At 43.2% G+C, this 144,179-nt stretch overlaps 1 protein-coding gene across 1 annotated transcript; it reads left to right on the top strand.

Moving 5' to 3' along the window:
* The first annotated feature begins 53,089 nt into the window (after positions 1 to 53,089).
* LOC142750441 (uncharacterized) lies at positions 53,090 to 122,846 on the top strand. The gene is made up of 8 exons (XM_075859442.1): positions 53,090 to 53,750; positions 58,177 to 58,392; positions 89,118 to 89,246; positions 93,873 to 93,994; positions 120,328 to 120,447; positions 121,201 to 121,265; positions 121,356 to 121,511; positions 122,477 to 122,846. Exons 1-8 carry the CDS (start codon positions 53,090 to 53,092, stop codon positions 122,844 to 122,846), a joined length of 1,839 nt encoding a protein of 612 aa, XP_075715557.1.
* Positions 122,847 to 144,179: the final 21,333 nt, after the last annotated feature.

Here is a 144,179-nt window from a genome sequence, read left to right as displayed (position 1 = left end):
GTGTGAACATACCCTTAGGGTATGTTCACACGATGAGAGGCATTTACGTGTGAAAAGACAGGCTGTTAACAGCTGCCTCGTTTCACATGTAAATGCTCCTCCTCGCATTTTGCGAGCCGTCTGAGACGCTCGTAAATCTTGAGCTGTGCTTCATTGAGTTCAATGAAGAACAGCTCAAATTACGTGGCAAAGAAGTGCCGTGCACTTCTTTTCCGAGGCAGTCCATTTACGCGTCGTCGTTTGACAGCTGTCAAACGACGACGCGTAAATGACAGGTCGTCTGCACAATACGTCGGCAAACCCATTCAAATGAATGGGCAGATGTTTGCCGACGTATTGTAGAATACGCCTCGTTTACGCCTGAAAATAGGTCGTGTGAACCCAGCCTTACAGTCATAGAGTAAAAGCCATAAGCTGCGCTGCACGGCGCCCTCGCTAGTAATGCTAGCTAGTAATGCCTGCCGTTGCTGACCGCCGGAAGTTCCCACTTACTGGCAGCCGCGACCGCAGGACTCTGAAACCTGGCTTGCATCTCCTTCCTCAGAGACGCCGTCGCACACTGCTCTCAACTCCTTCTGATGCTCGCAAGGTGCTTAAAGGGCCAGCGTGCGCACCAGGAACTTTGTCTCTGACCCATCCCAGCACACCCGGAACATTAAGAATAACTCTGCTCACTTCCACATTGCCTGAGCAATGTTGTATCTAATCCTATGTTGGCCTGCAAAGGTTCACAAGCATTATCCTGTATCCTGTTTCCCGTATCTAATATCCTGTGTCTTGTATCCTATATCCAGTGTCCGTGTACGGTGTCCATGCAAAGTCCTGTGTCAGTGACGACTTCAGTATCTGTGTCCGGTCTCTGTGCCAAGTCCAGTGTCCGTGACTGCTTCAGTGTCCGACGTCTGTGCCAAATTCTGTGTCTGTGACAACATCAGTATCCTTGTCCAGTGTCCATGCCAAGTCCAGTGACAGTGACGACTTCGGTATCTGTGTCCGGTGTCCGTGCCAAGTCCGGTGTCCGAGATGACTTTAGGATCCATGTCCTGTACCCGAGACAAGTCCTCTTGTCCAGCACAAGCCAGCGTCCAATTGTCTGGCACAAGCCAGCTTCAGATAGTCCTGCACAAGCCAGCTTGTGATTATCCGTCACAAGTCATCTTCACAGGTACTCATGTTCTAAAGACTATTATTGACTCTCGTTTGACCAGCTGCTGCTCCGCTATGGCAAAGCGGCCCAGTGGGTCCACCAACCATACAGCCGTGACACAGCCAAGACACCGGTCCAAGTAATGCAAGCAGACATGCGAGATCAGCTTCTACAAGCGGTCAACTCTATTACCACACATTTGCATCTTGCTCCAGTTGCTGCTGCACATGCTCCACTACCCTATATCACTCCAGTCAGTTCTGGGTTCGGAATTTCATTGCCACTCTCACCATGTTACAATGGAGATGCAAAAACCTGTAGAGGCTTTATCAACCAGTGCAAGATCCACTTCTAGTTGCACGTACATCTTTTCCCCTCTGATCTGACCAAGGTTGCCTTTATTGTCTCCCTCCTCTCTGGCAAAGCTCTGGCATGGGTGAACCCCATCTGGGAACATGAAGGGCCGGAATCTTCCAAACTACAGTTATTCTAGAGACTTTTCGCACAATGTTTGAAGAACCGGGCGAAGCGTCTTCTGCAGCTGCTTTGCTGCTGACTCTCCGACAAGGGGAATCGACGGTAGGAGAGTATGCCATCCAGTTCCGTACTTTGGCAGCAGAGCTTGCCTGGAATAATGAGGGCGAGATGGCAACCTTCTGGCAGGGATTAGCGTCTCAAATAAAAAATGAGCTGGCATCTAGTGTTCTCCCGTCTACCTTGGATACCCTAATTCTTCTTGCTACACGGATTGTCATGAGGCTCCAAGAATGCGCCCAGGAAGTTTGTCGGGAAAAAAGGTCCTACAGACTGGTGCCTAACTTCCAGAGACCCCTGATACAGCCTTCGGTCGTTGTGCCAGAACAGCCTATGCATTTGGACAGAGTCAGACTGACTGACGAGGAGCGGCAGCGCGGATGTTCTGCTGGTTTCTGATTATTCTGTGGCCACAAGGGTCATTTTTTGCGTCAATGTCCCAAGAAACAGGGAAACTCCAGCAGCTAGGCTTGATAGGAGAGACTACCATAGGTGGACCGACGCCTTCTGCAAAATTCTCTCCCAAATTATCGATTCCTGTGACAATCTCCTCTGGTGAAGCATCGCACTCTGTTTCCCCCTATCTGGATTCTTCAGCGGCTGCAAATTTCATACAACAGGCCAACGTAGACGGTCTCAACTTGCCCACAACTCCTGTGGAGAAACCTCTAGCAGTCGCTTCTGTGAATGGTCAACCTCTGCCAGACAAAGTTCTTTCCATTACTGAAACTCTGAATTTGCAAGTGGGAGTTCTTCCCTCAGAACAAATAGCTTTTTATGTTCTGCCAAAAGCTATTAATCCTATCCTGTTGGGACTACCATGGCTTCGCCAACACGCTCCTGTCCTCGACTCGAATTACAGAGAGGTTCTCCAGTGGGGATCCCAATGCCTTCACCGCTGCCTGCCTCAGGTTCGTCCTGTCCAGACCCCGATACCTCAGTCACTCTCTGGTCTGACTCCATAGTATGCCTGTTTTGCAGTTGTCCTCAGCAAGAAGGATGCTTTGGTCCTTCCTATCCATCGTCCGTACGATTGTCCAATCAAATTGGTCCCTGACGCTTCACCTTCTCATGGATGGGTTTATCCTCTCTCCTTGTCTGAAACCCAAGCCATGTCGGCATAAATCAAGGAGAACCACGAGAGGGGGTTTATCAGAAAGTCTACTTCTCTGGCCGGAACTAGATTCTACTTAGTCGAAAGATGGATCTCTCAGGCCATGTATCGACTACCGTGGTTTAAACCAAATCACCGTCAAGAACAAATACCCCTTGCTGCTAATCTCTGAGCTCTTTGACAAAATTTGTGGGGCCAATATTTTCACAAAGCTGGATCTACGCGGTGGGCTTATAACTTGATCCGTATCCGCAAAGGTGACGAATGGAAAACCGCATTCAACACCTGAGCTGGTCACTACGAATATCTCGTGATGCCCATTGGATTGTGTAATGCGTCAGCTGTGTTTCATGAATTCATAAACGACATCTTCAAGGATCTACTGTATGTCTGTGTGGTTGTATATCTGGACGACATCTTGATTTATTCACCAGATCTGACGACTCACCGGAAGCATGTTCGCCAAGTCCTGTCGCGGTTAAGGGTGAATAGCCTCTAAGCTAAACTTGAAAAGTACATATTCGAAAAGAAACCCTTGCCCTTTCTGGGCTATAGAATTTCAGATCGTGGATTCCAGATGTATCTGGAGCAAGTGAAGTCCATCTAAGAGTGGCCATGTCCTCACGGTGTCCATGCCATATAGAGATTTCTTGGTTTCGCAAATTTTTACTGCCAGTTCATCCCAAACTTCTGTTCACGTGCCACTCCTATCTTTTCTCTCACCAAGAAGGGAGTGAATGATAAGGTATAAATCCCTGAGGCAGAGTCGACATTCACCAATTTCAAGAGAGCCTTTCACTTCTGCTTCCGTTCTTCACTATCCTGATGTGTCTCTGCAATTCTCTTTGGAGGTTGATGCTTTTTCCTTTGATGCTGGAGCACTTCTCTTTCAAAGAAACTCCAAGGGTAAGGCGGTATTCTGTGGCTTCTTCTCAAAGCTCTTCTCTCCTGCAGAACAAAACTACTCCATTGGGGACTGTGAGTTACTGGCCGTCAAATTAGCCTTAGAACAGTGGAGGCATTTGCTAGAGAGGGCTGCTCATCCAATTATCATCTACACCGATCACAAGAACATCACTTATTTACAGTCTGCACAATGACTGAACATTCGACAAGCCAGATGGTCACTGCTCTTTGCCAGATTCCAGTTCCTACTTCATTTCGTCCTGCTGATAAAATGATAAAGGCCGATGCCCTGTCTCAGTCGTTTGAGGCAGATGACTCAGCAGAGGATCCTCAACATATCATTGACCCTTCTAGGATTATTTCTTTTAACCCTCTGCAGATTAAAGTTAAAAATGTTTGCTCGTCCTACTGACAGGAAGAAAATTCTAATCTTGGGTCATAATTCCAAGGTGGAGGGGCACTCTGGTATCTGTAAGACTCTGGCCTTTATTTCTCGTCATTCCTGATGGCCCACGCTGCCCAAAGATGTTGTGGACTATGTATATTCATGTACCAACCGTGCCCAAAACAAAGGTACCCATTCCAGGCCTGCGGGTCTACTCCAATCTCTTCCTGTTCCTGATGGTCCCTGGCAACATATTGCCATGGATTTTATTACAGATCTTCCTCCTTCTGCTGGTTGTACCACTGTCTGGTTCGTGGTAGATCGTTTTTCTAAGATGGCACATTTTGGTCCTTTGGCTGGCCTTCCCTCAGCTCCTCACATTGCAAATTTGTTTGTTCAACATATTTTTCATCTACATGGACTGCCCATCCATATCACGTCTGATCGGGGTGTACAATTCACATCTAAGTTCTGGAGAGCTCTGTGTAAACTCTTGGATGTGAAATTGGACTTTTCTTCTGCATATCACCCACAATCCAATGGCCAAGTTGAAAGGATTAATCAAGTGCTAGAAAATTATCTTCGTCATTTTATATCTGTTCAACACGACAAATGGGTGCATCTTCTTCCATGGGCCAAATTCCATTACAATAATCACACGAGTGAAGAAATATGCCGATAGGAAGAGAAGACTTCATCTTCAGTTTCTTCCTGGAGTCAAAGTGTGGTTGTCTTTTAAAAATATTCGTCTGAAAATTCCCTCCTACAAATTTGCTCCCAGATTTCTTGGTCCCTTTGAAGTTCTGCAACAAATCAACCCTGTATCTTACCAGCTACGGTTCCCCACTACTCTTAAGATTCCCAATTCATTCCATGAGTCCCTCCTGAAGCCTGTGGTCCTGAACCGGTACAGAAAATCTCCTGGCTCTGCAATTGCTCCCAGCAGTTCTTCTGATGTCTTTGAGGTCAAGGAGATCCTAGACTACTGGAAGGTAGGAGGGAAGACCTTCTACCTTGTGGATTGGAAGCGTTTTGGTCCTGAGGAGAGGTCCTGGGAGCCTGAAGAGAATGTGGATGCTCCAGCTTTCATAAAGAAGTTCTTCTTATGCTCTGGACCTAAGAATAGGGGGCGTAAGGGGGGTAGTGTTATGACCGCAGTTGCTGAACGCTGGCAGCTCCCATTTACCAAGACTTTAAGAAGAACCCTGCCCACTTCCAAATTGCCTGAGCAATATTGTATCTAACCCTGGGTTGGTCTGCCAAGGTTCCCAAGCGTTAGCCTGTATCCTGTTTCCCGTATTCCGTATCCTATATCCAGTGTCCGTGCATGTTCGGTGTCAAGTCCAGTGTCCGTGTCCGTGCCATGTCCTGTGGCGGTGATGAATTCAGTATCCGTGTCCGGCATCCGTGCCAAGTCCAGTGTCCTTAACAACTTCAGTATCCGTGTCCGGTATCCGTGCCAAGTTCTGTGTCCGTGACTAATTCAGTATCAGTGTCCGATGTCCATTCCAAGTCCAGAGTCCGTGACGACTTCAGTATCTGTGTCTGTGCCAAGTCCCGTGCCCGAGACGACTTCAGTATCCGTGTTCTGTATCTGAGACAAGTCCTTTGGTGCAGGACAAGCCGGCTTCTGATTATCCAGCACAAGTCATCTACCCAGGTACTCTTGTTCTAGAGCCTATTACTGACTCTCATTTGACCAGCTGCTCCTCCGCTTCGGCGTGAGCGGCACAGTGGGTCCACATACCCCACAGCCGTGACGCTAGCAGTTCAACGTGCAGCCAGATAAGCTGGTCGCTGTTGCTTAGGAGGGCTAGGCTGAGGGACCTTGGCGTGCAGGAAAATATGCAACCATAGTTAACAGGCCCAGTGTGGTGTTTGCGATTGTTTATGGGCCCTTTTTCTACCCCGAATTTATTGCCCAATAAGGTGGCCCTCCACCAAAATGTTTTTGCCTGAAATTAATGTGTCAGTTTGTAAATAAACAATGGTCAGGTATTGGGCGTAATTAGGGGAACCAGGTGCGATATTTAAAACAAGCTATTATTGAAAACACATGAATTGTATTAGTTCAGTCATAGTTTTAGTCATTATTATTGTGGTGATGTGGTTTATATATAATTGTTTATGATTAGCTTATTTAAAGATTTTGAATTTTAATTGATCTTTCTATCAGGGCCCACTCCTCAGCTTTGCATTTGACCGAGAGACCCATTAGTGGCTCAACTAGACCAATCCAACACTAAAAAAACGTCATATCATATGCACCTCTATATGTAAAGGCAAGTTTGTAATCTACAAATAAAAAAAGTATATGCCGTTTCACATGCAAGCTGCACACATACACATTTACATACAAGCTGCACACTTCATTCATTTCAGTATGGAGTAGAGTAGGATGGGACTAACAGGGGAGGGGGATGGAGGGGAGTGGGGAGTGGAAACTTTAAAGAGGCTCTGTCACCAGATTATAAGTGCCCTATCTCCTACATAATGTGATAAGCACTGTAGAAAACAACAGTGGTTTTTATTTTTAAAAACGATCAATTTTGAGCAAGTTATGCACAATTTTAGATTTATGCTAATTCGTTTCTTCATAGACAACTGGGTGTGTTATTATTTTTTTACCAACTCAGCATTGTAAGGAGAAGTGTATGACGCTGACCAATCAGCGTCATACACTTCACTCCATTCATTTTTAGCAGTACTCGCAACACAGCGTGATCTCGCGAGATCACGCTGTACTGCCACATACTCCCACATTAACTTTACTGAAGTGTCTTGAGAGTGAATAGACATTGCCTCCAGCCAGGACGCGATGTCTATTCACACTCCCGACACTTCGGTAAAGTTTCTGTGAACGACAGCACAGCGTGATCTCGCAAGATCACGCTGTGCTGTGTGAGTAAGTCCCCAAGAAACTTTACCAAAGTGTCGGGAGTGTGAATAGACATCGCATTCTGGCTGGAGGCAAAGTAAAACCACGCCCAGTTGTCTATTAAGAAATGAATTAGCATAAATCTAAAATTGTGCATAACTTGCTCAAAATTGATAGTTTTTCAAAATAAAACCACTGTTATCTACATTACAGCGCCGATCACATTATGTAGGAGATAGGGCATTTATAATCGGGTGACAGAGCCTCTTTAAAGGCTTGTAGATAGAGTGAACATGAGAGTCTGCAGCTCCCCTGTATCTGTAACATGGCAGACAATGATAACAAGCTCCTGTCATTGAAGGAGAAGTAAGGAGAGGTCTGCAGCACAAGCGGCTGGGAGGCTTCACAATGAGGACCGAAGAGCACTATGAAGTTTTTATCTTTTATTGTAGGTACACTCTAGCCTTTAAAGGATTTGACTATTACTAGTCCTTCTCAATGAATGAGAATATCATCAAAAAGTTGATTTATTTCAGTAATTCAATTCAAAGAGTGAAACTCATATATTATATAGATTCATTACACACAGAGTGATCTATTACCAGCATTTATTTATTTTAATGTTGATGATTATGGCTAACAGTTAAAGAAAACCCAAAATGTAGTGTCTCAGAAAATTAGAATATTGGGTAAAAGTTAAAGATTGTAGACTCATGGTGTCACTCTAATCAGCTAATCAACACAAAGCACCTGCAAAGGTCTCCTAAGCATTTAAATGGTCCAACAGTCTGGTTCAGTAGGTTACACATTCAGAGAGAAGTCTGCTGACTTGACAGTTTTCCAGAAGACAGTCATTGACACCCTCCACAAGGAGGGTAAGCCACAAAAGGACATTGCTAAAGAAACTGGCTGTTCACAGGGTGCTGTATCCAAGCATATTAATGGAAAGTTGAGAGGAAGTTAAAAGTGTGGTAGAAAAAGGTGCACAAGCAACAGGGATAACCGCAGTCTTGAAAGGATTGCCAAGAAAAAGCTATTCAAGAATCTGGGGGAAATTCACAAGGAGTGGACTGCGGTTGGAGTCAGTGCTCCAAGACACACCACACACAGATGTATCCAGGACATGGGTTACAACTGATGCATTCATTGAGACGTCAGAAGCGTCTTACCTGGGCTAAGGAGAAAAAGGACTGGTCTGTTGCTCAGTGGTCCAAAGTCCTGTTTTCAGATGAAAGTAAATTTTGCATTTCATTTGGAATCCAGGGTCCCAATGACACATTCAACTTTTTGATGATATTCTAATTCATTGAGAAGGACTAGTATTTGATAATTATCAATCTGCAACTTGATGTTTCACAGTTTATAAATTATATGTCCGGTATTGTGCTGTATACATTTGACTTCTGTAAATTTAAATACAATTCTTACCAGGTAAGGCTCTGTTCACATATGCATTCTAGATTTCCGTTGTTCTGCTTTGTCATAGGAGCAGAACAACGAAAATAATGACAATGACGTATCCATTGCTTGATAAACACCAACGGCGTCCGACGAACCCCATAGACTCTAATGGGGTTTGTCGGTTTCCGTCAAGGTATGTGTCACTCCACCTGACAAAATAGCGCAGCATGCCATTTATTTTTGGGATCTGCGACAGAGGCTCCTGCTGGATCCTCTGATGCAGATGTGAACATAGCCTAATAATAAATATTACTCATATGTGTATTATGTGAAATAAGGTGCTCTGGAAAACAACATTATTCATATGAAGGAGCTGAGCATCAAGGTTGAATAGGCATACATATTTCTAGACCTACTGAATGCCACTTGGCAAGAATGTAGAAATAAGAAATATTCAGTTGTTACAGAAACATGATGCTTAATTTAATAAATGTCAACCGACTCCGCAGAATTTTGCAGTATTGTTGTACCAGTGAGTTAAAATTAATTTAAATGAAGACCGCTGAGGAACAGATTATTAGAACAGATGCTGAGGGAGCAGGCAGAAATTCACAAGGGAGAGAACGTAGGTAGATATTTTCTTGTGGAAGAAGTTATATTTTAATAAAGAGGGGTAGTAAGACATTTAAGTTGACAAGCAAAAGAAATAAATATATTCCATGTTATCATGTAGTTTACATATACAAATACAACTTGGGTAGTGATTTGAGTCACACAACTTTTCACACCAATAAAATTCAATGCTCCCACTGTGTTCAATATGAAAAAACTGAATTCCATACATTAATTGGTAAATGCAAATCGAAAAATGACAATAATGTTATACCTGATTCACTGATTGTAACTAATGAGTAATATTAGAACATTTTTATTAAATAACTCGCTAAAATCAGGGGTACAATCACCACCGTGACAAAAGCCCACCGTGCTAAATTATTGAAAAAATATATGATTCATTAACTGATTCAGTTGCGAACTCTACTGAATGAATATACTAATATGATATGTGGGATCAAAAAATGTTTAGACATTGGTGTTACAGCGGATAAAACCCATAACAACACCAGAGTCTGCAGTTACCGCTCTTAAGAACCCCAGTGTCAGGGTAAAATATCAATGACGCTGTCATCTATGCTATATATCCCTTCTCATAGCTGACCCTATGCGTTTCTGTATAATTATTTAATGAGGGGTCTGTTCATTATAAAGCTGGCTTCTGTGCCAGCGATATTGAAATGTGTACAGATATTCTGTTTCAGCTACACACACGGAAGCGTTCTCGCATTGATATCAGCGGCACGCTTCACTCAGGACTCGGAGTATATATAACTTATAGTCTGCCCCTTAGGCTGAGGCCAAGCCCTTATGCTGGCCAATAATTTTCGCAAACGTCATTCGTGACGTGTGGTCATGTGACACCCGGCGCGTCAGATGACATGCCCGGAAATAACAGCCATCGCCTAAACAAACGAGCATGCGCAGAGAGAGGCAGCGAAGTGCATCTCATTAAAGCCTCTAGCCCTGACGTCTGTGAGGAGGAGTAACCTATTGTCATGGGAATCAAGAACGCTGTCCAACTCAAGACTGCAACCTGGCAACCAATAGTCTAACATACCCTCTGGTCCCACACTATAGGAAGTAGATCATCGAAGCATTAATGTACAATATAGTACAAGGTGACCCACAATACATATATAAGTGAGACACCAGTACCAATATGGAGAATTAAATTTAGTTTATGACTGGACCTTAATAGATTGATGTTTAAATAAACACGTATAATTTGTCTGCTCGTTCAAGCCATCTGGTTGTATACATGCCAACCTATAGATCCACTGGGCCTCTTTTCTCAGGATCAAGTTGTCCCAGTCCCCTCCTCGTTTTGGTGGACGGACCAGTTCAATCGCCTGGAAACGTAAACATTCGGCTCTTCCTTGATGTTTCTCAAGTATATGTTTTGATATGGGAGTGTCCCTCACATTTGTCACATCCCCTACATGTTCTCTAATTCGGCGATGAAATTGCAGTGTAGTCTTACCCACATAGTTCAGTGGGCATGGACATGTAATCAGGTAAACCACCCCTGCTGTTCTGCAGTTCACAAAATCTCGAATATCATATTCCATTTCGGTGGTGACACTTTTGAATTTCCTCCCATTCTGGATAAAGTTACAAGCTCTACAACTGCCACATTTGTATGTACCCGGAATCTTCCTATCCAGCCATGTTCCCTTTTGCAGTATTGGATCAAAGCAACTATGCATCACTCTGTCCCTGATATTCTTTCCCCTTCGGAATGCTCGTTTGGTTAGGCGATGGCTGTGATTTCTGGGCATGTCACCTGATGAATGACGTTTGCCATACTGATTGGCCAGCATAAGGGCTTGGCCTCAGCCTAAGGGGCAGACTATAAGTTATCTATACTCTGAGTCCTGAATGAAGCGTGCCGCTGATATCAATGTGAGCACGCTTCCGTGTGTGTAGCTGAAACAATATCTGTACACATTTCAATATCGCTGGCGCAGCAGCCAGCTTTATAATGAACAGACCCCTGATGAAATAATTATACAGAAATGCGTAGGGTCAGATATGAGAGGGGATATATAGCGTAGGTGACAGCGTCATTTATATTTTACCCAGACACTGGGGTTCTTAGGAGCGGTAACTGCAGACTCCGGTGTTGTTATGGGTTCTATCCGCTGTAACACCAATGTCGAAACGTTTTTTGATCCCATATATCATATTAGTATATTCATTCAGTAGGGTTCGCAACTGAATCAGTTAATGAATCATATATTTTTTCAATAATTTAGCATGGTGGACTTTTGTCACGGTGGTGATTGTACCCCTGATTTTAGCGAGTTATTTAATAAAAATGTACAAATTTTACTCATTAGTCACAATCAGTGAATTGTCTATTTCTAAAAATTGTGGGAGCACAAGTAATATCATATAAAACAGTGAAATAATGTTATACCTGGCATCAGATTACTGTCATTTGACTGTGTTGTAATGGAGAAAATGTATAGTCAATTGCAACTATTAGTGGTCATTGCAGCCATTTGGATAGCCTGCATTAGGGCTTATATGCACACGAACGTAAAATATGTCCGTGCTACGCGTGTGATTTTCACGCGCGTCGCACGGACCTATGTTACTGAATGGGGCCGTTCAGACTGTCAGTGAATTTCACGCAGCGTATGTCCGCTGCGTGAAACTCACGGAAAGTCCTATATTTGGCCGTGTTTCGCGCAGCACGCACCAGCAGTAAAAACAATGAATGAAAACAGAAAAGTACCACGTGCTTTTCTGTTTGTAAACATAAAACCAGAGTGTCATCATGATGCCGGCTGCGCGAAAATCACGGAGCCGCGCACCATATGCTGATGACACACAGACCTTTTGCGCGCGCAAAACGCAGCTATTTTTGCGCGAGCAAAACGCACACGCTCATGTGAATCCGGCCTAATGCAACTCTTGTAGCCATGACCTTCACATTAGTTTGGTTGCCACAGAACTCTGAGTATCAAGAGTTTCCCTGCCCTGAAGGAAACTCGTAATTCATGTTGTTAATTTTAAACACATTGAAATAACCCCCAGGTTATTCAGTCAGCAGTGAACAAATATAAGAAATCTAATATGTTGTAATAACTATCAACTTATTCTATATACATATATGTATGGAATTAGATATTATCAATAAATATCTATCTAATTCATTTTGAGATCTATGCCCAAATGATACAAAAGACTTTTCCCTTTGTGGGTCTGTATCCTTTCGATATATGTTGTGCTTTTCTGATGCAGATGCACATACATATTTTGATACTCTGATATTATTACATCTATCATTTTGGATACCATCTATATTTGGGACTAATTCCCTGGGCATGCGCAATATTTCTTGCCCTGCAAATGTCTAGGTATCTGACAGCACACGGACGTAAAATACGGTCGTCTTATTAAGACCTAACAGTTTTGAAAAGTGTATAGAGAAGGTAGAGTAGCCTAGAGGAGTCATAAAATTCATGAAATTAATTTAAAATGTGGTGTATATGTACACCAGTCATGTGGCGGCTTAAAGAAGAGAAATATGACCAACATATCTAGCAAGTTGCACCACAGTTGTCATGCCATATGCACGTTTTGATAAAGTTGGCACAACTTTCACCATTTTCGCTGACTCCTAAATGCATGAATTCTGTGACATTACTGACAAATCTCCCCCACTGTCTTTACATAATGAAATTATCATTGTTTTGGTATGATGTCGAGGAAGCCTTGGGCCACCATTATACCTGCTTCTTCCCCTTTAGAACATCAAACTCTAAGCAACAGAACAATTGAACGACTTGTACAAAGGATTCTTTTAAACAAGCAAGCAATGCAGAAGCTGTGGTACTCCTTCCCCATTCAAGAACAACCAGAGTCCAAAGTAAAGAATGTCTTAGTCAGCTTCTACAAGGACTTACTTTGCATTCTGCGGAGAAAGAACCTTACATAGCACAAGGAAAAATTCTTCAAATGGGGTTGGTGATTTCTGACACATTGAAGGGGTGGAACTAAAATTTACTATATTCTTGACCATTGTGCTGGAAAGAACAATAAACTAAACTCAACGAATCATATATGCCATGACAATGGCCATCCGTGTGTCAATATTCAAATAGGTGCCAGCATTTCTTTTACCAGTGTTTTCTGCAATGTTACATAATGAAGCATTGTGATGTAGAAGAGAAATACTCTAAGGAGTGACAAATAAACACTGCATATTTTAATGTAGATTTACGTAAAAAGGCTTTCTCATCATATACAGTGCCCACCAAAAGTTCTGGAACACCTTCACTACCGAAATGTGTACACATGAAATCATGTTACAATCATAATCAAGGTCCATTTTGTATCGCCGAGGCCAATTGTAATAATACGTAATTTAAAGTCACCTTGATGTGACATTCCCAAGCTCACACACACGTGCCCACACATTTAGGAGTTTACCCACGCGGTACATTTTGGGTAATGCTAACACCGGCGGTAGCCGATAATGAAGATGATAACTTTAACGTTAAATATCTCAGCGAAAAAAAAATCCTATCTCAAATTCATTTGCGCCATCGTTTTTGTATTGAAAAATCTTTTAAATGAGCCCCCACTCGACCCCCCGTGCCATTTTAGATTTTGCTGTCCCCGCCCAACCCACCGCCCCCAAGGCGGTGGTGGTGCTTTTTTTTTGCGTTAACTGGTAGATTTTATGACCACATTAAATCCCACCAAATGTCAACCCTCTACCTCAAACCGTTCAAAAGTTATGAGGGTGTTCCGGAACTTTTAGTGGGCACTGTATAAGGGGGGGGGGGCTAACTGCTTTTTACATATCACCCATTTCATTCAAAGGAGAGAGGTCACACAATGTTTGGTTACCTTCAGGGCTGTCATCAGAAATATCTGTGTCACGTTGGTTGCGTGGACCCGCTGGGCCGTACCGCCTTGACGGTATAGCAGCTGGCCAACAGGATACAAGTCAAAGTCAATAGTTCGGATAGGAGTACCTGTGGTACCTCTGACCGTAGCTAACACAGGCTCGGATGGGACCTTGGCAGCAGGCGGACACCTGGCAAGGTGTAACCAGGAAGGCGTAGTACACAGCACGACTCGATTCCAACTCTAAAAGACACTTGATTCTGGATAACACGGGACACAGGATACAGGTAGCAGGAACGGGAACACTGGGAACTAGGAAACACTAAGAGACCATTTGCAGAGACTAAAATAGGTAAACGACAACAATGCTCAGGAAATGCAATAAGAGGCAGGACCCTTGTTATAGTCCAGGGTGCTCATGGGCTAATTTGGTTCTTTAATTCAGGTACGGGACACAGCAGAATGAAGCAGAAGTGAGCGCTGGCGTCTCCTGAGGAGGAGATGCGAGCCAGCGCTCACTGATCCATGGCTGCGGTCGTCAGGTGGTGAAACCGGATGGCCCGTGGCCATGGGTATTACAGTATCCCCCCTCTTATGCCCTCTCCTCTTGGGACCAGAGCGAGAGAGAAACTTCTTCAGGAAAGTAGGAGCATTGAGGTTCTCCTCTGGCTCCCAGGACCTCTCTTCAGGATCAAATCCCCTCCAATCCACCAAATAAAAGGTTCTACCACCCACTCTCTTGGTGTCCAGGATCTCTTTAAGGGAGACATGGAAGGAGTTGGGGGTCTTGAGGGTAGGAGGCAGCCGAAGCTTGTAGGAGAGAGGGTTGATCTTTTGCGAGATCTCGAAGGGTCCGATGAACCAGGGAGCAAACTTGTATGATGGCACCCTCAGCCGGATATTTCTGGAGGACAGTCCGACCTTGGTACCTGGAACAAACTGGGGAGGTTCCCTTCTCCTTGTCTTTGCCTTACTTTTTATGCGGTCGACCACCAGCAGAATGGAGACTCGGGTCTGCTGCCAGATATGCAGGAAGTCCCTAAAAGCAGAATCAGCTGCGGGCACCTCGGACATAACGGATACCGGGAGAGGAATTTGTGGGGGTTGGCCGTAGACAGTGAAGAACGGTATAGTTCTTGTGGACTCGCTTGTATGATTGTTGTACGAGAACTCGGCCCAAGGAAGAAGCTGCACCCAGTCATCATGCTGCTTGGAAATGAAGTGTCGTAGGTAGTTCTCCATGATCTGATTGATCCTCTCGACTTGCCCATTGGACTGGGGATGGTAGGCTGAGGAAAAAGTCCAACTTTACATTGAGAAGTTTACAGAGGGCTCTCCAGAACCTTGAGGTGAAATGAACCCCCAGATCAGACTTGATATGCCGAGGAAAGTCGTGCAGGAGGAGGATGTGTTGGATGAGGAGGTTGGCCAGTCGAGCAGCCGAAGGTAGACCGGTTAGCGTAACAAAGTGAGCCATCTATGAAAATCGGTCCACCACCACCCAGACCGTACTGCATCCCGAAGAGGGAGGCAGATCAGTAACAATGTCCATTGCTATATGCTGCCAGGGAGCATCAGGCACAGGCACCGGCTGGAGCAGGCCAGCAGGTTTGGAGTGAGCAACCTTCTTAGCTGCGTACAATGAGCAGGACGAAACAAATTCCATGATGTCCTTGGGCAGCCAGGGCCACCAGAAATGACAGGCAAAGAGGTCTCGGGTCTTACGAGTACCCGCGTCACCTGCCAGTCTGGAGAAGTGTCCCCAGTGAAGGATTCTCCCTCTGTCTGCCAGGCGCACAAAAGTCCTCCCCGGAGGGATGTCTCTAACATGCAGGGGGTTGACAGAGACAATGCAAGATGGGTCAATAATATTTTGTCAAGACTCCATGGTGTCCTCTGTTTTGAATGACCTGGATAAGGCATCGGCCCTCACATTCTTGTCGGCCGGACGGTAGTGGAGCTCAAACTGGAACTGCGCAAGGAAAAGCGACCACCTGGCCTGATGAGGGTTCAGCCGTTGGGACGTCTGGAGATTCTTGTGGTCAGTGAATATCAGGATGGGATGAACAATCGCAATCCAGAGGAAAAGAGGCAGCACTCCAATATTATAAAGATCCAAAATTTTTATTCACCCAACATAGAAGCAACATTTCACCTTCCCATTGAAGGCATTTTCAAGCTCGAAAATGCCTTCAATGGGAAGGTGAAACGTTGCCTCTATGTTGGGTGAATAAAAATTTTGGATCTTTATAATATTGGAGTGCTGCCTCTTTTCCTCTGGATTGCGATTGTGCGTATTTGGGGTTTCATGTCAAGTCTCCCCTGAGGATAGCACCCTCACTGCATGCTACGGTGCAGCTCCTATAATTTGTTTTTTCCAGGATGGGATGAACTGCGCCCTATAGTAGATGCCTTCTCTCCTCCAGGGCCAATTTGATGGCCAGTAACTCCTGATCCCCAATAGAGTAGTTGCGTTCTGCGGAAGAGAAGAGTTTAGAGTAATAGCCACATACCACTGCCTTGCCCTTGGAACCTCTCTGCAACAGAAGTGCATCGGCACCAACAGAGGAGGTGTCCACCTCCATGAAAACTGTCGAGATACATCTGGATGATGGAGGATAGAGGCTGACGTGATGGCACTCTTCAGGCTATTAAATGCAGATTCCGCTTCTGGAGTCCAAACCTTGGCATTCATGCCTTTTTCTGGTGAGGGTAGAGATAGGAGATGTCAGTGAGGAGAAGTTTGGAATGAACGGTCTGTAGAAATTGGCGAATCCCAGGAAACGCTGTATGGACCTCAAGCCTTGAGGATGTAGCCATTCCAGGACAGCCTTTACCTTTTCAGGATCCATCTTGAGACCTTGATTCGAGATGATGTAGCCCAGGAAGGGTAGAGCATTTCTGTCAAACACGCACTTCTCCAACTTGGCGTACAGGTCATTCTCCCTTAATCACAGCAAAACTTGACAGACATGTCTCTGATGAGTCATCGGATCTGGAGAAAAAAATCAAGATGTCATCAAGATAGACCACAACACAAACAGAGGAGGTCACGGAAGATCTAATTAACGAACTCTAGGAAGACCGCGGGAGCGTTACACAGGCCGAAGGGCATTACTAGGTATTCATAATGTCCGTCATGGGTGTTAAATGCCGTCTTCCATTCGTCACCCCGGCGAATCCCGATTAGGTTATAAGCCCCCCGCAGGTCTAGCTTAGAATATTTTTTGGCACCTCGTATGCAATCAAACAGTTCAGAAATTAATGACAACGGATATCTATTTTTTACCGTAATCTGGTTGAGACCCCTGTAGTCGATGCAGGGTCGCAGGGAACCATTCTTTTTCTGGACGAAGAAGAACCCGACTCCTGCCAGGGAGGAGGACTTCCGTATGAAGCCCCTCTCCAGATTCTCCTTAATATAGGCTGACATGGACTGAGTATCTGGCAAGAAGAGAGGCTATACCTTAGCACAGGGAAGGGATGCACCAGGAATCAGCTCGATAGGACAGTCATATGCCTGGTGTGGGGGCAGCGCCTCCGCGTCCTTCTTGCTGAAGACACTCGAGAACGTAGAATAATGACAAGGCAATCCTGCCAAGGACTGAGGCAGAGAAGGCTGGGCCGGATGAATCTGTACCAGGCAGTGGTTGAGACACTTGGGACCCCACTGGAGGACCTCTCCAGAATTCCAGTCCAGGACTGGGCATGTAGTCAGAGCCAGGGCAGGCCCAGCAGCAAAGGGTTGACAGCCTTAAACAGGACAAAGAATGACATGAGCTCAGAATGAAGGGTTCCCACTTGGGGCTTCAGTGGCTTGTTCACAGCTACAACCGGGTCTGGCAGAGGTAGTCCATTCACCGATGCAACAATCAAAGGCCTCTCCAGAGGGGTTGTGGGCAACTCGAGAAGATCCACCAGGTCTCTCCGAATTAAGTTAGCTGCGGATCCAGAGTCCAGATAAGCAGAGAGCCGATGCGGTTTTTTTGCCGGACACTATGGTCACGGGAATTGACAATTTAGAAGAAAGTCCTTCTTCACCCAGGGTTGTCTCTCCAACCAACCCCAGGTTCTGGGGCTTTTGGGGGCACAGAGGCACAAGATGGCCTCCGAGGCCGCAATACAGACAGAGTCCCGAAGTGCGTCTGCGTTGTCTATCCTGGGTAGACAGCTTGAAATGGTCCATCCACAAAAGACTCCTTTGGAGGAACAGCGGATGAGGATAGCAGGGGTTGCTGCAAAGTAGGAACGGGTCTAGGGGGTCCTCCCTCCCGATGGGGCTATTGGAACCGTTCTTGGATCCTTATGTCAATCCGGGCGGCCAGAAGGATGAGGTCATCCAGTGTAGATGGCAGATCTCAGGCGGCAAGCTCGTCCTTAATCTCAGGGGACAGTCCCTGCCAGAATGTAGCCACCAAGGCTTCATTGTTCCACAACAACTCTCTCGCCAGGGTGCGGAAGTGGACGGCGTACTCGCCCACGGAAGTATCTCCCTGGCGAAGATTCAGCAAGGAGGCAGCTGCTGACGAGACTCGTCCGGGCTCCTCAAACACAGTGCGAAATGTCCGTAGGAACACCTGGGTCTCTGGTCCTTGTCTCTCCCAGATAGGGTTCGCACATGCTAGGGCCCTACCAGTGAGGAGAGAGACGATAAAAGTGACCCTTGTGCTATCAGTAGAAAATGCCCTTGCATACAGACTGAAGTGGATCTGGCACTTGCTCAAAAATCCCCTGCAGGTCTTCGCATCTCCATCATGGCGATGAGGTAGCGGCAGAGGAATTCGGGGATCAGCACTGCCAGAAGGTATAGTCGGAGGGTCTGTACTGCCAGGAGGTGTAGTAGGAGGAACGGCAGCTTGCACATTAAGTGAATGTGCAATAATGTTCAATGCCTGGAGGAGTTGGTCCTGTCGAGACGGGAGGTCTAGAATATCTGCCCGCATCACTTGTGACGTCTTCATGGTCTTGGATTGACCAGCGGGGTCCATGGCCTGAGCGTACTGTCACGTTGGGTGTGTGGACCCACTGGGTCGTACCGCCTTGACAGTTTAGCAGCTGGCCAACAGGGTACCAGGTTAAAGTCAATAGTTCGGATAGGTGTACCCATGGTACCTCAGACCGTAGCAAAGACAGGCTCGGATGGGACTTGGCAGCAGGCGGACACCAGGCGTGGTGTAACCAGGAAGGCATAGTACACAGCATGACTCGAATCCAACTCTAAACGACACTTGATTCATGCTTGAGAAAGGTACTGTTGTACTGAAACATTGCACGGGTGGTTAAAGATGTCTGTTTTTTGGAAGTACTGCCTCCCTGTCTTTTTTTCGATTGCTTCTTATAGTCCAGGGTGCTCATAGGCTAATTTGGTTCTTTAATTCAGGTGCGCGCACTGGCCCTTTAAGAGCAGGCAGGAGCGTGCGCGCGCACCCTACTGGACACAGCAGAGTGAATCCGAAGTGAGCGCTGGCGTCTCCTGAGGAGGAGATGTGGGTCAGCGCTCAGTGATTCATGGCTGCCGCCGTCAGGAGGTGAGTAAACCTGCTAGCCCGCGGCCATGGGTATTACAATCTGGGCTCCATACGTGCAAAAATTCAGGGCTCCTAATCTCCCTATTATGTGCCTTATGCAGTGACACTTATGACAAATGAAGGGCTTCAGGTTTGCACATCATTGTCTATTGAATTTCAAACTTCCTAGCTCCTATGCAGTAACTATTGTGGTAAAACTTAAGTGGATGGCAAGCAATGGGTGAGTTTGAGACCTATTTGATGAGATTTGGGATAAGTGCTATGTCGTTCTAAGGATCACTAGAGATTAATGGGACCCCAACCAAAAACATGTGTTTTTTTTAAATTTTTTTAAATGCATGTTCTTTTAGACTCTATGGGGGAAATAAATTAAAAGTGTCATTTTCATGTCAGAAAACTGGCGTAGAATCAATAATACCCCCTACAGTATATCTCTATATTTTCTCATAATTTTGCATATTTAAAGTTAGAAAAAGAAAAAAAATTAAGGCTAGGTTCGCATGCCATAGTTGCTTTTAACAGCCCTCCCCAATCATATGTTTCTGTATGATTAACAAAGGTCCCCGACATCTATTTTTTCTTTTTGTGATTCAGTTCTAAACATATTGCCTGTGTGAATGAGGCATTATGGTCTTGAAGTTATAAAGAATTTGATTGATGTCTATATTGTGCAGTTGTTAGGTGCCTACATGTGGAGCATAGTATCAATATCCACAATAACGGAAAATTATACGTGAAAATCGTCACAGCATGACAACTTATAATGACCATAATGTTTGTAAGAAAAAAAAAGACATGAAACAGCAATCATCGCTGGGATGTGAAGGTTTCCACAATACGATCATTTGTGTTTTCCAGAAACTATTTTTGGTAAGTTAATGATGTAGCACAGAGAGTCCCCTTGTCTGCGCTTCAATCACCTCAGTACCCTCCCAAGTCATTATCCTGCTGGCACTGTATGTTGCTTGCTATTTCCAGGAATTGCCTTTCCGGATGTTCCTATATAGTTTCAATAATCGAGCAAAGGAACTGCACAGTAACATACAAAATTGGTAGAAATTGAGAAGACAATTATATCTACTGAACATTATAAAATAGGAAATATGGCTCCCTGAATATGTACAGGGTGAGTTGATGGTGCTGCTTAAACAGAGGGGTACAATGTTCAGCTCTCTTTGCTTTCATTAATGCCAATAAAAAATAGCTTGGACAAATGATACAAAAGTATGAGTAACTTGTTGAAAAACAAAATGGGCACCAATGCAAACACAACCTAATGTAACTGTATCTACGGACGTCTCACCTACTTGCCTGCTACTGTAATCCAATGTGGATATTCCACTCGCAACTCATTTTCCCCTCAAACTTAGTTTTACAAAAAATCGCAGTAAAAAACCCAGAAAAACCGAAAGTGTAAATACACCCTAATATGAAAAAGTGGATGTGTTTTTGGGGCGTGACTTCACACAGTGTTATTTGCCAATTAGGTCTGGGAGCTTTAGGCCGAACGTGGGGGAACTCTGACGTGGAAAACGTGAAATTTTTCACGTCCGAGTTGCCCTCGTGCGGGTTCAGTTTTCATGAACTTTAGTCTATGGAAGGATCCATGAAAACGGAACAAAATAGGACATGTGCTATATGTTTCAACGGACCTTCACACGGTCTGTTGAAACAACGGCCATGTGAACGGCCCCATAGAAATACATGCGTCCGTGTGACGGCCGTGGTTTTAATGGCCGTCACACGGACGTAGTCCACGCTCGTCTGAATTCGGCCTTAGACAGACAATAATTCACTGTAAATCAGTCACTGTCTTCCTCCACCGATCTTTGCTTCTGACTCTAGGGGCTGGGCAGACTGGCAGACATTGTGTAATGACGGGGGTGGGGAGACAGACAAGTGAGCCCTAATCTACCCACCACTCAGTCCCTGCCTACTTGCAACGACCCGCCCTAGGCGACGGGGTACAACTGGGCGACGGTCCCTACGCTCAATAAGTGCACGACAGACAAACAGACAAGGGTACACAGAGCTAGGGGGAGAAAGGGGCAGTTGCCCACGGCAAAACCGTGAGCAACAAGAGAAGTGAACAAGCCGAGTCAAACCAGGAGAGTACGAGGTGCCAAACGCAGAGCAGAAGAGTAGTAAACAAGCCGAGTCAAACCAGGAGTGTACGAGGTACCAAACGCAGAGCAGAAGAGTAGTAAACAAGCCGAGTCAAACCAGGAGTGTACGAGGTACCAAACGCAGAGCAGGAGAGTAGTCAGCAAGCCGGAGTCAATATGAAGCAAGGACAATGGTACAAGAAGCTGCAGCAGGGCCAGGAAACAAAACGAGAAGAATCACAAGCAAAGGAGGAACAGGAAAGGCAGGTATAAATAGACAGAGGGCGGGAGCCAGGGGCGTAGCTAGGGGGGGGCAAGCGGGGCATGTGCCCCGGGCGCAGTTCAGAGGGGGGCGCCAGCGCCCCCTCCTCCTGCACTATAATTGTACCTGTGTCGCAAGGACACAGGTACAATTAGAAGCAATGAATGACCGGGCACGTTCCGTGCCCGGCCATTCAGCGCCTTTCCACGAATGAAGCGACTGGTACCTTTTGTACCAGTGACGCTTCCGTCGATGAAAGGAGCTGACTGGCTGAATGGGAAAGTCATCCTGCCCAGCCAATCAGTGCCTTTCATAGACGCTGTGTTCAACCCCCTGGAGACCTGCGCAGAAGAGAGCAGGTCTCCATGGCTGCCGGACGGCGTGGGAGCGGGAATAAGGTGAGTTTGAAATTTTGTATTTTTTTAAATTGTAATAGAAGTGTGGCTGTATCTGCGGGGGGGGACTTTGTCTACACGGGGGACTTTATCTACGGGGGGTGTCTATCTACAGGGGACTATATCTACAGGGCTGGGCTATATACAGGGGGACTATATCTACGGGGCTGGGCTATATACAGGGGGACTATATCTGCTGGGCTATATACAGGGGGACTATATCTGCTGGGCTATATACAGGGGGACTATATCTGCTGGGCTATATACAGGGGGACTATATCTGCTGGGCTATATACAGGGGGACTATATCTACAGGGGGGCTATATACAGGGGGACTATATCTACAGGGGGACTATATCTACAGGGCTGGGCTATATACAGGGGGACTATATCTACAGGGGAACTATATCTACAGGGGGACTATATCTACAGGGGGGCTATATCTACAGGGGGGCTATATACTGGAGTGGGCTGTCTATAGAGCACCATATACAGGGGTGGGCTATATAGTATATAGCCCCCTGTAGATATAGCCCACCCCTGTATATGGTGCTCCATAGATAGCCCACCCCAGTATATAGCCCCCCCTGTAGATATAGTCGCCCTGTATATAGCCCAGCCCTGTATATATAGCCCAGCCCTGTAGATATAGCCCCCTGTAGATATATTCCCCCTGTATATAGCCCACACCTGTATATAGCCCCCCTATGTATAGCCCCCCTATGTATAGCCCCCATGTGTATAGCCCACCCCTGTATATAGCCCCCCTCTGTAGATATAGCCCACCCCTGTAGATATAACCCCCCTGTGTATAGCCCAGCCCTGTGTATAGCCCAGCCCTGTGGTCCCCCTGTAGATATGGTCCCCCTGTAGATAGCCCACCCCTGTAGATAGCCCACCCCTGTAGATAGCCCACCCCTGTATATAGTCCCCCTGTAGATATAGCCCACCCCTGTATATAGTCCCCCTGTAGATATAGCCTACCCCTGTATATAGTATCCCACAAATAGCTCCCCCTATAGTGCTCCACAGAAAGCCCACCCCTGTATATAGCCCCCTTGTACATATAGTCCACCCCTGTATATAGTGCTCCACAGATAGCCCACCCTGTATATAGTATATACAGGGGTGGGCTATCTGTGGAGCACTATATACAGGGGTGGACTATCTAGTGGAGCACTATATACAGGGGTGGACTATATGTACAAGGGGGGGCTATATACAGGGGTGGGCTATCTGTGAAACACTATATACAGGGGTGGACTATATGTGGAGCAGTATATACAGTGGTGGGCTATATCTACAGGGGGGCTACATACATGGTTGGGCTATCTGTAGAGCTCTATATACAGGGGTGGGCTATATCTACAGGGGGCTATATACAGGGGTGGGCTATCTGTAGAGCACTATAGGGGGAGTTATTTGTGGGACACTATATACAGGGGTGGTCTATATGGGGGCACTATCTACAGGGGCTCTATGGCAGGCACTATCTACAGGGGGCTCTATGGCAGGCACTATCTACAGGGGGCACAGTGTGTGTGGGACACGGTGTATGGTGCTATTATAATTAGAGGTGCAGTGTATGGCACTATTATATTTAGGGGCGTAGTGTGTGGTATAATGATAACTTTATATTTATTTATAGGTGCAGAAATGTTGGAAAAGTGAGAAGCTGAAGACATGTGAGCGGCAAACTGCAGAAATGGACCGGGAGAAGTCATCATAGAGGTCTGGACCGGATGGAGAAAAAGAACTAGAATCTGAGACGTCACCGGTTAGTCACTTAATGTAAATGTTTATTCTGCCTCTAATCAGCACTATAGTCACTGTACGATCTGCAGCGAGATGATGGGTGGTGTGATTATGATAGGATTTATTTTTTGTGAAACGGCATCTCCGAGCATATCCTTACCATTGTTCGGGCCATGCTGGGAGCTGTAGTTTTACGCCGTACAAACCTATACGGCAGGGGTCGCACTAAATTGAGCTGTATTTGTTCTGGGGCTGTATATATGTACCGAGCCTGGTTCTGGTGTTGTGTATAGAACCATATTGGTTGTGAAATGTACAAATAATTTTATGCTCGCGTTACATAAAAAGAAATGACACGTCGATTGGTAGAGAAAACAAACACGGCGAAGGGGAAGGAGATGTCGGGAAAGAGGTTGGGGGGGGGGGGGCGCCAAACTGAATCTTTGCCCCGGGTGCTGGAGAACCTAGCTACGCCTCTGGCGGGAGCTAGCTCCGTCTGGCCAGGCTGTGATAGGTTCTCCCACTCCTAAGCCTTCCACCCTGAGTGGTGGAAGATGGAGTCAGTCTCACAGACATAGAAGCAGGTGCAGACTGATTATCTATGGGCGTTAACCCCGAAGCTGTGCCTGGCAGATCCTTCAGAGTATGTGCACACACACTAATTACGTCCGTAATTGACGGACGTATTTCGGCCTCAAGTACCGGACCGACCACAGTGCAGGGAGCCGGGCTCCTAGCATCATACTTATGTACGATGCTAGGAGTCCCTGCTACTCCGTGGAACTGCTGTCCCGTACTGAAAACATGATTACAGTACGGGACAGTTGTCCTGCAGAGAGGCAGGGACTCCTAGCATCGTACATAACTATGATGCTAGGAGCCCGGCTCCCTGCACTGTGTTCGGTCCGGGACTTGCGGCCGAAATACGTCTGTCAATTACGGACGTAATTAGTGTGTGTGCACATACCCTCACACATTGTGCACATGTCTAGCTGCTGAATGTGATTGTATCTGGCTGCCGGCTGCCTTGCTGCTGCAATTTCACGCTATCGCCAACCCACACTTGACCTAGTCCTGGCACAGCTGATGTTCCTAGGGCTGAGTAGCCTGGCAAACAAGGAATATTCTATCCAAATAGGAAGTATTCTGAGTGCACACTATTATGCAAAATTATGTGCACTTGCTATTGCGAGTAAAAAATTTTACCACCGACCTCCCAGTGTAAATACCAACACACCAGTATTAGTAAGGCTCTGTTCACACCACAATCAGTGTATACCGTACGTCAGGAAAATCTCCCAATGTATACGCTGGATGCATAGCTCGGATGCAAGCAACTGTATACTTACAGTTGTATCTGTCTGCCATAGACTCCCATTTTTTGTGGGATGTCCTTTTATTGGAAAGTGTAGTCGCCTACACTTTCCAATGCAATTAAAAAAAAAAGATATGCCAACACATATGTATCCCAAAAGAACTCTCTTGGCATACGTCCAATTCACAGAAGTCTATGGATATGTCTGGCTTATACGTTGGGGGATTTCCCTGGCGTATACAGTGGGCGTACACACCAAATGTTGTGTAAAGCTAAGCTCTAATTGACAGGTATCATTTGCTTTTCCTTCAGACAGAAGCACTGTCATGGCTGCTGTTGATCACACCTATAAGTCATTTTTTATCCCAATCACTTTCTGTGACACACAAATCCCTGATAATTCATCAAAAAGTGACATACACTAAATGAATAAAAAGCTGAACAAACTTTACACTCAGTAGGTAGGTACAAAAATACCTTTGCTTCCAGATTTGTAGTATTTTCTGCACAGCGAACGTCTGGGATAATAACATTAGTTTTTTTGGGTATAGGCATACTGCTGCAATCAAAAAAGCCCTACAGAGTAAATGAATTGCATGATTATTGCTTGGATTTGCTAACTCTCGCAGGTAACAGTCTCTAAATAAATGGAATGAAATGTTAATGCATCGGCAATGTCAGGCCTATATCCTTGGAAACTACTTATGTAATTACATAGTTACATAGTTACATAGTTACATAGTTAGTACGGCTGAAAAAAGACACATGTCCATCAAGTTCAACCAAGGGAAGGGAAAAGGGAAGGAAAAATTTCTACACATAGGAGCTAATATTTTTTTGTTCTAGGAAATTATCTAACCCTTTTTTAAAGCCATCTACTGTCCCTGCTGTGACCAGCTCCTGCGGTAGACTATTCCATAGATTCACCGTTCTTACTGTAAAGAAGCCTTGTCGCCTCTGCAGCTTGAACCTTTTTTTCTCCAGACGGAGGGAGTGCCCCCTTGTTTTTTGAGCGGGTTTTACAAGGAACAGGATATCACCATATTTTTTGTATGTGCCATTAATATATTTATATAAGTTAATCATGTCCCCCCTTAGTCGTCTTTTTTCAAGGCTAAATAGGTTTAATTCTTTCAATCTTTCCTCATAACTTAAATTCTCCATGCCCCTTATTAGCTTCGTTGCTCTTCTTTGTATTTTTTCCAACTCCAGGGCATCCTTTCTATGAACTGGAGCCCAGAACTGAACTGCATATTCTAGATGAGGCCTCACTAATGCTTTGTAAAGTGGCATTATTACATCCCTGTCCCGCGAGTCCATGCCTCTTTTAATACACGACAATATCCTGCTGGCCTTTGAAGCAGCTGATTGACACTGCATGCTGTTATTGAGTTTATGATTTACAAGTACACCCAGATCCTTCTCAACAAGTGAATCCGCCAGTGTAGCGCCCCCTAGGACATATGATGCATGCAGGTTGTTGGTACCCAGATGCATAACTTTACATTTATCTACATTAAACTTCATTTGCCAAGTGGACGCCCAAACACTTAGTTTGTTTAAATCTGCCTGTAATTCATGAACATCTTCCATAGTCTGAACTATATTACATAGCTTGGTGTCATCTGCAAAAATAGAAATAGTGCTATTAATCCCATCCTCTATATCATTAATAAATAAGTTGAATAATAGTGGTCCCAGCACTGAACCCTGGGGTACACCACTTATCACCGGGGACCATTCAGAGTAGGAATCATTGACCACAACTCTCTGGATACGGTCCTTGAGCCAATTCTCAATCCAATTACAAACTATATTTTCTAAACCTATAGTCCGTAATTTACCCATTAGGCGTCTATGGGGGACAGTGTCAAATGCCTTTGCAAAGTCCAAAAACACTAAATCCACAGCGGCCCCTCTGTCTAGACTTCTGCTCACCTCTTCATAAAAACAGATTAGGTTAGTTTGACAACTTCTGTCCTTAGTAAAACCGTGCTGGCTGTCACTTATAATGCTATTTATTGTCACATAATCCTGTATATAGTCCCTCAATAGCCCCTCAAACATTTTCCCCACGATGGATGTTAAGCTTACTGGTCTATAATTACCCGGGGAAGACCTAGAGCCCTTTTTGAAAATAGGCACCACATTTGCCCTGCGCCAGTCCCTTGGCACTATGCCAGTCACTAGAGATTCTCTGAATATTATGAAAAGGGGGACAGAAATAACTGAACTAAGCTCTTTAAGAATTCTAGGGTGTAACCCATCTGGTCCTGGGGCCTTGTGCACATTTATTTTATTTAATTTAGCTTGGACCATCTCTACATTCATCCAATTCAGTATATCAACTGATATATTAACAGCACTGGCACCGGCTACATCAGCTGCTCCTTCTTCTGTTGTATATACAGAGCTAAAGAACCCATTTAGTAACTCTGCCTTCTCTTGATCCCCTGTGATCAACTCCCCATTACCATTATCTAGGGGTCCTACATGTTCAGACCTTGGCTTTTTTGCATTTATATGCTTGAAGAATTTTTTAGGATTTGTTTTACTATCCTTGGCCACCTGCCTTTCATTTTGTATTTTTGCTAATTTTATTACATTTTTACAGATTTTATTAAGCTCTTTATATTTTACAAAGGCTACAGCTGTACCCTCAGATTTGTATTTTTTAAATGCCCTTTTTTTGTCATGTATTGCCCCTTTCACAGAAGGTGTAAGCCATGTGGGGTTTAATTTGAGTCGTTTATACTTATTACCTGTAGGAATAAATTTTGCACTATAATAACTCAAAGTAGATTTGAAAATCTCCCATTTATCATTTGTTCCATTATTTGACATTAGTTCTTCCCAGTCTATATCCTGAATTGCCGCCCTCATCCTGGGGAAATTGGCTTTCTTAAAATTAAATGTTTTTGTCCTCCCAGCCTGCGTTTGTTTTTTACAGTATAGGTAAAATGTAACTATATTGTGATCACTGTTACCGAGGTTTTCACGAACATTGACATTCCCAACAAGATCTGCATTATTAGAAATGACCAGATCCAACAGAGCTTCACCTCTAGTCGGGTCTTCCACAAACTGGCCCATAAAATTTTCCTGCAACAGGTTGAGGAAATGTCTCCCCTTTGCAGTTGAAGCCGAACCATGACACCAATTAATATCCCGGAAATTAAAATCTCCCATTATCACTACAGTACCCGCCTGTGCAGCCCGCTCCATCTGTTTATATATCTGACCTTCCATCTCCTCAGTTATATTGGGGGGTCTATAGATTACACCAAAAGTAATTTTTTCAGTGTTTACCTCCCTTTCTAGTTCCACCCACAAGGTTTCAACCTCCTCACAGTCTTCACCCACTATTGTCTCTTTCACACTCGCCTTCATATCACTTCTCACATACAGACATACACCACCACCTTTCCTATTTGTCCTGTCTTTACGAAAAAGTGTAAAACCCTGTAGATTTACAGCCCAGTCATGTGAAGAGTCCAGCCATGTTTCAGCAACACCAACTATATCTATATTTTCTTCCAGTATCAAGGCCTCCAGCTCCCCCATTTTGCTTGCTAGACTTCTGGCATTTGTGAACATACACTTTAACTTGCCTGTCAGTTTTTCACTTTTATTATCAGAAATGTGATTTGACATTAATCGGTCCTTTTTATTTACACTGATGTTTTGTAACGAAAGGATCTCCTTATCTTGTTGTCTAGTCCTCTCCCCACATTCTGTATCTCCCCCCACCAATATAGTCTGACCCCTCTCTAACCTGGCTACCCCTTTTTTTTCTACATTGGCCTCCCTCCTCAGCCCTAGTTTAAATACTCCGCCACCCCAGCTAGAATTCTCTCCCCCAGCACAGCGGACCCCCTTCCATTTAGGTGCAAATCATCTGCAGAATACAGTTTGTACCCCAATGAAAAGTCAGCCCAGTGCTCTAGGAACCCAAATCCTTCTCCTCTACACCAAGACTTCAGCCATGCATTTAACTCCCTGAGCTCCCGCTGTCTTTCCTGTGATGCGCATGGCACAGGCAGTATTCCTGAGAATACAACCTTGGAGGTCCTTCCCTTCAGCTTGTAGCCTAGTTCTTTAAAATTATTCTTAAGGCTCCTCCACCTACCATTTATTCTGTCGTTGGTACCGACATGGACCACGACAGCTGGATCATCACCAGCCCCTCCCAGCAATTTGTCCACCCGTTACATTTTACTTTCAAATATTTTACAAGCATAGTTTTTAATTCTTTCATTTTTTGCAAGTAGCAGTAGGAGCCAGGGCCGCCATCAGGGGGGTATTAGGGGTAGTGGTGTGAGGGGCCCGGCCAAACCTAACTGAAAGGGGGGCCCGGCAACTGCCGCAACATTCTTTTGGTAGGAAAAAACGGGCCCCTGTAATGGGGCCCGTTTTTTTCACCAAAAGAATGTCGTGACCTGCTGCTGCTGCTGCGGGCCCCCTCCCCTCGTCATGGGGGGGCGTCAAACAGTCCGCCCGCGCGCGCGCGCGCACCCGATCGCGCGCACAAGGAAACTCCCGCGCGTGCGCACTCGCGAGCGTGCAACCACGAACGCCCGCACTGGAGACCGCCCGCGCCACACATGGACAAAACTTACCTGGAGCCTGGCTGGAGGTGAAGGACTGGACGTCTGGACCGAAGACCTCGCCTGGAAGACATCGCCGGAAGAGGACTTGAGTGGGAGCAGCAGCTCTTCTGACACGGTGAGTAAATTATCTCAAAGTGCTGTTTATGTATGGCCCTGTTCACACAGTATTTTGCAGGCAAAAAAAAATCTGCCTCAAAATTCCTTAAAGAATTTTGAGGCAGATTTTGACCTGCCCACACTATCTTGCCGCGTTTTTTTGCTGCGTTTTTTGCTCGCGGCGATTGAGGACAGCAGACAAAAAACGCAGCGAAAAATGCATTTTCTGCCTCCCATTGATTTCGATGGGAGGTCAGAGGCGGAACCGCGGCAAGAAAGGACGTGCTGCTTTTTCTTTTTTCCGCGACTGGCTCCCATTGATTTCAGATTAAATCAATGGGAGGCGGTTTTGGAAGTTGTTTGGTGCTGATTCTGACGCAGTGTCCGAGTCAATATCAAGGCCCAAAAACTCTGAACTTGGCCTTATTGTTAGGGCTTATTCAGACGAACGTGTAATACATTCGTGCAACGTGCGTGATTTTCACGCGCCTCGCACGGACCTATGTTACTCTATGGGGCCGTTCAGACTGTCAGTGATTTTCACGCAGCGTGTGTCCGTGTGTCCGCTGCGTAAAACTCACGACATGTCCTATATTTGTGCATTGTTCGCGCATCACGCACCCATTGAAGTCAATGGGTGCGTGAAAATCACGCCCAGCACTTCCGCAGCCGTATAAACTATGAATGAAAACAGAAAAGCACCACATACTACAAACATACAAACAGAGTGTCATAATGATGGCGGCTGCGCGAAAATCACGCAGCCGCGCATCATACGCTGCTGCCACACGGAGCGGTTATGGACCTTTTGCATGCGCAAAACGCCACGTTTTTTGCGCGTGCAAAAAGCACATGCTCGTGTGAATCCGGCCTTAGGGTAGGAACACACTAGGCATGAACACTGCGGATTTTATGCAGCACATTTTATTGCGGATAATCCGCAGCGTATTACAGTCGCAGCAGAGGGGGTCAGATGTGAACAAATCTCATCCACACGCTGCAAAATAAATGGACCTGCAGTGTGGGTTTTGGCTTTTTAAGCCGCAGCGATTCAATGTATTCTGTGGAATCGCCGCTGCTCTGTTGCGGAAATGCTGCGGTTCTGCCGCAAAAATCACACATGAGAAAAAAAAAAGGTACTTTTTTAAATTGATAAAGTTTAGACTTGCCCCGGCCGTAGTCCTGGTGACGCGATCCTCTATTCTTAGCGTAGCCCCGCCTCCTGTCATGACGTTTCATCCCATGTGACTGCTGCAGCGGTCACATGGTCTACAGCGTCATCCCAGGAGGCGGGGCTACGTTCAGAAGAGAGAGATGCGTCACCTAAACTACGGCCGGGGCAAGTCTAAACTTTTTTTTCCCTACAGGATTCCCACAGCGGACACGCCTCACCAAACCTGCGCCACTATTTGGTGCGGTTTTGCTGGCAGAATTCCCTGCGGCTACCGGGGCGGATAAGCTGTGGAGTTTTACTCCGCATATCCGCCTAGTGTGTCCCTTATGATGTCGCTCCTGGAGCTGCTGCCGCTCTCTAAATAGGCAGTTGGTTCAGTAGAATTTGGAATTATTTTTTTGTGTGAACCAGCTTAAAAAAATACAAAACTTTTGTGTTAGGGCCTGTTCACATCACCGTTCGCTTCCGCTCCGGGGTTCCGTCTGAGGTTTCTGTCGGGTGAACCCCGCAACGGAAAGTGAAAGTGACAGAACAGCTTCCGTTTCCATCACCATTAGCGCAGTCGACTACGCTATTGATTCCGTCCGAAAACCAGCCGGAATGGTGACGAACGGAAACCATTAGCGATGTTTCCGTCACCATTGAGATCAATGGTGACTGAAACGGAAGCTGTGCGGTCACTTTCACTTTCAGTTGCGGGGTTCACCCGACAGAAACCTCAGACGGAACCCGGAACGGAAGCGAACAGTGATGTGAACAGGCCCTAACACAAAAGTTTTGTATTTTTTTAAGCTGGTTCACAAAAAAAAATAATTCCAAATTCTACTGGACCAACTGCCTATTTAGAGACCGGCAGCAGCTCCAGGAGCGACATCATAAGGGACACACTAGGCGGATATGCTGAGTAAAACGACACAGCTTATCCCGGGAGCCGCAGGGAATTCCGCCAGCAAAACCGCACCAAATAGTGGAGCAGGTTTGGTGAGGCGTGTCCGCTGCGGGAATCCTGCAGGGAAAAAAAGTTTAGACTTGCCCCGGCCGTAGTTTAGGTGACGCGTCTCTCTCTTCTGAACGTAGCCCCGCCTCCTGGGATGACGCTGTAGACCATGTGACCTGCAGCAGTCACATGGGATGAAACGTCATGACAGGAGGCCGAGCTGCGCTAAGAATAGAGGATCGCGTCACCAGGACTACGGCCGGGGCAAGTCTAAACTTTTTTATAAATTTTAAAAAGTACCTTTTTTTTTTTCTCATTTGTGATTTTTGCGGCAGAACCGCAGCATTTCCGCAACAGAGGAGCAGCGATTCCACAGAATAAATTGACATGCTGCGGCTTAAAAAGCCAAAAGCCACACTGCAGGTCCATTATTTTTGCAGCGTGTGGATGAGATTTGTTCACATCTGACCCCCTCTGCTGCGACTGTAATACGCTGCGGATTGTCCACAATAAAATGTGTTGCATAAAATCCGCAGCGTTCATGCCTAGTGTGTTCCTACCCTAAGGCCGGATTCACACGAGCATGTGCTTTTTGTGCGCGCAAAAACGTGGCGTTTTGCGCTTGCAAAAGATCCATAACCGCTCCGTGTGTCAGCAGCGTATGATGCGCGGCTGCGTGATTTTCGCGCAGCCGCCATCATTATGACACTCTGTTTGTATGTTTGTAGCACGTGGTGCTTTTCTGTTTTCATTCATAGTTTATACGGCTGCGGAAGTGCTGGGCGTGATTTTCACGCACCCATTGACTTCAATGGGTGCGTGATGCGCGAACAATGCACAAATATCGGACATGTCGTGAGTTTTACGCAGCGGACTCACGGACACACGCTGCGTGAAAATCACTGACAGTCTGCACGACCCCATAGAGTAACATAGGTCCGTGCGAGGCGCGTGAAAATCACTGACAGTCTGAACGGCCCCATAGAGTAACATAGGTCCGTGCGAGGCGCGTGAAAATCACTGACAGTCCGCATGACCCCATAGAGTAACATAGGTCCGTGCGAGGCTCGTGAAAATCACGCACGTTGCACGGATGTATTACACGTTCGTCTGAATAAGCCCTAACAATAAGGCCCAGTTCACAGAGTTTTTGGGCCTTGATATTGACTCGGACACTGCGTCAGAATCAGCACCAAAAAACTTCCAAAACCGCCTCCCATTGATTTAATCTGAAATCAATGGGAGCCAGTCGCGGAAAAAAGAAAAATCAGCACGTCCTTTCTTGCCGCGGTTCCGCCTCTGACCTGCCATCGAAATCAATGGGAGGCAGAAAATGCATTTTTCGCTGCGTTTTCTGTCTGCTGTCCTCAATCGCCGCAGGCAAAAAACGCAGCAAGATAGTGTGGGCAGGTCAAAATCTGCCTCAAAATTCGGTGCGCGGTTCCAGGCGGTCGCCGGTGCGCATGCGCGGGAGTTTGCGGGTGCGCGTGATCGGTCGCACGGGCGGCGGTGTTTGACGGCCCCCATGCTACCCAGGGCCGCCATCAGGGGGGGTATTAGGGGTACTGATGTGAGAGGCCCGGCCAAACCTAATTGAAAGGGGGGCCCGCAGCTCATGACATTCTTTTGGTGAAAAAAACGGGCCCCATTGCAGGGGCCTGTTTTTTTTCTACCAAAGGCAAGTCGCGGCAGTTTGCCGGGCCCCCCTTTCAATTAGGTTTGGCCGGGCCTCTCACATCAGTACCCCTAATACCCGCCCTGATGGCGGCCCTGGGTACCATGATATAGTACTGGACGGAGTACCGTTAACAGGCGGTGCCACGGTAGGGGGGCCCTGAAAATTTAGCTGTAGGGGGCCCTGAAATTCCTGATGGCGGCCCTGGTAGGAGCACATGATTCAATATTATAAAATTTAGCCATGCTGTGTATAACGGCTCCATGTAGCTATTTGCTTGTCACAGAATCCGTGTTCAGGAAATGATTTATATTCCACAAAAACGGGAGGAGTGCGGATATAATAGTCTCAGGCCGGGCAGGTTTCTCACATTGCTTTTTTGTTACAGAATCTTGTTCGGAATTGAAATTCCACAGCAAAGTACAGTACAATGTAAGTATATGGGGTTCACTGAAAATCTGTAGCATTCTTTATCTGTTCTGGATTTCATCCTTTACAATACAATGGGTAAAATTCTAGTCTAAATCCACACCAAAATCTGCAATGAAATCCGCACATAAAACATGCAGATTTTGTCATGGATTTTGGTGCGAGTTTCCCGGCTGATTCAGCAGTATATTATTTACAGAAAGTATAAATCCGGCCTAAACGGTCTTAATACAGTCAATGGTGCGGCACAATTTTTTTTTAAGATCAGGTTCAAACGCTGTGGGCAGGGTCCTTGGACAGGGCACATAGAGTGCTTACAGGTTTATATTACAGACTCGTAGGCTGCGTACACCAGTACAGTAACTCCATGAGGCACTGTATTCTCCCATTAAAGTAATTTTTCTAGGGGATCATACCTCCATAATACAGCATGCAATATTTTTTTCTGTTTAAATCCACAAGAAAAAAAACTTCTGCATGCCTCCCTGTAAAATTGAAGGCACACATAGGTTCAATATGGGCCCATAGCAGGGTATGGCCATGTGTATGAGACCTTCATCTTTTCCCTGTTGGATCCCTTTTCCTTTTGTACACTGCTCATCTGGCCACTGAAGAAAAAAGAAGCTAAATATGACTCCATGTCTGACCTTACAGGGAATAAATCTAATTTATACCTACAATTAAATCACATTTTAGTGGATGTTTATGATCATGATTGATCTAGTCACTTATCAAATCTGCTATTTGTTGCGGGTTTTACCTCCCCATTGAATTAAACGGGGAAAACCTGCAACAAAAAAGCAGCAATTGCGCAAATACAATTGACATGTTGCAGATTAAAAAAAATGCACCACAGGTCAATTTCTGAGCATTTTTTTCCGCTTATCATTTACGCAGCGTGTGGATGAGATTTGTTAAAATCTCATCCACTCTGCTGCTCAGGGTTGCCAACTGTCCACAGAAACGGGTGTTTTTCTCTGCCGTCCGTAGCGTCCGGTAGAAAAAAGCACTGTCCAGGATTTTTCTGCAGTCTCCTGGAACTTTCCACTCAGCATGCGGCCAGGCATATTTTCAGATTCTGCGAAATTTGAAAATATGCAGGCCAGCCGCTGCCAAGTGAAGTCGGTTCCAGAAGTGGACCAATCCAGTCACCTGACATGAGGTCAGGTGACTCAGGTCAGGTGACTGGACTGGTCCAGTCCTGTGCTGTCACTGACCCCAGTCAAAAGTGATCCTCCACCGCTTCGCCGCATGACCACCTCCTCCTCCTGACGGTGAGTCGTGTCAGGCAGAACGGAGAGTGGTAGCGGTAGGCTACCGCTCTCTGCTCTGTTTGCACTAAGTACAAGTGAACGGGGGCTGTGCGGCGCTACTTACAAGGGAAGGGGAGGGCACTGTCTAACAGGGGGGCTGTGTGTGGCTATCTACAAGGGGGGGGGCTGTGTGGCGCTATCTACAAGGGGGGCTGTATTGCGCTATCTACAAGGGGGGACTGTGTGGCGCTATCTACAAGGGGGAGCTGTGTGGTGCTATCTACAAGAGGGGCTGTGTGGTGCTATCTACAAGGGGGGGCTGTGTGGCGCTATCTACAAGGGGTGGGCTGTGTGGCGCTATCTACAAGGGTTGTTGTATTGCGCTATCTACAAGGGGGTCTGTGTGGCGCTATCTACAAGGGGGAGCTGTGTGGTGCTATCTACAAGAGGGGCTGTGTGGTGCTATCTACAAGGGGGGGCTGTGTGGCGCTATCTACAAGGGGTGGGCTGTGTTGCGCTATCTACAAGGGTGGCTGTATTGCGCTATCTACAAGGGGGGACTGTGTGGCGCTATCTTCAAGGGGGAGCTGTGTGGTGCTATCTACAAGACGGGCTGTGTGGCGCTATCTACAAGGGGGGAGCTGTGTGGCGCTATCTACAAGGGGTGGGCTGTGTGGCGCTATCTACATGGGGGCTGTGTGGCACTATCAACAAGGGGGAGCTGCGTGGAGCTATCTACAAGGGGGAGCTGCGTGGCGCTTTCTACAAGGGGGTCTGTGTGGCGCCATCTACAAGGGGGGCTGTGTGTAGCTATCTACAAGGGGGGCTGTGTGTAGCTATCTACAAGGGTGGCTGTGTGGCGCTATCTACAAGGGTGGCTGTGTGGCGCTATCTACAATGGGGCCTGTGTGACGCTATCTACAAGGGGGTGCTGTGTGGCACTATCTACAAGGGGGAGCTGTGTGGCACTATCTACAAGGGGGGCTGTGTGGCGTTATCTACAAAGGGGGCTGTGTGGTGCTATCTACAGGGCTGTGTGGCGCTATCTACAAAGGGGGGGGGGCTGTGTGGCTCTATCTACAAGGGGGGGCTGTGTGGCACTATCTACAAAGGGGAGCTGCGGGGCGCTATTTACAAGGGGGCTGTTGCGCTATCTACAAGGGGGGCTGTGTGGCGCTATCTACAAGGTGGAGCTTTGTGGCGCTATCTACAAGGGGGAGCTGTGTGGCGCTATCCACAAGGGGGAGCTGTGTGGCGCTATCTACAAAGGGGGCTGTATGGCTATCTACAAGGGGGGCTCTGTGGCGCTGTCTACAATGGGGCTGTGTGTGGTGTTATCTGCAAGGGGCACGGTTACCATTGGGGCACTTTTATTGTGTCGAGCACTAAGGGATCATTATTACCATCTGGATCTCTGGATTACGAGTTTATTTAGAGGATGGGGTATATGTAGGGAGGATGCTGGAAAAGCGAGAAACCAACATGTCTATGTGTCAAATTCTGCAGAGACGAGTCGTGGCTGGAATATGTAATCTCAGCGGTCTGGGCCAGATGGAGTAAAAAAGGGAAAGTGAATGACTATAATCAGAGAAAACATCACCTAAGTTAGCGGGGGAAAGCTGCAAGCAGGGCTGTGACTGGCGAGTCACTCCTAGCACACTGCAGAGTGCACAGGCAATGATTTTGTAATATGTCCGTAAAAATTTTGGTTTATCTGTGAATTTTAGCTCAGTCGTCCAGAAATTTCTAAAGTGCAGGTTGGCAACCCTGCTGCTGCTACTCTATTATTCTGCACATTTTCCGCAACAAAATCTGTTGTGGAAAATCTGCAGTATTTAAGCTATGTGTGAACCTGACCTAAGGCAATCCACACAATGTGGATATGGTCCATATTTTGTTGCGTATTTGACACAGATCCCACCCTTTTGCATTGCACAGGGTAAAATCTGCAATGAAAATCTGCGACAAATCCGTGACGTGTAAACTCAGCCTAGTAGCCGCACGGACGAAAACTGAGTTGTTTTTACTATGTGTTTTTCACTGCAATTAAAATCCACATGAAAATCGCTACAAAGCCACAGTAAAAATAACATTCCACAATAGTTGTGTAGGTGAATCATATATATCATGCTGATGAATTTTAATTAGGTAAAATATTGTAACTTGTTTTACATAATTATTAACCAACGCTTTGGTGAGTTAACTGAAATGTAATACTTTTGCTTACAATAGTTCTCAGTTAATAGTTGGAAACTACTAAATAGTTATTGTATATTCATATAGTGACAACAGTATTTTCCAAAAGGATACAAATGTTTACACAGTGCAGAGCTGGAGCAGTTTTGGATCCATAAAGCTATATAATTTTAACCGCGTCGTAATCCGCGCCAAAAAACGCCCCAAATTGTCCCCCGTTGATTTCAATGGGAGGAAGAGGCTTTTTGTTTTCCTGGGCGGCTTTCGGCCACTCACGGAAAAAAAAACGGCATGTACTTTCTTGCCAAGGTTTCCACCTCTTACCATTGAAATGAATGAGAGGCAGAAAAAAACCGTGGCGCTAGTTTCTGAGCGTTTTCCGCTTCGTTCTTTGCCCATGGTCCTTGCATTAGCTTCAAAATTCCTGAAGGAATTCTGAGGCACATTTTTTTTCTGCCTGCAAAAAAACTCTTTAGGGGGGATTCACACGAACTTGTATTGGGTCCGTGCGGGCCGCGTGGTTTTCACGCGCCACGCACAGACCAATACAAGTCTATGGGGCAGTACAGACAGTCCGTGCTTTTTGCGCAGCGTTTGTCCGCTGCGCAAAAAGCGCGACATGCTCAATATCTCAATATTGAAGTCAATGGGTGCGTGAAAACCACGCAGGTCGCACTGTTTCGCGCACCAGCTGTCAAAAGGATGAATGTAAACAGAAAAGCACCACGTGCTTTTCTGTTTCCAAACATCCAAACGGAGTGTCTTTGAGATGAGCGAACCCGGACAACTAAATCGAACTTCACCGGGTTCGGCCGAACTCGTTTTGGCCGAACCCGGCAAAAAAATTTCCCGTACGCGACGTCAGGAGATAGTCACTGTCCAGGGTGCTGAAAGAGTTAAACTGTTTCAGCACCCTGGACAGTGACTTCCGATCCCAATATACATGAACGTGTAAAAAAAAAAGAAGTTCTGACTTACCGATAACTCCCGGCTTCTTCCTCCAGTCTGACCTCCCGGGATGACAATTCAGTCCAAGTGACAGCTCCAGCCAATCACAGGCCAAGCACAGGCTGCAGCGGTCACATGGACTGCCGCATCATCCAGGGAGGTGGGGCCCGATGTCAAGAGAGGCGCGTCACCAAGGACGCGTCACCAAGGCAACGGCCGGGAGGGAAGTTCTCGGTAAGTACGAACTTTTTCTTTTTTTTTAACAGGTTTCTCGATATTGTGATCGGCATTCACTGTCGAGGGTGCTGAAAGAGTTAACTGCCGATCAGTTAACTCTTTCAGCACCTTGGACAGTGACTGACGTCGACTAGCCTCATCTCTATGATGGCGGCTGCATGAAAATCACGCAGCCGCGCATCATACACGGATGACACACGCAGCTGTCAAGTGTTTTTTGCGCACGCAAAACGCCACGTTTTTTGCGCGCGCCTAAACGCAACGTTCGTCTGAATCAGCCCTAAGGGTGAGGCTACACGGAGTGTCCCTGACACAGTCGCAACGCAGCTAACAACCACGCCGGCACCACGTTCGGTGCGGCTGTCAAATAGCCTGTTAGTGGCCGCACGTTAATGCGGGTAAACCGTCCCTTTATCTGGCCGCACGATTTTGAAGGTTACAACAAGTTACCTCTATTCATTCTCTATGGTAGCGCCGGAAAAAGCCAAACACTGCACACTGAATGTAATGGCAGTGCGCATGAGCGTGTAACCGGAATACCCCTTAACGAGGTATTTGACAGCCGCGCTTACATAGTGCCAGCACGGTTGTTGGCCGCGTTGCGACCGTGTCAGGGCCGCTCCGTATGACCTTACCCTTAAATGGGCGAGTCTGGTGTGAGTATCGGACCATATTAGTGCATGCTACAATCTTCTCTGCACGGACCAAAGTTCCATGCAGAAAATCAGACGTGAATTGTCAGTGTCCAGTCCATGTTCTACACTCGGACGTGAACAACGCCCATCTAAATAGGCCCTAAAAGTTGTGGCACATTACTAAATAATTTCAGTAAGCATTAACTATACTTGTTTTATTTCCACATCACTACATAGACATAAACCACTTAGAGCAAACATCCATGTGACCGCCCGCTCCTTGAACAGGTATGTTTTGTTTCGCTACTTGCTGAGAACCTTTGAGGACAGTTACTAAGGTAGCGATTCCAAACACTTCATTCATAAAGTGAGGCAGCTCAGAAGCTCCTGGCAATATAGGAATCTGGGTATAGACAAGACATCTCAGTTTTCTGTGTGAAGCGGATTTCATGGTAAGTCATTAACAATGTATAAATGTATTGATTGCATTAATGCAATTATTTATTTCTTATGCTGGGATTCCTCAGGGCATTTTGATTGTGTTTTTAGTGCAGTTTTGTAGTTAGTGTTATGTAATTCTTAATTGCAATATAAAAAACGCATGGTAAAAACTACATGAGTTTTACTACAAATCGCTGTGGTATTGTGATGCGCTTTTTGGCTGCGAGTTTAATAAGGGAACCTTTCACTAGGCCATACATGTGCAGCTGAGTGCACAATGTAAGGGTATGTTCACACGGCAACGTCAATTACGTCTTAAATTACGGAGCTGTTTTCAGGCGAAAACAGCTCCTGAATTTCAGACGTTTTTGCATGTGCAGGCGTTTTTCACGGCGTCCAAACGGAGTGTCATAAACATGGCGGCTGCACGAAAAGCACGCAGCCGCGCATCCATATGAACAGGGCACACGGAGCTGTCAAGTGCCTTTTACGCACGCAAAACGCTGCGGTTTTTGCACGCGCAAAAACGTCACGTTCGTCTGAATCAGCCCTAAGGCCAGATTCAGAAGAGCGTGTGCGTTTTGCACACGCAAAAAAACGCGGCCTTTTGCGTGCGCAAAAGGCACTTGACAGCTCCGTGTGCCCTGTTCATATGGATGCGCGGCTGCGTGCTTTTCGCGCAGCCGCCATCTTTATGACACTCCGTTTGGATGTTTGTAAACAGAAAAGCACATGGTGCTTTTCTGTTTAGATTCATTTTTTTACTGTTATTGCGCGAATAACGCTTGTCCCACGGAAGTGCTTCCTTGGGGCAAGCGTGATTTTCACGCACCCATTGACTTCAATGGGTGCGTGATGCACGAAAAACGCCTAAATATAGAACAGGTCATGCGTTTTACGCAGCGGACTACCACTGCGCAAAAAACATGGACTGTCTGCACTGCCCTATAGACTTTTATAGGTCCGCGCGAGCCACGTGAAAACCACGCGGCCGGCACGGTCGCAAAACACGTTCGTCTGAATCCGGCCTAAAAAAAATTCTATCCTCCTCAGTTATTTAGATATCGGCGCAGTTATATTTGGCACCGAATATGTAAATAACCCCCTGAACTGTCAATGGGGCGTGTAAATGGCATGAGGGCGCATGCACATGCACAGCTCCGCCGCCACCACAGAACAGAAGAGGAGAAGTAGAATGTGAATTCGTCTACTTCTGTTCCGTGGTGGCGGGAGTTTCGCCAGCACCAGTGTCAGAGCTGTGCGCGTGTGCGCGAAGAGTGCGTGCACACGTGCGTGCGTGAAGAGTGCGTGCGCACAGCTCCGACGAACAGAAGAAGAATAATTCTACAGCTCTTGTCAGACAGTGAAGGAAGCTGCTGTGACACAGTGCAGCAGTGCCTATTACATGCTGTACTCAGCTGCACATGTATAGTCAGGTGAAAGGTTGAAACTATGTGTTTCCCCTCTAAGAGTATGTTCACACAGGGCGAATATGCTGCGTAAAAGCACACAGCGTATCCGCCCTGGTCGCCAGAATGTCCGCTGCGGAAAACTGCAAGTAAAATATTGCACGTCACCATGGCTACTTCCATGGTGACGAATCCCTCTGCAGCCTGGCCTTCTGCGATGACGTTTCATCCCATGTGACCGCTGCAGCCTGTGATTGGCTGCAGTGGTCACATGGGATGAAACGTCATCCCAGGAGGCCAGCCTGGATGAAGAAGCACAGAATTCTGGGTAAGTATAAGCTTATTTTTTTATTTTTTTGAGTTGTGCCGGAATCACAGCTTTTATGCCGCAAAAATTGCAACATCTGCTATTTGTTGCGGGTTTTATTTCCTCATTGAATTAAAAGGGGAAGACCTGCAACAAAAAAGCAGCGATTACGCAAATACAATTGATCTGCTGCGGATTTAAAAAAAATGCACAGCATGTCAATTTCTGAGCACTTTTTCCGCTTATCATTTACGCAGCATGTGATAAGATTAGCGTGGCATAAGATTACGGTTTGCTGGGGTGCTGTATGTTAGCCTACTATGTGGTATGCTTAGATACAGGGCCCATCAGACAGGATCACACATGGGCCAAGTGATCATGTGTGGCCATGTGTAATGTAAATCATGAATAGGGGAAAACAGGTTTATTTGTTATGAACAATTAGGTAGTGGTTTAAGCTAAGTTTACATTACCGTCATCTCCCGTTTAGGTCTCTTCCGTCAAAGGAAGAGATAACTAAAAAGCTAAAACGGAAAGCATCGCTTCCGTTTGAATTACCACTGATTTCAATTCTTTTGTTTCAGTTGGATTCCGTTTGCCTCCGTTCCGCTAGGTTTCCGTTTTTGTTTTTTATGGAAGCAAAAGTGCTGCAGACTGCACTAATGCTTCCGTGAAAAAACGACAACCTAACGGAGCGGAGGCAAACGGAATCCAACTGAAACAAAGAATTACTATTGAAATCGGTAAGTGATGCTTTCCGTTTGGATTTTCGCTCATCTCTTCCTCTGACGGAAGAGACCTAAACGGGAGACAACGGTAGTGTAAACTTAGCCTTCGAGTGATTCAATGATTGTACAGGGTGGGCCGTTTATATGGATACACCTAAATAAAATGGGAATGGTTGGTAATATTAACTTCCTGTTTGTGGCACATTAGTATATGGGAGGGGGGAAACATTTCAAGCTGGGTGTTGACCATGGTGGCCATTTTGAAGTCGGCCATTTTGTATCCAACTTTAGTTTTTTCAATGGGAAGAGGATCATGTGACACATCAAACTTATCGAGAATTTCACAAGAAAAACAATGGTGTGCTTGGTTTTAACATTACTTTATTCTTTCATGAGTTATTTACAAGTTTCTGACCACTAATAAAATGTATTCAAAGTGCTGCCCATTTTGTTGGATTGTCAATGCAACCCTCTTCTCCCACTCTTCACACACTGATAGCAACACCGCAGAAGAAATGCTAGCACAGGCTTCCAGTATCCGTAGTTTCAGTTGCTGCACATCTCGTATCTTCACAGCATAGACAATTGCCTTCAGATGACCCCAGAGATAAAAGTCTAAGGGGGTCAGATCGGGAGGCATTTCTTCTGCGGTGTTGCTATCAGTGTGTGAAGAGTGGGAGAAGAGGGTTGCATTGACAATCCAACACAATGGGCAGCACTTTGAAGTGGTCAGAAACTTGTAAATAACTCATGAAAGAATAAAGTACCGTTAAAACCAAGCACACCATTGTTTTTCTTGTGAAATTCTCGATAAGTTTGATGTGTCACATGACCCTCTTCCCATTGAAAAAACGAAACTTGGATACAAAATGGCCGACTTCAAAATGGCCGCCATGGTCAACACCCAGCTTGAAAAGTTTCCCCCCTCCCATATACTAATGTGCCACAAACAGGAAGTTAATGTCACCAACCATTCCCATTTTATTTAGGTGTTTCCATATAAATGGCCCACCCTGTAGATATACTTTTCAACTTTTGGAAATGGGAAAGAGGGACAGATACATGTGACACAGCGCCCCACAGCAGATTATTGTAATATCACAGTATCCCCATAAGGCTTCCTTTACATAAGGTTCTTCTTTGGCATATTAAAACACATGGCTGCAGTTTGAAGCATTTTTTTATGCCAGGATCACCCAGTTTTTAAGCAGTTTTTGACTCTGTTTTTTTAGCCAAACACAAGAATGGACACAATTGAAAGGAGATGCATCAGTCTTTTCTTTATTCCTTTCCTTCCTTTTAAATCCACTTCTGGCCTTGGCTTGGCTTTTTCTTTTTTTCTTCTTCTTGTATTACCAGGCCTTTTTGAAGTTCTATTAAATAGCCTATAGTGAAAAAGACTGAAAAAACAGCATAACTAGAGCATAATGCGATTTGGTAAAAACATCACGGACCCCAAAAGGTGCTACAAAAATGGCATAAGCCAAAATGTTGTGTATGTAGACATTTTCATGTTTTGCTATCGACTCCAACAAACATTTGGCTTCAGTGTTTTAGCCACACAAAACAGAACACAGAAAAAAATTGCGTAAAAAAAAATGTTGCCTTAAAAAAACACTATGTGTGAAGGTGCCTTAGAAGACCAAGCCACAATATCCCTATAACAATAAAAGCTACAGTTCCCCCATAATTGTGACAGGCTCAGCCATAGTGCCCCCATAGCAATTCCAGTTAAACGCTAACCTTCTTTCAGCTCTGCTCTGTCCTACACTAGCACTAATAGGAAGTTACATGTGAGCTGGATTAGATGTTTAAAGTCTTCCTAAGGCACTTGGTTACATAAACCCAGAGGTGAGAGCCTTTATATTGAAGCTAATGATGTGCATGTTATTTCAAGAGAGCAGAGGGAGATGTTTGGCTGCCAGGCACCTCTGTCACCGCTTTTCTCTGGAATAATAAAAGGATCAGGAAGGAAAAATGCATTTTGCCAATTCATGTTTACCCGGCTCGTCATTAATTTATTTCGCTCTATCTGTACTTCCTTTGTTTTTACTCATCTTCTAATTTTTCAGGTTGTCCCTTTTCCTTTTTATCCCTTTCTTTCATATATTGACACCGGTTACTTAGACAGAATTTTTGCATCTGTATCTTTATAAATACACCATTTAGCCATAACATTAAAATAACCTGCCTAATATTGTGTAAAGTAGTTCCCCCTTGTGCCGCCTGAACAGCTCTGACCTGTCGAAGCATAGACTCCACTAGACCTATGGAAGGTATTCTATGGTATCTGAATTCAGATCTGGTAATTTTGGAGACCAAGTCAACACCTTGAACTTTTTGTCATGTTCCGCAAACCATTCCTGAACCATTTTTGCAGTGCGGCAGGGCATATCATTCTGCTGAAAGAGTCCACTGCCATTATGAAATACTGCTGCCTAGAAGAGGTGTACTTGGTCTGTAATAATGTTTAGGTAGGAGGTACATGTCAAAGTAACATCTATCTGAATGCCAGGACCCAAGGTTTCCCAGCAGAACATTGCCCAGAGCATCACTCTCCCTCCGCCAGCTTGCCTTCTTACCATAGTGCATCTTGTTGCCATCTGACTGGTCTGTGGCTATACAGCCCCAACCGCAGCAACCTTGGATGCACTGTGAGTTCTGACACTGTTCTATCTTAGCCAGCATTAACTTTTGTTGTCCATCCTTGGACCACTTTTGGTAGTAACTCACCATTGCATATCGGCAACACCCCATGAGACCTGCAGTTATGGAGATGATCTGACCCAGTTGTGTAGCCGTCACAATTTGACCCTTGTTAGGGCATGCCCCCACGTGGCGGATTTCCTCCGCAACTGTCCGCATCAATGCCGCACCTAATCCGGGTTGCGGATTACGGCTGCGGATCTGCCCAAAATGTGCAGTAAATTGATGCGGACTAGCTGCTGCGGACTGCGGAAAAAGTGCTTCCCTTCTCTCTATCAGTGCAGGATATCAGTGCAGGATAGAGAGAAGGGCCAGCACTTTCCCTAGTGAAAGTAAACAAATTTCATACTTACCGGCCGTTGTCTTGGTGACGCGTCCCTCTTTCGGCATCCAGCCCGACCTCCCTGGATGACGCGTCAGTCCATGTGACCGCTGCAGCCTGTGATTGGCCTGTGATTGGCTGCAGCCTGTGATTGACCTGTGATTGGCTGCAGCCGTCACTTAGACTGAAACGTCATCCTGGGAAGCCGGACTGGAGACAGAAGCAGGGAGTTCTCGGTAAGTATGAACTTCTATTTTTTTTACAGGTTGCTGTATATTGGGATCGGTAGTCACTGTCCAGGGTGCAGAAACAGTTACTGCCGATCGCTTAACTCTTTCAGCACCCTGGACAGTGACTATTTACTGACGTCTCCTAGCAACGCTCCCGTAATTCCGGGAGCCCCATTGACTTCCTCAGTCTGGCTGTAGACCTAGAAATACATAGGTCCAGCCAGAATGAAGAAATGTCATGTTAAAAAAGCAAGACGCATCCGCAGCACACATAACATGTGCATGACAGCTGCGGACTTCATTGCGGAATTTAGAATCTCCATTGAAGTCAATGGAGAAATTCCGCCTTGAGTCCGCAACCAGTCCGCCACTGCTCCGCAACAGACAGAGCATGCTGCGGACACCAAATTCCGCTCCGCAGCCTATGCTCCGCAGCGGAATTTTACGCATCGTCTAAACGAACACTTCTAAATTTAAGTGGAAGTCAATGGAGAAACGGCTCCGCTGCGGATTAACGCTGCGGAGTGTCCGCAGCGGCATTCAAGTGAAATTCCGCCACGTGTGAACCCAGCCTTAAAGTCGTTCTTAATCTTACGCTTGCCCATTTTTCCTACTTCCAACACATCAACTTCAAAAACGGACTATTTACTTGCTGCTTAATATATCCAACCTCTTAACAGATACTATTGTTACAAGTTAATCAATGTTATGCACTTTACTTGTCAATGCCAGGTTTTAATGTTATGGCTGAATGGTGTATATAAACAATGCATACACTATATTTATAATGCAATAAATTCTTTAATTGGGAACTTTAGCTTTTTATACAAAATATCCTTAAAAATGGGAACACTTTGGCTTAGCAAGCTGTATTATAGTGGAGTATATCAAGGGTGTGACTCCTTCCATATTGTATGCTATTATTATGTACGTAGCTTAAGGCAAATACACCATAAGCTATTGCTCGCTGTTTTCAGCGATATTATTTTGCTACATCCGTTTTTTGTTACTTTAGGAAAGAAGACAGGATGTGGGTTTTACACAGAGCATTTTTTTGGCAGTAGAAGTAGTAACTTAGATACGTGAAATATTATATTAATGGTTGAATAGAAGTTTAAAATATCTATGAAGTCTGCGAGTCTAGGGGTATATAAACTCCACCCATACTATCAAGGCCGGCGTCAGCAGCCGGCAACCAGGACAAGTGCCGGGGCCCACTACCCGTGCTTTAAACTGCCCTCACGGTTCCTCCAGGAGCAGAATCCCCAGCCAGAGCATTACCAACGCTCTTGCCAGGGATTCCACTCCTGGAGAACATCCCTGTCTAGGAGCGGAATCCCCCAGATCGTTGCTGATGCTCTGGCCGAAGATTCTGTTCCTAGAGGGGGGCCCTGACGTCCCTGTCCGTATATGGACAGTGATGTTACAGGCTCCTCCGGGACTGGAATCCCTGGTCAGAGCATCACCGACGCTCTGGCTGGGGATACTGCTTCTGGAGAAGCCCCTGACATCACTGTTCATGTTTGTACAGTGACGTCAGGGGGTTCCTCCAAGAGAGGAATCCCCAGCCAGAGCATCAACAATGCTTTGGCTAGGGATTCCACTCCTAGAGGCAGCCCCAATGGCGCTATCTACAGGGAAGGGGGTGTGGCGCTATCTACAGGAGGGATGGCACTATCTAGAGGGGTGTGTGGCATTATCTACAAGGGTGTGTGTGTCGTTATCTACAAGGGGGTATTTGTGGCACAATCTACAAGAGGGTGTGTGTGGCACTATTTACAAGTGGGTGTATGGCACTATTTGCAGGGGGCTGTGTGGCACTATCTACAAGGGTCTGTGTGACACTATCTACAGGGGGCTGTGTGGCACTACCTACAGAGGGCTGTGTGGCACTACCTACAGAGGGCACTGTGGAATTATCTACAGGGGGTGTGTGTAGTACTATCTGCAGAGGGTACTGTGGCATTATCTACAGAGGGCACTGTGGCATTATATACAGAGGGCACTGTGGCATTATCTACAGAGGTCACTGTATATATGGGGACACAAACTGCGGGCCTAACTTCTATATAGGGGCATAAACAGGGCCTAACTTCTATATCGGAGCACAAACTGCCATTTTACTGCTGCTGTGAGTTCCCCACACAAAAGGGTCCACTAAGTCTGTGTCGCCCAAGGGCCCACATAAACCTGGAGCTGGCCCTGCATACTATAGTTTGGTGGAGTCCTGCATGCTGTTGCGTTAAACAGTTGTTGACTTGTCCTGAATTTGGCTCCCCAGGTTATAAATTAAGCATTTTTGGTTCATAATATGCAGAATTAGTGCTTTATTGTTGAATAATAAAACCTGTCCTTATTGAACTTTAACTTGACTTTAAAGACATTTCTTTTGGTCAACACGGATCACTAGTAGTCCATTACGCTAAACAAGAAGTCAGAAATGAATAAGTAGACGCAATGATATACATAAGGCAAATGTCATTAGGATCCAAGTACCAGGAACCTTTTTTTGCATTTTTTTGTTCACATAGCAATTTGAAATGAGATTCATGTAATCCACCAAGCTACTTACAGACTCATCAAAATACTACAAATCTCTATATATTTTACACATTGTGCTGATTTAACCAGAGCCAAACTGAACTAGCAATAAAATTATACATTTGGGATAACCCATAATGCAAGAAGAGACATTAAAAGGCAAATTGAGTTGCAATAAACTGTTTTAAGTGCATCACAAGAGCAATATTGTTTTGTTTTATGTTAATACAAAATTACGTTTAGTCATAAGGGAACAATTAAATCTGTTGTCACTTTAATATTTATTTTTCTTATCAATTATTTTACGTTAATTATGCAGCCACTTGTACAGCCTATCTCGCAGATTCAATACATGACTCAGTGGTGAATGGTTATGGAATTTTTACAGAGTTGACACTGTAAAACGTTGTATGTTTATATCTAACATTTAATGAGGCGTTAATGAGCTCCCTGGTATCCAATATCTTAACGGTTTCGGCAGAATCAGCGGAGTACAGTTTACACATGTTAGTTAGGGAGTTTCTTAAACGTAAAATAATTTGTTTTAATATTTTCAGATCTCCTACATCTTGTTACATAGTAGTAGTAATCAAAAGCAAAACTAAAAAATGATTTTACAGTTGTCTGACATCTCTTATTAAAAATAAGAAATTGTCCAAAAATCTAGTTGTCACAACAGTAAAATATTATTAACATTTTATAACTACCTCATATAGTACATAACTCAGTTCCTTAGGTTCAGCAGGATTGCAATTACACTAATGATCAATAAGTATAGCTTTACCACAATAATTGACAGAGGTGATATTGGCAAATGCCAAATGGGCTAGTGTCTGCCGTGGGCTGCTCTCCTCTTCATCCCCGGCAGGCTACTGTAGCTCCTTCCGCTCCCCTCTGACCTGTCTACATGCTACATGTAGATGTAATGTAGATGGTCTAAACATTTTATTTATAGTTTTCTGTTATTTGTCCATTCAGATGTCTCTAAACATTTTTGTATTTTGACTGGGGAGCAGAAGCTGTGGGCAAGAAAGCAGAGTCTTGACAGGATTTTTTAAAAAGTGGCAATGTACGGAAGGGCCATGGCTTAATGACAAAATGGGTGAGGCTTATCGGACTCGAGGGTAGGTATTTGTTGCAACCGATAGGGATTCTACAGAAAGGATGAAAAATAAGCTATGTACCATGCATGGCACCAAATAGAACAAAATATCATTATTAGAAAATTTAATAAGAGCTCCTTTATATTTTTTATAAGTAAAAATGCGAATGAATCCTAGAAGAGGGGAGATGGGGCAAACATTTATTTGAGAAAGTTTTGTTTACAACATCTTTGCTGAGGTATGTTCTATTTTTTTCCTTGAAAAAAATGATAAGGGAAAACCGGGGGTGCAAAATGGAAGAGTAAGTGGCCATTCACATATGTCCGTTTTCCGTTTCAGTTTCCCTCCGGCGTGTTGCAAAACAGCCGGAGGGAAACTGGTGCTAGAACGGATCCCATAGCTTTCTATGGGATCTGTTCTGGCACGGGGGACATCAGTTGTGGCCCGTTCTAGACCAGAATGGTTATCCTTTATTTTGTGGGAAATCTATCTCTGCTCCTTAACATTGGAAAATAGTTTCAGATATAGGAATAACCAAAAGCACTTATCAAATAGCCATGGCATGTGCACTCTGAAAACCAGAATCTACGAACAGATGAGTATAAAATGATCATTTGCAGTCAGTTCGATATCCATATATTACTATCTCTTACAACGGAAAGATTATGCCGATAAAGGACTTTTTTTGCATATATCGCAGCAAGTGTGGATTAAGCCAAGCGTTTTTTGAAAAAAATAGATTGTTGGTCAACTTTACCTCACTTCCCCTTTTCCCTCTTGAAACTTATTGGAGGGACTAATTATTAAGGGAATTCTTGCATATTGATATGTTTTATTTTATGTATGTTTCATGTATAGGGGAGGGGGAGAGAAAAAGGGGATCTTACTACATACTCTAAGGGGAATTGAATTTATGTAACTCAAACCTGGCCAGGTGGTGTGTTTTGTAATTTATTAGGTTTTTACCTCGTTTGGAAAAGTACTTTCTCCTTTTCCAACTAGTTTTTCATAAAAACAATTTGCAATAAATTTGGTATTTAGTATATATGTTTTTGGAGTTGCTTTTTCTTTTTTGTTTTTCTATGTATTTTTCCTGAAACGGCACCGTGCAATATTTTTACTGCATATTTTGGGGATCTCTATTAGATTGTTTAAATCTTTCTTTAGTTTATAACCGCTGACGTCACTTTTTTTGAGGGGGTTTTACATGGAACAGGATTTCACCATATTTTTTGTATGTGCCATTAATATATTTATATAAATTAATCATGTCCCCCCTTAGTCGTCTTTTTTCAAGGCTAAATAGGTTTAATTATTTTAATCTTTCCTCATAACTTAGATTCTCCATGCCCCTTATTAGCTTCGTCGCTCTTCTTTGTATTTTCTCCAACTCCAGGGCATCCTTTCTATGAACTGGAGCCCAGAACTGAACTGCATATTCTAGATGAGGCCTCACTAATGCTTTGTAAAGTGGTAATATTACATCTCTGTCCCGCGAGTCCATGCCTCTTTTAATACACGACAATATCTTGCTGGCCTTGAAGCAGCTGATTGAAATTGCATGCTGTTATTTAATTTATGATTTACAAGTACACCCAGATCCTTCTCAACAAGTGAATCCGCCAGTGTAGCTCCCCCTAGGACATATGATGCATGCAGGTTGTTGGTACCCAGATACATAACTTTACATTTATCTACATTAAACTTAATTTGCCAAGTGGACGCCCAAACACTCAGTTTGTTTAAATCCGCTTGCAATTCACGAACATCTTCCATAGACTGAACTATATTACTTAGCTTGATGTCATCTGCAAAAATAGAAATAGTGCTATTAATCCCATCCTCTATATCATTAATAAATAAGTTGAATTGAGTTATGTGGCACTATATACAAGGGGGTGTGTGGCACCATCTAAAGAGGGCATCTAAAGACGCTATGTAAAGGGAGCACTGTGTGGCACTATGTACAGGGGGTGCTGTGGCGCTATCTACAAGGGGCTGTGTGACATTATCTATGGGGGGTACTGTGGCATTATCTACAGAGGGCTCTGTGGCACTATATACAAAGAGCAGTGTGGCACTCTCTACAGTAGGCACTGTGGCATTATCTACAGGGGGATGTGTGGCACAATATACAGAGGGAACTGTGGCATTAACTACAGGGGTGTGTGGCACTATATACAGAGAGCAGTGTGGCACTATCTGCAGAGGGCACTGTGGCACTGTATACAGAGATCAGTGTGGCACTATCTACATAGGGCACTGCAGCATTATCTACAGGGGGTCTGGCACTATATACAGAGAGCAGTGTGGCACCATCTACAGAGGGCACTGCGGCACTATATACAGGGGGGTGTGGCACTACACACAGAGAGCAGTGTGGCAATATCCAGAAAGGGAACTGTGGCACTATATACAGAGAGCAGTGTGACAATATCTTCATAGGGCACTGCGGCATTATCTACAGGGGGTGTGGCACTATATACAAGGGGCACTGTGGCATTATCTACATGGGGTATGTGGCACTATATACAGAGAGCAGTGTAGCACTATCTACAGAGGGCACTATGGCATTATCTAAAGGGGGTTTGTCTCTGCCAGAGGTTTTTTCTATTTTTCTTCTTCTAAATTGTAATGCAATGAAATTCAATGCTCCTAGGGGTGAATTTTAAAATAACAAGAAGCCAAATGGTTTATTGTATTAACATTTTTTACTTTTCTTAATTTCTCTCAGTTATCATACGCCCTCATGTCATGTTTGTAACCCTGTTAAGTTTTAAAAAGTTCAACGTTTTTGCACACAAAAACATTTGTTAACTGTTTCTCCTATATTAGGGAACATTGCACTAACAGACTGGGAACCAGCTCCTTACTTTGCAATGTCTCTCACCTGCACCATTTATCATCATATTTCAAAGCCGCTAAATTACTTTTTTCTTCAGTATATGATCCATGTCATCTCTGCCTCTGACTATTAAGTGCTGGGAAGGTTAAGAGGAAGATAGATTGTGGCTTATGAGTAATGTCGAATCGCCTCTATTTCTCTCTCCAAAATACACAAAGCACACACATCTCCTAAATTACGAAGGAAAAGCATGATTTCCAAGCTGTTCTCTTGCAGTAATTTAGGAGAAAGTAACTGGATTAATAAACTGTCATGAAGAAAGTTATAAGGTTTACACATTATCCAGGAATATAGTTAGTTATAATTATCCTATAATTTGCCGATGTGATGTCATTTATTGTCGATGTGATGTCATTTATTACCATTATACATTTTATGCATAATAAACTGAAGTTAAAGGTAAATAATTAAAGGTGTTGTCTCGGCATAGACATTGGAGGAATATTGCTAGGTTATGCCACCAAAGTTTGATCATCTGGGGTCTAACTGCTGTGACCCACACCGATTGCTTGAAAGAATTGACAGCAACTTTGTCCCCTGTTGGCTTTGCTTAGCTTTCTTTGGAGGCCAGATGGTTGGCACATTATAGTCAATGGCTGACCATGTGGCCACCCAGAAAAAGCAGAATGTCTTTTCTGAAACAGCCCTTTAAGAGTGTATTCACATGTAGATGTGGAATGTATGACCAGATTTTCTATGCAGAAATTCTGTAGCATTTTTGCAAGAGAAATTGACATGCTTCATATTGGGAATCCGCAGGTCACTTTCCGCACTTTTTTTCTGCATATTTTTTCCACAAAGTGTGCATAAGATTGGTTCAAATGTCATCCACTTTCCTGCTACTGTAATACTCTGCAGAATTTTTGCACAGAAAATCTGGATGGAAACACTGCAGTGTTTACGATACATGTGGACATAACCTTAATGTATAATTCAGATCTAAGTAATGTCTTTAAACTGACCACATTATACATATTTCCCGCAGGTTTTAATAAAACATCATGGCTGAATCTAAGTTTATAAGCCAATCAAAAAATCCATCAAAGCAGGAAAATACTGTTCAGTCAGCAATATTGTCATTGTGTAAAGATGGAAGCGTGTTATTAAATCAAGATGACATAAATGGAGCTCTGAGAACATTCAAAAAAGCCTTCATTCTGTCCTGCAAGATACCAGAAGAAAAAATTCAGAAATCCTGTTTATTCAATCTTGGAGCCACATATATTTGTGTAGGTAAACCCAAGAAAGCTTTGAAGTGTCTCATAAAGTCCAGAATCAGTGGAATGGAAGAGAGAGATGGTGATCTGTTTTTTAACATAGGGGCTGCTTATGATGAAATGAAAGAGTATGGCAAAGCTGTAAAGTTTTACGAAAGAGCTATCAACGAGTATGGTTATGATGAACTCAAGAGTATTGCAGATGCCCTCATCAAACTGGGCTACTGTTTTGTCATGATTGATGACTTTTCTTCTGCTGCACATTCATTCCGACTTGCAGGTCACTCATACGTGAAAAATCACAAACTGGAAGATGCCGCTATGGCCATGAGAGAGGCTGCTAAATATATGATAAACAGCCGAGCATTCTCCCAGACTGAAGTGCTCCAGATGTTGAATTCTTGCATGGAGTTATTGAAAGATGTATCAGACAAACAGTTGCTTGGTAAGTGTAATTGCCTTCCTATTGAAGTATTTGCTTACTTATTAGGGCCTGTTCACATCTGCGTTGGAAGCTCAGTAAGGAGCTCCGGCCGAAAGTACCACAAACAATAGCACAGCATGCTGCGCAATTGTTTCCAGTAAAACCATGGACACCATGAGGGAAACACGATGTAACCCATTAAAGTCAACGGGTTCCGTTGGGCGCCAATGGTGTCCGTCATGAAATGGAACAGGCGCTTCCGTGTTTTTGTTGTTCTGTTCCTTAAGTGGAGCAGGACAATGGAAACACAGACACAGGTGTGAACAGGCCCATTACTGCTGGTATAATGCAAGTTATTTTCCAGGTAGATGGCTAAATGTTCAGACAGAATATGTAGACTTCCTATCTGATTAATTTCAATTTTATTAGGTTTCTTTTCCATATTTTTCCAATAAACACTGAAATCTGACTACCAAAAATTTTATTGAAAAACTATTTTCTAGAGGGGTGGTCCTTCAAAGAAGTTTACATAAGATATGATGGAACTGAAAATCTGTCACAGAAAATCTGGTCTGGATAAAGGGGTGGACTTCTCTAAAAGGTGGTCTTTTGAAGAGGTTTCACTGTATCATACTTAAAGAGCACCCTCCCCCTAACTAAACCTAAAGCAGTCACTAGGAAATATAAATCCCTGAGCTGTCATCATTAAAAACCTCTATTCGGCAGGTACCTACAGTAGTTATATCTGTTTTGGTAAAAACTGAATGAGAACCAATTTTATGGCAATTGCAGCTTGGGTCCTGAAGCGGTTGAAGGAAGGAGGTTTCTATCCTATTTTTTTTATTGATTTAACATAAATGACTGATCAGTGGGGTCCAACTACTGGGAAATGTGGCCGCACACTCGTGTAATACTGACACTTTACCATGGTGAATGGTGGATATTCACCATGCATATACAGCCATCAATCCAATGAAAATGAGGAACTGGACACCCAAGTTCTGAGAACGGTTAGTGTCTCAGTGGTCAGACCTCCACCAATCATGCATTTTTGGCATTTTCAATCAAATAAAGAGGTTGTGGACCTATTCCCTGCCTGTGACTCTTCAACTCCTATTGACTATATTACTGTAGATTCGGGAGACACTAGGTTAGCTCCTTATAGAAAATTAGCCAACCTGGCATATCCTGAGTTAATTTAAACCCATCTGATGTGAACTAAAATGGCACAGTGCTTAGGAGACCACCATAGTCACTTTGTTTTAGCGATTGGTGGGTGCCCCAGAGGTATCACACTTCCCAACCAATAGGATCAAACATTTATTGCATATTGATATCAAATTGACATGCTATAAATGTCTGCCTAGTTATGCAGTGCTACATCTCCTTCTCAGAGAAACTCAAATAGAAATAAGAAATGGCACATATTTTAAAACTTTTTATTTTATTTTTTTTATGTGGAAAATGCTCAAAAAGAACATTGTGATTTTTTTTCCAGTCATTCTAGTTTAGCTAAATATTTTGCAGAACCTTAATTCCATATTCTTCTAACAACACATACTCAACTAACAACAGTCAAGTCCATTACTAGGCAGGCTTTATAGTTTCCAAAACTGTGCTGCAAAAAGCAACTAGTCTTCAATACATACAATGCATTCTGTTGCCAGTTCATTATAAAAAAGAAATTATATGTTATGATCCTTTAATGCAATGAAAATTTGCTCTTACATGGCTTATCAGCCTTATTACTATTTTGCATTGTGTAAGTGTAAATGGACTGGTTGAAGAGGAGAAACAAGGACCACACATCCAAAATATTAATCAATGAACATGATGAACATGAGGTTCTTGTGCTCTCAGTTGGTCACTGGGGGCACATCTAAAGGTGAGTTCATTCCATCTTTTCACTTGTTGTGTTGCTGTGTGGGGGTGTCTGTTGCTGTGGCGCTGCACTTGCGGGGGGATGTGGCTCAGAGCCACCTTGGCCTGGCAGCAGGGTTGCTTCTGGGCCTCTGGGTTGCTCCCTCTGCGGGTACGGTATTGTGGTGGCAGGCACCACAATGTTGTGCTGCAACCAATAGAGTAGGGACCCACTTATCAGAGGTCGCCGTGAAGTGGCACGTGGGCTTATACAATATGATCAAAATGTTAACTAAGAACCTCATGTTCATGTTCGTTGATTAATATTGTGGATGTGCGGTCATTGAATTTCCTCTTGATTTTCCTCTTCAACCAGTATATGTAAACGTAAATGGGTTGTCCCGGACACGACAGTTGAACAAAGATACAACATGCTCCTCATCGGACAGGCTCAGTCACTTAGCATCTGGCACTGTGATCCCAATGTCATATGCAGCCCTTTAAGGCATTTTCCCACTACAAGCATTTAAGGCATATTATTTTCCAGTCCTCTTTTCCAGCAGAAAGTGCCACACATTTAGGGTATGTTCACACGGCCTATTTACGGACGTAAATCGGGCGTTTTTGCCCCGAATTACGCCCGAAAATAGCGCCTCAATAGCGCTGACAAACATCTGCCCATTGAAAGCAATGGGCAGACGTTTGTCTGTTCACACGAGGCGTATATTTACGCGCCGCTGTCAAATGACGGCGCGTAAATAGACGCCCGCGTCAAAGAAGTGACCTGTCACTTCTTTGGCCGTAATTGGAGCCGTTATTCATTGACTCCAATGAATAGCAGCGCCAATTACGCCCGTAATTGACGCGGCGTTCAAGCGCCTGCACATGCCGGTACGGCTGAAATTACGGGGATGTTTTCAGGCTGAAACATCCCCATAATTTCAGCCGTAACGGACGCCCTCGTGTGAACATACCCTTACTGTTACTTCCCAATATAGTGAGTGGGAGATATGTAAACTGCAGCCTCTCACTATAATGAAGAGTTACCATGCATGCACGAACATCCTTCCAGTGGGAACAGTGCACTGGGCAACTCCATTCTTGGTATCAGTGCACTCCCACCTATCAGACATCTTTGGCACGTCCAATCCAACAATAATGATAAGATTGTTCTCTATAATTAATTTTTCATTATGGACCTTCTGAATTCTGAAGCTTGCATGCACTTTCACACTCTGACTGTTGGGTTTGATGTTTTATTGTGCAATGCTAGATGTTCCTTGGTCCAAACATAATGGGATTTTCTTTGTTAGGAATGCAGTCCTTTTGATGGATTTCTGGGATGTTTTGTGGCTCCTTGGATAAGTTGTTGATCCCTTAGGTCACTTTTACATGACAGTATTTTGCCTTAGTATTTGGAAGCCAAAACCAGGAGTGGGTCCAAAACATGGAAGAGGTGTAAATCTTTCCAATAAACTTTTTCTGTTTATTTTTCATTCCTAGTTTTGGCTGCCAGATACTGATGCAAAATACTGGCCAAAATACTGTCATGTAAAAGCGGCCTTAGGCTGGGTTCACACAGAGTATTTTGTAGGCAGAAAATCTGCCTCAAAATCCCGTTTGGAATTTTGAGGCAGATTTTGCTCTGCCTGCATGCCGATTTTCGCTGCGTTTTTCACCCACGACCATTGAGCGCCGCGGGCAAAAAACGCAGCGAGATACGCTTCTTCTGCGCCCCATTGATGTCAATGGGAGGTCAGAAGCGTAAACGCCCGAATATAGGGCATGTCCCTCCTTTTTCTCGCGAGCTGGTTTTTCCGCTCGCGGGAAAAACCGCCTCCACCTCCCATTGAAATCAATGGGGGCATTTTCGGACGTTTTTTGGCGCGGTTTCCGCATCAAAAACTCTGTGTGAACTAGCCCTTAGGGTTCAGTCACAAGCAGCCGATTTTGTTGCAGAATTTTTATGGCAGAAAATTTGCCTGCGTAAAAAGTCCATAACTTAGCAGACAGTTACATTTTCACATGCGTGATATGGATATCAGTTGACAGTTAGATACTGGCAAAATATTTGGTAATTCTGTTTATTTTACTTACATAGATATTAACATTTTCTGTTTTGTTGCGGCAGCCATATTGGTTGTAAACTTTGAATTTTAATTTCTCAGAAACTAATCAGTAATAGTCATAATAATCAGACATGTTGACAAACTTACAGTTTACTATAAATATCATTAAAAATAATTTGAAGATGCCAACCAATATGGCTGCACTTACTGCTGTAATTTAAACAATGGCTAAAATAGAAAAATGGCAATATTTGAATAAGAAAATAAAATATAATTACCAAACTTTGTCTAGTTCTCTAACTTCCATACAATATATTGTACATAGTAAATTCTATCCTAGTACTCTAATTCTGTACAATATTATTATACATTGTAAATGTAAATCCTCTTTAAGAACTTTGTGTGGTGCCATTCAGGCCCTCTTTGTTAGTAGATAATAGAAGAAATAGGTCAAGCATATGAATATATAAAATGTGTATACAGAAGACATTCAATTTTTTTCCATCTTCTCTTCTCAGGAACACTATATAACCATGTCGGTCTGCATTATGCTGAACTAAAATATTTTAGTCAGGCGGAAAAGTGCTTTACAGCAAGTATGAACCTGTGTAATGGAAAGCAATTCTCTATAAGAAAGGTGGCTGTATTACTCCAAAACCTGGGAGCCGTTGACAATGCTCTTTACCAATATGAAAAATCACTCCGGAGCCATGCCGAAGCAGCAGATATGTACGGTAAGGCATCATATTCATTATGTATATTTATTAAAGCAGTCTTGTAGATCAATCAATAATTTAATTAAATTACTTTCTACTGTTCCTTGTATCGGCCAATAAACAATATTTTGCACCATCTTTAATTAATGGCTCAAAAAATGAAATTCAGGCTGAGAAATTAATAAAACATTAATGAATTTTTCCACAATACTATCTAATATATTGCAGGCTGCGGATTTTCCTTCGGAGTCATCTGAACGTAGCATAAGTGTGCTTAGACTGTTGTATCAGATTTTCAGTCACAGATTTTTCTGTGCAGCATCACACTATAGAGCCTTGGCATTTTTTTTTTTATCTCTGTGTCCAAGATCACAGATTACTTCAAAATAATCTTTGGAATCAGATTTCCACTTTAAGATGATATTGTGTCCGCAGACCTGAAATGGAGAGTGGCGGGTAGTCACTAGTGTATTTGTTTTCCTAAACAGTGGCTCTGTAGGGTCATAAAAATCCACAGCTTAGTCCTGCACAGCTATTGGTCAGTGAAATTAGTTGTGTTTCCTTTACCTCTGAATCACGGCAGGCACAAGGACAGATAATTAATTCCTTCTGTGGGGTGATCTTGCATACAGCAGCCTAGACCTCTGCTTCCTGTGAGTATGAATGGAATATTGGTCCTAGCTCAAGTCAAACATTTTTTTTATTTTGGTTGGAAGTGTGCCTTAAAAATAAGATTAATTCAATACATTTCCCATATTAAATGGACACTAACCTTTCAAACAACTTATGCTAATCTTATAGTATACCTGATATAGATCAACTTTGTAATTTACCTATTAAAATTTGGTTATTTTGTCCATGCAAATTCTGTGAGAAGTTACCGGCACCAGGTGTCTCCCATCCTGTAATCTGCTGTCCATCCCCTGTTGGCAAGCAGAATCCGTACCTAATTACAGAACAGAAGAGGCGGACTGCAGGAAATGAGGGTGTGCCTTTTCACTGCCTGCCAATAGAAGTCTATGTGGAGGGGAGAACAGAAGGAGGGAGCAGGGAGAGAAATACAGACACTGCCCATAGAAGTCTATTGAGAAGGGAGCAGGAGAAGAGTGAGTGAGAGATACGGACACATAAAGACGTGCTGCAGCTTCCTCGTACGTGTTATAACTCACCCCAGTGCTGGATTCTCAGCTACATTGTGCACTACTGCTGTATATATGTATATGATAGAGATAGGAGAGCAAGATTCTCCTCTCTTATGTATGCAGTGTATAGAAGACATGATAGCAGTTAGGCTCCACCCAATAGCTCAGAGAAAACTGAGAATTAGAGATAGAGCCTGCAGAGGGTAAACCTGCTAAATAATGCAGAATACAAGTAATATAATGGCCAGAAATAGTGTTATTCTTCATGTACACACACATGACCGCTTATTTTGAAAAGTCACCTGAAAAGTAAGGTACGCGTTAAGTATTTTTCATTGAGCCATGGTAAATCTTACATATATAGATTCTTTGACCCACTCATATGTGGAATCCTAAGAAGTGCAGCAAGTGGAATTAGATGTGCAGTGTCCCGATACCATCTCCCAGCTGCTGTATGTAAGTTGTCGGGTGGCTGAGGAGTTCTCTCTATGTAATCCCCATGTATTTGTTGGGTACCGTAATATTCTCACTTTGTAAAGGAGTAAAATACATGGTCACATGCTACTCCTCAGGCTTCTACTTGAAGCCAATCAGCTAGCTCTGTCAGAGGAGTTAGAAGTTCCACCCTCTCTCCCCAGAGGGCAGAACCAGCAGAAACCAGTTCTGAGTAGAGAGACGACTGCTAACAGCCATGAGATGAGACAGACGTGCTGTCTGTTCACTCAACCACATATGTCCAGTTCCCTACCTACAAGCAAGATTCTAAGCCTTACGCTGCCAGTGAACGCACCAGTATCCGGTTGCCAAAACCTTCATCAGAGTCCAGCCTTGGAGCGTCCGCGGTGTTACACGGTGCCGTGAAGTACTACGATGAATCCAAATCTGTTCCAGTCCACACCAGGAGGGCACCTCTTTCTAAGTACTATGTGCCAGAGAAGATAACGCTGTACAAGGGATTCTCTGCAACGCGTTACGCCTTTAATGGTTCCGCCAGCATGTGCACTTTCCAGCTATCAAGTTGAGATCCTTTTCGCTGTATGTTCCACAAGAGAGTATCGTGCCAGTGCCAAACCGTGAGTAAAAGCCTCTCAAGAAATCATCTACAGTGAGCCAAGCTGTGAAGGCCCTACCCTTGGTAGATTCCATAATACTGGACTGTGTCAGTCGCCCATAGCAACCAAGAGTTAGCCTCATCATAGGGCCACTTGCTATTTGGTGAATATGAAATATGTTTGTCAGCTTGTAGGTTATGAGAAGGTTTGGATAGTGCAGTATAACTATATATTATATAGACATGGCTGTGCCTGGTATTATAGAACAGTCCTATTCACTTGACTGGGAATGAGCTGAGCTGTTTTTTTGGCGGAAACAATAGCACAGTCGACTGCGCAATTGATTCTGTCCACATAACAGAAACCTTACGGAATGGAGACAAACGGAAACCATTTGCAACGGAAACATTACCATTGAAATCAATGGTAATGCAAATGGAAGCTATGGTTTCCGTTTGGTTTGCGTTCATGGGTTCCCCTGACAGAAAGGTCTGATGGAACCCATCAACGAAAGCCAAACGCTGATGTGAACACACCCTTACTGTATCATTCAGAAGGCAGTGTGCAGAGAACGACATCACTGATTTCTAGCGCGTCCAGGAGTGTTGGAAGAAACAAAGCATATGTTCCCCCTCTTACACAAAACAATATACACTACCGTTCAAAAGTTTGGGGTCACCCAGACAATTTTGTGTTTTCCATGAAAACTCACACTTATATTTATCAAATGAGTTGCAAAATGACTAGAACATATAGTCAAGACATTGACAAGGTTAGAAATAATGATTTTTATTTTAAATAATAATTTTCTCCTTCAAACTTTGCTTTCGTCAAAGAATGCTCCATTTGCAGCAATTACAGCATTGCAAACCTTTGGCATTCTAGCTGTTAATTTGCTGAGGTAATTGGGAGAAATTTCACCCCATGCTTCCAGAAGCCCCTCCCACAAGTTGGATTGGCTTGATGGGCACTTCTTGCGTACCATACGGTCAAGCTGCTCCCACAACGGCTCTATGGGGTTGAGATCTGGTGACTGCGCTGGCCACTTCATTACAGATAGAATACCAGCTGCCTGCTTCTTCCCTAAATAGTTCTTGCATAATTTGGAGGTGTGCTTTGGGTCATTGTCCTGTTGTAGGATGAAATTGGCTCCAATCAAGCGCTGTCCACAGGGTATGGCATGGTGTTGCAAAATGGAGTGATAGCCTTCCTTATTAAAAATCCCTTTTACCTTGTACAAATCTCCCACTTTACCAGCACCAAAGCAACCCCAGACCATCACATCACCTTCACCATGCTTGACAGATGGCATCAGGCACTCTTCCAGCATCTTTTCAGTTGTTCTGCATCTCACAAATGTTTTTCTGTGTGATCCAAACACCTCAAACTTCGATTCGTCTGTCCATAACACTTTTTTCCAATCTTCCTCTGTCCAATATCTGTGTACTTTTGCCCATATTAATCTTTTTTCCTTTTATTAGCCAGTCTCAGATATGGCTTTTTCTTTGCCACTCTGCCCTGAAGGCCAGCATCCCGGAGTCGCCTCTTCACTGTAGACGTTGACACTGGCATTTTGCAGGTACTATTTAATGAAGCTGCCAGTTGAGGACCTGTGAGGCGTCTATTTCTCAAACTAGAGACTCTAATGTACTTGTCTTGTTGCTCAGTTGTGCAGCGGGGCCTCCCACTTCTCTTTCTACTCTGGTTAGAGCCTGTTTGTGCTGTCCTCTGAAGGGACTAGTACACACCGTTGTAGGAAATCTTCAGTTTCTTGGCAATTTCTCGAATTGAATAGCCTTCATTTCTAAGAACAAGAATAGACTGTCGAGTTTCACATGAAAGCTCTCTTTTTCTAGCCATTTTGAGAGTTTAATCGAACCCACAAATGTAATGCTCCAGATTCTAAACTAGCTCAAAGGAAGGTCAGTTTTATAGCTCCTCTAAACAGCAAAACTGTTTACAGCGGTGCTAACATAATTGCACAAGGGTTTTCAAGTGTTTTCTAATCATCCATTAGCCTTCTAACACAGTTAGCAAACACAATGTACCATTAGAACACTGGAGTGATGGTTGCTGGAAATGGGCCTCTATACACCTATGTAGATATTGCATTAAAAACCAGACGTTTACAGCTAGAATAGTCATTTAGCACATTAACATTGTATAGAGTGTATTTCTGATTAATTTAATGTTATCTTCATTGAAAAAAACTGTGCTTTTCTTTCAAAAATAAGGAAATTTCTAAGTGACCCTAAACTTTTGAACGGTAGTGTACATATACAGCTATTAAATCCTAAAACTATACCAGATTAAATATTACCTGCATACTGTTACTGAACACAACTCACTATTAGAAGACCAATATTACCAATAATACCACATTATGAGTTCCAAATAATGCTGCCACATAGTGACTGAATAATACCCCCATACTGTTACTAAATAATACCACCACACCATAACCACATAGTAACTGAATAAGACCCCCATAATGTTACTGAATAATATTGCCCCACCATAACCACATAGTGACTGAATAAGACCCCCATAATGTTACTGAATAATATCGCCCCACCATAACCACATAGTGACTGAATAATACCCCCATACTGTTACCGAATAATATCACCACACCATAACCACATAGTGACTGAATAATACCCCCATAATGTTACCGAATAATACCGCCACATCATAACCACACAGTGACTGAATAATAGCACCATACTGTTACTGAATAATACCTCCACACCATAACCACATAGTGACTGAATAATACCCCCATACCGTTACTGAATAATACTGCCACACCATAACCACATAGTGACTGAATAATACCCCTGTACTGTTACTAAATGATACCGCCACACCATAACCACATAGTGACTGAATAATACCCTTATACTATTACTGAATAATACCGCCACACCATAACCAGAGTGACTGAATAATACCCCCATACTGTTACTGAATAATACCGCCACACCATAACCACATAGTGACTGAATAATACCCCCATACCGTTACTGAATAATACTGCCACACCATAACCACATAGTGACTGAATAATACCCCTGTACTGTTACTAAATGATACCGCCACACCATAACCACATAGTGACTGAATAATACCCTTATACTATTACTGAATAATACCGCCACACCATAACCAGAGTGACTGAATAATACCCCCATACTGTTACTGAATAATACCGCCACACCATAACCACATAGTGACTGAATAATACCCCCATACAGTTACTGAATAATACCACCACACCATAACCACATAGTGACTGAATAATACCCCCATACTATTACTGAATAGTACCGCCACACCATAACCACATAGTGACTGAATAATACCCCTGTACTGTTACTAAATAATACAGCCACACCATAACCACATAGTGACTGAATAATACCCTTATACTATTACTGAATAATACCGCCACACCATAACCAGAGTGACTGAATAATACCCCCATACTGTTACTGAATAATACCGCCACACCATAACCACATAGTGACTGAATAATACCCCCATACTGTTACTGAATAATACCACCACACCATAACCACATAGTGACTGAATAATACCCCCATACTGTTACTGAATAATACCACCACACCATAACCACATAGTGACTGAATAATACCCCAATACTGTTACTGAATAATACCGCCACACCATAACCGCATAGTGACTGAATAATACCCCCATACTGTTACCCGAATAATACCACTACACTATAACCACATAGTGACTGAATAATACCCCCATACTCTTACTGAATAATACCGCCACATCATAACCACATAGTGATTGAATACCCCCATACTCTTACTGAAAAATACCCCCATACTGTTACTGAATAATACTGCCACACCTTAGCCACATAGTGACTGAATAATAGCACCATAGTGTTACTGAATAATAACTCCATACTGTTACTGAATAATACCGCCACATCATAACCACAGTGACTGAATAATACCCCCATACTGTTACTGAATAATACCCCCATACTGTTAGTGAATAATACTCCCATATGGTTACTGAATAATACTGCCACATCATAACCACATAGTGACGGAATAATACCCCCATACTGTTACTGAATAAAAACCACTATACAAAGACCAATATTACCACCATATAGTGACTATATAGTGGTAGATGCCAGTTATACACAGGAACTCTGCAGACCATATAAGTGATTACAGCACATTTATATCTAGTGACTCACGGGTGATGTTTTCTCTGATTAGCCGTTCTCTTTTCCTTTTTTTCTCCATCCGGCCCAGACCACTGTGACGACTTATTCCAGCCACGACTCGTCTCTGCAGAATTTGACACACAGACGTGTTGGTTTCTCGCTTTTCCAGCACCCTCCACACCTATACCACATACTCTAAGCAAACTCGTAATCCACATTGCCCCAGATGGTAATAATGAACCCTCACACAATAAAAGTGCCCCGTTTGTGCCCCCACAGCAGCAATGCCACCTGTGTGCCCCCTGTAGATAGCGCCACGCACAGCCCCCTGTAGATAGCGCCACACACGGCCCCCTATAGATGTTTCCACAGTCCTCCCCCTTATATATAATGCCACACAACCCCCTCCTTAGCAGATAGTGCCACACAGCCCCCCTTAGTAGATAGTGCCACACAGCCCCTCTTCCCCTCCATTGCATATAGTGCCACACAGTACGCCCCCTTGTAAATAGTGCCACACAGAAGCCCCTCTTGTATATAGTGCCACACAGCCCCCTCCCTTGTATATAGTGCAACGCAGAGACCCTACCTTGTATATAGTGCCACACAGAAGCCCCCTTGTATATAGTGCCACACAGAAGCCCCCCTTGTATATCGTGCCATTCAGCCCCCTTTTACATAGTGTCAAACCCCCCTTGTATATAGTGCTACACAGCAATCCCCCCTGTATATTGCCACACAGTCACCATACCTTGTATATAGTGCAACAAAGCCCCCTTCCCCTTGTATATAGTGCCACACAGCCCCCCCCCCTCCCCTTGTATAGAGTGCCATACAGCCCCCTTCCCCTTGTATATAGTGTTACACAACAATTTGCCCCCTGTATATTGCCACACAGCCCCCCTCTCTTGTATATAGTGCCACACAGCCCCCTTCCCCTTGTATATAGTGCCACACAGCCCCCTCCCCTTATATACAGTGAAGGAAATAAGTATTTGATCCCTTGCTGATTTTGTAAGTTTGCCCACTGTCAAAGACATGAACAGTCTAGAATTTTTAGGCTAGGTTAATTTTACCAGTGAGAGATAGATTATATAAAAAAAAAAAAAAAAAAAATCACATTGTCAAAATTATATATATTTATTTGCATTGTGCACAGAGAAATAAGTATTTAATCTCTTTGGCAAACAAGACTTAATACTTGGTGGCAAAACCCTTGTTGGCAAGCACAGCAGTCAGACTGTAAAGGATCTGCCAGGCACTGCGGGGTTAACTCCCAGAACTAATCAGTCAGCACCTGAGAATACATCCCTGAGACTGACTCCTGCTTCCACCATTCAGGCTGGCAGGCTTAGGAGTGGGAGAGCCTATCGTAACCTTGCCAGACTCAGCTAGCTCCCGCCCTCGGTCTATTTAAGCCTGCACTTCCTGTCCCTCGGTGCTTGTTATTGCTTTTGTTTCCTTCCTTGTGGTTCCTGGCCCAGCTACAGCTCCTGCTATTTTTGATCCTGCTCCATACCGACCCTGGCTTACCGACTACTCTTCTGCTTTTCGTTTTGTACCTCGCACACTCCTGGTTTGACTCGGCTCGTTCACCACTCTGGTTGCTCACGGTGTTGCCGTGGGCAACGGCCCCTTTTCCTTGCTTGTGTTCCTTGTATGTTTGTCGTGTTTGTCGTGCACTTACTGAGCGCAGGGACCGCCGCCCAGTTGTACCCCGTCGCCTAGGGCGGGTCGTTGCAAGTAGGCAGGGACAGAGTGGCGGGTAGATTAGGGCTCACTTGTCCGTCTCCCTACCCCCAGCCGTTACATAATAACAAGCCCATACCTAGTCTACCCCTGGTCCCTGACACCACTATGGATCCCCGTGAGACCCTGGCTCAGCAAATGCAGGGTCTCTCCCTACAGGTCCAGGCCCTGGCTCAGAGGGTCAACCAGCCTGATGCTACCCTGGTAGTTCCCCGTACCGCACCTCTTGAACCCCACCTCAAGTTGCCCGACCGGTTCTCAGGGGACCGGAGGACTTTTCTCTCCTTTCGGGAGAGTTGTAGGCTTTACTTTCGTTTAAAGCCTCATTCCTCAGGTTCTGAGAGCCAGCGGGTGGGTATAATTATGTCCCGGCTCCAGGAAGGGCCCCAAGAGTGGGCCTTCTCCTTGGCTCCTGACGCCCCTGAACTTTCCTCCGTTGATTGTTTCTTTTCTGCTCTCGGACTTATTTATGACGAGACTGACAGGACTGCCTTTGCCGAGAGTCAGCTGGTGACCTTAAGTCAGGGTAAGAGACCTGTTGAGGAGTATTGCTCTGACTTTCGGAAGTGGTGCGTAGCTTCTCGGTGGAATGACCCTGCCTTAAGGTGCCAGTTTAGGTTGGGTCTGTCGAATGCCCTGAAAGACCTGCTAGTTAGCTATCCCTCTTCTGACTCCCTAGACCAGGTTATGGCTTTAGCGATACGACTTGACCGACGTCTCAGGGAACGACAACGTGAACGTTTATGTGTTTTCTCCTCCGACTCCCCCATGATGCCTCCCGAAGCTCCGTTGCTTCGTTCCTCCCCGAAAGATTCAGAGATACCTATGCAACTCGGGGCCTCCGTGTCCCCCCAACAACGTAGAGAATTCCGCAGGAAGAATGGTCTCTGCTTCTACTGTGGGGACGACAAGCATCAAGTGAACAACTGTCCTAAGCGTAAGGTTGCAGCCAGAGAACTTCCGCGTCTAAGTGATCATCGGGGAGGTCACTTGGGCGCACAGGTATTTCCCGTAAATATGAAACGTACTAAGATCTTGCTTCCCTTTCAGGTCTCTTTTGGTGGTAGGTCTGCTACCGGCAGTGCTTTCGTGGATTCAGGGTCCTCTACTAATATCATGTCTGTGGAATTTGCTATGTCCCTTGCTATGCCTCTTATTGATTTGCCTAAACCTGTCCCGGTAGTGGGTATCGACGCCACTCCTCTTGCTAATGGTTATTTTACACAGCATACCCCTGTTTTTGAACTCCTTGTTGGCTCCATGCATTTGGAGCAATGCTCTGTACTGTTGATGCAGGGATTATCGTACGATTTGGTGCTAGGTCTTCCCTGGTTGCAGTTGCATAATCCTACGTTTGACTGGAATACTGGGGAGCTAACCAAATGGGGTAATGAATGTTGTACGTCATGTTTTTCTGTTAATTCTATTTCTCCCCCTAAGGAGGCGAATACGCTACCCGAGTTTGTTCAGGACTTCGCTGATGTTTTCTCTAGGGAGGCCTCCGAAGTGTTACCTCCTCATAGAGAATACGATTGCGCTATCGAATTGGTACCAGGAGCTAAGCTTCCTAAGGGTAGGATATTTAATCTTTCTTGTCCCGAACGTGAAGCTATGAGAGTGTATATCCAGGAATCCCTGGCCAAGGGTTACATTCGTCCCTCTTCTTCTCCGGTAGGTGCTGGCTTCTTCTTCGTGGGGAAGAAGGATGGTGGTCTTAGGCCATGCATTGACTACCGTAGCCTGAATAAGGTCACGGTAAGGAACCAGTATCCCCTTCCTTTGATTCCTGATCTCTTTAATCAGGTTCAGGGGGCCCAATGGTTTTCTAAATTGGATCTACGGGGGGCGTATAACCTTATTCGCATCAAAGAGGGGGATGAGTGGAAGACTGCGTTTAACACGCCCGAAGGCCATTTCGAATACCTCGTCATGCCCTTTGGGTTGTGTAATGCCCCTGCTGTCTTCCAGAATTTCATAAATGAGATTTTGAGAAATTACCTGGGGATTTTTCTGGTAGTGTACCTTGATGACATACTGGTGTTTTCCAAGGACTGGTCCTCCCACGTGGAGCATGTCAGGAAGGTGCTCCAGGTCCTTCGGGAAAATAAACTGTTTGCCAAAACCGAAAAATGTGTGTTTGGGGTACAGGAGATTCCATTTTTGGGTCAAATCCTCACTCCTCATGAATTCCGCATGGCCCCGCCAAGGTTCAGGCTGTGGCGGAATGGGTCCAACCTGCCTCCCTGAAGGCGTTACAGTGTTTTTTGGGGTTTGCTAATTATTACAGGAGATTTATTGCTAACTTCTCGGTCATCGCTAAGCCCCTTACGGACCTCACTCGCAAAGGTGCTGATCTCCTCCACTGGCCTCCTGAGGCTGTCCAGGCTTTTGAGGTCCTTAAGAAGTGCTTTGTCTCGGCCCCGGTGCTGGTTCAGCCCAACCAAATGGAGCCATTTATCGTGGAAGTTGACGCATCTGAGGTGGGAGTGGGGGCTGTCTTGTCCCAGGGTACCAGGTCCCTCACCCATCTCCGCCCCTGTGCCTACTTCTCCAGGAAGTTTTCGCCAACTGAAAGTAACTATGATATTGGCAACCGCGAACTCTTAGCCATTAAATGGGCATTTGAAGAGTGGCGCCACTTCCTGGAGGGGGCTAGGCACCAGGTAACGGTCCTTACCGACCACAAGAATCTGGTGTTCCTAGAATCTGCCCGGAGGCTAAACCCGAGACAAGCTCGATGGGCGTTATTTTTTACCAGATTCAATTTTTTGGTTACCTATAGGGCTGGGTCTAAAAATATTAAGGCTGATGCACTGTCGCGTAGCTTCATGGCCAGCCCTCCTTCGGAGGAAGATCCTGCTTGTATTTTGCCTCCAGGTATAATCATTTCCTCGATCGATTCTGATTTAGTCTCTGAAATTGCTGCTGATCAAGGTGCAGCTCCCGGGAACCTTCCTGAGAACAAGCTGTTTGTTCCCCTGCAATTCCGGCTAAGGGTACTTAGGGAAAATCATGACTCCGCACTATCTGGCCATCCAGGCATCCTGGGTACCAAACACCTCATTACCAGAAATTATTGGTGGCCTGGGTTGCCTAAAGACGTTAAGGCCTACGTCGCCGCTTGTGAGGTTTGTGCTAGGTCCAAGACTCCCAGGTCCCGACCAGCGGGCTTACTGCGTTCGTTGCCCATTCCCCAGAGACCTTGGACACATATCTCCATGGATTTTATCACCGATTTGCCTCCATCCAAAGGCAAGTCGGTGGTGTGGGTGGTGGTGGACCGCTTCAGTAAGATGTGCCACTTTGTGCCCCTCAAGAAACTACCCAACGCCAAAACGTTGGCTACCTTGTTTGTCAAACACATCCTGCGTCTCCATGGGGTCCCTGTCAATATTGTTTCGGACAGAGGGGTACAATTTGTTTCATTGTTTTGGAGAGCCTTCTGTATGAAGTTGGGGATTGATCTGTCCTTCTCCTCTGCCTTCCATCCTGAAACCAATGGCCAAACGGAGAGGACTAATCAGTCTCTAGAACAATACTTAAGGTGTTTTGTCTCTGACTGTCAATTTGATTGGGTCTCTTTCATTCCCCTCGCCGAATTTTCCCTTAATAACCGGGTCAGTAACTCGTCTGGGGTCTCTCCTTTTTTTTGTAATTTTGGGTTTAATCCACGGTTCTCCTCCGTTTCACCTGGTAGTTCCAACAATCCTGAGGTAGAGGTCGTTCATCGGGAACTGTGCACAGTCTGGGCCCAGGTTCAGAAAAACCTAGAGGTGTCCCAGAGCGTACAAAAAACTCAGGCTGATAAAAAACGTTCTGCTAACCCCCGGTTTATGGTCGGGGATCTGGTGTGGTTGTCGTCTAGGAACTTGCGTCTCAAGGTTCCGTCCAAGAAGTTTGCTCCCCGGTTTATTGGGCCGTATAAGGTCATTGAGGTCCTCAATCCTGTCTCCTTCCGGCTGGAGTTACCCCCGTCTTTTCGGATACACGACGTGTTTCATGCCTCCCTCCTCAAACGCTGCTCCCCGTCCTTGGCTCCCTCGAGGAGACCTCCTGTTCCCATCCTCACCCCGGAGGGGGTGGAATTCGAGGTGGCCAGGATTGTGGACAGCAAGATGGTCCAAGGCTCCCTCCAGTACCTGGTCCATTGGAGAGGATACGGGCCCGAGGAGAGGACTTGGGTACCCGCCCGGGATGTTCACGCTGGGGTATTGGTCAGGAGGTTCCACCTGCGTTTCCCCAGTAAGCCAGGTCCACTTAGAAAGGGTCCGGTGGCCCCTCATAAAAGGGGGGGTACTGTAAAGGATCTGCCAGGCACTGCGGGGTTAACTCCCAGAACTAATCAGTCAGCACCTGAGAATACATCCCTGAGACTGACTCCTGCTTCCACCATTCAGGCTGGCAGGCTTAGGAGTGGGAGAGCCTATCGTAACCTTGCCAGACTCAGCTAGCTCCCGCCCTCGGTCTATTTAAGCCTGCACTTCCTGTCCCTCGGTGCTTGTTATTGCTTTTGTTTCCTTCCTTGTGGTTCCTGGCCCAGCTACAGCTCCTGCTATTTTTGATCCTGCTCCATACCGACCCTGGCTTACCGACTACTCTTCTGCTTTTCGTTTTGTACCTCGCACACTCCTGGTTTGACTCGGCTCGTTCACCACTCTGGTTGCTCACGGTGTTGCCGTGGGCAACGGCCCCTTTTCCTTGCTTGTGTTCCTTGTATGTTTGTCGTGTTTGTCGTGCACTTACTGAGCGCAGGGACCGCCGCCCAGTTGTACCCCGTCGCCTAGGGCGGGTCGTTGCAAGTAGGCAGGGACAGAGTGGCGGGTAGATTAGGGCTCACTTGTCCGTCTCCCTACCCCCAGCCGTTACACAGACGTTTTTTGTAGTTGATGATGAAGTTTGCACAGATGTTAGATGGAATTTTGGCCCACTCCTCTTTGCAGATCATCTGTAAATCATTAAGATTTCAAGGCTGTCGCTTGGCAACTCGGATCTTCAGCTCCCTCAATAAGTTTTCGATGGGATTAAGGTCTGGAGACTGGCTAGGCCACTCCATGACCTTAATGTGCTTCTTTTTGAGCCACTCCTTTGTTGCCTTGGCTGTATGTTTCGGGTCATTGTCGTGCTGGAAGACCCAGCCACGAGCCATTTTTAATGTCCTGGTGGAGGGAAGGAGGTTGTCACTCAGGATTTGACGGTACAGGGCTCCATCCATTCTCCCATTGATGTGGTGAAGTAGTCCTGTGCCCTTAGCAGAGAAACACCCCCAAAACATAATGTTTCCACCTCCATGCTTGAGAGTGGGGACGGTGTTCTTTGGGTCATAGGCAGCATTTCTCTTCCTCCAAACACGGCGAGTAGAGTTAATGGCAAAGAGCTCAATTTTAGTCTCATCTGACCACAGCACCTTCTCCCAATCACTCTCAGAATCATCCAGATGTTCATTTGCAAACTTCAGACAGACCTGTACATGTGCCTTCTTGAGCAGGTGGACCTTGCGGGCACTGCAGGATTTTAATCCATTACGGCGTAATGTGTTACCAATGGTTTTCTTGGTGACTGTGGTCCCAGCTGCCTTGAGATCATTAACAAGTTCCCCCCGTGTAGTTTTTGGCTGAGCTCTCACCTTCCTCAGGATCAAGGATACCCATTTTGTATGTCTTCCATTTTCTTACTATTGCACCAACAGTTGTCTCCTTCTCACCCAGCGTCTTACTTATGGTTTTGTAGCCCATTCCAGCCTTGTGCAGGTCTATGATCTTGTCCCTGACATCCTTAGAAAGCTCTTTGGTCTTGCCCATGTTGTAGAGGTTAGAGTCAGACTGATTAATTGAGTCTGTGGACAGGAGTCTTTTATACAGGTGACCATTTAAGACAGCTGTCTTTAATGCAGGCACCAAGTTGATTTGGAGCGTGTAACTGGTCTGGAGGAGGCTGAACTCTTAATGGTTGGTAGGGGATCAAATACTTATTTCTCTGTGCACAATGCAAATAAATATATATAATTTTGACAATGTGATTTTCTTTTATATATATATATATATATATATATATATATATATATATATATATCTCACTGGTAAAATTAACCTAGCCTAAAAATTCTAGACTGTTCATGTCTTTGACAGTGGGCAAACTTACAAAATCAGCAAGGGATCAAATACTTATTTCCTTCACTGTACACTCCACCAAGAACAGATAATACTCAGTCTTTTGGGACCTTTAATAGTTTGTCATTACAAATTATCAATATAAAACGGATTGTTAAGAAACAATGAAAATGAATCCAGGGGCAGTAGTCAAGTTAAAATATATACTCAAAAATCGTCATTCATTTGGACTAGTCAGTGATGCACTAAGCGGACAAGCTGTGTAAAATATATATATTTTTTAACTGATTATATGTGCAGTTGCTATTTTGTTGTGGTAATGAGTAAATGAGTCCCCTTTAATCCACTGGTTTACCTTGTCAAGCCTGGTTGTAAAGGTGCTTTCTGGGACTTTTCCTTGCATTTCAGACATCTGGAAATACTGTATATTGGAGCACTAAGATTTCAAATCAAATCAGTCATCAGACTATGTATAAGGACATATAAGGACATATTGGAAAATATTTTTTTCATAGTTATGAGTCGGGTGTATTCATGTGGGGAGCGCTCCTCCCGCCTTTCCCCGTCCCTCTTGCCGTCGATTGACAGCTGGCTGCTGTGTATCTCCATACACAGCAGTCTGTGTATCACTTTGATGAAGACAGGTGGGGGAGGGGGCAGTACTTCCCTCATGAATGCACCCGTCTCATAACTATAAGTCCGGTGTATTTTTTGAACGCTCCTATGAGCAGAACGGCAAAATATTTTTTTTGTGCCGTTATGGCTAATAGGAGAGCGGACCTGTCCTTATACTATACTGCACTTATGTAGCGCCCATGGCCGCGGGCCGTCGGGTTTACTCACCTCCCGACGCCCGCAGCCATGGATCTGTGAGCGCTGGCCTCCGTCTCCCTCCTAGGAGATGCCAGCGCTCACTTCCGCTCCGTTCGGCTGGGTCCCGTAGGTTGCGCGCGCACGCTCGCGCCCGGCCTTAAAGGGCCAGCGCGCGCAGTTAGGAAATCGTCATCACTATCAACTGCCACGATTTCCTGGTCTATAAGAAGGCCCCTGGCCTTCTAATCCTTGCCTGAGCGTTGTTAGTCTTTCCCAGTCTGTCTCGCAAATGGTCCCTTAGTGTCTCCCGTTCCAGCTGTTACCCGTGCCCTGTTACCGTTCCTGTATTCCGTATTGTTCCTGTGCCTACCAGCGTTCAAGTGTCTTCCGCCATGTCAAGTGTCATCTGCCACGTCAAGTGCCATCTGCCACGTCAAGTGCCATCTGCCACGTCTAGTGTCTTCTGCCACGCCAAGTGTCATCTGCCATGTCTAGTGTCTACCGCTTCATCGGATACTGCCCGCCACGTCTGGCGCCACTTGCCGCACCTGCCTCCATCCGTGCTGAAGCCACAGCCACCGCCCGGACTATTTCAGGTGCCCAAGCATTACTGTCTGCCATTTACTTCCGCATAGACTATGACCTGGTCAGCTGCCTCCCCGCTACGGCGGAGCGGCCTAGTGGGTCCACATACCCTGTGCCCGTGACAACTTACATATGGCAGTATAGTCTGATGAAAGATCTACTTTAAAGGGGTTATCCGGGGACCATAAAACAAACAAAACAAAAAAAAAGAAATATGTGTAATCAGCATTACACATTGCTAAATTAACTCTGCCTGCCGGGAATCAATTTTTTGCGCAACAATCTCAATCCAGTGTAAGGGTATGTGCAGATGGCTTATTTTCGGCCGTTTTTCGGACCATAAACGGACGAAAAACGACCGAATAATCGGAAGCAGTTCTGAAAAGCGGCCGCGAAAAACAATGCCCGCAAAAAAGAAGTGCATGTCACTTCTTGAGCCGTTTTTGGAGCCGTTTTTCATTGACTCTATAGAAAAACAGCTCCAAAAATGGCTGTAAAAAAGGCAGCGAAAAACGCGAGTTGCTTAAAAAACGTCTGAAAATCAGGAGCTGTTCTCCCTTGAAAACAGCTCCGTATTTTCAGACGTTTTTTGCTAAGCGTGTGAAGATACCGTGTATGTATAAGCAAGAAAAAGCATAGGGGGAAGGGGGGGAATCCTCCAGCTCACCGTTCGTTGAATCTTGTTCAGATAGCGCTCGGATCTCCGTACGGCCAATGGCAGACAACAGAAGAAACAAAAGAGGACTATGATCCAGCGTCTGTAGGTAAGTAAAAGGAATCAAGGTTCCAATTTTATTTATGTAGCAAATTTAAAAATATCAAAGTGCAAAAAGGGTGAATCACATTCGTATTTCGCATACGCGTTTCAGACACGGACCCGCAATAAAATTAGGCCGATACTCAAAAATGGCAGAAAATACAAAAAATAGGACCCAAATCCTAACAGGGTCCGTTTCAGCTCCACCGAACTGGATTCTACCGAAGGTGGTAATAGTGGGTCAGAAATGGACTCCACTAGATTTCAACAACCGCAGAGGCAACCACTGGGTAATAATCGCAATGTGTCAAAAAACGGGGGAAGAGAGGTGGGAGGAAACATAAAGCAAACAGACACAGAACCTCGTCGCCTACGGAACCACAGGAATTGACATCAAATATGGACATTGTGAATTTGTCATTCACTGTTCTCACACCAATTCAAGTAGAGGTTCTTTCGTTAGGTCTTAACTATGTTCCAAACTGTAATTTTGATGTCTTTAGTACACTATTGGACGTTAACAAATTTATTCGCAATTTAAGTCAAGAGACATTTTTTGACATCATTCGATACAGCTCAATTAGATACAAAGTGCCAATTACATCCTGATACCAATATGTCAATAGAGGAAAAACAGGATTTAGAACCTGCTACATTTCAAGAACAGTTTACTTTAATGTGCCTAGAAGATCTTGATATGGGGGAACCGAAATCACTTTCCAATGTAGCTACTAATTTTGCTACGTCGAATCCCAGATTTTATCCTATACAGTCAAGGACTGATTCTATGGACAGATTCCAATTTGCAATAGAGAGGGATTTACAGAAATTACATGATGATAGCAAATTCAGTAAAAATAAAATAAATATGACAATTGCTCACCAAGCTGCAGTCAAGTCATTAAAAGACAACCCCACTATTGTGATAAAAATGGCAGATAAAGGAGGAAGCATCACAGTAATGGACACTATTATGTACAGAACACAAATCTTGGAGTTACTGTCGGATGGAGATACCTACAGAAAATTAGATGGAAATCCTACCAAAGTTTTCCAAATCAGTTGTAACAAATTGTTGGATGAAGGGTTTTCTGGGGGGGGGGGGGGAGATTATTACCAAAAAGCAACACAAATATCTGTCAGTCGAATTCCCAATTATTCCCATTTTACATGCTCTCCCCAAGACGCACAAAGGCATCAATCCTCCACCTATGTGCCCTATTGTATCTGGGATCGGATTCCTCACCGAGAGGCTGTCGGAGTGGCTTCATTCACTCCTTCAGCCTCTTGTGTCTAGGGTTCCGGGCCATTTATGGGACTCAACAGATGTCTTACGTGCACTAAATAACAAGGTGTGGAACCATAAGTATATTTGGTTAAGTTGTGATGTGATATCACTATACACCAGCATCCCCCATACAATAGCACTAAAAGCTCTGGAACATCACCTTTCCAAATACAGTACATATACATTTGAACTCCAAATTTTCTGTATAGAGGTATTGGAGTTTCTCATGACACATAACTATTTCCAGTTTGACGGGCAGTATTTCTTACAGTTAAAGGGAGTGTCAATGGGGGCGAAATTTTCGCCCTCATTGGCAAATCTTGTCATGGCCTGGTGGGAGGAATATACTACTTTCACCATGGATAACCCATATGCTGTTTCTCTGCATTGGTATGGCAGATACATTATGACCTCCTAATGATATGGGAGGGCGATGTATCTGCAAAACCAGATTTAATCTTTTATCTCAATGATAATAGCTGTAATCTTAAATTTACGTATCAGACAGAAATCAATACCATCTGTTTCCTGGACCTAGAATTGACAGCCATGCCTGGGGGGATTGTTCAGTCTAAAACATATCGCAAACCCACTTCAGGTAATACCATTCTTCATGCGAATAGCAGCCAACCCAGACATACCATTTCTTCCATACCCGTGGGAGAGATGGTCAGAGCCAGAAGAAACTGTAATCAAATCCATAATTTTAACATGGAACAGGCTCAGATCGGCAAAAAGCTCCAAAATAGGGGCTATCAGAAGTGGACTCTTGAAAGAGCCAAAATGATAGTAGGTTCTAAAACCAGAGAAAAACTACTTTCCAAAAAAGACATTAATATCAAAAATAAAAATATGAAACCATCTCAGATCAGTGGTCCGGAAAAACCTACACTAGTACTTCAATACAGCAACCAATTTATAGGCATCAAAAATATTGTGCACAGATATTTACCAATCCTTTATAAGGACGATAAATTGGATACAATATTAAAGGATGGGTGTCGCATAGTGTCACGCAGAGCACCTACCTTAGGTAATAAACTCTCTCCCTCTCTTTTTACAACATCTAAAATTAACTTCAGCTGGTTACATCACAAGGGCTTTTACAGATGTGGTTCTCACCCATGTAAAACATGCTCATTTGACCAGCCCACAAAAATTTTTTATGATTCAGGGGGGGTCACCAGTTTTCCTTTTAAGACATATATGAATGGTAAGGGTATGTTCACACGCAGTGACTAAAAACGTCTCAAAATACGGAGCTGTTTTCAGGCAAAAACAGCTCCTGATTTTCAGACGTTTTTGTAGCAACTCGCGTTTTTTGCTGCATATTTTACGGACGTTATTGGAGCTGTTTTTCAATGGAGTCAATGAAAAACTACTCCAAAAATGGCCCAAGAAGTGACAAGCACTTCTTTTTCACGGGCGTCTTTTTACGCGCCGTCTTTTGACAGCGATGCGTAAAATAACACCTCGTGTGAACAGAACACCGTAAAACCCATTGAAAGCAATGGTCAGATGTTTGTAGGCGTAATGGAGCCGATTTTTCAGGCGTAATCCGAGGCGTAAAACACACGAATTACGCCTGAAAACGGTGCGTGTGAACATACTCTAATAGTGATTATGTCACATATGTTATCGAGTGTACAGAATGCAAATTAATGCATGTTGGTTATACAACAAGAAAATTTAAAACCAGAATCCTAGAGCATTTAGGATACATCAGGAATCCTAATATTCCAGGTATCTCCAATGCTGCTAGGCATTTCATTACGTGCCACAACCGGCTAACTAATACATTTAAAACATATGCTATTGAGAAAATAATATGTTCTACACGGGGTGGTAATATGAAACAGACCCTACTGGACAGGGAGGCCTTCTGGATATACAGTCTTAAAACTAGATTTCCGAGAGGGCTTAAAGAGGCTCTGTCACCAGATTTTGCAACCCCTATCTGCTATTGCAGCAGATAGGCGCTGCAATGTAGATTACAGTAACGTTTTTATTTTTAAAAAACGAGCATTTTTGGCCAAGTTATGACCATTTTTGTAGTTATGCAAATGAGGCTTGCAAAAGTCCAAGTGGGTGTGTTTAAAAGTAAAAGTCCAAGTGGGCGTGTATTATGTGCGTACATCGGGGCGTTTTTAATACTTTTACTAGCTGGGCGCTCTGATGAGAAGTATCATCCACTTCTCTTCAGAACGCCCAGTTTCTGGCAGTGCAGACACAGCGTGTTCTCGAGAGATCACGCTGTGACGTCACTCACAGGTCCTGCATCGTGTCAGACGAGCGAGGACACCGGCACCAGAGGCTTCAGTTGATTCTGCAGCAGCATTGGCGTTAGCAGGTAAGTCGATGTAGCTACTTACCTGCAAACGCTGATGCTGCTGCAGAATCAACTGTAGCCTCTGGTGCCGGTGTCCTCGCTCGTCTGACACGATGCAGGACCTGTGAGTGACGTCACAGCGTGATCTCTCGAGAACACGCTGTGTCTGCACTGCCAGAAGCTGGGCGTTCTGAAGAGAAGTGGATGATACTTCTATACACAACGCCCAGCTAGTAAAAGTATTAAAAATGCCCCGATGTATGCACATAATACACGCCCACTTGGACTTTTACTTTTAAACACACCCACTTGGACTTTTGCAAGCCTCATTTGCATAACTACAAAAATGGTCATAACTTGGCCAAAAATGCTAGTTTTTTTAAAATAAAAACGTTACTGTAATCTACATTGCAGCGCCTATCTGCTGCAATAGCAGATAGGGGTTGCAAAATCTGGTGACAGAGCCTCTTTAACCTAAAAAGAGAACTCATGTTCCACTATTAATCCAATAAACAAGGGTTCAATTTCCCCTTCCCCTTTTTCTCCTTGTTCTGAAGTCAAACTTATTTTTGGTATATATTCTGGATATGAAACTTTATCGGATGGTGCGTTCCATTGTCCAGAACTGTCTGCTTCATTTTAAAATCTTGGGCCTTATGGTGAATCTATTAATCTTCCCTTGTTACAAAAGAATAGGTTTCAACAGCTTTCAAAATATATTTCAAAATTAACTACGAGGAATTTTATATATTTAAATGTGTTAAATCTATGCTGCCTCATGATACGTATACACTATGAATAGCTACCTAGCATAATAAGCAAATAACTTGACATACATATTGGTGAACGTTTTAATTATTTTGTTTGGGAGGGACTATATCTGTGCTCTCCAGCAAACATTTTTTAATTATTTTTAACAGTTTTTTGTTTTTCATTGTTTATTTCATTGTTTTATTTTTCATTCATTCATTCATTCATTTTTTGATGTTACATATTTTCCGATTCATCTCCCATTTTTTGTTCATATCCGGTTCTCTGAATTGACCAATTAAATTAAATTAATAAATATATATAGAATTTAATACAGTATTATAGATCTCTCATTTAAGAGCATTTATTCGCTCTCTCAGCGAGTATCGAAATAAATAATTAATTGTATGAATAACATACACTACCATTCAAAAGTTTAGGGTCACTTAGAAATGTCCTTATTTTTTAAAGAAAAGCACAGTTTTTTTCAATGAAGATAACATTAAATTAATCAGAAATACACTCTATACATTGTTAATGTGCTAAATGACTATTCTAGCTGCAAACGTCTGGTTTTTAATGCAATATCTACATAGGTGTATAGAGGCCCATTTCCAGCAACCATCACTCCAGTGTTCTAATGGTACATTGTGTTTGCTAACTGTGTTAGAAGGCTAATGGATGATTAGAAAACACTTGAAAACCCTTGTGCAATTATGTTAGTGTCAGGTCCGTATATCAGGGAAGTTCCTTTCTCCCTGTCATTTCACACCGAATAACCACCTCTGTAAATTGAAAGCTGAAGGCATGCCTGGAAAGAAGTAAACCAGTCAGAAATGTTTGGTACACAACTTTCCCTCAAAGAGAAAAGAGGAGAACTGAACTTTATTCAGAACAAAGAAACACACAGAGAAGACACATGCCCCTCCCTATAGATGTGGGACTTGCTTAAATCCCATTGGCTCCTCAGCTGTAAGCTTTCCTGTACATTCTTCTGCACACTCCTCTTTGCATTCCAGGGGGCGGTGTCTTCCAGAGGCGTGTTATGCAGGCTCTTTGCGCTCCATGAATCCAATCTCGTTGTGTAATATACTGAATATATATATATATATATATATATATATATATATATATATATATAAGGATAATATTTTTCAAACAATATAAATGGTAATGATCCCTGACAGTCCCCCCTAAAAATATTATTATTCTATCCCTGAGTCTTGCCTATCAACCTACCACTGACCACTCAAACCAGGCGGGTAGGGGTTTTGGATTTCTTCACCAGCTTGAGACGAGCTACTCCTTATAAGTAACCCCCCTTTGTACCTGGACTTCCAAGGTTTCGGAGTGGTCCTAACTGTCCCTATTCTCCTCTGCATACAGGATGGTTGTCTTTATATAATCTACAAACCGCTGCTGGTTGTAATATATATATAATTAATCCGGTCTACATTTTTATTAACAGTAATAATTGTCGCACTGTCACTTACTGTCCTAATGGGACTTTGCCCCTGCAGATATGACAGGTCATGGGCAGCACAGTGACCTTCACCTCACACCTTCACATAAAACTCCTTAGATTGTAATTTGCAGCACCGTGGCATATTTACACACATTATAATTATAAACCTCAGACATTATAAACAATAGGGCCTCAACTAATAACATAATGCTATCACCCATCTCATGCTATCACCCTCAGGTTTCGGGTCCCATCAGTTCATTGCCAGTCCTGTACATCATCGCCCCCTTCTTCTCCTGTCTTCTGCTCTTCACTGACTGTCACCCTCAGGGTAACCCACACAATTGTGGACTCAGACTACGTTGGTGTCCAGTGGGGGAGTTATTATTACCCCCTCCTAGCCACTTACTTATCAAAACACTTGATCCTGCTGACGGATTCACTCAGGTCTTTGGTCTTTACTTTGATCTTTGCGGATGTCATCAGGACTTGGTTTGGTCCTTCTCATCTGTCCGACACCGTCTCCTTTAGTTTACGTCACCGGGCTGTACATAGCACCTCATGCTGTGAACCTGGGGTGAGATCCCACGTAGGCGGATTAGTGGAGTTGTATTGTGACTATCACAAACCCTCCGCATCTGTACTCTTCCTCTGGCAAGTTACTTGTCTGGGCGGCTGCTTAGAATTGTGACACTGCCGTCAGTTCGCGATAAACGCGTTGTACTGGCTCAGGCTATGCCTGCCGCATCTCAGTGATGGAGTTCATCGTGTTAAAAGTCTTTTAGTTAATATTTACTGGCACTTGCTGGGGACCCCCAACCCTTGTCAATTGTTAAAATAAATACTAATCTGGTGATAACATCATCCGCATACACTATAAACGTTGTTCTAAGTACATACAATAATGTCAGGCCCTTAAATGATATCAAACACCTTTATATATATATATGGAAAAACTTCTCTGTTACAATGGACAGTGCACCTAGAATATGTGTGATTACTGGGTACATTTCATTTGCATTTGGTGATACTCTTTCAGCAGGATTTGTACCTTGATCTCAGCTGATTGCCTAGAACATCTCCACCTCACAGAAATATACACAGATTCCACATGTTTACCTGACAAGTGTCTTAAACCTATTTTCCTTACTCTAATCTGGTTCGTTCTACCTGGGAAGGCCTCTCAAGGTCTGTTCTCTTCGTGGGAGGCGGGTATGATAAGGTTGGCACCGGTCTACCAGGACTGTTCTGTAGGCAAATCAAACAGCTCTAACAGAATTTAGCAGCAACAGCTGTAAAACCTGGGGCATACGAATTAGATCTTACCACATCGATCCTTGCAGTCTTGGGGCATATGTGAGGTCATACAACATCAATACAAGTGCTATCAAGAATGCATTGGGCGCTACCGGTTTACCTTCCTTTATCCGACCACATTCTGTTACAATCTGGTTCTCACGCCTTCCGCTCCCAGTTGGACTCTTCCTGTGAAGAACAAGCTTTTCATAGCCTAATCAGTAATTGATCTTAATCAGATAATTAACTTGAAGAAAAACATTAACAATGACAGATTTATGTTAAACGTTCACACTGGTCAGTAACTAAAACTTACAAACTGATTCTTGTTCTGTATATATATATATATATATATATATATATATATATATATATACATACACATATACACTGCACAGAATTCTCTGCTCTAAAATTTCCCTTTCACAACAAAAATAAAAATAAACAAATAAAAATGTTTTCGAATGGGAATATTCCGCTTCTGTACCTTTTGTCTGACGCATGACTCTAATAGTCCAATGCTAAGGCTGGTCTAGAACTTTACATAAAACGTAACCTCAGTATTTAATATTTCCACATCACTTCTTAAATACAGTTATTAAACAAACTAACTTTGGGACAACGTCTAGAGAATTGCTGACATCTTATCATTGTACAAACACCAGTTCAATACTTGGGATAACACTGTTCCCGTCACTTACCCACAACGTCTGCAGTGGGGAAGATACAGGCCGGGCTTCAGACCCCCCTGAGAACAGGTCTACACACACGAGCACATTGTCATACACTTCTACCTCGGGTAGTTGTATGTTCTGCAGTCGCTGGGACGGGTAATCTGGCCGGGCTGCACTTTTCACAGGTACCTTTGCTGTTTTACCTATGTCATGCAGTGCGCACATCATGCGGCTGCTACAAACCTAGTGGTGGCATTATTGTATCCAGGGACAAGCCAATTTACTGACACCTGGCTGCACATATCCTTGTTGTCAGGTCTGTCGTCTCTCGCTCTCTCAATTGGCTTACCCGATGATCCAATAAAGTTCCTACTACCAATGGGCCCATAATTGTGGGCGATGCCAAAAGCGTACCTAGAGTCAGTGTAAATGTCGGCCGTCTTACCTTTTGCCAGGTTACAAGTCTCAGCGAGCACCTCCAGCTCCGCTCCTTGAGACGAACAAGAAGGTGAGAGTGGTTTCTGGATAATTTACCTGGTGCCTCGTATCCTGTCTTGTACATACTGTATGAAGTATTTCTACATTACAAATTTACATTAAAAACCCATGTCACATATAGATAGAACATTTCAAAGGGGTGGCGTCTTCATCCTCTAAAATAAAACCAAATGTTATACACTTCTCCACACTCATCTGATAATCCAGAACACTGTGAGAATCTCACTTTAATCAGGTTCTGCAAATACTTGATTAATACAAAAACAAATAAATAATAAAAGAAATTCCTAAAAACTTTACATCAAATTAACAATGTCCAGACAATTTTTGTTTTGCCTTCTCCCCCATCTAAATCCATAAAGACTCGTGTGGGTGACGTCACCTCTGCCTCCTGTGTAAATTTGCTGGAGGGGGATGGTCTCTTACACAATACCTCATATTGGGTGGAGACTACAGCACAGCTTACGCAGTGCCATATTTACTGTTCTGGAAAGCTCTGGAACCATCTACACAGAAAAACCTCAACATTTAGGTTACTGTCATACACATTTAATCTGGATTACTCATTGGGGTCTCTTACACATTTTGTAGATCTCCTGAAACCAAATCAATTAACTCAAAACAAACCAAAATTGTACCTGATCAGTTCCTTCACCATTCCCCCCTTTGTGGACTCTGCGAAAGTAATGTAGCAGAGTTCAAAACTACATCTCAACATAACAAAGTCGGGCACTAGTTTAACCCCCTGTAATGTACAACAGCCTGAAACAAAAATGACTTTTTCCTGACGAAAATAAATTTTATCTTTACAATGACATAACTCATGTGTGAAATCAAAAACAAAACAATTGTAGTTAGTTATTCAATAAAACAGAAAATATTATCTCTGATAACATTAATTACTGCAAACCAATAAACTATACATAAAAATAGGGAACGGTGGGGGCACATACATTTTCAAAACCCAGTGTCTCACAGTATCTATAGTTTAATACATCTGAATTAACATCAAAACACATGAAATCTGATCACATCCTAACACATAAATATCGTAACTTTTATAAACAACAGCGCATGCTTTGTCCCATCAGCCCTGCAGACTGCACCCAGTCAGCCCCCCCTCCTCCTCCCAAACACAGCATACTACAGGGGGAGGGGGGGGTCACACACTCACTTCTCACAGCGTCTAGTCTCACAATCTTAACACTTTCAATGCTGGCAAAACAACATACGTATCTGCAATCATTCATCACACCATTGTATAGGAATTATCTACGTTCAAATCATCAAACACATAATCTGTAACAGTCCAATATGTCGGCCACCATCTCTATATTATGATGACGTGTTGTTTCATCAGTGAACAGCGTCCTGCACACTAGAATGGAACTTCTGTAAATAGAAAAGACACTACAAATACAAAAAATTAACAAGGCGATTATTTCATACTAATTTGGTTGGGCCGGGCGTGGCCACATCAGGGGCAGGGGGGGCAGCCTCTCCCATTGGAAACACAGTGCGCAGCTGTGAGGGGGGGGGTTTCCCACCCACAATGAGGACACACTCAACATGAGGTACGGACGCCATTACCGGGCGTCGGCTGGTCCTGTGTTTTCTAATACATACAATACCTTTCTTATTCCGAACTTCCTCTTCTGCAAATCCCTCTAAAGCACTTTCCATCAACTTACTACCTTCCAACTTCCCTTTGTTCTCCAGAATACCTTTTGCCCAATCTCCGGCTTTCAGCCGCCCTCCTCTATGGATTCCACACACTTCCATCAATTTCTTAATTTTACTCACATACTGCTTCCCTTCTCTTCACTAAATCATATGCCTAACAGTCTATATTATACACGTAATTTATATAACAATTTTCGGTAAACAACTCCCAGGCCTCGCCGGAAATATTATAATTCCTAGTCTGCAGCCTCCCGTCCGCCGAAATATTACAATTCCTAGTCTGCAATGTATTTATTATTACATCTCGCTAGAATATAACAATTTTTATCTAGACTCTCCGGCCTCGCTGGAAATATTAAAATCTCACAGGTCTATAGCTCTCCGGTCTGTTATGTAATCTTTTATTTAGACTCTCCGGCCTCGCTGGAAATATTAAAATCTCACAGTCTATAGCTCTCCTGTCTGTTATATAATATTTTATTTAGACTCTAATTACCCAGAGGATGGTTAGTCGGGCGCGACTAAGGTCTCACAGGTTTTCAACCTCACAGCGGAAAATATCACCTCTGTCGCCTGAGATAATCCAGGAAATCAACAAAAGGGTTCTACAGATCGCCACAAGACTGTCCACTAACACAGATAAGACGAAGATTTATAAAATCAATTCGCTTACCGTGTTATTGCGGAGGTGATCAAATTCCTTCAGTGGGCGACTTTGAGTCCCCTGTTTCACCCTGTGATTGTCGATTGTCCGGATTTTGATATTTCCTCGAGTGAGGCCCCACGTTCGGGCGCCATATGTCAGGTCCGTATATCAGGGAAGCTTCTTTCTCCCTGTCATTTCACACCGAATAACCACCTCTGTAAATTGAAAGCTGAAGGCATGCCTGGAAAGAAGTAAACCAGTCAGAAATGTTTGGTACACAACTTTCCCGAAAAGAGGAGAACTGAACTTTATTCAGAACAAAGAAACACACAGAGAAGACACATGCCCCTCCCTATAGATGTGGGACTTGCTTAAATCCCATTGGCTCCTCAGCTGTAAGCTTTCCTGTACATTCTTCTGCACACTCCTCTTTGCATTCCAGGGGGCGGTGTCTTCCAGAGGCGTGTTATGCAGGCTCTTTGTGCTCCATGAATCCAATCTCTTTGTGCAATATACTGAATATATATATATGTAGAATCCAAAAATCAGGCAGCACTCCAAGTTATAAGCAAGGTAGAAAAAGGTGCTTTATTGGTCCATATACACACGACGTTTCAGCTCAACACAGGAGCCTTTCTCAAGTGAGAAAGGCTACTGTGTTGAGCTGAAACGTTGTGTGTGTATATGGACCAATAAAGCACCTTTTTCTACCTTGCTTATACCTTGGAGTGCTGCCTGATTTTTGGATTCTACTACAGCAGGTCTATTAGCCCTGACCTGGGCAGGTCGGCACCCACCTATGATTTACAAGGCTGTGCGGCTGACATTGTATTTGGACTTTATATATATATATATATGTAAGGATAATATTTTTCAAACAATATACATGGTAATGATCCCTGACATTAGCACCGCTGTAAACAGTTTTGCTGTTTAGAGGAGCTATAAAACTGACCTTCCTTTGAGCTAGTAGGGAATCTGGAGCATTACATTTGTGGGTTCGATTAAACTCTCAAAATGGCTAGAAAAAGAGAGCTTTCATGTGAAACTCGACAGTCTATTCTTGTTCTTAGAAATGAAGGCGATTCCATGCGAGAAATTGCCAAGAAACTGAAGATTTCCTACAATGGTGTGTACTACTCCCTTCAGAGGACAGCACACACAGGCTCTAACCAGAGTAGAAAGAGAAATGGGAGGCCCCGCTGCACAACTGAACAACAAGACAAGTACATTAGAGTCTCTAGTTTGAGAAATAGACGCCTCACAGGTCCTCAACTGGCAGCTTCATTAAATAGTACGCGCAAAACGCCAGTGTCAACGTCTACAGTGAAGAGGCGACTCCGGGATGCTGTCCTTCAGGGCAGAGTGGCAAAGAAAAAGCCATATCTGAGACTGGCTAATAAAAGGAAAAGATTAATATGGGCAAAAGCACACAGACATTGGACAGAGGAAGATTGGAAAAAAGTGTTATGGACAGACGAATCGAAGTTTGAGGTGTTTGGATCACCAAAAAGAACATTTGTGAGACGCAGAACAACTGAAAAGATGCTGGAAGAGTGCTTGACGCCATCTGTCAAGCATGGTGGAGGTAATGTGATGGTCTGGGGTTGCTTTGGTGCTGGTAAAGTGGGAGATTTGTACAAGGTAAAAGGGATTTTGAATAAGGAAGGCTATCACTCCATTTTGCAACGCCATGCCATACCCTGTGGACAGCGCTTGATTGGAGCCAATTTCATCCTACAACAGGACAATGACCCAAAGCACACCTCCAAATTATGCAAGAACTATTTAGGGAAGAAGCAGGCAGCTGGTATTCTATCTGTAATGGAGTGGCCAGCGCAGTCCCCCATAGAGCTGTTGTGGGAGCAGCTTGACTGTATGCTACGCAAGAAGTGCCCATCAAGCCAATCCAACTTGTGGGAGGGCCTTCTGGAAACATGGGGTGAAATTTCTCCCGATTACCTCAGCAAATTAACAGCTAGAATGCCAAAGGTCTGCAATGCTGTAATTGCTGCAAATGGAGCATTCTTTGACGAAAGCAAAGTTTGAAGGAGAAAATTATTATTTCAAATAAAAATAATTATTTCTAACTTTGTCAATGTCTTGACTATATTTTCTAGTCATTTTGCAACTCATTTGATAAATATAAGTGTGAGTTTTCATGGAAAACACAAAATTGTCTGGGTGACCCCAAACTTTTGAACGGTAGTCTATATAACGAAATATTCGTATCAAACCTTTTAAATACAGAAATTTTTGAAGCACCTTGTGTTTTTACTTCCGGTAGACTCAAGTGATTTTGTGATTCAAATGGAACGCATATACCGGATAAAAACAGCAGGTGAAGACTTGGACTTCTACACATGCCATGATTAAGGACACAGCACGTGCCTGAAATGCGTAGGCGAAATACGAATGCGATTCACCCTTTTTTCACTTTGATATTTTTAAATTTGTTACATAAATAAAATTGGAACCTTGATTCCTTTTACTTACCCACAAGCGCTGGATCATAGTCCTCTTTTGTTTCGTGTGAACATACCCTAACAGTGTTGCCGCTCTGAAACTCCCGTATTTTTGGCGGGCTTGCAGTATTTCTTCAGCTCTGGAAGCCATGCCCCCCCCCCCGCCCCCCGCCGCTCTGCGCCTGTCCACTTCTACAGCTGTTATTGTTCCCGGCGCAGAGTGAACAATGCGCATGTGCATGGAAACGAGACAGCACTGTGGAAGAAGGGGGCTGGCTAACTTTCTCAACATCATTGCAGTGTCAGCCCTCTTGCGATCACGTGCTTTGATGATGACACAGGGGAGAAGAGAGAGCTTTCTCTAACACGTGTGCCTGTGTCACCGTGTTATCAAAATAGAAAGAAGTCCTGAACTTCCAGGACCATATGACTATATTTTTAAACTTGAAATTGGCGCACAACAAGAACATCAAGTATATTAGTAAGTCACCTTATTTTAGGTTAGTTTATAAATGCAATAAGATTTTATGGCACTCTGTAATGTCTTTAATAATATCCACCTTAAACATGATAATTGGTCACGGAATCAGATGCCATAGGATTACCCTTGGCATTGCCTTTTATGAGTTATGTATTCTTAAGTGTATAAGTAATATTATAAATTGACACATGGCGGGCCTTAGGGGCACATCAGCCACCCCTGCTGAAGTAGGGGTCTCAAATGGCCTGCCACTAAGGCTCGGCACAATGAATCTTAATATTACTTTCATAGCAGTATTATTAAGACATTGTGTAGAAGCATCACTAGAAAACTCTGTGTGGAGCTGTTATTTGGTAACTCAATGTTGGTATTATTTGTACACTGTATGGTGGTATCATTTAAGCACTAACATTTATGATATTTACTGACATTTTGTGGTACTTCTACCTAGACTTTATACAGTATATTATTTTTGCAGTGTTTAGTGGGGGCGGTAGTGTATAGGCTTGTTGTCATATTTAGACAACCATACATGAGTGTTATTTGGCCAACATATGGCAATGTTATTTTGGCACCATACTGTATGGCACTAATAATAAGGCAGCCTATGGTGTGGTTATTTGTATACTGTATGACAATATATCATGAGGGGTGCCAATAGGAAATACCAACCAGGGTACCATTAAACATAAGGCTGGTCCTATATTGACATGTGCTCATGAATGTTTTAATGATTGGTTTTAGGATCCTTGGGAGAAAGGAGCGCACAAGCACAATGCCTCAGCAACCTGGCATTTGCCTATAGTCAACTGAAAAACTATGATATGGCAGAGTTCTACTATCAGCAAGCTCATGAAGCATTTGTGGATGCAGGTAAACATACAAATATAAAATTATTACTGTGTAGTATGTGCAAATACTTGTATTTGTCTTAAGAAGTGAGTAATGAGCAGTCTCGTCTTATGGGCGTTTTAACCTCACTCAGTGTAAAGCGTTTTAAGATGAATCTGGTCTTTATATTGTTTTCGACAGTCAAGCCAACCCAGCATAGACGTGCTAGGGAATTAGGGGCATAGCTAGAGGGGGACTGGTGGGGTCATGTGCTCTGGGTGTATGTTGTTAGGGGGGGTGTACCATCAAGCTACTCTGCCTTGGCCAGGGTATTTAGATTAAGGAACTAAATCTTTGCTCTGGGCTTATGAAAACCTACTTCTTACGACTTTGTAGTGGGTAATTGAAATGCTAGTTTCACAAGACTTGAAGTAGACTGTACATACTATACAGAAGAAATCTATAACACATAAGATGCTATTACCATGAGTTATCAATGTCATTCACTAAAGACAAGAATTAAGCACGTGTTCACTGTGATCAATATATTGCTTCATGTCTCATATCAGGAAGCCAAAGCCAGAAAAATTAGATAGTTGACAGTACAAAGTACTTTGTAAATAGTAACATACAGACCCTTCCCTTGTATATACAGCATGCTCAGTATATACACAAGAGTTCAGGTATCAATAGTAGTTTGTACATGTGCTGTTTGTTGGAAACTGCAAAATAAAAATATAGCAAACTGTTAGAGCTGTAAATAATCAAGAGAATGGCAAAATATTTGGCTAAAATTCTGTGAATGTTTTGACTTATATTTACCAATAGATTTCAGCCCCTTAAAGAGGCTCTGTCACCAGATTGTGCAACCCCTATCTGCTATTGCAGCAGATAGGCGCTGCAATGTAGATTACAGGAACGTTTTTATTTTTAAAAAACGAGCATTTTTGGCCAAGTTATGACCATTTTCGTATTTATGCAAATGAGGCTTGCAAAAGTACAACTGGGCGTGTTGAAAAGTAAAAGTACAACTGGGCATGTATTATGTGCGTACATCGGGGCGTGTTTACTACTTTTACTAGCTGGGCGTTGTGTATAGAAGTGTCATCCACTTCTCTTCAGAACGCCCAGCTTCTGGCAGTGCAGATCTGTGACGTCACTCACAGGTCCTGCATCGTGTCGGCACCAGAGGCTACAGATGATTCTGCAGCAGCATCGGCGTTTGCAGGTAAATTGATGTAGCTACTTACCTGCAAATGCTGATGCTGCTGCAGAATCAACTGTAGCCTCTGGTGCCGACACGATGCAGGACCTGTGAGTGACGACACAGATCTGCACTGCCAGAAGCTGGGCGTTCTGAAGAGAAGTGGATGATACTTCTCGTCAGAACGCCCAGCTAGTAATAGTAGTAAACACGCCCCGATGTACGCACATAATACACGCCCAGTTGTACTTTTACTTTTCAACACGCCCAGTTGTACTTTTGCAAGCCTCATTTGCATAAATACGAAAATGGTCATAACTTGGCCAAAAATGCTTGTTTTTTTAAAAATAAAAACGTTACTGTAATCTACATTGCAGCGCCGATCTGCTGCAATAGCAGATAGGGGTTGCAAAATCTGGTGACAGAGCCTCTTTAAGGCTGTGTTCACACAGAGTTTTTTGCAGGAGAAAAATTCTGCCTCAAAATTCCATTTGGGATTTTGAGGCAGATTTTGAACTTCCTGCACGGCATTTGCCGCGATTTTCGCCACGTTTTTCGCTGCGTTTTTTGCTCGCGCCCATTGAGTGCTACTGGCAAAAAACTCCCCGAAATACACTTTCTCTGCCTCCCATTGATGTCAATGGGAGGTCAGAGGCATAACCGCGTGAAGATAGGGCATGTCCCTTCTTTCACCCGCGAGGCGGATTTACCGCTCGCGGGAGAAAACCGCCCCGCCTCCCATTGAAATCAATGGGAGGCATTTTCGGACGGTTTTTAACGAGTTTTGCGGAGCGGTTTCCATGCCAAAAAGCTCGTCAAAATACTCCGTGTGAACAGGGCCTTAGGGTATGAGGAATTTGCCGCAAAACTCCGCCTCCCATTCATTTCAATGGGAGTCAGGCGCTTCATTTTCCCGCTAGCTGATTAGTTCCTGATAAGTCCTGCTCGATCTTCGGTCGGATTCCGCCCAAATCTCCCATTGATGTTAATGGGAGGGAGGAATAGATTTTGCGGCGGGACCTCCATGCAAAATCCACTGTGTAAACTAGCCCTTAGGACGAATGCACACAATGCTTATTACGTGTGCTTTTGCCGTGCGTATTTGTGTGCGGCAAATCCACAGCGTAATCCAGTACCAGCAAAGTAAATGAGATTTCAAGAAATCTCATGTTCGCGCTGCACTTTTTTTTCTGCGCGTAAATTGACCTGCTGTGCATATTTTAAAGTCCGCAGCATGTGAATTTATCTTGCATTTCCGCTTGAGAATTGTATCTGACTAGTTCTAAAGAAAACTGCACCAATACCTGCAGCATGAAAATGAACCTATTTACACATCAAAATATAAAAACCACACCTAAAAACGCATTGAAAAACACACAATTAGGTTTTTACCTACAAATTTCCTGCGGTTTAGATGTGCATTCTCAACAGCAAATTGTAATGTGTGCACGTAGCCTAAGAGAATAATGTTCAAGTTCATGGATTTTTACCTAAGCTGCCACATTTTAACAGATTGCCGCTATTTTGCAGTAGAACTAGGTCTATACAGATGTAAACTAGAATGTTTCCAACACTGACCGCCTGTTAATAAATTAGGAGCTTCTTACTCCAACTTTCTTTAAATTAAGACTGGTGAATGAAACTGCAGTCTTAATAAATTGCCCCCCAGAGTATATTAACCCCTTGGCGACATACGACGTACTATTACTGAAATGTCACCAAGGGGAAGTATGGAGCGTGGGTGACGGGTTTAACACCTTAAATTCTAGGTCTACTGCAATCTTTATTCAGCAACAGTCACAAGCTGGGCTCAGCAAATCCTCAACAGATATAACTCTATAACGCTTCAGATCAATAGTAAATTATCGTGAATCTCCCTTTAGAATGTCTGGAATAAGATATCCAGAGCACAGAATGCAAAGCAGAGGAGTATGCGCCATCCTTCTGCCCTGTTGTACAAGCCTGTTTTGCATCGGGCCCTTTCAAGCTCTGAATTTTCAGCTATATGATTATGGCCATTGTTGTGTTCTTCTAAACATTCAATGTTTTCTAGATGCTTTGTAATATTTAATGCTGTGTGCAAAGTTGATAGCTGTAGAATAAATTCCACTATTAAATAATTTTTACTTTATGAGACCTTTTGATGTCTTACAAATTGTAGTTAGAAACAGCAGGTATAGTTAAAGTGGTAGATATTCAGTGAGCTAATTTGCAGAAAGAAACATTATCACAAGCTTGATAGGCATAAAGCTATGGCAAGCCTGAGGCCTTATGTTAGGCCGCCGATCGCCATGATAACTCTTTGGCACCCTGTGATTGTGTTCCGGGATGCCGATAGGGTAACAAAGGGAGCCCCCTCACTCTGTAGCCACTTAGATGCTGCGGACCTTATTGACTCCGGCATATAAGAGGTAAGCTCTGTTAACACCAATTCCGGCTGTTTGAGTGGATGCCGGCTCTATGTTACAGCAGGCACCCGCAGCGGATGGTGTGGAGAGCTTCTGCGCCCATGCCATTACCTGGGCATATCGTTACATCGTATTGCAGTCAATAAACTTGCAGTTAGGACGTAATGAGTTAATGGGTTAATGTTATGATTGATAAATAGTTTTAGACTATTTTCCTTATAAGTAATGATGCAATGTTTCGGAGGTAGAGTATATATTTTTCTTCTGACACTTGAGAAAGGTGGACACTACCCCCAAAACATTCCATCATCACCAGTTGGGAGGATACTTTGAAACCATGTATGTATGTACCCACTAAAATAGATTAAAACATACTGCATTGAAATAATGGAGAATCTTACATGGATTTTTTTTGCATTTATGCATTGAGTCATTTGGACTATATACTAAGTAATATACGGACTCAAGAGAGTTCTAACCTGGCTTTTTCAGCTCTCCTGAAGTTAAACGAGGAGTACTTGCTGTATGTACTACAAGATAAACCAAAACTTAATTCCATTGGTCTTACAAGAAATTTATAGTGTCAGTATTATATTTAAATTGTGGATTTTTATCTCTTTTTATACACCCTAAAATCTTATTTGCTACTGGAGCTGATGCTTGACATTAAGTCATGCTGCTTATCTTAGACTCTGTTCATATTACGTAAGAGCCCTACATTCAGCATAGGTACTGGGAAAACTCCCAGCACATACATAGAATGTATCCATAGGTCCCGTTTATCCTGCATATCCCAAAAGTGGTTTATTACACTATTTCATACAAAGGTGTACAGTTAAAAACTGTATACCACTCGGTAAACTTTATTTTCACAGTCGGGTCCTACCAGCTACGTATCCCACTCTAGGAGCCTTGGTGGACAGACCCTACTTGTAACTAAAGTACCCAGGTCCTTGTTTCGTTACCTACAGTTTTATTACTGCAGCCTAGGTGCCGTACTTTACAAAAAAACTTATATTCATGCTATTTACAAGCAAAGGTAATTTCTGTTGACAGGTGACTTTCTACGGCAATGTCTTGTCAGTGAAGGGTTGGGTGCTACATATTTTTGCCTTGGAAATATGAATCAAGCTATTCACCACTACAAGCAGGCACTGACCCTGTCTGGAAAATCAAAGGTATCATTATTTTGTATTTCCTATATACGATGACATTAAAGATGGTAGTAGTATCATTTGTAGATGTTCAGCAATTTAGTTATTCACATTTGGAGAAACAATAGTAAAATAAATTTTTAGCAATCTGATCATCATGTACAATATTATTGGGGAATCTTCAGTTTTCTTTGTTTTTCAAACCAAAGTATTACACTGCACTTGTAAGGGTTCTCTTAAAGGAACATTAAACATAAAAAACACACACAAAAAAAACATCCCAGCAATTCCTTTCTTAATATTCTCCTTCCGTTTGCACCTTTTCTATCTCAAATTGCAATCAAAATGGAAAGATATATAACAAATTATTCTATATGCATCCCACGAGATCAGCCATTCCCCCTCCCACTGTTCTGTTTGTGTTAGGAGTCAAAAAATGTTAAGTCCGCCCCCTTGGATAAGCCCCACCTCGTCAGCCTTCTGCATTGCCAAAAATGGGCTCTCTGCAAGATTTCTGCAAGACTGTTTCTGAGACATGGAGAAAACCTTGCAGTGGTTTTTTTTTTAACAATGATTATAACTTAGAGAGTGACTGATACACTGTAAAATAAACTCCCTTCACTCAGCTTCATCGCAAATATATACACTTCTCAAACATTTGTTTGCGAAATCACAATATTAGTAGTCAAAACAATTAATAAATCATTCTGGATTATTAGACAGGACACTACTAACTCGTCCAATCCTTCTTTACAAGCTGAAAACATAATCGCAACTATGAATGGAGAAAAACTTTAAGGCTAGGTTTACACTGCATATTGGTCCCCTGTTTAATGTATACACTGGAAAAAGCTACCGACAAATACGTTAAATAGAGGCTGTGCCTAACTCTGGCATCTGTCACCCATAGGCTATAATAGCATCTGTTTAACAGGTACGTCATGAAAAGCTATTGAAAAGCCCATGACGTATCAGGTTAATGGATGCCTGTAAAGGATGAAATACGTTGGCATCCAGCACCCATCGGCTAATATCATATCCGTTTAACAGGTAAATTTTTTTACAGGATACCATAGGATAAAAATGACTAAAGGCCCTTTAACATGGGACTATTATCAGGCAAATGAGCATTCACAGAACTCTAGTTCCCGATCACGTGCTGCCGACATGATAGAAATATATGGGGAGGAGCGAACGTAGTAACGATCACTCATCCCCATGCATTGCACCTTGTGAAATCTACTAGCTGTCTCGTTGATCGGCGCTCGTTTACACAGTCCACGTCGGCACCCTTAGTCTGCTTAGTATACATTTCTGACTGAAGGAGGAAATTTCAGTCAATCTGAACTGATTTTGTTCTTGTATACACTGGCGTAGCTATAGGGGTCGCAGCGGTCGCAATTGCGACCGGGCCCCGAAGCCAGGGGGGCCCACGGCCCCCCGCACCACATCAATAAAAAGTTACTATAGTAACTCGGGCCGCGGGCCCCTGTTACTATAGTAACATACTTTACTTACCTTCCTGGTTCCGGATCGCAGCGGAGGTCCTGACGTCAAGCGCTGTGCGCAGCGCATGACGTCTCAGCGCTATGCCGCCGCGCACAGCATCGAGACTACAGAACTCCCGCCGCGGCCGAAGAGGAAGGTAAGGTTAGCCCTGACTGGCGGGGTCTGACTCCCGGGACCCGCCAATCAGCTGTTTTGAAGGGGCCGCAGCACTCGTACGAGAGCTGCTCCCCTTCATTCCTGTCACTTCATTCCGGTCACACTGTGAATCGGTGTCGGCGATTCACAGTGTGAGCGAGTAGTGAAATGAAGGGGAAGCAGCTCTCGTACGAGTGCTGCGGCCCCTTCAAAACAGCTGATTTGCGGGTCCCGGGCGACACATCAGCTATTGATGGCCTATTCTGTGGATAGGCCATCAATGTTTAGGGACTGCACAACCCCTAAGCCTACGATGTATCAGGCTTAGGGGGCCCATGAGACAGGATCACAGATTGTGTGATCCTGTCTGCTGGGCCCTGTATCTAAGCCAATCACATGGTAGGCTTAGATACATGGCCCATGCGTGATCCTGTCTGCTGGGCCCTGTATCTAAGCCTACCACACTGTAGGTTTAGATACAGGGCCCCAGCACACACTAATCTTATACTGTATAAGATTACTGTCTGCTGGACCCTGTATCTAAGCCTACCTTGTGGTAGGCTTAGATACAGGGTCCCACAGACAGTATCACACATGGGCCCTGTATCTAAGCCTTAGGGTATGTGCACAGACACTAATTACGTCCGTAATTGACGGACGTATTTCGGCCGCAAGTACCGGACCGAACACAGTGCAGGGAGCCGGGCTCCTAGCATTATAGTTATGTACGATTCTAGGAGTCCCTGGCTCGCTGCAGGACAACTGTCCCATACTGTAATCATGTTTTCAGTACGGGACAGTTGTCCGGCAGCGAGGCAGGGACTCCTAGCGTCGTACATAAGTATGATGCTAGGAGCCCGGCTCCCTGCACTGTGTTTGGTCCAGTACTTGCGGCCGAAATACGTCCGTCAATTACGGACGTAATTAGTGTGTGTGCACATACCCTACCACATGTGTTACTAATCATTTTTTGTGTGTTTTCTTACAGGTTCGGTCGTTGGACTACGGCGGATTCCAGGACTACTTCGATGACAGCTTTTTTTTTTATTAATAAAATGGTTAATGAGGGCTGTGTGGTTTTTTTTTTTTTATTTCAATAAAATATTTTTTCTATGTCTTTGTGTTTTTTTTTTTAAACTATATTACTACCGCCTTAGTAATGGCCGCCGGCTGATTGACAGCATCCATTGCTAAGGCGGGGCTTAGTGTTAGCAGGTATAGAGGCTAACACTAACCCCCATTATTACCCCGTTACCCACCACCACCAGGGGTGCTGGGAAGAGCCGGGTACCATCCAGTACTTGACCATCTGTAGTGATGGTTGGCCACTGGGGTGGCCGCAGGCTGGTATTATCAGGAGGGGAAAGGTCAAAAACAGTGGCCCTTCCCATTCTGGTAATGCTGCCTGCTGCTGCTTTATTGTATCTGGCTGGTTATGAAAATGGGGGGGACCCCACGTCATTTAAAAAAAAAAAAAAATAATAAATAATTGGAAAGAACGATGTCGGGTCCCCCCCAATTTTCATAACCAGCCAGATACAACACAGCAGCAGCAGGCAGTATTACAAGGGTGGGAGGGCCACTGTTTTTGGCCTTCCCCAGCCTAATACTACCAGCCTGCGGCCACCCCGGTGCCTGCCCGTCACTACAGATGGTCGGGTACTGGTTTGTACCCGGCTCTTCCCAGTACCCCTGGTGGCGGTGGGTACCGGGGTGATAATGGGGTTTAGTGTTGGCCTCTGCACCGCCTAACATTAAGCCTCGCCTTAGTAATGGAGGTTGTCAATCAGCCAGCGGCCATTACTAAGGCGGTAGTAATAAAGTTTAAAAAGATACAAGCACATAGAAAAAATATTTTATTGAAATAAAAAAACACAACCCTCATTAACCATTTTATTGAGAATAAAAAAAACGCCGTCATTGAAGTCCTCAAATCCGAAGTCCAACAACCGAACCTGTAAAAAAAACACAAACACAAAAATAATCAGTAACACATAAAGAAGCAAAATGTCAGCGAGCTGGGCCCTGTATCTAATCCTATCATGTGTGATACAGTCTGCTGAGCTGTGTATCTAATCCAATCATGTATGATACTGTCTGCTGGGCCCTATATCTAATCCGATCATGTGTGATACTGTCTGCTGGGCCACTGTATCTAATCCTATCATGTGTGATACTGTCTGCTGAGCTGTGTATCTAATCCTATCGTGTGATACTGCCTTCTGAGCCACTGTATCTAATCCTATCATGTGTGATACTGTCTGCTGAGCCACTGTATCTAATCCTATCATGTGTGGTACTGTCTGCTGAGCCACTGTATCTAATCCTATCATGTGTGGTACTGTCTGCTGAGCCACTGTATCTAATCCTATCATGTGTGATACTGTCTGCTGGGCCACTGTATCTAATCCTATCATGTGTGATACTGTCTGCTGAGCTGTGTATCTAATCCTATCATGTGTGATACTGCCTTCTGAGCCACTGTATCTAATCCTATCATGTGTGATACTGTCTGCTCAGCCACTGTATCTCATCCTATCCATAGTTTATAGGGTCGTAGTGCTATAGATATGCTATGCTGTCTCATATACACACTATTTTTTGGGGCGGACACATATGTATTGGGGCTATTTCCCGGACATTTTAAGCCCTGAGGGTATGTTCACACGGCAGCGTCCGTTACGGCTGAAATTACGGTGCTGTTTTCAGGAGAAAACAGCACCGTAATTTCAGCCGTAATGGCATGTGGAGGCGTCTTTTGCTGCGTCCATTACGGAAGTAACTGAAGCTGGTTTTCCATGGAGTCCATGGAAAACGGCTCCATTTACGTCTGGAGAAGTGACAGGCACTTTTTTACGCGCCGCCTTTTGACAGCGACGCGTAAACAAAAATGACCGTCGGCACAGAACATCGTAAGACCCATTCAAATGAATGGGCAGATGTTTGCCGACGCTTTTGAGCCGCATTTTCGGACGTAATTCAATGCTAAAACGCCCTAATTACATCCGTAAATAGTGTGTGTGAACCCAGCCTTAGTGACGCCCCCGGCTGCTAGTGCTGCATTGTTGGGTCACTTAGGAGACCCAGCGATGCAGCTGAAAGTGGACCGTCGGCCATGAGAAGTTTGCGGGGGGGGGGGGCCCAGTAAGAATTTTTGCATCGGGGCCCATGAGCCTCTAGCTACGCCCCTGCTTGTATACAGAAAGCAATCATCACAACAAACCCTCGTAATCTGTCAGATTGAAAGGAAAATCAAGTATCAACATAGTTTAATCTCAGTACTTAGAAAAACATTTTTGAGGACAATCTTTTTAAATATTGATAGAAGCATTCTGGGAAGGCAGAAAGGGATTTTAGGGTGGAAGGAATTTAAGATGCCTAAAATGATCCATCTGAGAAATGAGCAGACTGTGATTTTCTATGCAATAGTCAGATAACTGTATTACCAAGTGTGACAACTTTGGGTATATTAGCTCACAGGATCGCCATCTCCGGGGTCACGATGGTTGGTACACTTGAAAGTTTTCACTCCAACACAGAGGATTCTGTTTGAAACTGGCCGCAACCAGCTTTATTGTCTTCATACATGAAAAGCAGTTTTTCAAAACAGTTCAATATAAACCCTAGGCCGCCCAGCCTCTAACTAAACATACAGCTTCCCTAGCTATCAGGGTGAAAGGCCTTCTGCCCAGCACCTCACAACAAACATACAAATTTTGACCACACACAGGCTGGCAATGCCTGTCTTCCTCAGACTGGGAGCCTTGTGTGAATAGATCAGACCTTTCTTAAAGGAGTCCTCATAGCTGGCAACTAATGAGACTCATAAGGCACCCCAAACCCTGGACTATCCTGAAGATGGAGTGAAACTTTACTTTTCTTTTCCACTCCAACAATCCAGACCTTTTTCTTATATTTTACCATAATAAATAAGGAGGACGGACACTGTCTCTTGTAACATTCCTTTTCCTTTTTACATTCTGGGCCCAAATCCTGGCTCTTAGTAGCCACACTGCTACACAAGATAATACTGGACTAGCTGAGTTTCCAGATTTTTTTGTATTAAGCGAACAGAATTTCAGTAACATCTTAAGATAAAGTAATAGAATTTTAATGTTTAGAGGCATGAGAATTCTTTCAAATTAAGAAATGAAGATAGAAATTAGTATATCGCATTACAAAGCTAGAGTGTCACATATTTTGGAAGTGTACTTAGGTTATCCGTGCCACCATATTTCCTATGACTTTCAAAGCAAGATATAATCAACTGCTACAAAGCCCATTCATTTGTTATTCTGTTAGCAAACAGCTGTCCTTAAAGGGGGTTTTACACTGGGCGATTATCGGGCAGACAAGCGTTCATAGAACGCTCGTTGCCGATAATTGTCCTGTGTAAACAGGGCAGCGATCAGCAGATGAACGAGCAAACGCTCGATCATCTCCTGATTGTATCAGTTTAAAAAAGTACAATATTATCGTTGTCGGCAGCACATCTCCCTGTGTAAATAGGGAGACGCGCTGCCGACATGATTACGTATGGGGACGAGTGATCGTCCCCATCCATAGCTCCGTGTGAAAGGAGCAAGTGTGACAGGAGCAAATGAGCGCCAATCAACGATGTCTTGTTGATAGGTGCTCGCTGCACCTGCCGATTATCGGCCGGTGTAATAGGGCCTTTAGGCTCCAAATGACAAGTCCCAGTTTACTTGAGTTGTTCCAAAATGGCTTAGGATAGCCAGATTTTTTTGTTCATTGTGGTTGGAATATAGGGAACCCCTGGTACTCCATATGTGACAATAAATGCCCTCTTCTTATAAGAGATCTGCAAAGCTAGATAGCCATATGATGATGCAGATTAAAAATAATTGTGGTTCACCATGCCTTGCCAACCCATTGTGTTTTTTACATTTCTTTCAACTTAGGCTGTGTTCACATCACCATTGCCTTTCCGTTGAGGGGTTCCGTCTGTTTTTTGCGCGTTGCAGTCCCGTGTGTCATAAGTGTTAGCTGCGTGGCTGCGTGATTTTCACGCATATGCCATCCTTATAACACGCGGTTTTGATTTTTAGAAAAAGTGCTTTTATTTTTTCCTTCATTTCTTTATCTACTGTGGCGCGAATCAGGCACGACACACAGAAGTGCTTCCGTGTGCTGCGCGTGATTTTCACGCACCCATTGACTTTAATGGGTGTGTGATGCGCGAAAAATGCCCAAGTATGGGACATGTCGTGAGTTTTACGCAGCGCACAGATGCTGCGTGAAAATCACGGAATGTCTGAATGGCCCCATTGACTAACATAGGTCCGTGTGACGCGCATGATTTTCACGCAAGTATCATGGACATTAAACACATTCATGTGAATAAGGTTTACAATACCAGCCTGCGGCCGCCCCAGTGCCCAGCCATCACAACAGATGGTCGGGTACTGGATCGTACCCAGCTCTTCCCGATACCCCTGATGGCGGTGGGTATCGTGGTAATAATGGGGGTAGTGCTAACCTTTTTACTGGCTCACACTAAGCTTCTCCTTAGTAATGGACGTCGTCAAACAGATAATTGCCATTACCAAGGAGATATAAGAAAATATTTTTATTGAAATAAAAACTCCCCCACAAAACCCGCGTTAACCATTTTATTAAAAAAACACAAAAGAAAACGTCAATCATCGTAGTAGTCCACCGAATTTACAATAGGTCCAGCGGAACCTGCAAAAAAAATAAAAAATAAAGTGGTGCTCGATGCTGATTCTTCAAAACAGCTGATAAGCGGCTATGAAGGATCAGCGTCGCTCGTGCATACTCCGCTGCACAGAAATAGGACAAAGCTCTGCTGCACACAGTACGCGACTCCGCACTGCTGCACACATTCTACACAAACACAGCTCTGCTGCACACACACTACACAGACACAGCTCTACTGCACGCACACAGCCCTGCTGCACACACACACACAGCTCTGCTGTGCACACACACACAGCTCTACTGCAAACACACACAGCTCTGCTGCACACACACACTGCTCTGCTGCCATATTCCATCTGTGTATGTGTCGTGAATTGAAATAACATTTGTCACAAATGAAAGAAAACATGGCAGCCCCAAGTACAGTACGAAAGTGTTAATAAAAAAAAAACATTGTGTGTGAAAAAATTCATAAAGTAAATATAATATTTGATTAAATAAAAACACATAATATTTAAAAAAAAACACACCTCATTACACCTTTCCTTTAGGGCAACCATTTCTGGACAATCAGAGCATTACAATATATTATAACACAAAGTATTTAAGAATTATATGGGAGTCATATAATATTTTTTACACTAATTAATATTCCCATTAGTAGATACTATGGTAGAAAACAATTTGGTGAAACTAAGGGTAAGTTCACACAGAGTTTTGTGACGCGGAAACCGCGTCGGAAAACACGCCGAAAAACGTCCGAAAATGCCTCCAATTGATTTCAATGGGAAGCGGAGGCGTTTTTTTCTTGCGAGCGGAAAAACCATCTCACGGGAAAAAGAAGCGGCGTGCCCTATCTTCGGACGTTTATGTCTCTGACCTCCCATTGACATTAATGGGAGGCAGAGAAAGCGTATTTCACTGCGTTTCTGCCCGCGGCGCTCAATGGCCGCGGGCGAAAAACACCACGAAAAACTGTGTGTACCCAGCCTTATTATAATACATTGAATTGCAGAAGGAAAAAAATAATAAAGAAATCTGCATTTTCTACCTACTGCTTCTGTTTTTGTACTATATGTTGTGAAAATAAATAAATAAAAATTAGCTAAAGTATAACATAACATTTTTTTTTTTGTAGAATATTATTTTTTGTATCATTCCAAAAGGTGACATTTTGCTGTGCACCTTTAACCCCTTAAGGACACGGCAATTTTGGCCTTGAGGACAGAACAATTTTTTTATATTTCCCTCTTTGCATCCCGACGCTCATAATTCTTTTATTTTTTGTACGACGTATTTGTATGAGACTTTGCTTTTTGCGGGACGAGTTGTACTTTATGTACGTACCATTTTTTGTACATTTTTATTTTGGCGAAAATGCAGAAAAAAGCAGTTCCGCAGCAGTTTTAATATTATTTTTTTACACCATACACCGATCATCATAAATAATGTTATACATTTGTTGTACAGGTTGTTACGGTCATGGCGATACCAAATATGTCTATTATTTCATGTTTTGGGACTTATATTTTGAAAAGTTTATTTATTATAAAATATTGTGTGTTTCTGTGTATTTTTTTTACTTTTTATTTATTTATTTATTTATCATTCATTTTTCTTACATTCATTTAACTTTTTTTTTTAATCCCATAAAGGGATTTATCATTTTGATTTTGATGCATGCCCTAACAACAGGAAATATGTTCCGACAGCCCTGGGGTCCTTCAATGGACCCTGGGTTGTCTGGCCATACAAGTTATGGGCTTTGATTGTGTCACAGTTCTCTTCTGTGACGCGATCAAAGTGCAGGTCCCCCTCCTTGAACGCCGCGATCAGCTTTCATCGTGGCATTCTAAGGGTTAACGGCGGAGTATTACAGCCGTTGCCCCGCTCTCGATGGCACGCACAGACGGCTGTCACACAGGACGAGAATGCTCGTCCTAATGCGCGAAGTACCCGCCGCTCAGGACGAGCATTCTCGTCCTGTGTCGGCAACCAGTTAAGCATAGAAGTCCTTGCACATGACAGGATTAAGGAATACATGAACAGTTCCCATAAATCTACAGTGTGGAAGAAATATTGGCACAATGTTTTCAAGTACAATGTGTAAGTAAGGGCGGATTTACACGAGCATGTGCGTTTTTGCGCACGCAAAAAACGCGGCATTTTGCGTGCGCAAAAGGCACTTAACAGCTCCGTGTGTCTGTCATCACATAGGATGCGCGGCTGCGTGATTTTCGCACAGCCGCCATCATTATGACACTCTGTTTGGATGTTTGTAAACAGAAAAGCACGTGGTGCTTTTCTGTTTGCAAACATACTTTTGACTGCTGTTGCGCGAATCACGCGCGTCCCACGGAAGTGCTTCCATGACTTCGATGGGTGCGTGATGCGCGAAAAATGCAGAAATATAGGACCTGTCGTGAGTTTTACGCAGCGGACTCACGCTGCGCAAAAATCACTGACAGTCTGCACTGCCGCATAGACTAGCATAGGTCCGTGCGACGCGCGTGAAAAACACACGCATTGCACGGACGTATTACACGTTCGTGTAAATCCGCCCTAACAGAGAAATAATTTGTATTGGTATCTGTATAAACTGTGCGTAAAATAGATGAATAAAATCAGGAGAAAAGTAGCTGCATTATATTTTGTTCATTCATTAAGACAAATGTATTGGTATCACAGAGCAGTGGGGGATTAAGTAGACCATAGGCCCTGGGCTGTTACCCAAACTTGAGCCCCCCTCCTCCACCACCGCCCTGCCGCGCCGTAACTATTGTTAACACTAGATTTTTGTGCAAGCATTAACAAATGGGTGTTATGATTCCCCTTGTCAAAGGGCTGTGTCCCTACACACTGATAGTCTCCAACCATCGCTGACAGTATCACACTGACAAGGAGAATGGTAACACCTATTTTTCTATCAGTCCTGGACTGCACAAAGACTTTTTGTGCAATACAAGTATTTCCTATAATAAACAAGTCAGGAGAGGTGACAGATTCTCTATAAATCTAGTGACTCACAGGTGACTTTTTCTCAAATTCTAGTATTTTTTTTCCTCTTTTCTTCTCCATCCAGTCCAGAATTCATGATGTCTTCACCTGGCCATGACCTATGTCTTCAGCTCCTCACTTTTCCAATGTTTCTATATAGAGATGAGCGAACCGGGACAACCGAACCCGGTTTCGGTCCGAACTTCAGGAAAAGTTCGGTTCGCAGCGAATCCGAACTTTACCGGGTTCGGTCGAACCCGTTTTGACCGAACCCGGCTACATTTTGGAGCCTGCCACATGTTACATCTAAAATGGAGGATTACAGAAGATCACCTGACATCAGGCTACCCCATAATGCCTTGCAAACGGCTCTCCCAGCCAATCGGGAGGCAGCATAGGGGCGGGCTCAAGCCTGCAATAAAAGTCTATGCACGGAGCTCAGCGGCCATTTTACAGACAGGAGCTGTAGGAATAGCATCTCTGTGCAGTAAGGGAAAGCTTTAGGAATCTAAAAGGCAGGAATTCAGAAATCGAAGGGACTCATCCACTACTCACTACTCAGCCAGTGTGTGAATACGCTTTTATAAGGGGCTCATCCCCGTTGCATCCAACTTGCAATACAGGCAGCCTTTGTAGTAGTGGTAGTAGTACTATAAGGCCCAGCATTCCCTGAGTGCACTGCAGCGAGGCTGATTGAAATTCTCATTCATTGCCATTTGCCAAGCCAGTGTCCGTGTGTGAATACGCTTTTAAAAGGGGCTCATCCCTGGAATAACAATCCAACTTGCCATACAGGCAGCCTAGTAGTACTACAAGGCCCAGCATTCCCTGAGTGCACTGCAGCGAGGCTGATTGAAATTCTCATTCATTGCCATTTGCCAAGCCAGTGTCCGTGTGTCAATACGCTTTTAAAAGGGGCTCATCCCTGGAATAACAATCCAACTTGCCATACAGGCAGCCTAGAAGTACTACAACGCCCAGCATTCCCTGAGTGCACTGCAGCGAGGCTGATTGAAATTCTCATTCATTGCCATTTGCCAAGCCAGTGTCCGTGTGTCAATACGCTTTTAGAAGGGGCTCATCCCCATTGCATCCAACTTGCAATACAGGCAGCCTTTGTAGTAGTGGTAGTAGTAGTACTAGAAGGCCCAGCATTCCCTGAGTGCACTGCAGCGAGGCTGATTGAAATTCTCATTCATTGCCATTTGCCAAGCCAGTGTCCGTGTGTCAATACGCTTTTAAAAGGGGCTCTGAAATGTCTGGGAAAAAAAAGGTTGTGAAAGGACGGGGTAGAGGAAGAAACACCCATGCCGTCTCCTCTTCCAGTCCAAATGTTGGATCTGTTGGTGCCAGACCCAGTAGCAGCATTTGTGGCACAAGACATGTGCCCAGTTCCACTAGTAGCAGCTGCCATGTGCCTGCTAGTAGTAGTATCAGCAAGCCAGACTTGTCCATCTCCTCCGGTGGGCGGGTTACTTTAGACAATACGGCCATTGTGGACTGGTTGGCTGGCTCGCGGTCATCTCAGCAGGAAGACTCTGACGATCTGGCTTCAAGCCAGGTTTCGTTGGATTCCAGATCCTCTACAGTTCCTTGGCACGGTGACAGTAGTAATATAGGTATTTCTAGCGTTTCCATTCCATCATCTATGTCTTCGCTCCCCCTTCCTAGCGGGAAGCCATCTTTCCTGAGAGTCCTAAGAGACATCTCCTCGGGTGCGAAGGAAGATACTGAACAACATAGTGATGATGATGATTTGTTTTCCGCGAGTCAGCCAACGGAGTGTGTTGCGGCGGTGGTGGAGGTGGAAGCGGTGACCGAGACGCATAGCTGCGGTAGTGGGGGTGTTGGTGGTGGTAGCCGTGGTGGCAGACGCAGTAATGAGGGGGGGCATGGAGCCCGCCATGATGTCACATCACATTCACAACACAGTGACAGAAGTGGCGGGGATGATGAGGAAGGCTATGATGATGATGTTGTTTTAGACAGGACGTGGGAACCAGGTGACGAGGTGATGACGGCGTCAGAGGAGGAGGGTAGTAGTGGCGGCACTGGATGTGATAAACAGCCAAGCCGAGGTAGGGGCAGAAGTCAATCTGCAAAACGTTGCAGCGGTAGGGTCAGCTCAGGAGCCGGTGACGGCGACACAGATGCTGGTGTAGGTTCCCGAAAAAAGCCTGCCAGACAAGGGGCAAGCTCGGGTGGTTGTGGTGGTGGTGGTGGTGGTGGACGTGGTACTACCTCTTTACGGTACTCTGCCGTGTGGCAATTTTTCTGTACCTTCCCAGAGGAGGAAAACATGGCACAGTGCCGTATCTGCAAGCAGAAAGTAAGGCGTGGGCAGGGCAGCAATGTAGGAACTACTGCTCTACGTAAACACATGGAACGGCATCACAAGGCCATGTGGGACAATCAACATGCCCCACCATCATGTACATCTAATGAAGACCCCTCTTCCGCTGCTGCTGCTGCTCCGAGTCCCTGTCATCTAAGTAGTAGCCAGGCCTTATCCACCATGTCGTTGTCATCATCATCATCACTGTCATCTAGTGCTCCTCCTATGTCCCGTCAGTTATCCATTACGGAATCGTTGTCCAATAAGCAACAATATATACCCAGTCATCCACTTGTCGTGCGGCTTAATTCACACCTGGCAAAGTTGTTGGTGGTGCAGTCGCTGCCGTACCACCTGGTCGACTCCGCCGGCTTCAAGCAATTGATGGCGTGCGCTCAGCCTAGGTGGCGAATACCTAGCCGACATTACTTCTCCAAAACAGCTGTCCCTGCCTTGCACAAGCATGTGGAGGAAAAGGTGTCCAAGTCCTTGCAATTATCCGTGTGCAGCAGGGTACATGCCACCGTCGACACGTGGAGCAGCAACTATGGGCAGGGACAGTACATGTCTTTCACGGCCCACTGGGTCAATATTTTGCAGTCCGATGCACCACCGCAGCAATGCCAGGCATTACCACCTCCACGCTTGTATGTTTCTAGTTCAACTCCGGACACCAGGCGCCTACCATCCTTCTCCTCCTACTCCTCCTCCTTGCCTTCCTCCTTGGAGGTCTTCCCGTCCCCGACAGGACACAGCGTATCTTCCACTCCTCCTCCCTCCTCTTTTCATAGGTGCAAGGTGAAGCGCCACAACGCTGTCTTACACCTGATGAGCCTGGGCAAGAAAAGCCACACAGGGCAGGAGCTGCTGCTGTGCATCAAGGAGGAAATCGCACGCTGGCTGTCTCCTCTGAAACTCACACTGGGCAATGTTGTCTCTGATAACGGCAAGAACGTTGTGGCTGCACTGCGTCTAGGTCACCTGACACATGCTCCTTGCATGGCACATGTGATCAATCTGGTCATAACACGCTTCTTAAAGTCATATGTTGGTTTGAAGGGTGTGCTGGCCATGTCCAGGAGGGTTTGCGTTCGCTTTAGACGTTCGTATGCATTTAAGCACGCCCTCCTGGACTTGCAGCGTCAAAACAATCTCCCAGAACACAGCCTGATTTGCGACGTTCCAACACGATGGAATTCCACCCTGCACATGTTGGACCGTCTGTACGAACAGCGGAAAGCCGTGAATGATTTCCTGATGCAGCAGACGGGCAGCGTTTGGAGCCAGTGTAATTTCGAGCTCAGGCACTGGCAGCTGGTTAGAGACGCATGTCGCGTTTTGAGGCCCTTTGAAGAGGCCACACGATTTGTGAGCCGTGACGCTAGCGGAATGAACGATGTTATGCCGCTGATATTCATTATGGAGCAAACGCTCACAGCGATGATTCAGCAAAGGATGGAGGAAGGATCACATCTGGCTATGGATGTTGAGGAGGAGGAGGAGGATGAGGAAACAGGACCTGAAGAGGAGCTGGATTTGGAGATGGAATCACAGGAAGGGATAGGGGACGAGGCAGCCGCACAACATGACAGTGATGGTGGTGATGACGAGTCTGACGACGACCTTGATGATGGACAACCATGGCAGTATGGGGCGGAGATGGAACCAACCGGGCCCTCTGAAACGCTGGCCAGGATGGCGAGCTGTATGCTTCGTTACTTGCGCGCTGACTGTCGTATTGTTAGCATGAAGCAAAGAGATGACTACTGGATAGCCACACTTTTAGACCCTCGGTATAAAGCCAGAATGGGGGAGTTTTTTGCGCCTTCCGAGAGGGAGGCAAAATTGGCTTATTATAGAGAGAAGCTATGCAGCCAGCTTGTCATGGCTTTCAAACGGCAGACACCCGCTGCAAGCATGTCTGACCGGGGGGCCACTCTCCGCTCCCCACTGTCTCATCGTTCCACCGCCTCTGGCAGATCTACCTCTGCAATAGGCGGCAGCCGTGGCAGCAGCGGCAGCAGCAGCAGCAGCAGCAGCCAATTCAGTTTGGAAAATATGATGACAACATTTTTACATCCAATACCCCGACCTGACACACATCGTAGCACTAGTCACCAAAGGGATGTTCACCATCTCCAGGTGCAGCACCTAAACAACCAGGTTCACTCGTACTTGGACTGTGCCCTTTCTCCGTCAGAAATGCTGATCCCAGACCCCATGGACTTCTGGGTCAGCAGATTGGATCATTGGCAAGAACTGGCCCAGTTTGCCATGGGTGTACTGTCTTGTCCACCCTCCAGTGTAGCGTCAGAGAGGGTATTCAGCGCAGCAGGGGGCTTCGTCACCCCTAAGCGAACAAGATTGTCCGCCAACAGCTTGGAAAATCTCACGTTTCTGAAAATGAATCAAGCGTGGATCGGTGAGGATTTTAAAACCCCTGTACCTGATGCCACTGATTAGATCTTACATTGCTGCTGCTGCTGCCGCTGCCGCCTGCTACTGCCGCCTGCTACTACGGGATTCTGTCCTGTCCACTCTTTTTTTAATGTGCCGCTGTTGGTGCTGCAGCTGCTACTACTTCTACCACCAATCCACCCCAGTGCCGTCTGCTACAAGCAGGCCTGCCCCACCAGAGGGCTTTGTCCTGTGACTCTCCAGTCTCTTTTTTTAATGTGCTGCTACTACTGCTACTACTGCTTGCACCCTTGCTGTCTGTGTTGGCTAGTACCTCTACTACCACCAATACACCTACACTGCCATCTGCTACAAGCAGGCCTGAGGCCTGCCCCACTACAGGGCTTTGTCCTCCTGTGACTGTCCAGTCTCTTTTTTTTAATGTGCTGCTACTACTGCTACTACTGCTTGCACCCTTGCTGTCTGTGTTGGCTAGTACCTCTACTACCACCAATACACCTCCACTGCCGCCCGTCTGCTACAAGCAGGCCTGAGGCCTACCCCACCACAGGGCTTTGTCCTCCTGTGACTGTCCAGTCTCTTTTTTTTAATGTGCTGCTACTACTGCTACTACTGCTTGCACCCTTGCTGTCTGTGTTGGCTACCTCGGCTACTACCACCAATACACCTCCACTGCCGCCCGTCTGCTACAAGCAGGCCTGAGGCCTGCCCCACCACAGGGCTTTGCCCTCCTCTGACTGTCCAGTCTCTTTTTTTAATGTGCTGCTACTACTGCTACTACTGCTTGCACCCTTGCTGTCTGTGTTGGCTACCTCGGCTACTACCACCAATACACCTCCACTGCCGCCCGTCTGCTACAAGCAGGCCTGAGGCCTGCCCCACCACAGGGCTTTGTCCTCCTGTGACTGTCCAGTCTCTTTTTTTTAATGTGCTGCTACTACTGCTACTACTGCTTGCACCCTTGCTGTCTGTGTTGGCTACCTCGGCTACTACCACCAATACACCTCCACTGCCGCCCGTCTGCTACAAGCAGGCCTGAGGCCTGCCCCACCACAGGGCTTTGCCCTCCTCTGACTGTCCAGTCTCTTTTTTTAATGTGCTGCTACTACTGCTACTACTGCTTGCACCCTTGCTGTCTGTGTTGGCTACCTCGGCTACTACCACCAATACACCTCCACTGCCGCCCGTCTGCTACAAGCAGGCCTGAGGCCTGCCCCACCACAGGGCTTTGCCCTCCTCTGACTGTCCAGTCTCTTTTTTTAATGTGCTGCTACTACTGCTACTACTGCTTGCACCCTTGCTGTCTGTGTTGGCTACCTCGGCTACTACCACCAATACACCTCCACTGCCGCCCGTCTGCTACAAGCAGGCCTGAGGCCTGCCCCACCACAGGGCTTTGTCCTCCTGTGACTGTCCAGTCTCTTTTTTTTAATGTGCTGCTACTACTGCTACTACTGCTTGCACCCTTGCTGTCTGTGTTGGCTACCTCGGCTACTACCACCAATACACCTCCACTGCCGCCCGTCTGCTACAAGCAGGCCTGAGGCCTGCCCCACCACAGGGCTTTGCCCTCCTCTGACTGTCCAGTCTCTTTTTTTAATGTGCTGCTACTACTGCTACTACTGCTTGCACCCTTGCTGTCTGTGTTGGCTACCTCGGCTACTACCACCAATACACCTCCACTGCCGCCCGTCTGCTACAAGCAGGCCTGAGGCCTGCCCCACCACAGGGCTTTGTCCTCCTCTGACTGTCCAGTCTCTTTTTTTAATGTGCTGCTACTACTGCTACTACTGCTTGCACCCTTGCTGTCTGTGTTGGCTACCTCGGCTACTACCACCAATACACCTCCACTGCCGCCCGTCTGCTACAAGCAGGCCTGAGGCCTGCCCCACCACAGGGCTTTGTCCTCCTCTGACTGTCCAGTCTCTTTTTTTAATGTGCTACTACTACTACTACTACTACCACCCTTGCTGTCTGTGTTGGCTACCTCTACTACCACCAATACACCTCCACTGCCGCCCGTCTGCTACAAGCAGGCCTGAGGCCTGCCCCACCACAGGGCTTTGTCCTCCTCTGACTGTCCAGTCTCTTTTTTTAATGTGCTGCTACTACTGCTACTACTGCTTGCACCCTTGCTGTCTGTGTTGGCTACCTCGACTACTACCACCAATAAACCTCCACTGCCGCCCGTCTGCTACAAGCAGGCCTGCCCCACCACAGGGCTTTGTCCTGTGACTGTCGTCCAGTGTCTTTTAATGTGCTGCTACTACTCACCCTTGCCAATAAAAAGGGTCAATTTTTGGAGGGCTTGTGAAAAGCCATTGCTTGTTGCTTTTACATCCATGTATGGAAGAACCCCGGCAGGCATCTGCCAATAAAAAGGGTCAATTTTTGGAGGGCTTGTCAAAAGCCATTGCTTGTTGCTTTTACATCCATGTATGGAAGAACCCCGGCAGGCATCTGCCAATAAAAAGGGTCAATTTTTGGAGGGCTTGTCAAAAGCCATTGCTTGTTGCTTTTACATCCATGTATGGAAGAACCCCGGCAGGCATCTGCCAATAAAAAGGGTCAATTTTTGGAGGGCTTGTCAAAAGCCATTGCTTGTTGCTTTTACATCTATGTATGGAAGAACCCCGGCAGGCATCTGCCAATAAAAAGGGTCAATTTTTGGAGGGCTTGTCAAAAGCCATTGCTTGTTGCTTTTACATCCATGTATGGAAGAACCCCGGCAGGCATCTGCCAATAAAAAGGGTCAATTTTTGGAGGGCTTGTCAAAAGCCATTGCTTTAATGCTTTTACATCCATGTATGGAAGAACCCCGGCAGGCATCTGCCAATAAAAAGGGTCAATTTTTGGAGGGCTTGTGAAAAGCCATTGCTTGTTGCTTTTACATCCATGTATGGAAGAACCCCGGCAGGCATCTGCCAATAAAAAGGGTCAATTTTTGGAGGGCTTGTCAAAAGCCATTGCTTGTTGCTTTTACATCCATGTATGGAAGAACCCCGGCAGGCATCTGCCAATAAAAAGGGTCAATTTTTGGAGGGCTTGTGAAAAGCCATTGCTTGTTGCTTTTACATCCATGTATGGAAGAACCCCGGCAGGCATCTGCCAATAAAAAGGGTCAATTTTTGGAGGGCTTGTCAAAAGCCATTGCTTGTTGCTTTAATGCTTTTACATCCATGTATGGAAGAACCCCGGCAGGCATCTGCCAATAAAAAGGGTCAATTTTTGGAGGGCTTGTGAAAAGCCATTGCTTGTTGCTTTTACATCCATGTATGGAAGAACCCCGGCAGGCATCTGCTAATAAAAAGGGTCAATTTTTGGAGGGCTTGTCAAACCCATTGCTTGTTGCTTTAATGCTTTTACATCTATGTATGGAAGAACCCCGGCAGGCATCTGCCAATAAAAAGGGTCAATTTTTGGAGGGCTTGTGAAAAGCCATTGCTTGTTGCTTTTACATCCATGTATGGAAGAACCCCGGCAGGCATCTGCTAATAAAAAGGGTCAATTTTTGGAGGGCTTGTCAAACCCATTGCTTGTTGCTTTAATGCTTTTACATCTATGTATGGAAGAACCCCGGCAGGCATCTGCCAATAAAAAGGGTCAATTTTTGGAGGGCTTGTGAAAAGCCATTGCTTGTTGCTTTTACATCCATGTATGGAAGAACCCCGGCAGGCATCTGCTAATAAAAAGGGTCAATTTTTGGAGGGCTTGTCAAACCCATTGCTTGTTGCTTTAATGCTTTTACATCTATGTATGGAAGAACCCCGGCAGGCATCTGCCAATAAAAAGGGTCAATTTTTGGAGGGCTTGTGAAAAGCCATTGCTTGTTGCTTTTACATCCATGTATGGAAGAACCCCGGCAGGCATCTGCTAATAAAAAGGGTCAATTTTTGGAGGGCTTGTCAAACCCATTGCTTGTTGCTTTAATGCTTTTACATCTATGTATGGAAGAACCCCGGCAGGCATCTGCCAATAAAAAGGGTCAATTTTTGGAGGGCTTGTGAAAAGCCATTGCTTGTTGCTTTTACATCCATGTATGGAAGAACCCCGGCAGGCATCTGCTAATAAAAAGGGTCAATTTTTGGAGGGCTTGTCAAAAGCCATTGCTTCTTCTTTTACCACCTTATATGTATGAACCCTGGCAGGCATCAGCCGCCTAAAATGGTAAATTTTTGTACCTTTTTTAACAATGCATTAAGCATACAACATGCACAAGTGCAGTGGATTCTGTTAGTTATCTCCGTGTCCCATCCGTTTTCCTAGAGCCATACATGTTGGCGTAACTTTGACACCAACTTTGCATTAAAGACAGCTCAAAAGTACTTGGATACACTCATGGGTGACCTAAGAGTGTTATACAGGGCTTCTAGGGCTTTAAAACAGTGTTATACACGATTTTTAGGGGCTTTCTTGTATTACAGGTTCGGTCAGAACTAGTTCGGTCCGAATCGAACTTTTGCACGAAATTCGGCGAACTTGCCGAATCGAACTTTTCATAAGTTCGCTCATCTCTATTTCTATACCTATAAACGAAGATAAAATTTGCATGGTGCCACACACTGTGCCCCTAAATATAATTGGGATAACCAGTATAATGCAAAATATAACATATTTATTAGCTACAAGATAAAATACAGAATATAAAATGCAACGACAAACCCATGATACGAGGATCCCCACACATAAATACTAAAAACCTCCTGTAGAAAAAATGCATGGGTAAATACAGCAAAGTGCAAGTGCCTGAACAATAAATGCAGCAGCCCCATACTGACAAGTGTCGACCCCCAGAGGAAGCAGGTGGCAAAACACTTGTTGGGGTTCAGGCTCCCCCTCTTTTGGTCTGTATTCTGTCCTCCTTTTTGTGCTTGTCTAGTCTAGTTGTTTTCCCTAGCTCGACACTTGTCAGTATAGAGCTGCTGCATTTATTGTTCAGGCACTTGCACTTTGCTGTATTTACCCATGCATTTTATTCTATAGGAGGTTTTTAGTATTTATGTGTGGAGATCCTTGCATCATGGGTTTGTCATTCCACGCTATGGTCTGTATTTTATCTTGTATCTAATAAAGATGTTATATTTTGCATTATACTGGTTATCCTGCCTGTATTTTGTGATAGAATTAGATGTCTGGAGATGGTTGCACAGCAGTATAGCTAACCATATTATAGAGTTGGAATACTAATGTCAAAAGCAGAGGACAAACCCAACATATGGAGGTATGTTCTTTTATCTGAAATACATCTCCAGCACGTATCAGGTACTGAAGGGAATATCCTGTGCAGTGTTTCCAGGAATCTATACCGTCTGGAAATGATTTTGTAGTTCTTTTCTTGATGTCTACAGGATAAGGATCTTTATGGGTTAAATGTTTGGGCTCTTTTAGCAACAGTGAATGTCCAGTCCGGTCCACTTCCCAATGTCTCAAGAAAATTGGTTATTTCGATCCCCGATAAGAAGTAAAATACTGGTTAGATATGGCATAATCAGCAGCCAAATGCCTCTCAATAGGGTGTAGCCAGGCTAAAGCAGTGGGATGTCTAGGGGACAATTGAGATTCTTGTTATACCCATCGTTTGGTGACTGTGTAATAAAACAGGTCCATTATACAAGTACAAAGAGCCGCCTGGTGATATAGTTTAAAGTCTGGGAGACTAATAAAGACACAATTTATAACAGAATAGTTTGTTATTTTACAAAATGGCCAGTTGGCAGGTATAAATGTAACATCAACATTGAACGTATAAAAGAACGTATAAAAGAAGCATTGATACATCGAAAATACAAGTTTATATGCAGTTATCATTATGTGCATTCATAACAAGAAAACTGCAAAAAGTACATTTCACAGGGATAACTGATTCACTGGGAGACAGATGAGTCTGAATTATTTTAACTATAGATGTGACAACATCTATAGTAACGGCAGTCAATAATACATGTGGTTTCATAAGGGGTGCAAGAATATGGACCCCTTACCCTCCAAATGGATATCTACAGGGTCATAGATTGCGCATATGGTGTGTCCATCCTGTCTATCGAAGCTTTATTTCTATGAGGCTCAGAACATGTGTCTTCACAGGTAAATGGTATGAATACCATTAAATGGATTAACCAAACCCTTTCCTTTTATTTGCAGCAAAAGCTAAATGTTTGTACTTTTCACAGTATGCAGATCTGTTGGGACTGTTTAATGTTGTACTTTCATTGATATATTTCAAATGAGATAAAATGTACCTAGAACTGCAGATAAAAACAATAAGGGACAATATAACGGTTTGTACAATACATACTATAAATATTTCATCAAGATAGTTTATTTCATTTAAACACTGATAGGATTATTTAAAAAACATGATTATCAGCTATAATGCACCCTATTCTTCATACCAACCCATGGCTAACAATAGATTTGTAGACTTCAGCTCCTTATCTGGATGATAACAGGCCTGCTGTGGTGGGAATTATCTTACGCAGCAAACAATCCCCATTGTCATTGCAGATAAATCATACTTAATAGGATTGCAATGAATTAAAAGCATCAGTGTGCTTGCAGTGTTTGGTTTACTGTCAGAAGATTTGCCTAATCAAGCTGTCATGTAGCAGTGAAATGAAGAAAATCACAGTGGTGCCACTTTACTTGGCCACTTGGAGATGAGAGACTAACTATGTAGTAATTATCGGTTCTTTGGCATGTATTCCTGAGATTTACTAGGATTTCTGAGAAATGAATTCCTCACAAGGGCATGAATCACAGGAAGCCAGTTAGAGTCATTCTCACAGTAATAAAATGCACTCACTAAATAGCTGGGAGGACTGACATTTCAGTAAAGCACCTCCAAAGATGATTTTAGTGCTTTGTTTTGACAATAGATTCTAGTATTCAAGGATAAAAGTTGAATATATTTCAATGTAGGTAATACAGTTAAGTCCAGAATTATTTGGACAGTGACACAAGTTTTGGCATTTTAGCTGTTTACCAAAACATATTGAATGCACAGTTATATAATCAATATGGGCTTAAAGTGCAGACTCCCAGCTTTAATTTGAGGGTATTCACATCTTAATTGAGGAAGGGTTTAGGAATTACTCTTTTAATATGTAGCTGCCTCTTTTTCAAGGGACCAAAGGTAATTGGACAATTATCTCAAAAGCTATTTAATTTGCTGCATGGGCTATTCCCTCATTAATCCATAATCAATTAAGCAGGTGAAATGGTCTGGAGTTGATTCCAGGTGTGGCATTTGCATTTGGAAGCTGCTGCTGTGAACCCACAACATGAGGTTAAAGGAGCTCTCAATGCAAGTGAAGTCCATCAGAAAGATAGCACAAATGTTAGGAGTGGCCAAATCAATACTTTGGTACATTCTTGAAAAAAAGAGCACACTGGTGATCTCGTGAACTCCAAAAGGCCTGGACGTACCACGGAAGATAACAGTGGTGGATGATCGCAGAATCCTTTCCATGGTGAAGAAAAACCCTTCACAACATTTACTCAAGTGAAGAACACTCTCCTGTAAGTAGGTGTATCAGTATCTAAGTCTATCTTAAAGTGAAGACTTCATGAGTGCAAATACAGAGGGTTCACCACAAGGTGCAAACCATTAATCAGCCTCAAAAATTGAAAGGCCAGATTAGACTTTGCCAAACAACATGTAAAGAAGCCAGCCCAGTTCTGGAACAGCATTCTATGGACAGAGGAAACTGAGATCAACCTGTACCAGAATAATGGGAGGATGAAAGTTTGGAGAAGGCTTGGAACGGCTCATGATCCAAAGCACACCACATCCTCTGTAATACATGGTGGAGGCAGTGTGATGGCATGGGCATGCATGGCTGCCAAAGGCATTGGGTCACTAGTGTTTATTGATGATGTGACTGAAGACAGAAGCAGCCGGATAAATTCTGAAGTGCTCAGGGATATACTTTCTGCTCAGATTCAACCAAATGCAGCAAGGTTGATTGGACGTCACTTCACAGTACAGATGGACAATGACCCAAAACATACTGCGAAAGCAACCCAGTAGTTTTTTGAGGCAAAGAGGTGTAATATTCTGCAATGGCCAAGTCAATCACCAGATCTCAACCCGATCGAGCATGCATTTCACTTGCTTAAGACAAAACTTAAGGCAGAAAGACCCACAAACAAGCAGCAACTGAAGACAGCTGCAGTAAAGGCCTGGCAAAGCATCACAAAGGAGGAAACCCAGCGTGTGGTGATGTCCATGGGTTCCAGACTTCAGGCAGTCATTGCCTGCAAAGGATTCTCTACAAAGTATTAAAAAAAAAACATTTTATTTATGGGGATGTTAATTTGTCCAATTACTTTTGAGCCCCTGAAATGAGGAGTCTGTGTAGAAAAATGGTTGCAATTCCTAAACGTTTCACAAGATATTTTTGTTCAACCCCTTGAATTAAACCTGAAAGTCTACACTTCAATTGCATCTCCGTTGTTTCATTTCAAATCCAATGTGGTGGCATGCAGAGCCCAAATCATGAAAATTGTGTCACTGTCCAAATAATTCTGGACCTAACTGTATATCCCTATAATCTGGGCTTGTTGGAACATACACTCTAGTCATAGTGCCAATAGAAAACCTCAATGTAGTCAACATGTACAATTCTTAAATGCTATTGACAACTTTGATTTTACAGAATACCTGGAGTTAAAAACATTGCACTACGTGACTGCAATCTCTTTTCCTTAATTCATTTTCAGAACCCCTGATATTCAGTTTGCAACCTGCTCCTAGTTTTAGACTTGGTTCATGTGACTGTGTCCCTTGACGTGAGCTTTGTGATTCCAGGATGCTTTATCCTTTACTAGCTCTCAAGTACTAGTACAGTTTATTCCTGTACTGCTTTCTCATTCTCTAGATGACACGGTAAAGCAGATAGATTAAATCAGCCCTGAGCCGACAGCAGCCAGGAGCAATGTGCTGTCGGATTTATTTCAGAAGCAGCAGCACAGCCTACTATGTAAATGAGTTGCAAAGCCTGTACAGTAACAAAATAGCAAGAAATGTTCTATGAAGACTATTTAGAAATTCACTTAAATTGGTTTTCCCCACTAAAGACATTTAACAGCTGATGGGTCGGGGTCCAACTCCCAGGAACCCCACAGATCAGCTGTTTTGAAGGGGGTGCAGCGCTTGGACGAGCGCTGCTTCCCATTCATTTCTTCTTGCTCACTGTGAATTGTCGACACGCATTTAGAGGCGATTCACAGGTACTGCAGCCTTCTTCTCCCATTGAAGTAAATGGGAGAAAAGACTGCAATACCTGTGAATCGCCGCTAAATGCGTGTCGACGACTCACAGTGAGCAAGAAGAAGTGAGCACTGGACCCCCTTCAAAACAGCTGATCGGCGGGGGTCCCGAAAGTCCGACCCCGACCTATCAGCTGAGGATAGGCCATCAATTTTTAGTGTCTGGAAAACCCCTTTAGTTTAAAATGTTGGAGAATATAATGCTTAGCGGTTTGACCATCACCCACTTCTAATACTCAGTGCATTACAAATAGTGAATTATAATAAAAAATATATTACATAGTTACATAGTTAGTACGGCTGAAAAAAGACACATGTCCATCAAGTTCAACCAAGGGACGGGAAAAGGGAAAGTAAAAATTTCTACACATAGGAGCTAATATTTTATTTTCCTAGGAAATTATCTAACCCTTTTTTAAAGCCATCTACTGTCCCTGCTGTGACCAGCTCCTGCGGTGACTATTCCATAGATTCACAGTTCTCACAGTAAAGAAGGCTTGTCGCCTCTGCAGGTTGAACCTTTTTTCTCCAGACGGAGGGAGTGCCCCCTTGTTTTTTGAGGGGGTTATACATGAAACAGGATTTCACCATATTTTTTGTATGTGCCATTAATATATTTATATAAGTTAATCATGTCCCCCCTTAGTCGTCTTTTTTCAAGGTTAAATAGGTTTAATTATTTTAATCTTTCCTCATAACTTAGATTCTCCATGCCCCTTATTAGCTTAGTTGCTCTTCTTTGTATTTTTTCCAACTCCAGGGCATCCTTTCTATGAATTGGAGCACAGAACTGAACTGCATATTCTAGATGAGGCCTTACTAATGCTTTGTAAAGTGGTAATATTACATCCCTGTCCCGCGAGTTCATGCCTCTTTTAATACACGACAATATCCTGCTGCCCTTTGAAGCAGCTGATTGACACTGCATGCTGTTATTTAGTTTATGATTTACAAGTACACCCAGATCCTTCTCAACAAGTGAATCCCCCAGTGTAGCTCCCCCGAGGACATATGATGCATGCAGGTTGTTGGTACCCAGATGCATAACTTTACATTTATCTACATTAAACTTCATTTGCCAACTGGATGCCCAAACACTTAGTTTGTTTATATCCGCTTGCATTCACGAACATCTTCCATAGACTGAACATTACTACATAGCTTGGTGTCATCTGCAAAAATAGAAAAAGTGCTATTAATCCCATCCTCTATCGTTAATAAATAAATTGAATAATAGTGGTCCCAGCACTGAACCCTGGGGTACACCACTTATAACCGGGGACCATTCAGAGTAGGAATCATTGACCACAACTCTCTGGATACGGTCCTTGCGCTAATTCTCAATCCAATTACAAACTATATTTTCTAAACCTATAGTCCTTAATTTACCCATTAGACGTCTATGAGGGACAGTGTCAAATGCCTTTGCAATGTCCAAAAACACTATATACACAGCGGCCCCCTGTCTAAGCTTCCGCTCACCTCTTCAAAAAAACAGATCAGGTTGGTTTGACAACTTCTGTCCTTAGTAAAACCGTACTGGCTGTCACTTATAATACTATTTTTTGTCACATAATTCTGTATATATTCCCTCAATAGCCCCTCAAACATTTTCCCCACGATGGATGTTAAGCTTACTGGTCTATAATTACCCGGGGAAGACCTAGAGCCCTTTTTGAAAATAGGCACCACATTTGCCCTGTGCCAGTCCCTTGGCACTATTCCAGTCACTAGAGATTCCCTGAATATTATGAAAAGGGGGACAGAAATAACTGAACTAAGCTCTTTAAGAATTCTGGGGTGTATCCCATCTGGTCCCGGGGCCTTGTGCACATTTATTTTATTTAATTTATCTTGGACCATATCTACATTCATCCAATTCAGTACATCAACTGATATATTAATAGCACTGGCAGCGGCTACATCATAATTTATTTGAATATAATAAAATATTAGAGAGAACTGATTACACAAGGTCTCATTTTTACAAGGTCTCATTTTGTATTTGCAGGAAACATCCGATGTCATTAGGGAGAGAATTTTAGGAAAACTTACAGACACCATTGAATATAAATTAAGTCATCAACATCCTGCAGTTTCGACTGAAACCATTTCCAAGACAAGACCAGATGTGAGTTTATTAAAAATAAAAAATAAATGCCTTATCGCATTATTGTCTATGGTAATACAAGTTATTGGTTCCGAATGACTAATGGGAATCTGCAACATCATTCAATTTGTTATCGCTTATACTTAAAAAAATATTTCTTCTTGTGAGGGGTAAACAGTATGATCATAGCTTACTACTCACTGCCTTACTATCATCATTACTTTACTACCATCTGAAAAAAGTAGGAACATTGCAAAGACACAATTGGGGAGATGTTGCAAACTAGTGAAAAGTAAATAGCTGTCCTTGGCAACCAATTTCATTTTCCACCTTGAAAATTCTGAGGTGGCATCTGATTTGTTGCGCTGGACAACTACTCCACTTTTCCTTTGCACCAGTTTTGATAACTCTCCCCCAATATTTCCCAACATCCAAGTGAATTTCCATGGGGAAAATCTTTGCTCTTTTCCGAGTGATCATTAAAATTGTAAAACCAAAATGACAAAAAAAAAAAAAGTTAGTACATATATCAGGGGGAAATCTTTTATCAGTGGTCAGCTAACAATGAATGAAATTAATTTGCTATTATACATTTCTCCCTGTGCCTCTACACAGCTGATGTGGTTAATTGAAAAAAAGCAATACAAAGCTGAATATATAATTGTAGAAATAACAAGAAAGAATAATGCAAAAGAAAAGAATAAAAAAAAACTCTTATTGTAACTAAGGTTGCTGCCAGCAATAAATCAAGAACTTAATTTTTTTTTTCTTCAGCTATCGCCTAGCAACTTCGTTAATGATGCCTGCAAATCAGTCACCTCTCAATATCATGAATCCTGGTGAGTTACAGACGTGGAGCTATTAAACAATAAATTTTTAAGACTGGTTGACTTGAAAATAACTTTAAGATTTAAATCTCTTGTCCCTAGGTCTCACGGCACTAAGACAGGTAAGATCAACTATGATTTAAAGGTTTCATTCTGTCAGAAAATCTTAAGCATTTCAGTGGTCTCAGTTCACTTTCTATTTTCCAACTTGAATCCAGAGCAGATTAAAGGATGCAAGATAGTCCGCTATCCTCAGCTGTAAAATTGCAGAATAAATTTAGATTGGCATTGTGCACATTCATTTGACAGCCACTAGGTGTCATATTAAAAGGCTTTTATCCTGCTTTGCTCTATGATACACACTCATTATAATGTCTCCCAGATGTGTCTAAAACATAAGCACCAATGCAAGTCTCTTGCTTACTATTCTTTGCTTTTAATTTCTCCATCAGTGCATTAGATTTCTCTAAGCCCATCACGATTTTCTTCTAGGAAAATTAGACATGTCTTCCCCGAGGCATAGCTCAAGTGGAGAAGACTATTTTACAGCTTATCTGCTATACATAATGTGATAATCACTTGTAGTTCATTAGATGTTTACACAGAATAAGCAACGTAATATGTTTTGTTGTACAGAAAATCGTATCAATTAATCTGGTATCTATTAAAAAAAAAGCCATTTTTTCAAAAAGTAAATTGATCATTTTTCTAAACGCCATCAGAGAAAAATGACTCAATGAGCTTCATGGGATATGTAAATTAGCAAAATGTTGCACTTCTCTGGATTCATTTGATGACTAATAACAACCAGATGAACATAGATTCTTACATTAATTATCGTGCTTTAAAGGCCTTCTTGACATGGACAAGATGACATGAGCAGTCATACAGAAGAAGCAATGCTCATATCACCAGCTTTGAAGTCATAAACTATTTAAAATACACAGAAAAGACATGTTATTAATACGGACTATGACATGTCCTAAATATGTCCATTGGTTTATTTAAAAATATATGATATATATTAAATAAGCTCAAAGATATGCAAATGTGGATTGGGCTCAGTAAAGTCATCAAAGCCATTAATTATGAAACAGAGCCATCATGGCTTTATGTATATGATATATTCTGGTTAGAATCCACAGTGTAATATAGACCTATAGTGACACAAATGGAAGAATGTTACATTGAAAATCATAACTTGAAATAAATCTCTTCTGCAGTTTAAACAGTGACATCACAACCTCTGACAGCTCAGATAATGAGAAAGAACTAAGACGCAACTACAAAATTCCCTTACCGGCTTCAAACTTTCAACATTTTCAAAGTAATGAGCAAGACATTTCGGAAAGTGAATCCATATCCCTGTATGGCCCACAGAGAAGAATTTCAGTACCTAAATTCAAAGACATTCAAGAGAAAGATGAGAAACAATCAAACTACCATAAAGATCCTCCAAATCCATATAAAGAAAGTCATGTGAACAAGACAGATACAGTAGATGGTAAAGAGTTCCCAGAACAATACTTCGTTAATAAGCGGAGAATCTTACCATGTCAAAGAGTTGGCCTGACCAAAAACAAAATCAGGTAAATTTTTACCAAAAATCATGATTTAAAGGCTCTGATCAAAGTTCTAACATCATATTTGCCACCAATCTAAAACTATATAATCCCCATATTGTTGTTTTTGTTGATTAAGTTAACTATTAAAGAGGTTGTGCCATCAATAGAAATGGCAATATAGAAACTCAATATACAATATACAGACTGCAAGCAGTGAGGAAAAAAGCCATTAGATAAGCACTTCACTGCTTGTGCTGAACGATAGTTCTTATCTCTGTCCCTGATAAGGAGAGCAGCACGGACTGATGAGGAGGTTATCTAATGGCTTTAACTCTTACTGCTTGAAGTCTGTGTACTCTGAGATGTAGAAGTGAGGCATATGTCTAGCCTTAAAGATATGCCTTTGTCTTTAACTGTATTGCACTGTGCATGCACATCTGACATCCTCAGAATGACGTGCAGAGACCTAGACATTTGAACACTAGGGGGTGCTATTGCAAGCAGATAATTACCATATTTCTTCGAGGAAACATTTTTTTTAAATAACAATACTTTACAAGGTTACTCTAAAATCTATATTCAGTTTATATATTGCCATTTCTATTGATGGCAAAACCCTTTTAAGCTACTTTACATTTTTATCAGACATTCAAGGATTGACTGTGGGACTAGGATATTCCTGTCTGTTACTGATAATACTAAGGGTTCTTTTACACTGGCAAATTTTGGCCATAACAAGGAGGGACGATCAACGAAACAGCACATTGATTGGCACACGTTTGCTTCTTTCACAAGGAGCTATGATCAGTAATAGATGTCTACTATGTTCGCTCATCCTCATACATTACCATCATGTTGGCAGCACATCTTCCGGTTTACACAGGGAGATGTGCTGCCAACAACGATAATATTTTCTGCTGGATAAACGATATGATCAGCCGATGAACAAGCATTTGCGCATTCATCGGCTGACTGTTGCCATGTTTACACAGGGCAATGATCGTGAACAAGCGTTCATATGAACGCTTGTTTGCCCAATCATTGGCACCTGTAAAAGGGCCTTAAATAGTATAGTCTTGTTGTCCTAATCTGCAACAGTTTACTTACAGATTTTCAAGATTCTCAATTAAATTGATAAGATCTGTCCAATAAAATATAATGTCTGTAGCCAGTTTATCTCCAAAATGATTACTGACTTTTCAACAAACTTTGCATAAATCAATTGTAAGAGCAAATAAAGGAAACTTAATATATCTTATTAAAAAAAATTCCTCTTTCTCCACTTATCATGCTCCTTTCCTCCCCCCTTATGCCTGTTCACTCATGCTGAATTTATTGCTTTTTCTGTCTCCTCAAGATGAGATGAACGATCTGCTCACTGACAGATCAGCTTACATTGCCTATATAAGTCTATGGGGAGGACAGGGGAGGGGGAGAATAGTGAGAGAGGCAGGGGCACATACATGCTGCTGCAGCTTCTAGCATGCGCTGTATCTCACCTCAGTTTTGGATTTACAGCAACACTGCTGATTACTGCTGTATGATGTCCCTCCTTATGCTGCTGCTTCTATATATGTGATTGATTGATTGATTGATTGATAGAGAAGAGAACAGCTCTCTCACCTCTCTGTGTGCAGTGTATGGCAGACATGATAGCAGTTAGGCTCCACCCACTAGCTCTGGGAAAACTAAGAATTAGCAATAGAGCCTGCAGAGAGGAAAACTGCTAATAAATTCAGGATATGAGTCATATAATAGCCAAAAATATTGTTATTTCTCATGTATACACATATGAAAGCTTATTCTGAAAAGTCACCTAAAAGGTTTGGGATGCTTTAAGATAAAAGTAAATTGAACTTGCTTTATAATAGTCAGGATCGGCCAACGATCTAATGATTATGGGTGCCTCCTGACGGCCAAGCCTTTGTGCCTGCAGAAGCTAAGCCTCTGCCAGAGCGGGTTGGTAGCAGATTTTTTCCCAAATACACGCTTGGACGTGTTCCTCTAAAGATCCTCTATTAATCTCATGTTTATGGGGTCAATCTAAATGGATTTCAAGTTAAACAGGGATAACAAGGGTTGTTTTCAGATGTGCCTGACAGCCACTCCTCTCTATACATAATACTAATAATAATAATAATAATAATAATAATAAAACCCGTTAGTAAAACCAAAATAACATGACCATTCAGCCCACAGATATCTTATGATGGGAACAAAGTTACAGTTTAACCCCTTCCTGCTGCAGCCACTTTTGGCCTTCCTGTCAGAGCCTTATTCTTCAAATCTGACATGTCACTTTATGTGGTAATAACTTTGGAATGCTTTTACCTATCCAAGCGATTCTGAGATTGTTTTCTCGTGACACATTGTACTTTAAGTTAGTGGTAAAATTTGGTTGATACATTCAGTATTTAATTGTTAAAAACGCCAAAATGTAGTGAAAAATTGCAAAAATTAGCATTTTTCTAAATTTAAATGTATCTGCTTGCAAAAAAGATAGTTTTTTTTAAACATACTTGTATTTTTCTAGAACATTGCAAGGCTTAGAAATTTAGCAGAAATTTTTCACATTTTCAAGAAAATTTCTAAAAGCTATTTTTACAGGGACCAGTTCAGTTCTGAAGTGGCTTTTGAGGGGCCTATGAAATACAAACCCCCATAAGTCACCCCATTTTAAAAACTGCACTCCTCAAAGTATTCCAAATAGCATTTGGAAAGTTTATTTAGCCTCTAGGCGTTTCACAAGAATTAAAGAAATGTAGAGGTGAAATTTACACTTTTTTTTCAGAAATTCATATTTAATCAATTTTGTTCTGTAACACAGAAGATTTTACAAGAGAACCATAACTCAATATTTATTGCCCAGACTCTGCAGTTTAAAAAAATATCCCACATGTGGCCCTAGCGTGGTAATGGACTGAAAACACAGGCCTCAGAAGCAAAGGAGCACCTAGAGGATTTTGGGGCCTTATTTTTATTAGAATATATTTTAGGCACCATGTCAGGTTTGAAGAGGTTTTGTGATGCCAAAACAAAGGAAACACCCCAAAAGTTTTGGAAACTACAACCCACAAGCAATTAATCTACAGTTGTAGTGAGCATTTTGACCCCACAGGTGTTTCATAGATTTTATTAGAATTTGGACGTGAAAATCAAAAATTTACATTTTCCCAATAAAATGTAGTATTAGCTAAAACAAAACAATGTCCACAAGAAATGAAGAAAAAAATGCCCCCTAACATTTGTAAAGCAACTTCTCTGGAGTACGGAAATACCCCATATGTGGGCATAAACTGCTGTTTGGGCACACGGCAGGGCTCAGAAGAGAAGGAGTGCCATTTGGCTTTTCGAGTACAGATTTTGCTGGATTGATTTCTTGACACCATGTCGCTTTTGCAAAGCCCCTAAGGTACCAGTACTGTAGAAACTACTGAAATGGTGACTCCATTTTCGAAACTACACCCCTTGAGGAATTCATCCAGGGCTGTAGTGAGCATTTTGACACCACAGGTGTTTCACAGATTTTATTAGAATTGGGCAGTGAAAATAAAAAAAATCCTTTTTCTTCAATAAGACGTAGTTTCAGCTCAAAATGTTTCGTTTTCTCAACAAATAAAAGAAAAAAAGAACCCCAACACTTGTAAAGCAACTTCTCTGGAGTGCGGAAATACCCTATATATGGTCATAAACTACTGTTTGGGCAAAAGGCAGGGCTCAGAAGGAAAGGAGCGCCATTTTGCTTTTGGAGTACAGATTTTGCTGGATTGGTTTCTTGACACCATGTCGCTTTTGCAAAGCCCCTGAGGGTCCAGTACAGTTGAAACTACCCCAAACTGACTCCATTTATGAAACAAACCTCTTGATGAATTCATCTAGGGGTGTAGTGAGCATTTTGACCCCACAGGTGTTTCATAGATTTTATAAGAATTGGGCAGGGAAAATAAAAAAAAAGTTTTTCCAATAAGACATAGCTTTAGCTTGAATACAGAAGCAAAAAGCACGGCGCCACATAGTGCAGGTCAATGGGATAACGGGAGAGCCATAAACATAATCGGTTCTGCTCACCTCGTTAGTACGTGATAAAGGCAAAGAATAATAAGTCCACTTCGTGCTTCTGCCAGGATCCAAAGCCGGTAAACCAGAACGGTTACCGCTAGTCGAGATATGAACAAAAAAAAGGGGGGAGCAAAAGGGAGGATCCTATAGGGCGCTGCTGCGTGGTTATTGAAAGATGGTCAATGATGGTAAATACGAGAATATATACGTGGATATTTATTTAGAACATTCAGGCCTGAATGTTCTAAATAAATATCCACGTATATATTCTCGTATTTACCATCATTGACCATCTTTCAATAACCACGCAGCGGCGCCCTATAGGATCCTCCCTTTTGCTCCCCCCTTTTTTTTGTTCATAGCTTTAGCTTAACATTTTTCATTTTCTCAACAAATAAAGAAAAAAAAACACTCCAACATTTTTAAAGCAATTTCTCCCGAGTACGACAATACCCAAAATGGGGTCATTAACTGCTTTTTGGGCACACAGTGGGGCTCAGAAGTGAAGGAGTGTCATTTGGCTTTTGGAGTGCAAACTTTGCTGGATTGGTTTCAGCGCGCTATGTCGCATTTGCAAAGCCCCCGTGGGACCAAAACAGTGGTCGATGTTGCAGAGTGAAAATGGGAATTTTTCCATACATATGCTAATATGTGGTGTCTATAACAAGACAGCTCTCTAATTATTATGCTGTGTTTCCCAGTTGTAGAAACACCCTACATGTGGCCCTAATCTTTTGCTTGGACATTCGACCAGGCTCAGGAGTGAAAGAGTACCATGTGAAATTGAGGCCTAATTTGGCGATTTACAAAGTATTGGTTCACACTTGCAGAGGCTCAAATTAGAAATAATAAAAGAAACCCCTGAGAAGTGACCCTATTTTGGAAACTACACCCCTCAAGATATTTTCAAACCCACAGGTCTTTTACATAAATGAATGCGCTGCAGATGGTGCAAAGTAAAAGTTAACATTTTCTGCCATGACTAAGAGCACTGTACGTGCTCGAAACGCGTAGGCTCGGGCAACAGCCCGTCACTACTCTTCATCTTGAGACCGCATCTCCTTTTCATCTTTTAATCGAATTTCCAAAATAAAAGTGGGAATGCCATTTCCTTTTTAAAACCTGACACAGCGCTGGATCATCCTTTCCTTTTTCTACATCAGGGGCATAGTTAGGTTTTATAATAATGGGGTAAAAAAATAAATCCATAGATGTGTGTTACGCTGTGAAGCAATCCTTTCTGCACAGGCCAGTGTCGCACTGATAAATGTCCTTTCTTATCCCTCTTTTGGTACACACTCTGCACCTTTGCCGTTTGGAGAATTTTGCTGGCAAAGTGTTGTCCTGGTATAATACAGGCACCGTCACTTCCAGCAGATATGTTTGGGCCCTTCCCTTCCTGGTTCCATAATTTTAGGGCCTTGATAAATCGCCTCTTGAAACAGAAGAAATGTTCCACTCGGGCCTGCACTACTGCATATTTTTTATTTAGACTTATTGGAGCCTAATAAAGGACTTGATAAGGGAAAAAGGGTGATTGTGTTTTATTTTATTATTTGAAACTTTTATTATATTTTTATAAAATGTTTACACTTTGTTTGAGTCCCACTAGGGGACTTGAAGGTCCAACTGTCTGATTTATTTTTTAATACATTGCACTACCTATGTAGTGCAATGTATTAGATTAGATCTCTTAGTCGTTCACTGACAAAAAGCCGATTAGGCTTCGACTCTGGCCGGGGCCTAATCGGCTTCCGTAATGGCAGAGCAGGAGGACATTGTTAGGTCTCCTGGTGCCATAATAGCAGTCGGCAGCCCTGCTATCGCATGACAGTGCTGCCGATTTGCTACAACAGCTAAGATACAGCGATTGCTTTCGATCACTGCATCTAAGGGGTTGCATGGCAGGGATCGGAGCCGGCGCCATCTTGCCGTCGGCTACAGAAGGGGTGGTGATGAGCTGCAAACACCCTAAATGCAGCGATTGCTTTTGACCACTGCATTTAAAGGGTTAATGGCGGGGATCGGAGCTAACTTCAGTCCCCGCTATCACAGCAGGGTGTCAGCTATAACATACAGCTGACACCCGGGGATGGTGGTACCGACTCAGCTTCTGAGCCAGTGTCCACCATTTGTCGTATGGATACGTCAAATTGTGGGAAGCACTGGATTTCCATGATGTATCCACACGACAAATGTCGGGAAGGGGTTAAGAGACAAACTTAAAATAATTGCAATATGATAATATTATATTGATTGAAGATAAATCAGAATGAACATTACATACGCTTTCAAACAACCATCATTAAGATAAGTCATGGCATAAAATTTTTGACAACAATGATAATATTTTTCCATACTGAATCGAACATTTCCATGCCAACTTCTGCATTGTGAAACAATCACACTTAAGGTCCTCTTACACTGCCCGTTCGGGTCGTGAAAATGAGCGCCGATCAACCAGACAGCTCGTTGATCAGTGATCGTTTGATCCTTTCACAAGGAGCTAGTATGGGGACGAGCACTTGTTTCTCTGATCGCTCGTCCCCATATATTATTATCATGTTGGCAGCATGTTTTTTTCATTTTTAAAACGATACGATCAGCAGATTAACGTTACATGTAGTGCAGCGTTACATGTATAGGCTTGAAGACAGACTGTGAAATCTAGGATATCTGGAAACTGCATCTTTGGAAATTGAAAGGGAATGTGTCGTAAAATAAAACGTTTTTTTTATTAAGTTACTTATTTTTATTATATTTTGTTAGTTATTTTGGTGTATTTTTTTCTTTCACAAGCTGGAAAGTATTAAAAATAATATAATAATAATAATAAATAATAATTTGACATATTTTCCTAATTTGGCCACCAGAGGGGGCACTTACTATAATTACAGCAAGGTGAATCAGGCAAAGACCCTGACTCACAGCTGCTGTAAATATGGGAGGAACACTCAGGGGTGGCGGTGGTTCACAGTATTACAGCCTTCACTTGAATGGGAGAAGGTTGTAATAATGTGAACCGCCGCTACAAACATAACGGTGATTCACAGTAGGAGCAGGAAATGAAGGGAAAGCAGTGGCGTATGAGTGCTGCTGTTCCTTCAAAACAGCTGATCATCGGGAGTTTAACCCGCACCGATCAGATATTGATGGCCTATCCTGAGCATAGGCTATCAATTTCTTATGAATAGAGAGTTCAATTTGACCGGTGTTACTAGCGGTAACATTGACCTGCTTTCAATGTGACTGCTAGTAGACCCGATCACATTGAATTGTTAGGCAGCGGTGGGGCAGCAATTCAAATGAATTCCAGGGCGGTTCTCCATTCACAGCAGGCGGGGCGCAGCAATTCATTTAAATTAGCGGCAGCTCCTGTAATGACTGCATAGGCAGCCACTCTTCAATAAAATGGCATCCCTTCCCTCTTGAATTAAGGGTTGCTGTGTACTGCGCATGCCACAGAGCATGCACAGTTCACAGCTAGAACAGCACCAGCCTAGGAGATAGGGTTGGCTCCCGTCCCTTGTCTCCTATGCCCTGGGTGTGCCATATAGCATCTGTTTGTGTCTTGCAGAGACATAAACAGATGCTAATAAAGATGGCTGCCCACACAAAAGTAAAAACACACAAATAAATAAAGTTACATTAGGGAACAGATTAAAATAATAAGAAAATAGACCCATAACTTAAAACACATCAAATAAAAAAATGAATACATTTGTGACACCTTTCCTTTAAGTGATTCCTGTCCTCTTTCCCAGTCCAAAAGTATGTTTGTTAATCAAACTACTTCTTAAGATATACATATAGATAAATACACTATAATAAGACCGAAATTTCCAACTGTAGCAATTTTTTTTCAAAGCGAATAGAATATTAGTTTTTATGTTATGAGTGACTGCCGATGATCTGAATAATTCATTAAAGTCAGCTCTGAGTGCAGTCTGAAATAAAATATGCAAACAATGCAAGGAGGGAAAATAAATGCATATTTACAATTTTAGGATGTGATGCTAAATTATACTTTCTACAGTGTATTTCATAAAATGTATATTGAGCTGAGGCTCTGCATCTAAAGGTGGCCATACATATTAAAGGAACAGTGTCACCACAATTTTTTTTTTAATATGTTAAAGATGCTAGTGCTTTATTAAAAACGTTTGGATTAATTTGTGTGTTTGTGTGTTACTTTTTTTTATTTTTACACTTTTTCTTCCCTATGGGGGCTGCCATTTTTTTTTCCATTTCTGTATGTGTCGATTAACGACACATACAGACATGGAATACGGAAGCTCCAGTCCCATAGGGACTGCGAACGGGACCCGTTCCATCCACTATCATGTACGCCGCTGTGTGGGAACGGCGCATGCGCCGCTCCCACACAGTTCAATTTGAAATGCGCGCCGTCCGGCGCCATTTTCCTGTGGACCGGAAGTCGCGGCCGGACAGTAATATTACTACTTCCGGTCGCGGCTTCCGGACTTGTGCACATGGAGCAGCGGCAGCAGACGGAGCGGATGGACCGGAGGGAGCGGCGGTGACTGGAGCAGGTAAGGGATTTCTATGTATGTTTGTGTTTCAGTGTGTGTTTACTACTGTATGTAAACCTACTACACTGTGTGTTAGCTCAAAAAATGGCGACACACAGTGTAGGAGGTTAGACCGTTCAAACCCCTCGTTTCTCCCGGCACTAGCCAGGATAAAGGAGGGGGGGATTCTGAGAGCTCACTAGAGCGAGGGATTTTTACCCAATTTTGCAGCATAAAGCAATGTGGTTCCTTTACGACATGCAATGCTGCAATTTTGGGAATGGCTCCATCTAGTGACCAGCAATGGAAAATATTATAAATTAGAATCCAATTGAATCCAATTTATAATATTTTCTGACTCGTGAAAAAAAAAAAAAAATTAGAACAATGTTTAATCACCTACACACTAATTGTTTAACTAAAAAAAAAAACATGTTTTGCTGGCAACACATTCCCTTTAAATAACTGTCAGCCGAACACTTGAGCGTGCATGTTAATTTCAATGGAGAGTGGAGAACTTGTCGTGGACAGACAGCTTATCTCCTGTTGGAACAAAGGATTTGAATGTTGAAATACACCTTGCCCAATCTTTCTTTCCCCCAACATCTGCCTTTGTGGGAGTGTCAAATTGACCCCAGATAATAAGTCAAAAGAGGAGTGGATCATAAAAAGAGGAAAATTATAACGGAAAGACAGATGCATCTCCTGTTTCTTGGATCCAATGGATCTTGATTTAGGCTTAAAAGGTTGATGCAAAAAATGCACTAAATTACCACCATGGAATAAGACTCATTCAGACAGGCATATTGTACTCATTTTTAACTGTCCATATTATGGACGTAACTCCTGGGTTCCCTGCAGTTCTACTTAACCAAACTTACAGCACCAAAATGGTCCGACCTAATGATGATTTAAGACTACAGAATATTTATCAATAGGGCGTGAATGTAATGATGCTGGTTCTCAGATCTAGAATACAATAGAAAGGACAAACAATACAGTTCTCAACTATAGTCAGATGTAATATGGTAAATATGGACAGACGTAATACAGGGTTTGGTACACAAGTAGAGAGTCAGCCTTGGTTAGAATTAATGCAGGGTTCGGTTCAAGAGTAGAGAAATTAGCCGTGGCCGTGGTCTTGATCGGGCAAAGCTAGAACAAGCAGAAACTCTTCCTAGCATAGTGGTTGATGTTGCAAATCATGACTTGGGGAATCCAGAATGAATGTTCCGGTAAGTTTAGTTTCTGACACTATTCCCTCCTCGCCAAGAGCATCTTCTGGAGGGTACTTAATTCTTGTCTGGGTAGTGACAATGAAATTCCGTAAACCAGCTGGGGATCATGAATATTTCTCACAGGTTCCCATGAGGTATTTTTAGGACCATATCCTTGCTATTAAATTAAGTACTCTAATTGATTGCGAAAATTCCAAGAATCTAGAATTCTTTCTACATCCTACTCCACTTCTCCCTGAACTGGGTCTGGTGGGAATGAATTGCGTTCTGGAAAAGGTTTCTCAACAAAGGGCTTGGAAAGAGAAGAGAAAAATACAGGTTAAATCTTCATAAAGTCTGAAACAAAAAGCTACAGGATTAATTTGGGCCAATGGTCCAATGAATTTCTGACCCAATTTGGGTTAAGGTATTCTAAGCTCTAAATTTCTTCTGGAGAACCATACCGTACACCATAAAAAAGAATATATTTGCAATGTCTATCTGTGGCTCTCTAGTAGCGATCTTGGGCTTCACGCAAAGTTTTTGTCAACCTCACTTTATTTTGTTGCAAGATAGTTAGTCTATTATTAATTACAGGAAATAAAGTAGAAATAGAGAGTTTAGAAAGGAAAGTGGGGTAAAAACCAAGGTTGACAAAAATGTACAAAGAAGTAGAGGAATGTGTGGCGTTACTATAAGCAAATTCTGGAGTAGGAAGAAAGTCAACCCAGTCACCCTGGATAGAGCTTGTGTAGCACCACCGATACCATTCCAAAGTTTGGTTACTATGTTCAGTATGTCCATTAGTCTGTGAATGGAAGGCAGTGGATGCCTTTATTTCAATTTCCAAAGTGGTACAAATACTTTTCCAGAACTTAGACGTAAACTGGGCGCCATGTCAGAAACCAAATTGTCAGGTATATCATGTAGATGGAAAACTTATTGGATAAAAAGTTTTGCAGACTCTTTAGCAGAGGGCAGTTGATCGACTATTACCAAAATAGTGTTTATGTTCTTAGTACATGGAATTTCTACAATAAAGTCCATAGAAATAGAACCCCAAGGACATGAAGGAATGGGAAGAGGTTAAAGTAATCCTAGGTGTGAGTTATGAGGTGTCTTGTTTCTAGCACAATTTCTAGCACAGCCACAGCAAAGCACTAGAAACCGGCAGGAGTTCAAGTCAGGGCAATAACAATGTCAGTTACATTGTTCTCACCTAGAATACAAAATACAAATCGCTTAAAATAAAAGAAATAAAGATGATTAGAAAGCTATCTATTAGGATATTAGGTGTTAACCAAGGTTACCAATCATTCGTAAATTTCCAAACCGCCTGTATAATGGGGGAGGGGAATTTTGCCAATGTCACCATGGACACCAACATGCCTGGAAATACTGTTTGCCTGTGTCACAAAAATACATCTCACGTCAGGTGACCATAGAAGCAATTAAAGAAAATATCTGTGCCATTTGTGGTACAAAGAACTGTTCAAGAGAACTGTGGGTGAGGTGCACAAAAATATTTCAATGAATAAACACTAAATTATTACAATAAAAACCATTGACTGGACTAGAGTATAATGTAGAACTTAACCTTGACATTTAAAGTGTAGGACCAAGAACATTTTACTTTTCATAATCGTAGCCATTACAGTACATATTTTATTGCACACTTTGTCTCTATTTCTCTACATATTCTCTTTATTTATAAGGAGTGTATCACATCACAGTGTTACTTTGTACATTTTCTATACATTATTACACAAGGTTTTAGAAAATCCATTCAGCATTATTGTCTTGTAAAAAGGAAAGTTATATAGCATTGGATTTGTTGTAACATATCAACCTCAAACTTACATTGTTGAAGCCTGCTGAACCTCCGATGGCTCCATTCTTTTACAGTGTATTTACAGCAAAGGTCTAATTGGAGTTACTATAAATATTATATCAGAGAATTGCATTCAGATCAACCCCCTAATATAATGTTGACATCACTCCCTTTACAAGTATTAGGAATTACAATAATACACCTGCAAGTCTGAAGGGATTTCATATTCTTTGTATCTGCCCGGCAGGTACAGTCAGCAAAGTAGAGGCTCATGTATTTACTGATGGGTTCTTTTAGGTCAGCAGGTCATTTACAAATCTAAAAGTAATTATAGACATTAGATATTGGCAGATCTAGTCAGTTTTGATAGAAACTGCTAGATAGTGAACAGATCGTTTGTCAGTTGATCACATTTTTTATGCGGCAGTAAAAATCATCGTTGTGGGCAGCACATCTAAATGTGTATACAGTCCAAGTGCTGCCGGCAATAATACAAACTGTTTGAGGACAAATGATTTCGTACACCCCCATTCAGTACAATGATTTCTCTATGTAAATGGAGCTCAACGAAAGCCTATTGACATGCTATATCATCAATCGTTTCATGTTTACCGGCAGAATCTGCCGGTGTAAAAGGATCATAACTGTAAATACTGTTAAAGGATCATTAACTGTAAATATACTTTTTAAACATACCATGTAATCTGTTTTTTAAACCAACCACTTCTTACCCTATGGGATAACAAAAAACATTTACACTTATATCATCAGGTGTCCATAGCATAGAAAGAATTTGAATTTCATTTGGTTTTATCCAAATTCAGTAGCAATACTTTGTTGTCTTATTTAGCCTATTAGTCATCATAATGAACAGAACTATATTAGGCTTTAATTACATTGGTATTATTTGCTTTCCAATAGGTGTAACTGCATTTTTGACCGCAAGAATAAAATAGTCTTTTTTTGCTGTAAATAATAACGGAAAGATTTCTGTCATAGCTGTCATGGTTATGTTACGAATGAAACCCATGATGCTAGTGTGAACAGAGCCTTAATAACGTAAGTTCAGTAAGATCATATTCTAATCCACCAGTGTTCTTCTAAAGAAATATTTTTGCAATTCACCTTCCATATACAAAGAATCTAACTTGCTAACTCCCTGTTCAAGATCGAATAGGGAATTAAAATGTGCAGGTAGTTTAAATAATGTCCAACCACTCTACTTCTTTGTCATTTTCTGAATATTGGAAATATTATATATACAATGTATTAAATACCTTTTTGTATTAAGAAAAGAAATCTAACAATGTACACCATATTCCCATCAAAGAGCTTATTGAGTTGCACTAGAAATCGCCCACTATATATTTAGTCTTAAAAATCCGCTAATCCATTGTTACCTGCTGAATGTACGTCTCCACTACCTTGATTATTTGTGACAAATTGAATGAGTTCTTTTTATTTGAACCGTATTTCCTAATGTAAAACCTTCTGAATTATTATTTTCTGATGTCCTCACTGAACTAAATTGAGCATGAATAAAATAGCTTTTTAATTGCTGGCCTTGAAATAAGCATTTAATTTCATAATCATTTGGTTAAAAAGAGGGCAAAAAAGTTTAAGAAAATGTTATTTCCTTACAAGGAATGTGTTATTTGGCAAGCACTGATTTACTATTACATTGAATGTGGATGTTTTGATACACTACTCTATGGCCAAGGGCAAAATCCTCTTTAATTGCCCTTTAGGCTGGGTTCACACGACCTATTTTCAGACGTAAACGAGGCGTATTATGCCTCGTTTTACGTCTGAAAATAGGGCTACAATACGTCGGCAAACATCTGCCCATTCATTTGAATGGGTTTGCCGACGTACTGTGCAGACAACCTGTCATTTACGCGTCGTCGTTTGACAGCTGTCAAACGACGACGCGTAAAAATACAGCCTCGTCAAAAGAAGTGCAAGACACTTCTTTCAGACGTAATTTGAGCTGTTCTTCATTGAACTCAATGAAGAGCAGCTCAAAATTTACGGCTGTCAGAGAAGCCTCGCAAAATGCGAGGAGGAGCAATTACGTCTGAAACGAGGCAGCTGTTTTCTCCTGAAAACAGTCTGTAATTTTAGACGTAAAAGCCTGCTACCGTGTGCACATACCCTAAGCGTCTCTGCAGAAAAATACTATGATTTATCTGGTGATAACATCTGACAAGTCCATCTGAAAAAGAGTTGCCCAGACGAGTAAACCCCTTTAAATATGGTAATGTGTGTCATATATATCATTTATTGTAATCCCGGTAATGTGCACATGCTATCACTGAAATTTTTTTTTTTATGCATTTAGTCGAAAATAGTGAAGTTCAAGAAAAACAAACAATACACCCACTGTACTTTATACATCTATAGTTATTATATTTAAGAAAAAAGTAGAATCTAGCAAAGTCATCATTCCAGCTCCCACACTGTAGCAACAACTAAGATGATGAATACTTCTGCGCTGCAGTGCATTTCAGGACAGATCTTTATAACACAGAATTAGCATGTAAATTGCACATAACTTTAAATTTACAATTTTGTTATTTACTGTCCAGTAATAGTAAATTAAATTTGTGTGACTTGTCATTTTAGTAGTTTTCCTTAGATTCATATCATCAATCCTGCAAAAACACACTTCAAAACAAATAGCAGTAATTGCTTTTTATAATCTAAATTGGAGCATCAAGAGCAGCTCTGAGAGTTTATAGTGTTGTCATATTTATGACTGCTGCATTATTTGTATCTGTATTAACCTTTTTCCGCCGCAGCCATTTTTTGGATTATCACTTTTGTTTTTTCCAGCCCACATTCCAGAAGCCATAACTTTTTTATTTTTCCATCAATATAGCCGTAGGAGGGCTTGTTTTTTTCAGGATGAGTTTTAGATTTTCATGGCATTATTTATTTTACCATATAATTTAGTGGGAAACTAGAAAAAAAATATTTGTGGGGTGGAATAGGAAAAGAAACCAGTGATTTCTCAATTTTTGTGGGGTTTCGTTTTTATGCCATTCACTGTGTGGGAAAAATGGCATGCTAACCTTATTCTGCGGGTCAATACGATTATGGTGATACCAAATTTATATTTTTTTTATGTTTTACTACTTTTACAAGGAAAAACCTGATTGTTAAAAATAAAATTTGAGTTTTGTCAATATATTCTGAGAGCCATAACTATTTTTTTTCCCGCCGATTGAGCGGTATGAGGGCTTTCTTTTTGCAGGGTGAGCTTTCTAATGGTACCCTTTTGGGGTTACATGCGATTTTTTTCATAATTTTTTTATTTTTTCCGGCATTCACTGTGAGGTCTAAATAATGACATATTCTAATATCTCTGACTTTTACGGATGCGACGATACCAGTTTTATATATATATATATCTTCTATTTCTTTGTGTGTGTGTGTATATATATATATATATATATATATATGTGTATGTATATATATATATATATATATATATATATATATATATATAAATGAAACTTTATATTACTGTATTTAACTTTTTTTTACTAGTACCCCTAGGGGACGTGAACCAGGTTGGATAGCTTGCATGATCTACTTCAGTACTAAGGTATTGCAGTATATCGTTATACTGAACTATGCAAGGCTTCATAGGAGTACAAGGATGGCAGACCTGGAGGCCTTCATCGGATCCCCAGGCTGCCATCCCAACCATCGGCACCCGGCGCTCGCGTCGCAGGGGAGCCATTGTAATGTTACAGGGGCCCCTGTTTCTAACCACTTGAATGCAATGGTCACTATTTACTGCGGCATTTAAGGGATTAAACGAGCGAGATCGTGCTCGAGGGGGATCACGCTCATTACACTAAAGTGTTGGCTCTAAGATACAGCCGACATGCTCGTTCTGTGGAGCGTGCTCAGACAGTGAGCCCACTTCATACTTCTCCACTCGACATGCGCCGCATATATATGAGGGATGTCGGGAAGCGGCTAAGTGAAAGCCACAGGAAAGGTGAACACATCTCATTATAGGTCCTTATTTTCCCCAATACCAAGAAACTAACATCTTACTGATGGCATTACTATGGCTAAAACACTACAATCGTCTCATTTATTATAGTGTTTGCTTGATTTCACTCTGCAAAATTGCAAAGAAATAACTACCAGCAAGGAAATTCATCAAATGTATTCCTTTTAAATCTTCTTCTAATGATCCCATAAAATGTGGCTAATAAATGAAAAGCCTGCACTGACCTAAATTGTTCTATTCTGTACATTCTTGAATTCTGGTTTATACACTTATACAATGTAAACATGAATGGGCTGTAAATATTATCCCATACATCAAATATAGGGTTGCTACCAGGCAAATCACTGACTGAGCTGGTATTTAAAATGAAAGGCTGGTAAAAATAAAATATTTTTACCGGCAATAGAAAGTGACGGTATTTTTGCATAATAAAACAGTAAGTGCTCAATCAGATTACCTTCTATTTGGAATGGATACTCTTTTTTGAGGCCCCCCAGCCCTAGGAATGTCAGGACTAGGTCATATGTGAGATTGGCACCGGTGGGAGATTACTGTTGGCAAGGCAGCAGAGAACTCAGAACAGTCACATTAAGCAGTCGGACAAACATGAAGTGACTTCACATGAAGTATGATGTCACGTCCCCAAAAACCACATTCACTGATTTTTGATCGTTAGAGCGGGGCTGCGGCTCTGTATTACAGCCATTGCCCTTCTCCTGATCACGCGCACACACTTGCTGTGCCCGAGCGGTCAGCATGATGTTATGTGGCCGGCGCTGCACTAATAATTGGTAGTGCAAGCCCAGAAGACAGAACATGGGGGCGCTATGAAGGCGCGCGCCATGTTCTTTGTTTTCAGGGCTGGTGCCGTCGCTCATTAGTGCAGCGCCGGCCGCATCACATCGCAATACTGACTAAATTTGTGTGTTACAATACTAAGCTGCGCGGCCGCACAGCTTAATATTAAAATACATGAATCAACAGTATTGGACCATTTGCGGGTGCACGTCTTATAAATAGGATCGATATTGCTGTGTCCAGTGCCATCTAGAGTGCCCCTGGTATAGCTAGGACTATTGTCTGTAGGTAGAGCTCAGACGAGCAGGATCTCTTTGCTGTTTTGCCTAAAAAGATAAAAGGCTGTTTCCTTTCTGGATTAAAAATAAACAGAGGAAAGCAACAATTTTGGACTTTATACAATCAGGCAGAATTACTAATGCTTTTTAAGATTTGGACAGCATAAACTTAGACCAGGCAGTCAAAAGATGCATCAAATTTATCACAATGGCGCACGCAGTATGATACATTTGCCACATCTTGCTAGACATGTTAGACACTTTTATCTTACTTATAACACCTCTTGTTTGGCTTAGGTTACAACAGTTTTTGGCGTAAAATTTTTGAGCAATTTTGGCGCACATCTAAGCCACCTCTACTTTGCCACGGCCCCTTTTCTAGACACTTTGGAAAAGTGTCTAGTGAGGCACAAACCTCTTCTTTTTGGCTCATTCATGTAATGAAAACAAAATACAACAAAAACTGTTGCAGACACAACAGTAAGGGTATGTTCACACGGCAGCGTCTGTTACGGCTGAAATTACGGGGCTGTTTTCAGGAGGAAACAGCTCCGTAATTTCAGGCGTACTGATATGTTGAGGCGCTTTTTCCCTGCGTCAATTACGGGCGTAAATGGAGCTGTTTTTCCATGGAGTCAATGGAGAACGGCTCCATTTACGTCTGAAGAAGTGACAGGTACTTCTTTGACGCGGGTGTCTTTTTTACGCCCCGCCTTTTGACAGCGGGGCGTAAAAAAAATGACCGTGTGCACAGAACATCGTAAGACCCATTCTAATGAATGGGCAGATGTTTGCCAACGCTATCGAGCCGCATTTTCGGACGTAAATCGAGGCGTAAAATGCCCGAATTACGTCCGTAAATAAGCCGTGTGAACATACCCTAAATCTGCCCCATTGTGTCTACATCTGTTGTGTGCCGGTTGTGCGTACCTCTTCTGATCTCCTTCTGCAATATATTATCTTGTACTACATCTTTCACAGTCATTAATTAGGAAGCTTGGAAAGCTGGCCAATGAGGATCAAAGTGGAAGAGTTCTTTTGCTCACCATCAAACTCAATCCAAATGATTTGCTGCCTCAATGCTCATTAATATATCTAATGTGTATGGCCAGCTTACTGTTTTTACTTTTTAGGATGATGAGGAACTAGAAAATTTAGAGTTTTACCTTTACATTTTCCACAATCCTTTGTTACAGATTTTAAGGGGAAATTTACCTGTGCTGGTTTTCTGGCAGATTTTGTTACAATTTATACAAAATCATGGCAAAGAAAGTGCATGGTTAAGCAACACTGCAAAAAAAAAAAGACAAAAAAAAAAAGCATTTTTTTTTGGTGTTTTTTTTAAACATTGTTTTTGCTGCAGTATTGAGTAATTTCTGCATTTGTTGCCACAATTTTGCATAAATTGCAAAAACGAAGCACCACAAAATCAGAGTATGTGAATACCCACTAAGGTTTTACATGTTATGATGGCCTAATGTCTTGCAGCATGGACAAGTGTCAAAGTTATCAATGTTTGTTTGGAGTATTCAAGCAAGTATCCCTATTTATTACATTGCCAAATCCCAACAGGTATAATTAATGCTGAAGAATCAAGGCTAGATAATCCTCTGTCTATATATTTCAGGTGTAACAGCTATTTTCATCAAATATTCATAAGACTAAGCCAGTAGTGCAAGTCACAACATTTCTTTTCATTTTCACCAAAGAGATTGTTACAATACCCTGTCTACAGTGCAGTTTTATAGAACTATACATATATACAGATATAAATATCCTTTTTTTTTAATTACTTTAATTCTAGGCCATGGACACATTTGACATGGAAAAAAAAAATTGCATATATTAGTGGTCACCTGTTACTGCAATCTCAATTCCTTCATTCATTTCCATACCCCCTGCAATCTGCTTCTAGTATCAGACTTAATAGGAATGAATGGGGCCGCAATTCTCCCGTGGATTTTCGGGGGAATTGCGGCCGGAAAAGCACGTTCGTGTGCATGGGGCCTAACACATTTTGGATACTGGTCTAATTTCAGATTTCATAATATGTGGCTGACTTTACGTTTACGCTTTAAGGTTTATTGACATGCCATAAATATCAGGCTAAAGTAAACGCACAAATTAGTATGAGACACAAGTAATAATCTCATCAGTCTGTCAATGACAAATGCACAATTTAAAATGTATCTCTGTTTCATACTTTGAATTGGAGAGCTGTGATTAAGATCAAAGCAAAATGACATTCCAGAAAAATAGCCTGAAATCTTTAATTGAATTTCATGGTGGCAGACTCAATTGATTAGAGTTAGATTGGGAAATATCAAGAGCCGCAAGAAAATCAGTCATATGTTTAATACTTTGTTGTTGAAATATACTTTCTGCATTCTCCGACCAACATTAAAAAAGAAATTGACTAGATTTCCAATTTGAGGCCGCAGAATAGCGTTGTTTATACATAAGTAACGGTCGTAGTCTTTTCAATATTTATTACTAGCACTATGAATATTTCTCCTGCAGACTCAGTGGAAATGATGGAAATTCTGTGATCAGTATGCAGCTAAACACCACTCAGACTAATTGTACCAAAACCCGCAGGAAGCTTCATGCTCTGTGCACACAGTCTAACCGGAAGGTTTTTTTTTTGCCTATTGATACTTTAGTTATGAAAACATAATGAATGAAAATGTTCAAAAACTATGTAGTCCGTAGAATAGAGACAACATATATTATTATAAAATTAAAAGAAAACACAATTGGTACTGTTGTTACTAGTGGTTGTGCAAAGTAAAAGAACAGCTTTCCTGATCCAGTGCAAATCACATATCTCTCTTTTGCGGACACCTGTCACAACCTCTGCCATGTCTAGTAACTAGTATTATTGCATTAAAAGAATTATTGGCTTAAGTTGGAAACATTTATTTAAATATCATTGGTGATTTGCTTACAGTTACATGTTGACTGAGAATCTCCTAATGTACATTAAGCTTGATAATAATGATTAGTCAGCATTGCACATACAAGTTAGAGGGGTATTTCCAACTGAGACATTTATGACATATCGACAGGACATGCCATAAATGTCTGATAGATGCAGGTCCCACCTCTGAAACCGGATCTATATCGAAACTGGGGTTACCAAACCCCCGTTTTGCCTGGTGAGGCTACTGTTGGCTGCAAATTCCACGTGGGGACTAGTAGAGACTATGGGAGTTACGGAAACAGCCGAGCAACGCTCCTCGATATAGGTGGGGGGACTATGGAAGTTAGGGATAAAGCCGAGCAACGCTTCTTGATATAGGTGAGAGTCGCAAAGCTAACGTAGGATACGCATCTATAAAACATTTATGGCATATCCTATGGATATGCCACAAATGTTTATGTTGGGAATACCCTGTTAAGATAATAATAATATTATTAATAATAATAATAATAATAATAATGTAGTTAGCTTTCTCCATGACACTTTTGTGAGTGCCAAGTGAAGTCGGTAATGCCACTCAACATGTGGATATTCACTCAGGTGAAGTCGGAGATAAGCTTGAGGCAGTGGCGTAACTACTGCTATAGCAGCCGTAGCGGCTGCTACGGGGACCGCAGCATGAGGGGGTCCGTGCCACCCGCCGGCACAGGCCCCCCCATGGCCGGAGGCTCCGCTAGCAGCTGCTATGGCTGCTACAGCGCGACGCCACTGAAGGGGTTGTTCCTACAAAAGACATGCATCCAATATTCACAGGATAGGGGATACATGTGTGATCGCTGGCAGCGATAAGGAGAACGAGGGACCGAAAGTCCCCCGAAGTTCTCCATGACTAACCTCGGATTTCCGGTGTCTGTACAGTTCAATAAAAATGAAAGGAGCGCTGGTCACGCATGTGCACAAGCACGACCGGTGCGCAAGTCATTTCTATGGAGCTGCAGACAGACCCCGGAAGTCTGAGGATTGTCATGGAGAAATTCGGGGGACTTTCGGTCCCCCGTTCTCCTTATCGCTGCCAGCGATCACACATGTATCCCCTATCCCGTGGATAGGGGATACATATCTTTTGTAGGGCAAACTATAGACCATTTTTTTTTGGGGGGGCTATATGGCGTTATCTACAGGGGGGTCTGTATGGCATTATCTACAGGGGGGTCTGTATGGCGTTATCTACAGGGGGTCTGTATGGCGTTATCTACAGGGGGTCTGTATGGCGTTATCTACAGGGGGTCTGTATGGCGTTATCTACAGGGGGTCTGTATGGCGTTATCTACAGGGGGTCTGTATGGCGTTATCTACAGGGGGGGTCTGTATGGCGTTATCTACAGGGGGGTCTGTATGGTGTTATCTACGGGTGGAGTCTGTATGGTGTTATCTACAGGGGGAGTTCTGTATGGTGTTATCTACAGTGGGGGGTCTGTATGGTGTTATCTACAGTGGGGCTGTATGGCGTTATCTACGGGGGGGTCTGTATGACGTTATCTACAGGGGGTCTGTATGGCGTTATCTACAGGGGGACTTTGTATGGCGTTATCTACAGGGCGGTCTGTATGACATTATCTACAGGGGGGGCTGTATGACGTTATCTACAGGGGGGCTGTAAGACGTTATCTACCTTGGGGCTGTAAGGCGTTAT

Source organism: Rhinoderma darwinii, chromosome 3 (assembly GCF_050947455.1).
Source record: "Rhinoderma darwinii isolate aRhiDar2 chromosome 3, aRhiDar2.hap1, whole genome shotgun sequence".
Lineage (NCBI taxonomy): Eukaryota > Metazoa > Chordata > Amphibia > Anura > Rhinodermatidae > Rhinoderma > Rhinoderma darwinii.
This window is presented reverse-complemented; position numbering and strand designations above follow the sequence as displayed.

Bases quoted from the DNA above. Each gene is read 5' to 3' on its own strand.
- LOC142750441 (XM_075859442.1), top strand. From the start codon at position 53,090: ATGGCTGAATCTAAGTTTATAAGCCAATCAAAAAATCCATCAAAGCAG. The intron at 53,751-58,176 runs GTAAGTGTAATT...TTCTCTTCTCAG, and splicing joins ATCAGACAAACAGTTGCTTG to GAACACTATATAACCATGTC. The intron at 89,247-93,872 runs GTAAACATACAA...TTCTGTTGACAG, and splicing joins TGAAGCATTTGTGGATGCAG to GTGACTTTCTACGGCAATGT.